We start from the raw sequence: 144,179 nt of genomic DNA, 5'->3' as shown, positions 1-144,179 counted from the left end.
GCAGAGGAGGATGTATGATTGTTAAGAGCAAATTCTGCGAAAGGCAGAAACTCAGACCACACCTCTTGATTGTCCGCCACAAAGCAACGCTAAAACTGTTCTACAACTTGGTTCTTTTTTTCAGTCTGTCCATTCGACTCAGGATGATAACCAGACGAAAATGACAAATGGACTCCCAACCTGTCATAAAAAGCTCGCCAAAAGTGAGCCACATACTGAGGTCCTCTGTCAGAAACAATATCCGTGGGAACGCCATGGAGCTTGACAATCTCCTTAACAAACGCCTTAACGAGTGGCTTGGCGCAGGGCAGCTTAACGAATGGAATCAAATGACACATCTTACTAAAACGGTCCACGACCACCCAGAGGACAGTAAAACCCTCGGACACTGGAAGATCAGTAATAAAATCCATAGTGAGATGCGTCCAAGTTGCACTAGGAACCTCCAAAGGGCAAAGCAACCCCGCAGCAGGAGTATGTGAAGCCTTTGACCTAGCACACACAGTACACTGATGCACCCACTTGATGACTTCCTTCTGCCATCCAGGCCACCAAAAACTGCGACTGATAAGTCTCTTAGTCTCCGAAACTCCTGGATGACCTGCCAACCGAGACTCATGACACTCCACAAACAAATCTCTCCTAAAGGCTCTAGACACGAACAACCTCTCATGGGGAGTGTTAGATGAAGCATCATCTTGAGCATTCAGAATCCCATTCTCCAAAGTGGAGTCCAAAGCCGCCACCACAACTCCTTTCTGCAAAATGCTCTCCTCCTCCTCGGCACCGACAGTAGGAGAGAAGCTGTGAGATAAAGCATCGGCTTTAACATTCTTACTACCAGGGATATAGGTAACAGAAAAATGAAACCGAGAAAAATGAAGTTCCCATCTAGCTTGACGGGCATTCAAATGCTTGGCAGCATCCAGATAGATCAAATTCTTATGATCTGTGAAAACCTGAATACGAAATCTAGCACCTTCCAAAAAATGACGCCAGTGTTCAAATGCAAGTTTAATAGCGAGCATCTCCCGATTTCCAAAATCAGAATTCAGTTCGGTTTCCGAAAAAATTTTCAAAAAAAGGGCACAAGGATGTACTCCACCCTTGTTCTCTTGAGGCAAAACTGCCCGACCCCCACGGATGAAGCATCAACCTCGACCAAAAAAGGCTTGGTCTCAACAGGCTGCATAAGGATAGGGGCAGAACTGAACCTCTCTTTGAGATACTCAAACGCTTCAATGGCCTCAGTAGTCCACTGGGCTGTATTCGCACCTTTCCTGGTGAGATCGGTTAGAGGTTTAACAATTACAGAAAAATTCTTACTGAATTTCCTGTAATAATTGGCAAAACCCAAAAATCTCTGTATAGAGACCAACAGGCCTAGGCCATTCCTGCACAGCCTGAACCTTCACAGGGTCCATCTCAAAGCCCTCGCTGGAGACAATGTAGCCGAAAAAACAAATTTTCTGCACAGCGAACTCACATTTCTCCAGCTTAGCAAAGAGTGAATTATCACTCAATAACTGCAAAACTTCACGTACACTTTGCCAATGGGACTCGAGATCTGGTGAATAAATCAAAAATGTCATCCAAATACACAACCACATTCTTACCAATCAAAGGTCTCAGGATGTCATTAATAAGGTTCTGAAAAAATGCAGGTGCATTGGTAAGACCAAAAGGCATCACCAGATTCTCAAAGTGACCTACTGGAGTGTTAAAAGCAATTTTCCATTCATCACCCTCCTTCACAAGTAACAAATTGTATGCCCCCCGGAGATCAATTTTCGAGAACCACTTGGCCCCCACTAACAGGTTAAACAAGTCAGGAATTAACGGCAATGGGTAGGAATTGCGCACGGTAATCTTATTAATTTCACGAAAATCTAGACATGGACGTAAACCGCCGTCCTTTTTTATAACAATGAAGAATTCAACTGTAACAGGCGACTTAGAAGGTCTAATGTGACCAGCAGGCAGGCTAGTCGGTATGTACTCCTCCAAGGCCTTTCTCTCAGGGATAGTCAGATTAAACAAGCGACTTTTGGGAAGCGTAGCACCCGGAACAAACTCAATGGCGCAATCATAATCCCTATGAGGAGGTAAAACTTGTGACTCCTCCTCCGAAAAAACCCTCCAAAAATCTTGAATAGGTACAGGTAATTCCCCTTTTTCCACAGCTGAAATGCGACCATTACAACATTTATCATAGCACTTCGGACGCCAAGACTTAATCACAATCGTAGACCAGTCCAATAAAGGATTGTGCAGTTTTAACTAAGGCAATCCTAGAACAACTGGAAAGGGTAAATTATCCAAAACAACCAAGTCCAAAATTTCTTGGTGATCTCCATTGATAGTGAAAGGAAATGCAGCAGTCTTGTGAGTAATACATTTCAAAGGAGTGTTATCAATTGCAACCACACAAATAGGTGATGACAAAGGTTTGGATTTTAATTTAAGGTTTTCCAAAAACCCTTTATCAATCACATTAAGTGTTGAACCATAATCCACAAATACCTGAAATTCAATCAAATCTCCCTGCAGAGTAGTACTTAAAGAAAGAAATAGTCCTGCAGAGCATAAACAAGCTATACAGGCATAACTGACCTTTTTTTTTTTCTTTACTTAAATGACTCTCACAATACTTAATCAAATGATCATCTTTACCACAATAAAGACATAAACCCATGGCGAATCTCCTATCTCTTTCCTGAGAGCGGAGTGACATCGCCCCAACCTCCATTGGTTCTCCGCTGTCAGAGCAGATTTTCTGGGAACTAGGACCTGAAGTTACAGGAGTCTTTACATCATTAACCCTGGACCTCAGTCTCCTGTCCACACGAACAGCTAACTGCATAGCTTCCTGCAGAGTCTCAGGTGCAGGGAATGCAATTAGCAAATCCTTAACCCTTTCACTCAGACCAGCAAGAAATAAACATTTCAGCGCAGAATCATTCCATTTAACTTCTGAAGCCAATCTTCTAAAGTGTGTACAATAATTTTCAACATCATCTGACCCCTGATTCAAACATCTAAGTTCTGATTCAGCAGATGAGATTCGATCAGGATCGTCATATAGTAGCCCCATAGCAGAAAAAAATTCTTCAACAGAGCTTAAACACGGATCATTAGGCTGGAGAGAAAAGGCCCAACCCTGTGGTTCTTTGCGCAAAAGTAACATATTAAAACCAATGCGCTGTGATTCATTCCCAGAGGATCTTGGTCTCAAACGAAAATATAACAAACAAGCATTTTTAAAGGAAAAAAATCTTGCTGTTTACCATAAAAAACATCAGGCAGTCCTACCTTGGGTTCAACAAAATGCGCTCCAGGACAGCTACTCACGTGTTGCTGAAGCTCGGCCGCCTCCAGAGACAATCCTTGCAGGCATTGAGCCAAATCCTGGACAGAAACCATACTGATCCCCGAATTTTCTTTCCGTTTAGGTTTTTTTTTTGGGCTGGACTTACTGTTATGATCTGCAACATAAACTAAGAAAGATAAGGGAAAGCTGTCCCTACAGTAAGACTAAGCTGAATCCCTACGATGTAGCGGGCTGCCTATTCCTTGTGAACAGACCCGCTTTCGTCCTCGGCTAGTCTGAATGGAGACCTAGAGAATTAAGGGAGGGGTCCCTAAAAGAACTAAGGACTGGGACAAAAATGGGACACCTCCTAAACAGAAGTTGTTGCAGAGCAAAAAGGACAAACTAACAAAAAGTACTAAAGGTCCCAGAAGACCAAGAACTGACAGAGATAGACACCGAATCACCTGGCTAGAGAGACAGTCAAAACAACACTGAAGTCTAGCAAAGCCAGAAGGGCGGAGCTGGAATATATAGGCAGCTGGTCACGTGACCGCAAAACACAAGATGGCAAAAACTAACAGGAGGGTTCTAACAATCTTATAGCAGCTTTGACTTTTCTTTTACTTTTGACATACCCCCAAAATCCTTTCTTATTGCTTTTGACATCTCTTTCAAGCCTTAAGGGCATGTGCCCACGATGCAGATTTGATGCAGAGCATTTTTGCTTCTCCCTGGCAGAAAAAACGCATGCAGATTTACAGCGTTTTTTCAGCATTTTTGCATGCGTTTTTGCATATGTTTTTTCAAGCGCTTTTCCAAAAGATTTTGAGCATCACTTGGAAAAGTGCTTGACAAGTTGGTCACACAATATAAATCCATGCCACTGGCATGGATTTATATTGTGTGACCAACTTAGATGCTTTAAATGCTGCATCTATAGTAAAAAAAAAAAGAATTAAAATGTTAATAAAAACCCCCTGTATACTCACCTCTCCGGTCTCCTCCTGGCGCCTGCGATCCTCTCTCCTTGGCATCCCGTGGTGTACTGGCAGGACCTGTGGTGATGTCATTTATTCAGCTGATGGTCACGCGACCATCACCTGACCGCTGACGTCAGCGGTCGCGTGACCATCAGCTGATTAAATGACGTCACTGCAGGTCCTGCAAGTACACTGCGGGACGCAGAGGAGAGGGGATCGCCGCCTCCAAGAGGAGACCATAGAGGTGAGTTAACAGTTTTTTTTTATTTTTAACTTTATTTCTTTTTTTCACTGCTTGGTAGCCGGGATGAAGAGGAGTTGTAGTATCCTCTTCATCCTGGGTACCACACGCACCGCGATTAGGCCGCAAATTCGTGGCCATTGAATTTACTTGAAACGCAGCAAATCCACATATACCTGCGTGTTTGCTGATTTTCAATGTTCCTCAATGGCCGCAAATTTGCAACGTAATCGCGGTAGAAATGATCATGCTGTGTTTTGCAATGCAATGCGAATTTGGCGTGCTAATTAGCACATCATGTGCACAGCATATCCGAATTCACATTGCTTTGCATGATAGACGGTTTTACAAGCGTTTTCACGGCCGTAAAAATGTTATGTGTTCATCCATCCTGGTTTCGTTAAATGCTTCCTATTTTTCCCTCTTTTAGGGATTGTTTATGATTGTGCTTTCAGAATGTAATTTTTCTAAATTTCCCATCCTTCCTGGACATTTCTGTCCTTAAGGACATCCAGCCATTGGATCCTTCCGTCCTATCCTCTTTCTGAGTCCCTTAAAATCTGCTTTTCTGAAGTCCAACCTTAAATTCTGACTCTTCAAAGGTCCTTCTCTAGTTATCCAAAATTTTATGATACCATGATCGTTGCCTCCTAGGGTCCCAGCCACCCCTTACCTCCTCAACCATTTCCTCCCTGTTTATGAGGATTAGATCCAAGGTAGCAGATCCCCTTGTTCTCTCTTCAACCTTTTGGAAAATAAAGTTGTCAGCGAGCGAGGATAAGTGGATAAGATTTGTGCACCTGCTCCTTATTTTTTCATTGTAGATTTTTACCATCAAAGCATAAAAATGCATTAATAACGCAAACAAAGCAACAAGAATGAACATGCTTTTATGCAGCATTTGTTTATGCCAAGAGACATGTTTTTGATGCTGAAATATCTGCAGCAAATTCTTAATATAAGGGATTCCAATCCACGATAAATATTTTAAGGTTTCTTTATTTGTAGGTTCATTGCACTTATATGTAAATCAGGGTGCAGTGAACATAATACGATCATCAAACGAGGCAACTGACAATTAATTTATTCAAGCACAGACAAACATGAAGTCATTTTTCAGGAATAGACTACATTGAGAAATAATCAGCTCAACTTTAAATCATGTTGATACCACTGTTAAAAATATATTACAATCTTGATCATAACGCACAAAATGTGGAGAAAGTCACCCTATGATTGTAGATTACTGTACATTAATCTCTCTAGAAACCCTTGAAAATACCTAAAATGAGGTATAATACCAAAGTGATGTGCAAGTAAATTAAATTCTCTTTATTTTTAATTGATACGTTCAATAGAAATGTGATATAGGATGCCAATTTGTATATTTAAGACATGATAAAGGATTAGAAAATAATATTTAATATAAAGAGATGTATCAGCAATTTGATGTCACATAGAGGTTGAAGTAAAAAATGAAGCTCAGCAAGTATGTGCATTGGGGTTAAGCTGTATAATTAAAGCTCTTCAACCAAAGGTGAAATAATTATTGAAGATTTGTACTAAAATGAAAAATGAATTGAAATCAATTGGAGATTAGATGATTCACCTATGATATGCCTGGCTACGTTATTAAAAATTGGCTGCATGCCCAGAAGAGCTGGAAGAAGGAATTTGAGAAGTTGATGATTAAAGTAAGATCACCATGGGCACCTCAATAATGCAAACAAAGCATGTGTCTAAGCTGCACAAGTCTATTGAAACATTAAAGACCACACTCAGGCTTGCATCTTTCATGAACTTTCAGCCATAGGAAGTGGTTATCAGCTAAATCTACCTTGGTAATTTGATATCAGTTCAAATAATGACAATGGATGAAAATGATGGTAAAATAGTATTTACGTGATGTTTTCATCAGTCATGTATGGACGGCTAATCTTGTGCAAACACAATCTGTAAAATACATAGCATGCTCGGTTTAAAAGCAATCTATCAACACAATGATGCATAATCATATTTAAAGTTAAATATAGCCCTTGGAAATGTGATTTTTTCTGTTTTCATAGAAATCTGGTTGTTATGTTTAATATTCGAGGAATAAAAGAATTGCCTTTCTTATCTACTCATTCTTTCATGGGGTCATTTATAATACACAATCATAATGGCATCGAGTTGGCTTCATCTGGACTTGCTTTAATAGCAAAGGAATTCCTTTAGTTTTACATTGCGGGTACACGTATAAAAATGAATGACTATATAGTTTATTCATTTTCATGATATGCCAATTTATTAATACACATACAAGTATATTTGGTAGATATATCCTGTATGTTCTCAAAGAAATTGAATTATAGGAATGCAGTGATCACCTGTCAGTCTTCATCTACAGATAATTAATATTTTGTGGCAGCTTGTAGTCATAGATACACAATATGGACAAAAGCATTGGGGTACATATATTACACCTACTGGAGCTTTTAGGATATCCTATCCCAAATCCATAGGGATTAATATGAGGTTGTTGCATACTTTGCTGCTAAAACAACACATACTCTTATAGGAAGGTTTTCCATAAGATTTTAAAGTGTGTATGTGGAAATGTTGCCCATTAATCAAGAGGAGCATTTGTAAGATCAGACATTCATGTTTGAAAAGACGTCCTAGCTTACTATCTCCATAATAATTCTATACAAAGGTGATTAATGGGGATGAGTTCAGAGCTCTGTGGAAGCCAGTAAAGTTCTTCCAAAGCAAATGCACCCAATAATGTCATCATGAACCTTACTTTGTGAACTGAGATATAGCCATGCCTGAACAGTCTTCCCAATCTGTTCCTATCAAGTTGAAGCATACAATTGTCCAAAGTGTCTTGGCATGCTGCAGCATTAACATTTTCCTTCACTGGAACTAAAGGAACTAGGCCACCTCATGAAAAACAATTCCAAAGCATTATCCCTAGTGATGAGCGAGCATTAAAATGCTCAGGTGCTCGTTGCTCGGGTCGAGCAAATCATAATGCTCGGGTGCTCGACCCGAGCAATGAGCCCAATGTAAGTCAATGGGAAACAGGAGCATTTTTCCAGCTGCACCCCCAGTGCTCTGCAGGGGGCCCAAAAATTGATCAAATCGATATAAACAGTGCTCAAATGACATATGAATAGCATAGTGAAGACCCCTGGAAGCATCTCTAACTCCCAGGTCACAGCTGTGAACAAAGTTGAGTTTTACGCCACTTTTACAGACTGACAATAAAACATACAAAAATGAAGCCAAATGGATTTTCCTGGAAAAAAACATTAAAGAACATTCTTTCCAGGGTAATGACTTGTATATAAGGCACGTTGGCTTAGTGGTTCGCACTGCTGCTTTGCAGCGCTGGGGTCCTGGGTTCAAATCCCACCAAGAACAACATCTGCAAGGAGTTTGTATGTTCTCCTCATGTTTTTGCGGGTACTCCAGTTTCCTCCAACACTCCAAAGACATAATGATATGGAATTTAGATTGTGAGCTCCAATGGGGAAGGCGCTGCGGGATATGTTGGTGCTATATAAAAATAATGATTATTATTATTATTATTTTTATTATTATTAAGACAAAAAAAACACATAGCCCAAGGTGTGGAGGACCTTTTTTTATGTTCACACGTAGAGTTTTGACATAAATTTTTACAATACATTCACCAGTAAATGTCATTTTAACGTTTTACTACCTTATCTGCCCATGTGATGTGTGAGACATGATCAGACACATCCTATTTCATTTATGAAGAAGGGACTCTGAAAGTCGCAAAGTTTATTTTTCCAGGACCATCAGGCGGCCCCTACTAATATTAAAGGGCCAACAGTCGGCCCTCACTATTGTTAGAGGGCCATGAGCCGGCTATGCTTTGTTGTTCCCATTAATAAGGAGTGGGTCTCCTATACTGTTATTTGGAAAAACTCTGCTATACTGTTATTGCATATGCAAGGGATGCCCAAAATTTGGAAAAACCCCAATACACCTTTGAAGAAACATAGAGGAGGGCCTCAGTTTATAAAATGTTCCCATTATTAAGAAGCAGGTCTTCTATACTGTTATTGTTATGAAGTGACTGCAAGGCCTGCCTAAAATTTTGAAACACCCCAATTACCCTTTGAAGAGACATAGAGGAGGGCCTCAGTAAAATAAAGTCTTCCCATTACAAAAGAGCGGGTCTCCTATACTGTTATTGTGTATGCAGTGACTGCAAGGTCTGCCAAAAATTTGGACGCACCCCAATACCCCTTTGAAGAGACATAGAGGAGGGCCTCAGTAAAAAAAAATGTTCCTATTATTAAGGAGTGGGTCTCCTATAGTGGTAATGCCCATGCAGTGACTGCAAGGGCTGCCCAAAAATTGGGCGCACCCCAATACTCCTTTGAAGAGACGTAGAGAAGGCTTTCAGTAAAAAAATCGTTACCATTATTAAGGAGTGGGTCTCCTATACTGGTAATGCCCATGCACTAAGTGAATGGGCTGAAAAACATTTACCCCTGGGTGGTATACATGAACCTCGTATATAACATACAGAATGTTAGAGGTAGGCCACTAAAAAATTTCCTATGGGCATCATAAACACCCTTAAAAAAATTATGTTATGTGGATGTTGCATCACGTTCACCCTGGTGATATGGTGGTAGAAGATGAGGAGAAGGAGAAGGAGGAGGACATCAGAAAATAAACAAAATCTGGAAGCATATACCCATGTCTGGGTGTGAAGAGGTGCGTGGGAATAGACCACAAAAAAAATCCACTGGATTTGACTTTATGTTCCGCGGCTATCATCCGGTGGTGTTGAGAAGTCTGGTCCAATCCAGCCCATCAGCATTTTCAGTTGACAGGCGAATGTGCCTATCAATTTTAATGACCCAGCAGCACTAAAAACTCGCTCTGACAAAATGCTAGTGGCAGGACAGGCCAGGAGCTGCAAGGCATAGAGAGCCAGTTCATGCCATGTGTCCAGCTTGGATACCCAATAGTTATAACTCACAGAGGAGTCACGGAGGACAGTGGTCTGCTTGGCAAGCTACTCCTTCAGCATCTTCCAAAACATTTCCCTCCTTTTCAGACTACCCTGTGCATCAGGGCTTGGGCCCGGGGAGGGTATGAGAATACTGTTCCACAGGTTTGATAGTGTTCCCATGCCTCTGCTGCATCTTATTTGTGTCTCCCTCGCCTGTACTCCTTGGTTGTCAAACGAATTGTTACCTCTACTGACAACATTTCAGATGGGATTTTTTTAATAATTCCACAAGGATCTTCTGGTACTGCAAAATTTTATTAGATCTCTCCGCCATGGGTATGAGAGATAGAAAGTTTTCCTTGTAGCATGGGTCTAGAAGTGTGACCATCCAGTAATTACTGTGGGCCAAAATGTGTACAAAGCGAGGGTCACAGGAAAGGCAGAGGAGCATAAAGTCAGCCATGTGTGCCAGACTGCCAACAGCCAAGTCTTCCCTGTCCTGACTAGAGATGAGCGTTGTTCTACTCGAACTGTTCGCCAATCTCAAATTCGAGCTGTTTTGGGCGGTGTTCGAGCCGTTCGGCGAACACGAACAATTTGAGAAAAATTCGGCTGTTCGAGGTTATGTTCGATAACTGTTCGTGCACCAAAATCATAACTGGATTTTTTCTCAGTAATGATGAAAATTAATGTTAATACGCAGTTTGAGTGTACAGCGGGGTGGGGGGAGGGGCAGGGGATGGATCTCTGCAGGAACAATGAAGATCTCCATTTTTTTTTCTCTTTCCCGCATTTACAGTGGGGAGGTGCAATCTGTCAGCCTATCAGCAGCGCACACACGGAGCGAAGTGCTTTTTTTCACACAAGCAAGGGCATGTGTCATTGGCAGTGTATGTCACATGTCCTTGCCCTATAAGACCAAGCCATTTTCCCCGTCGCCACCATTTTCTCACTGCTGCAGCTGCGTGTTAGACGGCACCGCTGTTGCTGTGTGCGCTATACCTTGTTAATTTCAAGCCAATTTTCGCACAAATATACAGATAGCTTGGGAGTAGGGAATAGTTGTGATTGCAGTCCTTTTAAGGACTAGGTTACAGCATTTCCTACGACTTTTATCAGGGAGGTCTGTGCTCTTAAATAGATCAGTTGTGGGAGTAAAGACTAATTGTAATTGCAGTCCTTTTCAGGACTAGGTTACATGAGTTGCTATCAGTTTTTGCCAGGCAGGTCTGTGCCAGTGCTGTGCAAGTTTTTTTCACAGCATTTGGCTGAATCTAGCAAAGCTAATCCTTTTTGGCCTATTGCAGAGTGTGTTAGTCAGTGGAGTAGCCTATCTGTGTTGCAAGATATACCACCTGTGTATAGAATACCAATTTTTTTACTGCACATAGTGAAGTAAAATCTTTTGGGCATAGCATCATTCTATTAGTCCATCTATACTGACCTCCATCAGGTTGCAAATTAAAACTAATTTTTATCTGCATCTACAGTACCTCTGAAAAAATATTTGGGCTTCTACCAGTGTGTGGGACTTGTTCTATTAGTCCATCTATACTGACCTCCATCAGGTTGCAAACTGAATATATTTTTTTCTGCATCTACCTCTGAAAAAAATATTGGGCTTCTAGCTGTGTGTGGGTCTTGTTCTATTAATCCATCTATACTGACCTCCATCAGGTTGCAAACTGAATATAATTTTTTTCTGCATCTAGCTCTGAAAAAATATTTGGCCTTCTAGTAGTGTGTCGGACTTTCTCTATTAGTCCATCTATACTGACCTCCATCAGGTTGCAAATTAAAACTAATTTTTATCTGCATCTACAGTACCTCTGAAAAAATATTTGGGCTTCTAGCTGTGTGTGGGACTTGTTGTATTAGTCCATCTATACTGACCTCCATCAGGTTGCAAACTGAATATATTTTTTTCTGCATCTACCTCTGAAAAAATATTTGGCCTTCTAGTAGTGTGTCGGACTTTCTCTATTAGTCCATCTATACTGACCTCCATCAGGTTGCAAATTAAAAATAATTTTTATCTGCATCTACAGTACCTCTGAAAAATTATTTGGGCTTCTAGCTGTGTGCGGGACTTGTTGTATTAGTCCATCTATACTGACCTCCATCAGGTTGCAAACTGAATATATTTTTTTCTGCATCTACCTCTGAAAAAATATTTGGCCTTCTAGTAGTGTGTCGGACTTTCTCTATTAGTCCATCTATACTGACCTCCATCAGGTTGCAAATTAAAACTAATTTTTATCTGCATCTACAGTACCTCTGAAAAAATATTTGGGCTTCTAGCAGTGTGTGGGACTTGTTCTATTAGTCCATCTATACTGACCTCCATCAGGTTGCAAATTAAAACTAATTTTTATCTGCATCTACAGTACCTCTGAAAAAATATTTGGGCTTCTAGCAGTGTGTGGGACTTGTTCTATTAGATCATCTATACTGACCTCCATCAGGTTGCAAACTGAATATATTTTTTTCTGCATCTACCTCTGAAAAAATATTGGGCTTCTAGCTGTGTGTGGGTCTTGTTCTATTAATCCATCTATACTGACCTCCATCAGGTTGCAAACTGAATATATTTTTTTCTGCATCTACCTCTGAAAAAATATTTGGCCTTCTAGTAGTGTGTCGGACTTTCTCTATTAGTCCATCTATACTGACCTCCATCAGGTTGCAAATTAAAACTAATTTTTATCTGCATCTACAGTACCTCTGAAAAAATATTTGGGCTTCTAGCAGTGTGTGGGACTTGTTCTATTAGTCCATCTATACTGACCTCCATCAGGTTGCAAACTCAATATATTTTTTTCTGCATCTACCTCTGAAAAAATATTGGGCTTCTAGCTGTGTGTGGGTCTTGTTCTATTAATCCATCTATACTGACCTCCATCAGGTTGCAAACTGAATATATTTTTTTCTGCATCTACCTCTGAAAAAATATTTGGCCTTCTAGTAGTGTGTCGGACTTTCTCTATTAGTCCATCTATACTGACCTCCATCAGGTTGCAATTTAAAACTAATTTTTATCTGCATCTACAGTACCTCTGAAAAAATATTTGGGCTTCTAGCAGTGTGTGGGACTTGTTCTATTAGTCCATCTATACTGACCTCCATCAGGTGGCAAACTGAATATAGTTTTTTCTGCATCTACCTCTGAAAAAATATTGGGCTTCTAGCTGTGTGTGGGTCTTGTTCTATTAATCCATCTATACTGACCTCCATCAGGATGCAAACTGAATATATTTTTTTCTGCATCTACCTCTGAAAAAATATTTGGCCTTCTAGTAGTGTGTCGGACTTTCTCTATTAGTCCATCTATACTGACCTCCATCAGGTTGCAAATTAAAACTAATTTTTATCTGCATCTACAGTACCTCTGAAAAAATATTTGGGCTTCTAGCAGTGTGTGGGACTTGTTCTATTAGTCCATCTATACTGACCTCCATCAGGTTGCAAACTGAATATATTTTTTTCTGCATCTACCTCTGAAAAAATATTGGGCTTCTAGCTGTGTGTGGGTCTTGTTCTATTAATCCATCTATACTGACCTCCATCAGGTTGCAAACTGAATATATTTTTTTCTGCATCTACCTCTGAAAAAATATTTGGCCTTCTAGTAGTGTGTCAGACTTTCTCTATTAGTCCATCTATACTGACCTCCATCAGGTTGCAAATTAAAACTAATTTTTATCTGCATCTACAGTACCTCTGAAAAAATATTTGGGCTTCTAGCAGTGTGTGGGACTTGTTCTATTAGTCCATCTATACTGACCTCCATCAGGTTGCAAACTGAATATAGTTTTTTCTGCATCTATCTCTGAAAAAATATTGGGCTTCTAGCTCTGTGTGGGTCTTGTTCTATTAATCCATCTATACTGACCTCCATCAGGTTGCAAACTGAATATATTTTTTTCTGCATCTACCTCTGAAAAAATATTTGGCCTTCTAGTAGTGTGTCGGACTTTCTCTATTAGTCCATCTATACTGACCTCCATCAGGTTGCAAACTGAATATAATTTTTTTCTGCATCTAGCTCTGAAAAAATATTTGGCCTTCTAGTAGTGTGTCGGACTTTCTCTATTAGTCCATCTATACTGACCTCCATCAGGTTGCAAATTAAAACTAATTTTTATCTGCATCTACAGTACCTCTGAAAAAATATTTGGGCTTCTAGCAGTGTGTGGGACTTGTTCTATTAGTCCATCTATACTGACCTCCATCAGGTTGCAAACTGAATATATTTTTTTCTGCATCTACCTCTGAAAAAATATTGGGCTTCTAGCTGTGTGTGGGTCTTGTTCTATTAATCCATCTATACTGACCTCCATCAGGTTGCAAACTGAATATATTTTTTTCTGCATCTACCTCTGAAAAAATATTTGGCCTTCTAGTAGTGTGTCGGACTTTCTCTATTAGTCCATCTATACTGACCTCCATCAGGTTGCAAATTCAAAATAATTTTTTTCTGCCTCTAACCCAGCCAATAGTTTTGGCCTAATACCACAGTTTGGCCACTCAGCTCTGCTCGGTTACCATCCATTGTTTTTTTGTGCAAACAACTCCAGAGTTGTGAATTAGTCAACCACCAAAATGAGTGGAAAAAGGCCTGCTGCTGGTGGAAAGGGGAATAGGCGTGTTGGGAAGGGGAAAAAAGGTTGTGTCCGTGGGGTAGGTGTTAAAGCAACAGTAACATCTGCAGAAGAAAGACCATCTTCCAGCCAAACTAAAATGTCTACTTCTTTTAGCGGACAATGTGATAAGATCCCTTTCTTACGGCCACGCCAATCGCTACAAATTCCAGATGAGGCACAAAAACAGCAGGTGCTTCAACGGATATCAAGTGCTCCTTTAAGTGGGCTCTCCTCCACATCAACTTCAACATCACAAATACTCCAGTCCTCAAAGGTGTCACCCAAATCGCACTTGCTTCCTCACAGCTCCCAAATCTCCAGCTGCCCGTCTGAGTATGAGGTAGAACAGATGGTTGAGTCTGCAGAGCTGTTTACTCATACTATAGCCTGGGAATCAGAGGTCGACTCCAGCGCTTCTGTGAATCCAGACGAGGAAATGATCTGCACTGATGCCCAGAATCTTTATGAGTCGGATCCAGGACCAGACGCAGAAGGTTCTGACCATAATGTAGACCCTCATTCCCAAACTGTAACTCCTGTTGGTGGAGACAATGAGGAAGACGATGATAAGACTCAAATACCTGATTGGAGCGACAACTTTAGTTTTTTGTCAGGGCAGGAACAGGTTGGCTCTGAGGACGACGGGTGTGATAACGCACAGGGTGATGATGATGAGGTCGGAGATCCCACTTACTGTCAACCCACAGTCAGCCAAGAGATGAGGTCAGCAGAGGAGGTGGAGGAAGATGCTAGTGACGACGAGGTCAGGTTGCGCCTTCCTGGACAGAGACGTAGTACTGGAAGCACGTCAACAACTGCATCCTCAAACACAACTCTGCCTCTCACCACAAGTCGTGGTGGCTCTTCAGGTCGCATGGGTGCTAAGCCTTGCATAGCCTGGGCATTTTTTCAGATCGATAAAGATGACCCAACTCGTGTTATCTGTAACATTTGTCAGCAAAAGCTAAGTAGAGGCCAAAAAATACATAGTTTGAGTACTTCATGCATGAACCGGCACATGGACATGAAGCATAAGTTGCAGTGGGAAGCTCAGTGTGCTACAATGCGGCCTAGCCGGCCGGGCCAACCACCGTCTGCCATATCTTGTGCATCCGCGGCCTCTTCATCCTCTGTGACTGGGGGGACAGCAGTCACACCTGTTTTGGGGCGCAGACCTGCCACCTCTTTACCCGCAACAGCCAGCGTGATTGGCAGGTCATCATTTTCTTTGGAGGTGGTAACACCAGCTGGTGTTGAGCGCTGTCCGACATCGATAGCACCACCTTTGGATCAAGGCAACCTAACATGTCCGCCTGCATCTTCCTCACAGACCGGCAGTTTGCCGTGGACACCCTTATCAACCCCGTCTAAGCACAATAGCCAGCCCTCGGTCCCTCAGATGTGGACAAGTAAAAGACCATTTCCTCCTAGCCATGAGAAAGCTAAGAGGTTGAATTTCACCATCTGCAAGCTCTTGGCTACAGAAATGCTGCCTTTCCGCCTGGTGGACACAGAGGATTTTCGAGACCTTATGTCCGTCGCAGTGCCCCAGTACCAGATGCCCAGTCGGCACTACTTCTCAAAGAAAGGTGTGCCTGCGCTCCACCAGCATGTCGCACACAACATCACCGCTTCTTTGAGAAACTCTGTGTGTGACAGGGTGCATTTCACCACAGACACTTGGACGAGTAGGCATGGACAGGGGCGTTACATGTCGCTGACTGGGCACTGGGTAACTATGGTGACAGCAGGACAAGGGGCTGCTGTCCAAGTCTTGCCGTCCCCACGAGTTGTGCGTCAATCCTCTTTATGTCAAAGTTCCTCCACTGCTTCTGCCTCCTCAACCTCCTCTCGGTCTTCCACCTGCACCCAAAGCCTGTCTGGTCATGCCACAAGCTTTCTAACTGCGCAGAAGGGATCCTGCACACCTCCTTACTATGCTGGCAGTAGGGCTCAAAGTCATCAGGCGGTTTTTACATTGAAATGTCTGGGAAATATGAGTCACACAGCTGAGGAGTTGTGGTCAGCTCTGGAGAACCAATTTCATGAATGGTTGTCTCCACTGGACCTGAAACCAGGGAAGGCCGTGTGCGACAATGCTGCAAACCTGGGTGCGGCCCTTCGCCGGGGCAATGTCACACACGTGCCTTGTATGGCTCACGTGTTGAACCTGGTTGTCCAGCAATTTTTAGCCCACTATCCCAGACTAGATGGCCTTCTGCAGAGGGCACGGTCGCTGTGTGCTCACTTCCGCCGTTCGCATCCCGCAGCTCAGCGACTTACATCTCTACAGAAGTCGTTGGGCCTGCCACTTCACCGGCTAAAATGCGATGTGCCTACCCGGTGGAATTCAACTCTGCACATGTTGCAGCGACTGTGGGAGCACCGACAAGCCCTGGTGCAATACGTTCTGACGTATAGCCTGGGCCAACGAGATTCAGAGGTGGGGCAAATCACGCTGGAGGAGTGGTCTCAGATCAGGGACCTATGCACCCTTCTGCACAGTTTTGAAATGGCGACGAAGATGTTTAGTGCTGACGATGCCATTATCAGCATGACTATTCCGGTGATTTACATGCTGGAGCACATGTTAAACAGAATTCGGAGTCAGGTGGTGGCACAAGAGGAGGTGGAGGAAGTAGAGGAGGAGGAGTTGTATGCGGAAGGGCTAACATCTGCAAGGTCCAGAAGGTCGGCAGCACCAAGGCGGCAGGCATGTGAGGGTGGGGGAGATGGTTTTACCAGGGCGCATGGTAGCAGCCAAACTAGTGAGGAAGGTGCAGGAGCCCAGGAAGAAGTGGAGGACGAACTGATGGAAGACTCATCAGATGAGTGAGACCTTGATCACATTTCTGTTGTGCGAGGTTGGGGGGAGAGGACAGAGGAAGGAAGCATGATTGTTACCTCGCCACCAACACAACAGGGACTTGGTGCTCCTGGATGCGCAACACACATGAGTGCCTTCTCGCTGCACTACCTGCAACATGACCCTCGAATTGTGAGAATTAGAAATAATCCTGACTACTGGGTTGCCACACTGTTAGATCCCCGGTACAAAAGTAAATTTGCAGAAATTATTCCTGCCATAGAAAGGGATGCACGCATGCAGGAGTATCAGCAGAGACTGTTGCAGAATCTTACATGTGCTTTTCCACAAAATACCAGTGGTGCACGTAGTGAATCTCACAGTTCCAACTTGCCAACCGTGGGACCGTCAAGTGTTCAGCACTCAAACCGTAACAGAACCACAGTATCTGCTGGTAACATCAATTTTGCGGAATCATTTCACCACTTTTTTAGCCCATCCTTTGCAAGGCCACAGGAGACAAGAAGTCTGACACATAGTCAACGCCTAGAGACGATGGTACAGGAGTATCTCCAAGTAAATATTGAAGCCACGACTGTGTCACTGGACCCTTGCTCTTTTTGGGCTTCCAATCTGGATAAATGGCCGGAGCTAGCCACTTACGCCTTGGAGATCTTGTCATGCCCCGCAGCCAGCGTTCTGTCTGAACGTGTGTTCAGCGCTGCTGGTGGTGTGCTGACAGATAAGCGCACGCAGCTCTCCACTGATAATGTTGACAGACTCACGTTCATAAAGATGAACAAATCATGGATCCGAAACGACTTTTCTACCCCTGTGTCATCCTGGGGAGAGTAAAAGCTTGATGACTGGTTAAAATCACCCTACCAAACGTTTTAAGCTTTCAAATTACTAATCATGTTTATCTGTATCTTGACTGGAAAATAATTTGGGCTTTGTAGCAGTGTGCAGCACTGATCCTATTAGGCCATCTATAATAAGCTCCACCAGATTTAAAATTAAAAATAATTTTTAGCTGCATCTAGCCCGGAAAATAATTTTGGGGCTCCGAGATGCGCAAGACACATAAGTGCCTTCTTGCTGCACTACCTGCAGCATGACCCTCATATTGTCAGAATTCGAAGTAATCATGACTACTGGGTTGCCACACTCTTAGATCCCCCAAACTTTTCGATCAACCTTTTCATTTTAATAAAGACCAAAAAAATGGTCATTTTTGAAATTATAAGCATTAGCAGGTTGTTAGAAACTGAAATCAAACAGTTTTCAACTCAAAACTTTATTCTAGGTGATGTTACATTTTCACATAGGACCCCTTGTTCGAAAGGAGCTTCTGAACTCTCTCGTCCATTGAATTTGTCAGGTTTTGGATGGTTTCTTCTTCAATTGTTTTGCATGACAACAGAATACCCTCCCAGAGCTGTTGCTTAGATGTGAACTGCCTCCCGCCATCATAGACACTCCTTTTAATGATGCTCCAAAGGTTCTGAATGGGGTAGAGGTCAGGGGAGCATGGGGGTCACACCATAAGTTTGTCCCCTTTTATGCCCATATGAGCCAGAGATGCAGATGTTTTATGTGCAGCATGAGATGGTGCATTATCATGCAGAAAAATGATCTTGCTGTGAAATACACGGTTCTTCTTCTTGAACCATGGCAGGAAGTGCTGTTTGAGAAAATCCACATACATTATGGAGTTCATCTTTAGCGCCTTCAGGGATCCTAAAGGGGCCGACAATCTCTCTACCCATGATTCCAGCCCAAAACATTACTCCACCTCCTCCTTGTTGGCGCTGTAGCCGTGTTTGCGTGGGGTGTCCATCAACCAGCCATCCTCCACTCCATCCATCTGGACCATCGAGCGCTGCACGGCACTCATCCGTGAACAAAACAGTTTTGAAATCAGTCTTCATGTAATGTTTGGCCCACTGGAGCTGTTTCTGCTTGTGTGAAGTGGATAGAGGAGGTCGACAGGATGGCGTATGCACAGCTGCAAACCTCTGAAGGACCCTGCATCTTGTTGTTCGGGGGACGTTGGAGGCACAAGCAGCTTCAAAAACTTGTCTGCTGCTATGACAAGGCTTTTTTGCCGCTGCTCTTTCAACCTGACGTAATTGCCTGTAGGAAAGAGTCCTCAATTTGCCCTTATCAGCACACACACGTGTGTACTGTGAATCAGCTACATACTTCTTGATTGCCAAGACACTTCATCCTGATCATCGCACAATGTTGATTGTAGTCATGCCTTGACCTAAACACTCCACAATTTGTTGCTTCTCAGCAGCCGACACATCCTTTTTCTTTCCCATTTTGGCAGAAAATGTAGGCTGCTTAATAATGTGAGAGAGCCTTCTTAAGTAGTCTTGCCTTTCATTGGACACACCTGCCAAACTAATTAGCACAGGTATCTGCAATTGCTTACAGTGATATAAAGAGCCCTGACACACATCACCATCAATGAGTTTAACTGACAAACAAACAAATTCTTCCCTTATCACTCCTAAACACTTTTTGCATAATAATTTGGAACGCGGTGTACATGTGCTTTTCCACAAAACACCAGCGGTTCACGTAGTGAATCTTACAGTTCTAACTTGCCAACCGTGGTCTGTATGGAATTGTTCAATAAAGGGCCCAAAATTAAGATAACATAGATGGGAGAGGTCTCTATGAATAGGAATTCCTAAGTATTTGATACCCTGTGAGGGCCAGGCAAAGGGAAAGTTGGACTGGATGGAATCCTATATGGATTTGGGGAGGGAGACATCGAGGGCCTCAGACTTCGCTGCATTGATTTTAAAATTTTACCATGTAACAAAGTGATCTATTTCAGCCATAACAGCATGGATGGATATATGTGATTGAGTGATATATACTAGGACATCATCAGCAAATAGAGAGCACTTGTACTCGGTGCCTCCCACCTCAATCCACCTAATATTGGGGTTATGGCGAATTGATGAGAGCAGGTGCTCCGTCACTAGGATGTATAAGAGAGGGGACAGAGGACATCCCTGCCTTGTCCCATTGGTGATTGTGAAAGGTGATGAAAATGTTCTGACGCACCCCCTGGGCCTTGGGACACCCGGAGCCGGACCCTTTTTGGTGGATGCTGGTGGTTGTAGTCTTCGTGGCGGCGACCCGGTTCCGTGGCTCAGGGCGGTCAAACCAGTGGCGGAACTATTTATGTGGTTTTGATGTTTAAATGTCCGACTACGCCACCCGTGGATTGCGGTCAGAGTGAACCGCCGCTACAGGGCAGACCGCTGAGGCTGGTGTTGTGGATGCAGCAGAGCGTAGCATAACTCCCCACGGGAGGAGTATAGCCTCAGGGCAGTGTATGCGGAGGATGGGGGTGATGGTGCAGGGCAGCAGCAGTAACGACACGGAGTCAGTGATGCAGTCCAGGGCCTTTACTCACAGTTCTTATTATCCAGACCACGTCTGCAGGTAACGGCTGCCCACGTCGTACTGTGCTCACCAGGTGAGGGGCTCAGACAACTTCCAGATAACTTTGGAGTGCTTCACAGGACCCCCTTTGTGTGTCCTTTGTCTGGCCTTTCTTACCAACACTTCTGTCCGGCTGCCTCGGGCCTCCTCTTGGTAAACTTGGCGCCAGTTTCCCTGACCCTATGTGGTGCCTTCCTAGCGGGTGTAGCGAGGGGCTGCGCCACATAAAATGTCAGAGCCTTCGGTTTCTAGCTGAGGGTCGTTTCCTGCCTCCACTAGTTCGGGGACCGGTCTCCCCCTTTGGCCTGACCCCTCCACGCAGGTGGATTCGGGCGTGCCGTGGCGACTCGCCCGTCCGCACCCCTGGGATCCCTTCATTCCTCGTTCCTGGAGCCTTCTCCGCTCCTCTTCCTTCCTTCTCCCTCTTCCAGGCCTGGGCCTCTGTTACTAGGCCCGCCTCCGGAGCAGAGCTCATGCAGAGCCCCTGCTCCCTGCCACTTCTGCTCAGACTTCTCTGCACTGAACTAAGATGGTGCCCACCTTTTATACTCCCTTCTCAATGCACCCAGGAACTGCTTCCTCCCTGCTCCTGCACTACAGGGATCCCCTTCCTCAGTGTTCCCTCCCCCCACTCCAGCCAGGGACAGGGACTGTCGTGCCCATCTCAGGGGCATATTGGTCGCCCTGCCCCACGGCAATGTGTTGTAATGCATGCAGGTGTCGGGTCCTGATCCACACTCCATCCTTACCTGAGAGTGAGATATCACACCTCTGGGTGAGGTGCAATACGTCTGTAGCAACCGAGCCCTCAGGGTGCTACAGTTCCATTTATCTTCAGCCTAGGTGACGTATTGCGATACAGGGCCGTGATTTTGGCTATAAAAGGGTCCCCTAGACCCCTACCCCAAGCTTTTTAAGAGAATCATATATGGCATGCCAGGAGACTCTATGGAATGCTTTCTCAGCATCCAACGAGAGTATCTAATTACAAATTTTTAACTGCATCTAGCCCAGGAAATACTTTGTGCCTAGTAGCAGTGTCTGCTAGTCAGCGGATTATCCCGGCTGTTAAGCAAGCTACACCACCTGTAGTTTAGACACTTAATTTTTTCAAAGGAAATGCTTCGGGACCATGGGATACTCAGTGAAGAGCATCAGGAGGCACCCCAAGGCATAGGGGCTGGGACTGGCAGTAGGATGCCTTGCGGTGGACAGCCGAGCTCGATCCTTATAAAAGCTTTTTAACTGCAGCAGCTTTAGTGGACGCTACTGGAGCTGGAATTACGCGGCTGCTGGCATGAGACTTGCCCTCCAATAGATCCTTGTAAATGGATTTAAAGTGTATTCATTCAAATTAGAGAGACAATTTAAATTAAAAAGCTTAGAGCTGCCTCCACCACAGTGGGGCTCGCTCGACCCACCAGCAGACAGGCACCAGTATTGGGAGAGGGGGGCTGGCCATCAGGGTTCACCGCGGCTCTGGCACAAACCCGGCGACACGGAGGTGGCACGGGCAGGAGCAGACTGGCCGTGTCGGCTTCTCACTTTTTGGATTTTAGAAGGGCATGACATGCCTATATCTGTGTCTCCCCCTCCTTTTACTCCTCCACCTCTTTTATTTTCGCATGACTATATGTACTTGTCACTTTTCCATGTGTTAGTTGTGTCTTCTGAACAGTTTGTCAGCTTTTGGACACCTTTGAAGGTGTTTTCTATGTGTTTCTATGTGTTTTTGTTTGCCTGCCATTGGTTTTAACGGTGTTCGAAGGTGTTCGACGAACAGTTCGACGAACAGTTCGGCGAACACACGGGTGTTCGACGAACCGAACCGAACTCGAACACTACGGGGGTGGCTCAACACTAGTCCTGACCAAGAGGACGACCATGCTCTCCTCCTCCTCCTCATTCTCCCTCTCCTCAGGCCATCCACGCTGAACAGACAATATGAATGTTGTGTGGGTTGTACCGTCAGTAGTGCAGGAAACCAGTTCCTGTTCCTCCTCCTCTTCCACCTCTTCATTATCATACAATACGCATTGGGATGAGACGAGGCTGGGCTGTGTGGCATCACCTTGTATGGTTCCTTGCTCCATCTCTGCCTGTTGTGGTGTTATGTCTCCCTCCTCCTCCTCTGCTTTGCTGTCCTCACCATGCATGTCACCTTACCAGGTTAGATCAGTGCCTTCATGGTCCACCACCTCATCTTCCACTTCCGCACCCTGGTCCTCCTCCTGACTTTCTGGCAATTGTGTTTCATAATCATCCACCTCTCGTGACAGTAATTGCTCTTTCCTATTGTCGCGTTCGTGTGACCAAGGCTGCTCAAGTATTTGGGCATCGCTACATGCGATCTCCTGTTGCCCTGGTTAAAGGGGGAAGGGCAAGAGGCCTGAATCTATAAATGGAAATGTGAACAGGTCTTCAGAGTGTCCAAGTATGAGATCACTTTTCTTTGGGCCCTCGGCATGGTGGGAGGAAGGAAGATCAGGGTGAGGAATATGCCGTCCAGACTTACGGCTACTGAGACTGGACCGTGTGGAAGACAGGGTGGTGGTGGCAAACTGGCTGGAAACATTTTCTGCTATCCAACCAACAACCTTTTCACACTGCTCAGGCTCAAAAGAGTAGTGTTCCGGGGCTCCCAATTACTTGGGACAGGAAAGTAGTTCGACATGATGTGGGTGTTTGTGTACTCCCTCAGCAGGCACAATTTCAGCTTGCCCACAGCCTCGGCATTTGTGTGCACCATCACCATCACCTCCACTTTCCCATCCCTTGCCACACGCCTTGTCCATTTTAAATAGAGTATAATATTTGTCACGTTCCCAAAAATGTCTGTATTATTACCGCAGTAATATAGGATCACGTCTTATGACCACAGTTTTAGGCTGTGCCCTAATGGTATGGCATTGGTAAGCGACCAAATGTGAATAGGTTTGAACAACACACAACTGTCAGACTTTCAATGGAGTATAATATTTGTCATGTTCTCAAAAATGTCTGTATTGTTACCGCAGTAATATAGGATCACGTCTGATGACCACGGGTTTAGGCAGTGGTCTAATAGTATGGTATTGGTCAGCGACCAAGTGTATATAGTGTTTAACAACACACAACTGGCAGACTTTCAATGGAAGCAATACAGCAAACTGGGTATAATGTTGAACAACCACTTAATAGAAGTAGATCAAAGCAAAAATAGTGGTTCAGGGGTTAAAACGTAACCTTTAATTACATATACTGGTAAAAAATAGATATACAGATAAGATAATACTAAAAAAGGTCACAAGGACCATAAGTCGAATAAGTGCCTGCCAATAGTGGAGAAAACTACCACAAATAATCTCTTCTCACTCCAAACAGGGATAAAATGGCAAAGTACTTAAGTACTGCCCACCTGTCTCCCAGAGAAAGATAATGGCAAAAAATTATAGAACCGTTCCTATGAATGTCATCATACATGAAACGTAACAGACAATCAATGATTTACAATGAGGATCCACATTTTACACATAATAATGGAATAGCCTCACCAGCCACAATGTCAGTTCATGCTCCTGTTCGGGGTAGTTCATTGATCCGGGGCGTCAAAACATCATCAGCCACCAGCCACGTATGGAACACCGCTCCCGACATGTTTCCCACCTTAGTCATTCATCAGGGGAGATATGGGTGTCGTCTTATACCCTATAATAATGGGTGTCCGTCGCCAGCCCAAAACACAAAGGCGGCACCTTTCAATGGAGCATAATATTTCTCACATTGCCAAAAATGGCAGGATAATTACCACAGTAATATAGGATCACTTCTGATGATGGACAAGTTTCTCTGCTTCCATAACACAGCAATGCTATTAAAATCAAATAAATCTGGCTGCATGCTGCTAACATGCAAATGTAGCAGTAAAAATGGTGTATTATATTGATTTTCACCAAAATAATCAGGATTAAGAGCAAAAAAAATATTAACCCTGATATCTAGGGCTATGGATATGAGTAACAGCAGCAGGATGAACGTGCAATGGACAATATTCTGTTGTATACCCTCTCCACAAACTTTGCCTGCCTAACTACTGCTATCACCAGGATTAACATTCAGTATATTTAGTCCTCAGAAGGACTGTTAGTGTAGATTTGTAATGCTCTGGAATACCTCACTAAAACAACCACCAATTCTCTCTCTCGTTCAGCAGCACCTCTTCTTACTCTGCCTATTTGACGGGTAGACTGTGATGAACATGGGGTCCTGGGTCTTATATAGACCCAATGATGCTCTGCGGCCAGCCAGTCACTGTAATGTCATAACCAACATGGCATAGGTTTTTTCCCATGTGTTGCTATAGAATTTTTGACATCCAGAAATATACAGTTATATGAAAAAGTTTGGGCACCCCTATTAATCTTAAGCTTAATGTCTTATAAAAATTGGTGTTTTTGCAACAGCTATTTCAGTTTGATATATGTAATAACTGTTGGACACAGTAATGTTTCTGCCTTGAAATGAGGTTTATTGTACTAACAGAAAATGTGCAATCTGCATTTAAACAAAATTTGACAGGTGCATAAGTATGGGCACCCTTATCATTTTCTTGTTTTAAATACTCCTACCTACTTTTTACTGACTTGCTAAAGCACTTCTTTTGGTTTTTTAACCTCATTGAGCTTTGAACTTCATAGCCAGGTGTATGCAATCATGAGAAAAGCTATTTAAAGTGGCCACTTGCAAGTTGTTCTCCTGTTTGAATCTCCTCTGATGAGTGGCATCATGGGCTCCTCAAAACAACTGTCAAATGATCTGAAAACAAAGATTATGCAACATAGTTGTTCAGGGGAAGGATACAAAAAGCTGTCTCAGAGATTTTACCTGTCAGTTTCCACTGTGAGGAACATAGAAAGGAAATGGAAGAACACAGGGACAGTTCTTGTTAAGGCCAGAAGTGGCAGGCCAAGAAATACATCAGAAAGGCAGAGAAGAAGAATGGTGAGATCAGTCAAGGACAATCCTCAGACCACCTCCAGAGAGCTGCAGCATCAACTTGCTGCAGATGGTGTCACTGTGCATCGGTCAACTATACAACGCACTTTGCACAAGGAGAAGCTGTATGGGAGAGTGATGCAAAAGAAGCCGTTTCTGCAAGCACGCCACAAACAGAGTCGGCTGAAGTATGCAAAAGCACATTTGGAGAAGCCAATTTCTTTTTGGAAGAAGGTCCTGTGGACTGATGAAGCCAAGATTGAGTTGTTTGGTCATACAAAAAGGCGTTATGCATAGCGGAAAAAAAACACAGCATTCCAATAAAAACACTTGCTACCCACAGTAAAATTTGGTGGAGGTTCCATCATGCTTTGGGGCTATGTGGCCAATGCCGGCACCGGGAATCTTGTTAAAGTTGAGGGATGCATGGATTCCACTCAGTATCAGCAGATTCTTGACAATAATGTTCAAGAATCAGTGACAAAGTTGAAGTTACGCAGGGGATGGATCTTTCAGCAAGACAATGATCCAAAACACCGCTCCAAATCTACTCAGGCATTCATGCAGAGGAACTATTACAATGTTCTGGAATGGCCATCCCAGTCCCCAGACCTGAATATCATTGAACATCTGTGGGATCATTTGAAGAGGGCTGTCCATGCTCGGCGACCATCAAACTTAACTGAACTGGAATTGTTTTGTAAAGAGGAATGGTCAAAATACCTTCATCCAGGATCCAGGAGATCATTAAAAGCTACAGGAAGCGACTAGAGGCTGTTATTTTTGCAAAAGGAGGATCTACTAAATATTAATGTCACTTTTCTGGTGAGGTGCCCATACTTATGCACCTGTCAAATTTTGTTTGAATGCAGATTGCACATTTTCTGTTAGTACAATAAACCTCATTTCAAGGCAGAAACATTACGGTGTCCAACAGTTATTACATATATCAAACTGAAATAGCTGTTGCAAAAACACCAATTTTTATAAAACATTAAGCTTAAGATTAATAGGGGTGCCCAAACTTTTTCATATAACTGTATGTATTAGAATAGCTCTGAATTCTGGATTAATATTTTCAGTTTCTAATGAAAGCAGGGCTAATTGTGACAAGACTGTAAAATTACTCCCAATAATTTTATTAACTAAACTAGAAATTTCTTTCAAAAGATTACGAATTTTTGGACAATTTCTGAAGATATGAATCAAGTCATCCTTATGTCCATATTCTTTCCTTTAGATAATCTGCTAGGAGTAAGATACCATCTTGATACCACTTTGAAAAAGATTCATGAAGAGATGCACTAAGGTTTGATGAATACGTTAATGAAAAAGATTTCTTCCATTGGTCCAAGGAAAAGGACTTCTTTAAGTCTCTCTTCCAGATTATCATGTATGAGCTTTTCTGGAATCCAGTATCTTGGTTGAATAAATTATTAATCTTTTTTGTTTTCCAAATATTTTGTTGTTGGAGTTACATATTAAGTTCCCTATGTACTCAGTTAAAGCAGTGTTTCCCAAACCCCATCCTCACGGCCCCCCACTGGTCATGTTTTCAGGATCTCCTTAGTATTGCACAGGTGAGAGAATTCCTGATGCCTTGATGATACTTCAATCACCTGTGTAATACTAAGGAGATCCTGAAAACATGACCTGTGGGGTGCCGTGAGGATGGGGTTTGGGAAATACTGAGTTAAAGGCTGGGTGCCCACGTAGCGTTTTTCAAGCGTTTATGCTGCGGAATTTCCGCAGCGTAAACGCTTGTTAAACGCTGGGTAATCCGCACCCCATGGTCCCCAAGGGGATTCCGCATGTTCTATGCACATGCTGCGGATTTTTCCGCAGCGTTTATGCTGCGTACAAAAATCCGCAGCATGTCATTTAATTTTGCGGTAGCGCAGCGGAACCCCCCCCCATTGACTTGCATTGAAACGCATAGAAACCGCGACTGTACATTTCTACAAGCGGTTTCTATGCGTTTCTATGTGCGGATGGTACCCAGTTCTGGAGGAGAGGAGACTCTCCTCCAGACCTGGCTACCATTGTACCTGTAAAAAAAGAATAAAATAACAAATAAAGTTATATTCACCTGTCCGGCATCTTCTCTCTGAATGCCGGCATCGCTTGAGGACCTGCGGTGACGTCACAGTCATGTGACCGCAGGCCCTTCACCGCTCTGTCTCGCGATATGCCGGCAGCCGGGAACCAGACAGGAACGAGCGCTGCAGCACACACCGGGGCCTTGGGGGTGAGTATAGCTTTATTTGTTTTAATTTTTACGGTTCACACTGTATAAATCCATGCTGTTTGCATGGATTTATACAGTGTGACCTAGTTGTCAAGCACTTTCCAAGCGATTGTCAATCTGCATGCGGAAACGCATGTGAATCCGCATGTGGATCCGCATGTATTCTGCAGGAAAAACGCATGCACAATCTGCATGCGTTTTTTCTGCCAGGGAGATGCAGAAATGCTGCAGAAATTTTCTGCTTCATTTCTGCATCGTGGGCACATAGCCAAAGGGTTGTTAGATTCAAGCAAGTTCCTTACAGTTTTCCTTAAGGCTGTGTGAAACAAAATTATTGCCGTCATGAACATTTTTGATAAATTTCAAACCCATTTCACTCCAAGAAAACAAGATGTTTTGATTAGTAACTAGATTTATTAATTTCAGAGGTATGTTTTTTATTTGGTCATATTTGGGGATTTTTTTTATAAATCTGCCAGCTTTTTCCAAGCAGTTAGAGACGTAATGATAGTCTGTGAGTCAGGTATTGAAGAGGTTGGGTTTAATAAAAAAAAGCTAATAAAAGTGTATGCAGTGGTATTTTTTCACTTAGAGAAGATTCATAGTCTACCCAAGCAGAGGAATGGTTATCTTTAAACCAGTTCTGGCTTTGTTTAACTTAGTTAGTATAGTATAGCTTTTTATCAAAATGCTTTTTGAAACTCTTGCTTTTCCCTGGTTCCATGTGTATTTGTTTAAAAAGTCCTGAAGATTTTTGATACATTTGAGCGGGATTAGAAAGTGAATAGTTCTAAATATATACAAGATTTTAGGAAGTACATACATTTTAAAAAAAATTATTTTCCCCATCCATGTGAATTCATGTTTAGAAAAATTCTTTAAATCCTCCTGAATGTTTTGGGTGAGACTTTTTATAATATATTCTATTGTATTGTGGTGTTTTTTACAATGACAATGCCGAGGTAATCAAGAGTCATTTTCCCAAACAAAAGAAGATATATTCTTTATGTGGGATTTTATCAAATTGTCGATGAAGAAGGAAAGAATTTTTGATTTGTTTTCGTTAATTTTGTAGTACTGTATGATACCTCGGCAAATATTTTTAGGATATATAAAATTTCTTTAGTCCACCTATGAGACTTTATTCGCTGTCAAGTTCCTTTTAATATTTGCTGAAAAATCTACTTTTATTTAATATGGAAATGAGGGTACTTCGGTGCACACTTGGATTGGTCTATGCCTTAGTGCACCGTTATACCTTCCTATTTCTATGTTAAAGCCAGTTTGTTGCTTTGACAGAGCTTCATTGATAAGAGTGAGAGCTATATAAAAGCAATTTGCATGCCTGCGCTAGCACAGTGACAATGGAGGAGTGCAGCAGCATGCTCCATGTATCCATTGTGTGGGTGCACACAATGTGGCTGCAGGCGTGTTCTGACTCCTGGTTCCTTCCTGTCTTTCGTGCTTTTTTTATATTCTGGTGACGGTTCTAGTGCTGTAGCCATGTGCTAATGATGGTATTGTTTTTGCAGTCATGTACTGATGATGGTTCTAGCATTGTATTCATATACTGATGGGGGTTCTTGTAACGTAATCATGTACGGACAGTGGTACTGCTGATTTGCAGTGCCTTGAAAAAGTATCCATACTCCATGAACTTTTCCACATATTTTCATGTTACACCCACAAACTTAAATGTGCTTTATTTGGATTTTATATGATATAGCAACACAAAGTAGCAACTATTTGTGAAGTATAAATCAAATGATACATGGATTTTTAATTATTTTAAAAATCTAAATCTGAAAATGTGCAAAGCTGGCAGACACATACCCCGATGTACAATACAAAGTTATATTGTGGTACCGTGTTAGCCAGAAAAATCAATGTAAATACTTGTATGCCAAAAATGACAAAAGCATTCTTGGGGTGATACCTTTATTGGATAACAAGAATATATATATATATATATGCAAGCTTTCAGAGCACAGAGGCTCCTTCTTCAGGCAAGATTACAAATGAATTCATAAGACAAAAGGCACAGCATTTGAGAGATGTTACAACAAGACATTTGTTCATGAGGTATAAGTTGTGATGCCTCCTAGAGATAAGTTAGGGAGAGCAAATTAGTTTTTTTTGTTGCAAAATGAGAGGCCTTGGGAATGTTTAATTATCTGGAGGTGTGAATTGTGTCCATGTAGTGAGTCATAAAGCCACAGACACACAATTAAGAATGAACTGGATACACCTGTGGGAAAACTTTTCTGTGGCCGGGGACACTGTATGAAAGATCTAAAAGTTTTAATACTAAAAAGTCACTTCAAGGGCAACAGAGAAAGAAAAATTTGGGAATTCAAATTGATAAGGATGTTCAATTCACTGACAACAGGACTAACTATAACACCTGGCTTTATGACTCACTACATGGACACAATTCACACCTCCAGATAATTAGACATTCCCAAGGCCTCTCATTTTGCAACAAAAAAAACTAATTTGCTCTCCCTAACTTATCTGTAGGAGGCATCACAACTTACACCTCATGAACAAATGTCTTGTTTTAACATCTCTCAAATGTTGTGCCTTTTGTCTTATGAATTCATTGGTAATCTTGCCTGAAGATGGAGCCTCTGTGCTCTGAAAGCTTGCATATATATATATTTTCTGGTTAGCCAATAAAGGTATCACCCCAAGAATACTTTTGTCATTTTTGGCATACAAGTATTTACATTGACACATACCCCAAAAGTCTTGCAGCAGTAATTGCAGTGAAAGTATTGACTTAGGGGGAGCTGAATACAAATGTATGTCATAATTTTTAGCTTTATATTTTTTTAAATATTTAGAAAAACTTATTTTGATAAATCACGTAAAATACATTTAAATTTGTGGGTGTAACGTGAAAAATGTGGAAAAGTTCATAGGGTATGAATACTTTTTTCAAGGCACTGTATTTGATATTGCGTTAAGCAGTTAATAAAGAAAAAAATGTGTTATTGTCATTCAAATGCAAGAGGACAGAAGCCAGGTACACCCTATCTCTGATCAATCACCAAAGGGAAGAGTCAGATGGCCCTATAACTCGGATGAGGATCATACCGCAATGCTTGCACTGGCCATCGGCTCTCCTGACAGCTGCAAAGAAATACATACTATCACGCTTGTGTCGAGAGTGCCGCCTGCCAGTCCAAGCATTGTGATGTGATCCTCATCCAAGTTACATGACTGTCTGACTCTTCCCTGTGTCTAATATTGCTGCTCAGACCTCTCCAATCTCTCTTTTTCTCTCCCTATCAATTGAATGTATGTATGATTCGTGGACTATTTCACTCATTTTCTTCACTGATTTTATTGTCTGGAGAATTTGTCTAATGGTTTAGGGCTTTCTCTTTTTATATTTATTGCTGAAGTGTGAGCTGTGATGTACTCTCACTATATTAAATCACCCTAAAATGGCTGCTGCATTGCCTGCCTAGGCTACTGTATATGATATGATAGTCCCTCCTGATTGACTGTGCTATACCATATAATGAGATAGCTATAAGGCATTATAGGAAAGACCACATGGCCGTGCCTAAGGTCATGTCATCCTTTATGGCAGATACAAACTTCTGCAATGTGTGAAAAGTCCGCAGGCATTTTTTGGGTGATTCATGCAAATAGGATTACAAATTGTTTGAATTGTAGATTTCATAAAATGTTACTCAATTTTGATTTGCAATAAATCAATTTACTAATCTAGCCTGTACACCACTTTGCAGGAACTCCTTGCCATGTACAGTGGATGTTGGGAAGAATTCTGACTCTCACGGACCTATTGGGTTTTCTTTAAGAAGTTCTCCTACTCTGCACTCATTACCTGTATTAATTTTACCTGTTTGAACAAGCTACTTGTATAAAAAACACATGTCCACTAGAGATGAGCGTTGTTCTACTCGAACTGTTCGCCAATCTCAAATTCGAGCTGTTTTGGGCGGTGTTCGAGCCGGTCGGCGAACACGAACAATTTGAGAAAAATTCGGCTGTTCGAGGTTATGTTCGATAACTGTTCGTGCACCAAAATCATAACTGGATTTTTTCTCAGTAATGATGAAAATTAATGTTAATACGCAGTTTGAGTGTACAGCGGGGCGGGGGGAGGGGCAGGGGATGGATCTCTGCAGGAACAATGAAGATCTCCATTTTTTTTTCTCTTTCCCGCATTTGCAGTGGGGAGGTGCAATCTGTCAGCCTATCAGCAGCGCACACACGGAGCGAAGTGCTTTTTTTCACACAAGCAAGGGCATGTGGGCATGTGTGATTGGCAGTGTATGTCACATGTCCTTGCCCTATAAGACCAAGCCATTTTCCCCGTCGCCACCATTTTCTCACTGCTGCAGCTGCGTGTTGGACGGCACCGCTGTTGCTGTGTGCGCTATACCTTGTTAATTTCAAGCCAATTTTCGCACAAATATACAGATAGCTTGGGAGTAGGGAATAGTTGTGATTGCAGTCCTTTTAAGGACTAGGTTACAGCATTTCCTACGACTTTTATCAGGCAGGTCTGTGCTCTTAAATAGATAGATTGTGGGAGTAAAGACTAATTGTAATTGGAGTCCTTTTCAGGACTAGGTTACATCAGTTCCTATCAGTTTTTGCCAGGCAGGTCTGTGCCAGTGCTGTGCAAGTTTTTTTCACAGCATTTGGCTGAATCTAGCAAAGCTAATCCTTTTTGGCCTATTGCAGAGTGTGTTAGTCAGTGGAGTAGCCTATCTGTGTTGCAAGATATACCACCTGTGTATAGAATACCAATTTTTTTACTGCACCTAGTGAAGTAAAATCTTTTGGGCATAGCATCATTCTATTAGTCCATCTATACTGACCTCCATCAGGTTGCAAACTTAATATAATTTTTTTCTGCATCTAGCTCTGAAAAAATATTTGGGCTTCTAGCAGTGTGTGGGACTTGGTCTATTAGTCCATCTATACTGACCTCCATCAGGTTGCAAATTAAAAATAATTTTTTTCTTCATTTAGCTCTGAAAAAATATTTGGGCTTCTAGCAGTGTGTGGGACTTGTTCTATTAGTCCTTCTATACTGACCTCCAGCAGGTTGCAAATTGAATTTAATTTTTTTCTGCATCTAGCTCTGAAAAAATATTTGGGCTTCTAGCGGTGTGTGGGACTTGGTCTATTAGTCCATCTATACTGACCTCCATCAGGTTGCAAATTAAAAATAATTTTTTTCTGCATCTAGCTCTGAAAAAATATTTGGGCTTCTAGCAGTGTGTGGGACTTGGTCTATTAGTCCATCTATACTGACCTCCATCAGGTTGCAAATTAAAAATAATTTTTTTCTTCATTTATCTCTGAAAAAATATTTGGGCTTCTAGCAGCGTGTGGGACTTGTTCTATTAGTCCATCTATACTGACCTCCATCAGGTTGCAAATTAAAAATAATTTTTTTCTGCATCTAGCTCTGAAAAAATATTTGGGCTTCTAGCAGTGTGTGGGACTTGGTCTATTAGTCCATCTATACTGACCTCCATCAGGTTGCAAATTAAAAATAATTTTTTTCTTCATTTATCTCTGAAAAAATATTTGGGCTTCTAGCAGTGTGTGGGACTTGGTCTATTAGTCCATCTATACTGACCTCCATCAAGTTGCAAATTAAAAATAATTTTTTTCTGCATCTAGCTCTGAAAAAATATTTGGGCTTCTAGCAGTGTGTGGGACTTGGTCTATTAGTCCATCTATACTGACCTCCATAAGGTTGCAAATTGAATAAAAAAATTTTCTGCATCTAGCTCTGAAAAAATATTTGGGCTTCTAGCGGTGTGTGGGACTTGGTCTATTAGTCCATCTATACTGACCTCCATCAGGTTGCAAATTAAAAATAATTTTTTTCTGCATCTAGCTCTGAAAAAATATTTGGGCTTCTAGCAGTGTGTGGGACTTGGTCTATTAGTCCATCTATACTGACCTCCATCAGGTTGCAAATTAAAAATAATTTTTTTCTTCATTTAGCTCTGAAAAAATATTTGGGCTTCTAGCAGTGTGTGGGACTTGTTCTATTAGTCCTTCTATACTGACGTCCAGCAGGTTACAAATTGAATATAATTTTTTTCTGCATCTAGCTCTGAAAAAATATTTGGGCTTCTAGCAGTGTGTGGGACTTGGTCTATTAGTCTATCTATACTGACCTCCATCAGGTTGCAAATTAAAAATAATTTTTTTCTGCATCTAGCTCTGAAAAAATATTTGGGCTTCTAGCAGTGTGTGGGACTTGGTCTATTAGTCCATCTATACTGACCTCCATCAGGTTGCAAATTAAAAATAATTTTTTTCTTCATTTATCTCTGAAAAAATATTTGGGCTTCTAGCAGCGTGTGGGACTTGTTCTATTAGTCCATCTATACTGACCTCCATCAGGTTGCAAATTAAAAATAATTTTTTTCTGCATCTAGCTCTGAAAAAATATTTGGGCTTCTAGCAGTGTGTGGGACTTGGTCTATTAGTCCATCTATACTGACCTCCATCAGGTTGCAAAATAAAAATAATTTTTTTCTTCATTTATCTCTGAAAAAATATTTGGGCTTCTAGCAGTGTGTGGGACTTGGTCTATTAGTCCATCTATACTGACCTCCATCAAGTTGCAAATTAAAAATAATTTTTTTCTGCATCTAGCTCTGAAAAAATATTTGGGCTTCTAGCAGTGTGTGGGACTTGGTCTATTAGTCCATCTATACTGACCTCCATAAGGTTGCAAATTGAATAAAAAAATTTTCTGCATCTAGCTCTGAAAAAATATTTGGGCTTCTAGCGGTGTGTGGGACTTGGTCTATTAGTCCATCTATACTGACCTCCATCAGGTTGCAAATTAAAAATAATTTTTTTCTGCATCTAGCTCTGAAAAAATATTTGGGCTTCTAGCAGTGTGTGGGACTTGGTCTATTAGTCCATCTATACTGACCTCCATCAGGTTGCAAATTAAAAATAATTTTTTTCTTCATTTAGCTCTGAAAAAATATTTGGGCTTCTAGCAGTGTGTGGGACTTGTTCTATTAGTCCTTCTATACTGACGTCCAGCAGGTTACAAATTGAATATAATTTTTTTCTGCATCTAGCTCTGAAAAAATATTTGGGCTTCAAGCAGTGTGTGGGACTTGGTCTATTAGTCTATCTATACTGACCTCCATCAGGTTGCAAATTAAAAATAATTTTTTTCTGCATCTAGCTCTGAAAAAATATTTGGGCTTCTAGCAGTGTGTGGGACTTGGTCTATTAGTCCATCTATACTGACCTCCATCAGGTTGCAAATTAAAAATAATTTTTTTCTTCATTTATCTCTGAAAAAATATTTGGGCTTCTAGCAGCGTGTGGGACTTGTTCTATTAGTCCATCTATACTGACCTCCATCAGGTTGCAAATTAAAAATAATTTTTTTCTGCATCTAGCTCTGAAAAAATATTTGGGCTTCTAGCAGTGTGTGGGACTTGGTCTATTAGTCCATCTATACTGACCTCCATCAGGTTGCAAATTAAAAATAATTTTTTTCTTCATTTATCTCTGAAAAAATATTTGGGCTTCTAGCAGTGTGTGGGACTTGGTCTATTAGTCCATCTATACTGACCTCCATCAAGTTGCAAATTAAAAATAATTTTTTTCTGCATCTAGCTCTGAAAAAATATTTGGGCTTCTAGCAGTGTGTGGGACTTGGTCTATTAGTCCATCTATACTGACCTCCATAAGGTTGCAAATTGAATAAAAAAATTTTCTGCATCTAGCTCTGAAAAAATATTTGGGCTTCTAGCGGTGTGTGGGACTTGGTCTATTAGTCCATCTATACTGACCTCCATCAGGTTGCAAATTAAAAATAATTTTTTTCTGCATCTAGCTCTGAAAAAATATTTGGGCTTCTAGCAGTGTGTGGGACTTGGTCTATTAGTCCATCTATACTGACCTCCATCAGGTTGCAAATTAAAAATAATTTTTTTCTTCATTTAGCTCTGAAAAAATATTTGGGCTTCTAGCAGTGTGTGGGACTTGTTCTATTAGTCCTTCTATACTGACGTCCAGCAGGTTACAATTTGAATATAATTTTTTTCTGCATCTAGCTCTGAAAAAATATTTGGGCTTCTAGCAGTGTGTGGGACTTGGTCTATTAGTCTATCTATACTGACCTCCATCAGGTTGCAAATTAAAAATAATTTTTTTCTGCATCTAACCCAGCCAATAGTTTTGGCCTAATACCACAGTTTGGCCACTCAGCTCTGCTCGGTTACCATCCATTGTTTTTTTGTGCAAACAACTCCAGAGTTGTGAATTAGTTAACCACCAAAATGAGTGGAAAAAGGACTGCTGCTGGTGGAAAGGGGAATAGGCGTGTTGGGAAGGGGAAAAAAGGTTGTGTCCGTGGGGTAGGTGCAGAAGAAAGACCATCTTCCAGCCAAACTAAAATGTCTACTTCTTTTAGCGGACAATGTGATAAGATCCCTTTCTTACGGCCACGCCAATCGCTACAAATTCCAGATGAGGCACAAAAACAGCAGGTGCTTCAACGGATATCAAGTGCTCCTTTAAGTGGGCTCTCCTCCACATCAACTTCAACATCACAAATACTCCAGTCCTCAAAGGTGTCACCCAAATCGCACTTGCTTCCTCACAGCTCCCAAATCTCCAGCTGCCCGTCTGAGTATGAGGTAGAACAGATGGTTGAGTCTGCAGAGCTGTTTACTCATACTATAGCCTGGGAATCAGAGGTCGACTCCAGCGCTTCTGTGAATCCAGACGAGGAAATGATCTGCACTGATGCCCAGAATCTTTATGAGTCGGATCCAGGACCAGACGCAGAAGGTTCTGACCATAATGTAGACCCTCATTCCCAAACTGTAACTCCTGTTGGTGGAGACAATGAGGAAGACGATGATAAGACTCAAATACCTGATTGGCGCGACAACTTTAGTTTTTTGTCAGGGCAGGAACAGGTTGGCTCTGAGGACGACGGGTGTGATAACGCACAGGGTGATGATGATGAGGTCGGAGATCCCACTTACTGTCAACCCACAGTCAGCCAAGAGATGAGGTCAGCAGAGGAGGTGGAGGAAGATGCTAGTGACGACGAGGTCAGGTTGCGCCTTCCTGGACAGAGACGTAGTACTGGAAGCACGTCAACAACTGCATCCTCAAACACAACTCTGCCTCTCACCACAAGTCGTGGTGGCTCTTCAGGTCGCATGGGTGCTAAGCCTTGCATAGCCTGGGCATTTTTTCAGATCGATAAAGATGACCCAACTCGTGTTATCTGTAACATTTGTCAGCAAAAGCTAAGTAGAGGCCAAAAAATACATAGTTTGAGTACTTCATGCATGAACCGGCACATGGACATGAAGCATAAGTTGCAGTGGGAAGCTCAGTGTGCTACAATGCGGTCTAGCCGGCCGGGCCAACCACCGTCTGCCATATCTTGTGCATCCGCGGCCTCTTCATCCTCTGTGACTGGGGGGACAGCAGTCACACCTGTTTTGGGGCGCAGACCTGCCACCTCTTTACCCGCAACAGCCAGCGTGATTGGCAGGTCATCATTTTCTTTGGAGGTGGTAACACCAGCTGGTCTTGAGCGCTGTCCGACATCGATAGCACCACCTTTGGATCAAGGCAACCTAACATGTCCGCCTGCATCTTCCTCACAGACCAGCAGTTTGCCGGGGACACCCTTATCAACCCCGTCTAAGCACAATAGCCAGCCCTCGGTCCCTCAGATGTGGACAAGTAAAAGACCATTTCCTCCTAGCCATGAGAAAGCTAAGAGGTTGAATTTCACCATCTGCAAGCTCTTGGCTACAGAAATGCTGCCTTTCCGCCTGGTGGACACAGAGGATTTTCGAGACCTTATGTCCGTCGCAGTGCCCCAGTACCAGATGCCCAGTCGGCACTACTTCTCAAAGAAAGGTGTGCCTGCGCTCCACCAGCATGTCGCACACAACATCACCGCTTCTTTGAGAAACTCTGTGTGTGACAGGGTGCATTTCACCACAGACACTTGGACGAGTAGGCATCGACAGGGGCGTTACATGTCGCTGACTGGGCACTGGGTAACTATGGTGACAGCAGGACAAGGGGCTGCTGTCCAAGTCTTGCCGTCCCCACGAGTTGTGCGTCAATCCTCTTTATGTCATTTTTCCTCCACTGCTTCTGCCTCCTCAACCTCCTCTCGGTCTTCCACCTGCACCCAAAGCCTGTCTGGTCATGCCACAAGCTTTCTAACTGCGCAGAAGGGATCCTGCACACCTCCTTACTATGCTGGCAGTAGGGCTCAACGTCATCAGGCGGTTTTTACATTGAAATGTCTGGGAAATGTGAGTCACACAGCTGAGGCGTTGTGGTCAGCTCTGGAGAACCAATTTCATGAATGGTTGTCTCCACTGGACCTGAAACCAGGGAAGGCCGTGTGCGACAATGCTGCAAACCTGGGTGCGGCCCTTCGCCGGGGCAATGTCACACACGTGCCTTGTATGGCTCACGTGTTGAACCTGGTTGTCCAGCAATATTTAGCCCACTATCCCAAACTAGATGGCCTTCTGCAGAGGGCACGGTCGCTGTGTGCTCACTTCCGCCGTTCGCATCCCGCAGCTCAGCGACTTACATCTCTACAGAAGTCGTTGGGCCTGCCACTTCACCGGCTAAAATGCGATGTGCCTACCCGGTGGAATTCAACTCTGCACATGTTGCAGCGACTGTGGCAGCACCGACAAGCCCTGGTGCAATACGTTCTGACGTATAGCCTGGGCCAACGAGATTCAGAGGTGGGGCAAATCACGCTGGAGGAGTGGTCTCAGATCAGGGACCTATGCACCCTTCTGCACAGTTTTGAAATGGCGACGAAGATGTTTAGTGCTGACGATGCCATTATCAGCATGACTATTCCGGTGATTTACATGCTGGAGCACATGTTAAACAGAATTCGGAGTCAGGTGGTGGCACAAGAGGAGGTGGAGGAAGTAGAGGAGGAGGAGTTGTATGCGGAAGGGCTAACATCTGCAAGGTCCAGACGGTCGGCAGCACCAGGGCGGCAGGCATGTGAGGGTGGGGGAGATGATTTTACCAGGGCGCATGGTAGCAGCCAAACTAGTGAGGAAGGTGCAGGAGCCCAGGAAGAAGTGGAGGACGAACTGATGGAAGACTCATCAGATGAGGGAGACCTTGATCACATTTCTGTTGTGCGAGGTTGGGGGGAGAGGACAGAGGAAGGAAGCATGATTGTTACCTCGCCACCAACACAACAGGGACTTGGTGCTCCTGGATGCGCAACACACATGAGTGCCTTCTTGCAGCACTACCTGCAACATGACCCTCGAATTGTGAGAATTAGAAATAATCCTGACTACTGGGTTGCCACACTGTTAGATCCCCGGTACAAAAGTAAATTTGCAGAAATTATTCCTGCCATAGAAAGGGATGCACGCATGCAGGAGTATCAGCAGAGACTGTTGCAGAATCTTACATGTGCTTTTCCACAAAATACCAGTGGTGCACGTAGTGAATCTCACAGTTCCAACTTGCCAACCGTGGGACCGTCAAGTGTTCAGCACTCAAACCGTAACAGAACCACAGTATCTGCTGGTAACATCAATTTTGCGGAATCATTTCACCACTTTTTTAGCCCATCCTTTGCAAGGCCACAGGAGACAAGAAGTCTGACACATAGTCAACGCCTAGAGACGATGGTACAGGAGTATCTCCAAGTAAACATTGAAGCCACGACTGTGTCACTGGACCCTTGCTCTTTTTGGGCTTCCAATCTGGATAAATGTCCGGAGCTAGCCACTTACGCCTTGGAGATCTTGTCATGCCCCGCAGCCAGCGTTCTGTCTGAACGTGTGTTCAGCGCTGCTGGTGGTGTGCTGACAGATAAGCGCACGGGGCTCTCCACTGATAATGTAGACAGACTCACGTTCATAAAGATGAACAAATCATGGATCCGAAACGACTTTTCTACCCCTGTGTCATCCTGGGGAGAGTAAAAGCTTGATGATTGGTTAAAATCACCCTACCAACCGTTTTAAGCTTTCAAATTACTAATCATGTTTATCTGTATCTTGACTGGAAAATAATTTGGGCTTTGTAGCAGTGTGCAGCACTGATCCTATTAGGCCATCTATAATAAGCTTCACCAGATTTAAAATTAAAAATAATTTTTAGCTGCATCTAGCCCGGAAAATAATTTTGGGTCTCCGAGATGCGCAAGACACATAAGTGCCTTCTTGCTGCACTACCTGCAGCATGACCCTCATATTGTCAGAATTCGAAGTAATCATGACTACTGGGTTGCCACACTCTTAGATCCCCCAAACTTTTCGATCAACCTTTTCATTTTAATAAAGACCAAAAAAATGGTCATTTTTGAAATTATAAGCATTAGCAGGTTGTTAGAAACTGAAATCAAACAGTTTTCAACTCAAAACTTTATTCTAGGTGATGTTACATTTTCACATAGGACCCCTTGTTCGAAAGGAGCTTCTGAACTCTCTCGTCCATTGAATTTGTCAGGTTTTGGATGGTTTCTGCTTCAATTGTTTTGCATGAGGACAGAATACCCTCCCAGAGCTGTTGCTTAGATGTGAACTGCCTCCCGCCATCATAGACACTCCTTTTAATGATGCTCCAAAGGTTCTGAATGGGGTAGAGGTCAGGGGAGCATGGGGGTCACACCATAAGTTTGTCCCCTTTTATGCCCATATCAGCCAGAGATGCAGATGTTTTATGTGCAGCATGAGATGGTGCATTATCATGCAGAAAAATGATCTTGCTGTGAAATACACGGTTCTTCTTCTTGAACCATGGCAGGAAGTGCTGTTTGAGAAAATCCACATACATTATGGAGTTCATCTTTAGCGCCTTCAGGGATCCTAAAGGGGCCGACAATCTCTCTCCCCATGATTCCAGCCCAAAAGATTACTCCACCTCCTCCTTGTTGGCGCTGTAGCCGTGTTTGCGTGGGGTGTCCATCAACCAGCCATCCTCCACTCCATTCATCTGGACCATCGAGCGCTGCACGGCACTCATCCGTGAACAAAACAGTTTTGAAATCAGTCTTCATGTAATGTTTGGCCCACTGGAGCCGTTTCTGCTTGTGTGAAGTGGATAGAGGAGGTCGACAGGATGGCGTATGCACAGCTGCAAACCTCTGAAGGACCCTGCATCTTGTTGTTCGGGGGACGTTGGAGGCACAAGCAGCTTCAAAAACTTGTCTGCTGCTATGACAAGGCTTTTTTGCCGCTGCTCTTTCAACCTGACGTAATTGCCTGTAGGAAAGAGTCCTCAATTTGCCCTTATCAGCACGCACACGTGTGTACTGTGAATCAGCTACATACTTCTTGATTGCCAAGACACTTCATCCTGATCATCGCACAATGTTGATTGTAGTCATGCCTTGACCTAAACACTCCACAATTTGTTGCTTCTCAGCAGCCGACACATCCTTTTTCTTTCCCATTTTGGCAGAAAATGTAGGCTGCTTAATAATGTGAGAGAGCCTTCTTAAGTAGTCTTGCCTTTCATTGGACACACCTGCCAAACTAATTAGCACAGGTGTCTGCAATTGCTTACAGTGATATAAAGAGCCCTGACACACATCACCATCAATGAGTTTAACTGACAAACAAACAAATTCTTCCCTTATCACTCCTAAACACTTTTTGCATAATAATTTGGAACGCGGTGTACATGTGCTTTTCCACAAAACACCAGTGGTTCACGTAGTGAATCTTACAGTTCTAACTTGCCAACCGTGGTCTGTATGGAATTGTTCAATAAAGGGCCCAAAATTAAGATAACATAGATGGGAGAGGTCTCTATGAATAGGAATTCCTAAGTATTTGATACCCTGTGAGGGCCAGGCAAAGGGAAAGTTGGACTGGATGGAATCCTATATGGATTTAGGGAGGGAGACATCGAGGGCCTCAGACTTCGCTGCATTGATTTTAAAATTTTACCATGTAACAAAGTGATCTATTTCAGCCATAACAGCAGGGATGGATATATGTGATTGAGTGATATATACTAGGACATCATCAGCAAATAGAGAGCACTTGTACTCGGTGCCTCCCACCTCAATCCACCTAATATTGGGGTTATGGCGAATTGATGAGAGCAGGTGCTCCGTCACTAGGATGTATAAGAGAGGGGACAGAGGACATCCCTGCCTTGTCCCATTGGTGATTGTGAAAGGTGATGAAAATGTTCTGACGCACCCCCTGGGCCTTGGGACACCCGGAGCCGGACCCTTTTTGGTGGATGCTGGTGGTTGTAGTCTTCGTGGCGGCGATCCGGTTCCGTGGCTCAGGGCGGTCAAACCAGTGGCGGAACTATTTATGTGGTTTTGATGTTTAAATGTCCGACTACGCCACCCGTGGATTGCGGTCAGAGTGAACCGCCGCTACAGGGCAGACCGCTAAGGCTGGTGTTGTGGGTGCAGCAGAGCGTAGCATAACTCCCCACGGGAGGAGTATAGCCTCAGGGCAGTGTATGCGGAGGATGGGGGTGATGGTGCAGGGCAGCAGCAGTAACGACACGGAGTCAGTGATGCAGTTCAGGGCCTTTACTCACAGTTCTTATTATCCAGACCACGTCTGCAGGTAACGGCTGCCCACGTCGTACTGTGCTCACCAGGTGAGGGGCTCAGACAACTCCCAGATAACTTTGGAGCGCTTCACAGGACCCCCTTTGTGTGTCCTTTGTCTGGCCTTTCTTACCAACACTTCTGTCCGGCTGCCTCGGGCCTCCTCTTGGTAAACTTGGCGCCAGTTTCCCTGACCCTATGTGGTGCCTTCCTAGCGGGTGGAGCAAGGGGCTGCGCCACATAAAATGTCAGAGCCTCCGGTTTCTAGCTGAGGGTCGTTTCCTGCCTCCACTAGTTCGGGGACCGGTCTCCCCCTTTGGCCTGACCCCCCCACGCAGGTGGATTCGGGCGTGCGGTGGCGACTCGCCCGTCCGCACCCCTGGGATCCCTTCATTCCTCGTTCCTGGAGCCTTCTCCGCTCCTCTTCCTTCCTTCTCCCTCTTGCAGGCCTGGGCCTCTGTTACTAGGCCCGCCTCCGGAGCAGAGCTCATGCAGAGCCCCTGCTCCCTGCCACTTCTGCTCAGACTTCTCTGCACTGAACTAAGATGGTGCCCACCTTTTATACTCCCTTCTCAATGCACCCAGGAACTGCTTCCTCCCTGCTCCTGCACTGCAGGGTTCCCCTTCCTCAGTGTTCCCTCCCCCCACTCCAGCCAGGGACAGGGACTGTCATGCCCATCTCAGGGGCATATTGGTCGCCCTGCCCCACGGCAATGTGGTGTAATGCATGCAGGTGTCGGGTCCTGATCCACACTCCATCCTTATCTGAGAGTGAGATATCACACCTCTGGGTGAGGTGCAATACGTCTGTAGCAACCGAGCCCTCGGTGCTACAGTTCCATTTATCTTCAGCCTAGGTGACGTATTGTGATACAGGGCCGTGATTTTGGCTATAAAAGGGTCCCCTAGACCCCTACCCCAAGCTTTTTAAGAGAATCATATATGGCGTGCCAGGAGACTCTATGGAATGCTTTCTCAGCGTCCAACGAGAGTATCTACTTACAAATTTTTAACTGCATCTAGCCCAGGAAATACTTTGTGCCTAGTAGCAGTGTCTGCTAGTCAGCGGATTATCCCGGCTGTTAAGCAAGCTACACCACCTGTAGTTTGGACACTTAATTTTTTCAAAGGAAATGCTTCGGGACCACGGGATACTTAGTGAAGAGCATCAGGAGGCACCCCAAGGCATAGGGGCTGGGACTGGCACTAGGATGCCTTGCGGTGGACAGCCGAGCTCGATCCTTATAAAAGCTTTTTAACTGCAGCAGCTTTAGTGGACGCTACTGGAGCTGGAATTACGCGGCTGCTGGCATGAGACTTGCCCTCCAATAGATCCTTGTAAATGGATTTATAGTGTATTCATTCAAATTAGAGGGACAATTTAAATTAAAAAGCTTAGAGCTGCCTCCACCACAGGGGGGCTCTCTCGACCCACCAGCGGACAGGCACCAGTATTGGGAGAGGGGGGCTGGCCGTCAGGGTTCACCGCGGCTCTGGCACAAACCCGGCGACACGGAGGTGGCACGGGCAGGAGCGGACTGGCCGTCTCGGCTTCTCACTTTTTGGATTTTAGAAGGGCATGACATGCCTATATCTGTGTCTCCCCCTCCTTTTACTCCTCCACCTCTTTTCTTTTCGCATGACTATATGTACTTGTCACTTTTCCATGTGTTAGTTGTGTCTTCTGAGCAGTTTGTCAGCTTTTGGACACCTTTGAAGGTGTTTTCTATGTGTTTCTATGTGTTTTTGTTTGCCTGCCATTGGTTTTAACGGTGTTCGAAGGTGTTCGACGAACAGTTCGACGAACAGTTCGGCGAACACACGGGTGTTCGACGAACCGAACCGATCTCGAACACTACGGGGGTGGCTCAACACTAATGTCCACACACAATCACACTCCAAGCTCTTTACCATGCCCAAGACTAAAGAGCGGTCTAAGGACACCAGGGACAAAATTGTAGACCTGCACAAGGCTGGGATGGGCTGCAGGATAATGGGCAAGCAGCTTGGTGAGAAAGCAACAACTGTTAGCACAATTATTAGAAAATGGAAGAAATACAAGATGACTGTCAATCTTCCTCGGTCTGGGTCTCCATGCAGAATCCCACCTCGTGGGGTAAGGATGATTCTGAGAAAGGTCAGGAATCATCAGAAAACTAAATGGGAGGAATTGGTCAATGACCTGAAAGAGCGGGGACCACAGTCTCAAACATTAACGTTAGTAGCACACTACGCCGTCATGGATTAAAATCATGCAGGGCACGCAAGGTCCCCCTGCTCATGCCAGCACATGTCCAGGCCCTTTTAAAGTTCACCAATGACCATCTGGATGATCCAGAGGAGGCATGGAAGAAGGTCATGAAGTCAGATGAGACCAAGTTAGAATTTTTTGGTATCAATTCCTCTCACCGTGTTTGGAGGAAGAAGAAGGATGAGTACAACCCCAAGAACAACATCTCAACCGTGAAGCATGGTGGGGGAATCATCATACTTTGGGAGTACTTTTCTGCAAAGGGGACAGGACAACTGCACCGTATTGAAGGGAGGATGGATGGTGTCATGTATCGCAAGATTTTGGCCAACAACCTCCTTCCCTCAGTAAGAGCATTAAAGATGGGTCATGGCTGGGTCTTCCAGCATGACAATGACAGAGCCAGGGCAACTAAGGAGTGGCTCAGTAAGAAGCATTTAAAGGTTCAGGGTTGGACTAGCCAGTCTCCAGACCTGAATCCAATAGAAAATCTTTGGAGGGAGCTGAAACTCAAGGTTGCCCAATGACAGCCTCGAAACCTGAAAGATCTGGAGAAGATCTGCATTGAGTAGTGGGCCAAAATCCCTGCTGCAGATTTTGTACAAACTTGGCCAAGAACTACAGGAAATGCCTGACCTCTGTAATTGCAAACAAATATTAAGTTCTGTTTTTCTATTGTATCAAATACTTATTTGATGCAATAAAATGCAAATTAATTCTGTAAAAATCATACAATGTGATTTTCTGGATTATTTTTTAAGATTCTGTCTCTCACAGTTGAAGTGTACCTACGATAAAAATTACAGACCTCCCCATTCTTTGTAGATGGGAAAAAAATCAGCAGTGTATCAAATACTTATTTTCCCTACTGTATGTGTGGTTTTTTTTTTGGCAGACTGATTGGTCTGCAAAAAAATCAAGGCAGTATGTCCATTTTTGATCTAAGTCATGGATCAAAATTATCCAAACAAGTGTAAGGGTCTGTGAAAATCATGAACAGCACACAGATGACATCTGTTTACAATCAGTGTGCTGTCCATGATTAATACTGTAATGGAGAGGAGAAGCTTTGTATTTTATTTATTAATGTTGCTCATGAGTGAAAATCATTGATGAAACACTGATGGTAAAACTAACACATTAATGAAATTTGGATTTAAAACACTCATAAAAATAATCTACGTCTGAATGAGACTTAAATATTAGAGCTAGCAAAATATTAGAGGTAGCAAAAATCTGCTGGCAGATTCCTTTCAAGATGTGTTGGTCAACTACTTGTTGCAATGTTTTCAGCAATGTGAAGAACAAGGGGCATTTTATGACATATTTACATTTCTAGAAGAAAATTTTGATTAATTTGGCTGAGATAAGTTAAAACTTGAATAGAGCACATGTATAGAAAGAAAAAACAATTTTTTTTTGCCATGTATTCTCTAGAACAAACAGTGCTTTCTGCCTTATCCGAAGTTGTAAATATTTATGTACAATAGAAAAAAAAGAGAGTAGAACTCCATTGTGTAACTCTCACTAACAGGCTATAAAATTTAACTTAACTTTTATTCAGGATCTAAATTAAATAAGGGTGTAACTAGTAACAAATTGTTTAAAAGAATCTGCCCCTAAACTGGTATCATTGCACATATATTTTAAGCTGTTGCTTTTGATTCTTATATGATGGCACTCCGGAGTGCTATTTGATAGGCAGAGTGTAACACTTGAATTAAAACAACTAGTCCCCCCTACATGTTTCACTGCATACAGGGCATCATCAGAGGAAGGGACAACAGCAATAATCCTATAGTATAGTAATGCTATTGTCCCTTCCCGTGATGACACCATGTATGTGGTGAAACATGTATGGGGGACTCGTTATTTTAATTCAAATGTCCCAAGCTGCCTAACAATGATGGCACTCTGGAGTGCCATCATATGAGAATCAAAAGCAACAGCTTATAATATATGAGCAATGATAGCAGTTTAGGGGCAGATTCTTTTAAATAATTTGTTACTATTTACACCCTTATTTAATTTTGATCCTGAATAAAAGTTAAGTTTTATGACCTGTTAGTGAGGGTTACACAATGTGGTTCTACCCTCTTTTTTCTATAAATAATATATCCCTCCCAGGCCATTTGTACCCCACTGGTTTTATATGTATGTACAATACACATAATGCATCTGGCGAGAACAATAAATCATGTGCAGTTATGTTTTTTTCTCCTGATGTAAAAAATAACCAGACACCTATCTGTTTAAAATGTGATATTTGTACCTTTGGCCCAGCATCTCATCATCAAAACCACAACACATGGATATAAATTTGACAGGAAACCACTTGTTCAATTATATAGAAGCAGTTAAAGAATGAATAGGTTCTTGATTAAAGAGGAGAGAGGGCAATTACAGGAGGCTCAATATAAGTATACAGGAAAAAGTAAAAAATGTGTACTTTGGTTTCTGTTTCACACTGTGTGGCATCTCTCTGGGAGAACTATAACATCAATATTGCCAGAATTTTTAAAAAAAATAAAAAAAGGAAATTCATAAACTTTATCTGTTTTCTTAAAATTGTGTACTGAGTTATTGTTAAAAATGTATCATACACTAGTGAATTAATGTGCTAATGTTTTTTTTGTGAAAATGTTTTCTTTCTTGTATTTTATTTCTTTATACTTTCTTTCTTGCATTTCATTCTTTAGATTTATACAATAATTATTATATCTAAATACATTCAGCGTCAGACTGGGTGCAGTTGCTTTTCCTCTTTATAAATTACACGAATTTGGGGCGCATATTATGTATTGATTCTCAGATTATTTTTCTAGCAGGAATGGGTAAAAACAATAAAACTAATATGAGATCTAATATTGCTTTTGTCTTTTTACACATCATGTACTATGCGGTATAAATAACATTGTAACTTTATTCTACAGGTCATTTTTATTTGTGGAAATAGCAAATATATTTAATTAATTTCTGATTTTTGTAATTTTGCTCAAAAAAGCACTTTTTTAAATAAAACAGTTTTTGTGTCTCCACATTCAAAGAACCAAACTTTTTTTTTCCTGTTTGTGTAGACAAATGTTCTTTTGATTTTTAAAAAATGAGTTAAAGTTTTGTAAGCACCATTTTGGGGCACATACATTATAGCTCAAAAGTTTGGATACTCCTGTTCATACAATAGTTTTCCTTGTTCTTGGAATGTGCACATTGTAGATTCAGACTGAAGGTAGCAAAACCACAAAGGGATATATATGGAAACATGGAGTAAAGAAACACATGTGAAACAAACCAGATTTTGTGTTAAATCTTAGATTATTCAAAGTACCCCTACTCTTATAACTGCTTTTATAGAGCTGCAAAGTTAGCGCTATCATGAACTCTCCTGATGTAGAAGCCAGGTCACACCAGAGGATTCTCTGGTGGGACAGTCCAACCCTGCCGAGAAGCAGTCCTGGCTAAGAAAAGTATGTGGAAAGGTTCCTGGACACTCTATGGCTGCTTTTTTACTGAGGTGGAAGCCCACGCAAACATGGGGAGAGCATACAAAGTCCTTGCTGATGTTGTCCTTGCTGGGATTTGAACCCAGGATCCCAGCCCTGCAAGGCTTCAGTGCTAACCACAGATCCAATGTGCTGCCGTTCACCCTCTAATATCTAGCAGGCTGGAAAAACTTGCACCTACTGTCACTCTATCTTCAGCTCCTTTGTGAGAAACTAATGTTTTTGGGCAGCCACTCAGTCTACCAAATAAAATTCCTGAGAAGGAAATTGGGGATGGCTTTGTTACTGGGGGCAGTGCTAATACCATGACGTCGTACCATAGTTCCAGGCTGGTAGCAGGCATGCAAATTCCAACAGAAAAGTACCAGCAGTAATGTTCAGGGACCCGTGCTTGTAGAAGGTAGAGGCAACACTGGGAGAAATAGTGATGGCTGGGGACCAAGTATAGACACGAGGCAAGAGGCATGAGGTTGTGAATAGCTTCCACCTCAATGAGCCTAAAAGGCCACATTTCAAGTGCAAGCAGCTGCCCAGAAATCTGGCAGTTTAGTATTGCAGCATGTGGGTTGGTGGCTGGCTGCATACTTGTGCTTGCATTCTAAGTAACAGAAAACTAAGCAGTTGGTGGCCTCTATCATCATCATGGCCTCACCTCGGCGCTATGAACTTTCCTGAAGGAGAAGCCAGAGCCCACCGGAGGAATCTCCGGTTTACTGGTGGGTCAGTCCAACCCTGCCGAGAAGCAGCCCTGGCTAAGAAAATTGTGGGGGAAGGTTCCCGGACATTCTATGGCTGTTTTTCTTAATGTGGATCAGACGTGCTTATGCATGTTATTTCTCAAACCGCATTGCAGATCAGGACATTGCCCAACTCTGTAGTCATGAAATTAAATGCGCAAAAAACATGTTTGTGTGTCAAAGCACCACCGAGAAGTGAGAGTTGATGTTGGACGGGCAGCCTTTGCTTCTGCAACAAGCTGCTTTAGAGGACTTCTGGGAGAAATGACACCCAGAGTAGATACGGTTTCCCTCTATGCCAGTCCTTTCACCGAGCTAAAGAATATGGCTGTGGTAAAATACAACTCTCTGTAAAAAAAGTTGTGGACTGGCTCCATACCGTCCCTGACCACATTCACCTTTCCACGTGTTTGTGGTTAGGCGGTCCTTCCCAGTAAGTGCACTGGGGAGGGCACGGGTAATGTTGTGGGACCCGTGCTTGTGGAAGGTGGAGACGATATCGGGAGAAACAGTGGCTGCTGGGGATGAGTATGGACACTCAGCCACTGCTGGCATGAGGTTATGAAAAGCTTCCACTTCCACGAGCCTAAAAGGCCACATTTCAAGTGAAAGAAGCTTTAGAGGACTTCCTGGGAGAAATGACAGCTGGGTAGATATGGCTAAAGAATATGGCTGTGGTGAATTACAACTCAGCAAAAAAAGCTGCGAACTGTCTCCATACCGTCCCTGGCCACATTCACCTGTCCATGTGTTTGTGGTTAGGCGGTCTGTCCCAGTAAGTGCACTGGGAAGGCACGGTTAATTTTGTGGGACCCGTGCTTGTGGAAGGCGGAGACAATACCGGGAGAAACAGTGGTGGCTGGGGACCAAGTATGGACACCCGGCCGCCGCCGGCATGAGGTTATGAAAAGCTTCCGCCTCTTTGAGCCTAAAAGGCCACATTTCAAGTGAAAGCAGCTTTAGGGGACTTCCTGGGAGAAATGACAGCTGGGTAGATATGGTTTCCCAAGTCCTTTCACCAAGCTAAAGAATATGGCTGTGGTGAAATACTGTTATGATAGGCTACAAGCACTAAGGAAAGACAGGAGATCTGTCCCTACAATAGAACTAAGCTAGATCCCTACGTTGTAACGGGGAACCTGATCCTGCGATCAGACCCGCTAAAGTCCTCAGCTAGTCTGAACGAAGACCTATAGATGTGAGGGAGGGATCCCTACAAGAACTAGGGACTGGGAGAAAGATGGACACCTCCTAGCAGAAATTGTAGCAGTAAAAAGACTAACACACAACATTGAACATAAAGGTCAAAAGACCTAGCTAAACTGACTGAGAAAGGTTACAAAGCACCTGGCTAGCTTAAAAGTAGGGAATTACAATGAAGTCCAGCATGGCCAGAAGGGCGGAGCAGGATTAAATAGGCAAAAAAGTCAGGTGACCAGCAAAATAGAAAAAACCTAACAGGACAGTTCTAACAAATACAACTCAGCAAAAAAAGCTGTGAACTGTCTCCATACCGTCCCTGGCCACATTCACCTGTCCACGTGTTTGTGGTTAGGCGGTCCTTCCCAGTAAATGCACTGGGGAGGGCATGGGTAATGTTGTGGGACCCGTGCTTGTAGAAGGCGGAGACGACACCGGGACAAATAGTGGTGGCTGGGGACCGAGTATGGATACCCGGTTGCCGCCGCCATAAGATTGTGGACAGCTTCAACTTCCACGAGCCTAAAAGGCTACATTTCAAGTGCAAACAGCTATCAAAATATTTGCAGTGTAGTATTGCAGCCTGTGGGTTGGTGGGTGGCTGGCTGCATACTTGCGCTTGCATTCCAAGGAATGGGGTAGGGACAACTGAACAAGGACAACTGGACAAGGATGTGGACGGTGATTGTTGCAAGTCTGCAATGACAGCTGCATAGCGGGAGTCATCTTCGCATGCGCCAATGATCACTTATGATGGGCACACTTTAAGGCAGTGACTTGGAAGTCAGAGATGCTTCCAGGGGTCTACCCCATGTTGTTCTCTTGTCTTTTCAGCACTGTATGCATGTGTCTGATGATGTGTCCCACCACATGGCCAGATAAGGTTGTAAAATGTTAAAATGACATTTCCCAGTGAATGCATTTGTCTTGGTTGAAAGCAATAAAAAACGCATCAAAAATGCTAAATGTGAACATAGCCCAAGGTGTGGATGAGTAGTTTTGGTTTTGGTTATTTATTTTGCCTTATATACAAGTATATACCCTGGAAAGGATGTTCCTCAACATATTTCCCAGGAAATATGTTTCCACATTTCCATTTTGATTTTGTTTTTGTATGTTTTATTGTGAGTCCGTAAAAGTGGCGTAATACTCTGACAACGTTGTTGACAGCAGTGACCTGGGAGTCAGAGATCTTGGTGGAGTCCTCAAAGTTTTGGAGGATGGTACATATGTCTGACATCCATGTCCACTCCTGAGGTCTTATGCGTGGAGACTGAACTGAATACGGATGGCCTTGGTGATGCTGGTAGTCAACAATAACCAACTGCTGCTCACAAATCCGTCCCAACTTCTGCAATGTAGAGTTCCAATGCTTGGGGACATCACAGATGAGTCGGTGAGCTGAAAACTGCAAACGCAGCGGAAGCACGGCAAGGGCGGTGGAAGCTGTAGCTGACTTTCTAAAATGGGCACATAGGTGGCGTACTTTAACAAGCAGATCTAGCAGCTCCGGGTAGGATTTGAGATACCGCTGAACCACAAGGTTAAGCACATGAGCCAGGCATAGTACATGTATGAGCTCGCCTCGCCTCAGAGCCGCCATCAGGTTCCGGTCATTGTCACACATGACCATGCCTGGCTGTAGGTTCAGCGGTGTGAGCCACAGATCTACCTGCTCTTTCAGAGCTGTCCACAACTCTGTGCGATTTGTCACATAAGCATATTAGCTTCAGCACAGCCTCTTGTCGCTTGGCCGAGGCAGTGCTGCAGTGCTTCCAGCTTGTGACTGATGTGGTCATTTCGGAGATGGAGGCTGAAGAGGAGGGGGTGGTTGAGGAGTATGAGGTGCAGGAGCTGTAGACCGTGGGGGCAACCCTGATTGACCTAGGGCCCGCAATCCTGGGCGTCGGGAGGACTTGTTCCATCCCAAGATCCGAGGAACTGCCGCCTCCATCAGGTTGTGGAATGATTCCATCTCCATGAGCCTAAAAGGCAACATTTTGAGCACAAGCAGTTGTGAAATGTGAGATTTTAGTAGTGTGGCCTGTGGGGCATTGGCTGCATATTTGTGCTTGCATTCCAAGGACTGGGGTATGGACAACTGAACACTGCGCTGGGACAAGGACATGGACGTGCTTCCTGATGCTACTTGAGAGTGTGCAACAACTGGTGCAGGGCAGGAGGCATCTTCGCATGTACCATTGACAGGGGATTGGCTTGCATGCACAACAGCGGAAGAAGCAATGGTGCCACCCGCAGACACTGTTCCTGGACCCTGGGGTTCGGCCCACAAAGTCGGGTGCTTTGCTGCTATGTGCCTGATCATGCTGGTGGTGGTCAGGCTGGTCGTTTTGCCACCCCTGCTGATGCTGGCCTGGCACGTGGTGCAAATGGCCTTTTTGGGGTTATCGGCAGAGTCTTTAAAAAACAACTAGACTCAGGAAGACCTAAGAGTTGTACTGGCAACTTCCTTCGTGTTGGTGTTACGGGGAATGGTTGCCTGCCTTCTGTCTGCGGCTACCACACTGCTTCTTCCTGCCTGTTGGGGTGCTCTGTCTCCCTCTCCCTGTGTGCTGCTGTCCTTGCTCTGCATGTCCTCCTGCCAGGTTGGGTCAGTTACTATATCGTCCACCATCTCATCTTACACTTCCGCACCCTGGTCCTCCTCCTGACTTTCTGGCAATTGTGTCTCATCATCATCCACCTTTTGTGACACTTTCCCACCGTCGCCTTCGTGTGACCGTGGCTGCTCAAATATTTGGGCATCACTACATGCAATCTCCTCTTGCCCAACTTCAAGTGGACCGGACGAGAGGCCCGAATCTATAAATGGAAAAGTGAACAGCTCTTCAGAGTGTCCAAGTGTGGGATCAGTTGCCTCCGGGCACTCGGCATGGTGGGAGGAAGGAGGATCAGGGTGAGGAATTTGCGGCCCATATTCACGGCTACTGAGACTTGACCGTGTGGAAGACAGGGTGGTGGTGGTGGTGGCTAAGTGACTGGAAGCATTATCCACTTTCCAACCAACAACCTTTTGACACTGCCTGGGTTCAATAGTGTTGTGCTGAGGTCCCCTAGAAATTGGGACAGGAAGGTCGGGCGAGAAGATGTGGGTGTTTGATGTGGCACAATTTCAGCTTGCCCACGGCCATGTCCTCGGCCTTTGCATGCACTATCACCATCACGTCCAGTTCCCCGTCCTTTGCCACTTGCCTTGCCTATTTTAAATGGAGGACAGTATCTTCCACTCTCACTACAAATGACTGAGTTTGGAGCGTACTTATATGTTAACCGTGTGATGGAGAAAACAGAGTTTTAAATACCTGGCCTGTAGGTAACTAGTTTGAACAGCAAACTGGTGTGAATTGTTTCACTGACACACTGAAGGAAATTTTTAATGGAGGCCAGAAACGGCGGTATTTTCTGACAATGTATATGCGATCCGTGTGACAGAGAAAACAGAGTTTTAAATACCTGGCCTGTAGGTAACTAGTTTGAACAGCAAACCGGTGTCAAAAACTTCGCTGACACAGTGAAAAAAAATTGGAATGGAGGCCAAAAATGCCAGTATTTTCTGAAAACGTATATGTGATCTGTGTGACGGAGAAAACACAGTTTGGAATAACTGGATTTCTATCGCTGTAATATGGAAAGGACCTGGCTGTATTCTGCAGTGCCAACAAGCAAATGGCGCAGAAAAACAGTGTTCTCTGGATTGCTTTTAAAGCAAATAATGAGGATTAAGATCCAAAAAAAAGTATTCCTGGCCCCTGAGACCTGAGCGTTTGTATAGAAATATCTAACAGCAGCAGAAGGCAGAATTGGAATGGAGCCTCTTGTTCTATATTCACTGCAGTCTGCTATATACACTGCCTGCCTATACACCCTGCCTGCCTGATATCTATGCAGATGGATTAGTTCGTCCTCAAAAGGACTGTTTGTTAAGATGGATATGTGTAATGTACGGTTTTTCTCCCTACACTACCTAATACACAAGCAAATCTCTCCCCGACGCAGCAGCACCTCTCCCTACTCTGCCTGATTCTGGAGTGACTGTGACGAGCACAGCGGCGTCAGGTCTGATATAGACCTGATGAAGCTGTGCGGCCATCCAATCACTGTAATTCTACAACCACCATGGCTGCGGCATTACAATGAGTGGCAGGCAATCCCTGCATGTTGATTGGCTCTCTAAAGAGCGCCAAACATACAGGCAGGGGACCCGAGCTCTCACCGAGCAACCCCGGAAATACTCAGCGAGCTCCGAGCATCTCGAGCAGTGAGATGCTCGGGCGAGCACGGAGCAGTAGTGAGCATACTCGCTCATCACTAATGATCATGTTAAGTGCAAACCAGATGTAATGGCAAGTCACTACAGAATTCTGTGGTGGTCATGCTTGTTAAATGTGCCTTTAATCTGGAATAAATCATCAATAATGTCATAAGCAAAACACCCCCACTGTCTTACACTTTCCAATCCTTTGATCTAATGTCTAGTCTTTGTGTTACTAAGCTCAAACAAGTCTCTTCATTTTGTTTGTGGGCCTCAATAATGGATTATTTGTAGTAATATGACCATAAAGGCCTGCTTCTAACAAACTCCTCTGGACAAGTAATGTTGTGATGTCTGCTACTTAATGTCTGTGCACCATTTATCATGACTGTTATTTGAGGTGCTGTCATTTTGCGGTTTCTAATTCTGATGAACTTATCCTCTGAAAATGCTGATGGCTTCTTTGGGCCAAATCTCAGGTAAAGAAGCCCTTATGATTTTTTTTTGATAAACATATTTATATGTGTATGTACTGTAGTGTAAGGTAATATACTCACCTACCACCGCCATCTCCACTAACCAGCGCCATTCTGATCCTCTTCTCAGTGACATCACAGCAGTTCAGTCTATCAAACTCGCTCTATGCTCTATGAGTAAGCCCAAACTCTCTTTTACAATGTTTGTTTTTGTGCTCCATAGGCCTATATTATAAAAGTCATTCGGGGGTCACGCAAAGCGCCTTGTGACCTGGAGAGTCTGAAGAGGGGTAACGTCATGCAGAAGAAGAGCAGAACAGCACTGGATCCTGAAGAAGATGGCGGTAGGTGAGCATATTAACACACTTACACTACAGTACATAAATAGATACACAGGTTTACAGGAAAAAAAAGTTCATAAGAGGGTTTCTTTAAAATGGACTGAGGCAAAATGGAAAACTGTTCTGTGGTCAGATAAAACAAAATTCTTTAAGGAAACCACAGAAGCTATGTCCTTTGGACTGAAGAGGAGTGCAACCATCCAGCTTGTTATCAGTGCCCAGTTCAAATTTATCCAGACAATGTCTATTTCGGGGAAGGCCTTACAAATTTTATCAAGATAATGCTAAATCACGTACAACATCCGTCAAAACAGCATGGCTTTGCATAAGAAGTTTAGATTATGAAGTTTTTGAGATGTGTTGCCGACAACAATTTCTAAATGCTGTAATGATTTCAAATGAAATGTAAAAATGTCTTACTCTCAATTTCTGATCGTGTTCAATGTTCTATTGTGAGTAAAATATGGCTATAAGAAATTTCCAATTCATTGTATTCTTGTTTTCTTTACATTTTCCACAGTGTTTGAACTTGTTTGGAATTAGGTTTGTATTGTCATTCACAAACTGGTCTGCATGGCCACGCTGATGTCATGTGAGCCAACTTTCTGGAATTCTGCAATTTTTGGCAGTTGTGAAATGGTCCCAGGCTTTTTTTTGGCGAACCGTGTAAATTAAACTGCAAATTGCTCAAGTTCACTGGGACCTGTGAATTGCATTGAAATTTGATGCAAGGTCGATTTGCAGTGGTTTGATTCAATAATTTGAAATTATTAGTAATATCAAAGTGACCTCAACATATATGGCTATGGGCTAACGGACTGTAACTGTTCTTCACTGATATGTTATCACATACTATCTTTAGTATTCATTACGTTTTTTTAAGGCGTTCTCTCCGTGTCTGTATTGCAAAGTTGTGAGCTGTGACGTCCTTACACTATCCAGATTCATCACAAAATCGTTACTGCACTCCCTACCTCAATTTTTATAAAGTGAATGATAGCCCCACCTGGTTGGCTGTGCTGTACCATGTAATGCGATAGCTGTAAGACATTAAGAGGTAGTCTCCCTCACCATCAAATAAACCTTCTCTGGCTGATATATTCTTCTGCATTCTGTAAGATGGTGGCAGGCATTTTTGGTGATTCATGCAAATCGAATTGCAAATTGTTTGATTGTTTGAATTTGCTAGTCAATTTCTCAAACATTTTATTCTCAAGCTTCATCAGCAAACAGGAAAGCAGAACCCATATTATCCAAGCAACACCTAAAAAAATACAATACAATGCAGAGACAGCACTATATAAAAGAAGAAACAGAGAATACAGATAGAAATTGCAAAAGATTTCCTTATGTGTTATCGCATGTCAATGTGAAAACAAATATGTGCACAGACATTCTTTGCAAAGCTATGTTTTACATATTTTTCAAGGACTTGAATGAATTAACTTAGTGTGTTTGACATCAACATTGATTGGACAGACTTGAATAGAGTTTGCTCCTAGCAAATGACAATGTGTGCCAGTGCAAAATCAATAATACTGTCAATGCTTTATCTCAATGTATTTGGATCTGTACCAAAACCTTTGTTAACTTTCTTTATGGTACAATGTTATCTAGATGTGTTGTAATTGCTCAGATCTAGGAGAAGAGTTAAAGATGCTTTGAACTTGGGCAGTTTTCTATTCCTGGAACAAAAATATAAAAATAACTGAAAGTTTAATAAAAAAAATTGTAAAAACACATACAGGTGCATCTCACTAAATTAGAACATCATCAATCAAGCTCCCGGGGTCAGCAGGAAGAGTGCAGAGGCACACAATCCAAGCTGCTTGGGGTCTAGTGTGAATTTTCCACAATCCGCGATGGTTTGGGGAGCCATGTCATAGCTGCCTTCAGCTTGTCTGCATTGTTGGGTCTGCTGTCTCTCATCTTCCTCTTGACAATACCCCATATATTCTCCAATCAAGCACAGTGATACTGTTGTTTTTAAACCAGGTATTGGTACTTTTGGCAGTGTGGACAGGTGCCAAGTCCTGCTGCAGAATGAAATTTTCATCTCCAAAAAGCTAGTCGGCAGAGGGAAGCATGAAGTGCTCTAACATTTCCTGGTAGACGGCTGCTCTGACTTTGGTCTTGATAAAACACAGTGGACCTACACCAGCAGATGACATGGCCCCCCAAATCATCACTGATTGTGGAAACCTCACACTAGACCATAAGCAGCTTGGATTGTGTGCCTCTCCACTCTTCCTCCAGACTTTGGGACCTTGATTTCCAAATGAAATGCAATATTTACTTTGCATTTACTTAGTGTGTTAATGACTGCCTTCTGGACATCTGTCAAGTCAGCAGTCTTCCCCATGATTGTGGAGCCTACTAAAACAGACTAAGGGACCTTATCAAATGCTCAGGAAGCCTTTGCAGGTGTTTTTTGTTAATTATTCAAATTTACTGAGATAATGATTTTTGTGTTTTGTGTTGATTGTATAAGCCACAATCATCAACATTAACAGAAATAAACACTTGAAATAGATCACTCTGTTTGTAATGACTCTATATAATATATGAGTTTCACTTTTTGTATTGAAGAACTGAAATAAATTAAGTTTTTGGTGATATTCTAATTTAGTGAGATTCACCTGTACATGCACACATACAGACACTCATACAAAAGAACACATTCAAATACTGTATATACACATTCAGTGGGGCTAAATCAGACTACTTGTGTTTATACTAATACCATAACCTGGTCAAAAATTCCTCTGGTATCAAAAGAGTGATAATACAATGCTCTATGAAAAGATCTACATTTGTTTGAATGAATATTAAAATATATGATTTCAATAAGAACAAGATTAATTCATGAAAAGATGGGACAAATATACGGTATAGGTCATATAATAGCAGCTGTACAATACTAATTATGTGGGCAGGAAAGTGTGTGGATGGAAACACCAATTTTTATAAATTATAAATGAGTAAGCCAAACATTCAGACAGAGCCGTATTTGGTGTTCATGCTGCTAAGTGGTCACGCCCCGTACTGATAAGTCAGACTAAGGGCTCTTTCACACGTCCATGTATCTGGTACACGTTGTGACAGTTTCCACTGTCAATGCTGTGTGGTCTAAATAAATAATTGCTCCTTACTGTGCTCTCTGCCCAAAAAGGGACACCAACACTTTCCCTCTTGAGATACATGACCTTCTCTCCTATAAAATATTACCACCCTTATATACTATAATGCCACCCCATCCCTCCCCCATGAACTATGGCTGCCACACTGTCCTTCATTATGAACAATAACTGTCGAACCATCCTCCCTTAACAACTATGGTCTATACACTGTCCGCCCTACACACTGTACCTGCGTTATAAAATATAGCCTCCAAACTGTCCCCATCTTCAATGCCCCCTCTCCATACCGTGCACCCTCTTCACACTCTACTTCCTCCATATTGTGCCCTCAATAAATACCACTCCCCCTCACTGTCTACAGTAAAAATCCTAGTATCTTCAGCTCCACTAAGGAGTGCTTTTCAGTCCACACCCCATGTAGCACCACATACAGCTTGTACTCCCATGTCCCCCACACATACAGCCTGCACTCCCATGTCCCTCTACATACAGCCTGCACTCCCATGTTCCCCACACATACGGGTTGCACCCCCATATGTACTCCTGCATACAGCCAGCATCCCCATATATACCCCCACATATAGCCTGCACACCCACATATATTTTATTTATTTATTATGCATGACTTATATAGCACTATCATATTCCGTAGCACTTTACAGACATCATCATCGCTGTCCCCATTGAGACTCACAATTGATATTCCCTATCAGTATGTCTTTGAAGTGTGGGATGAAACTGGAGAATCTGGAGGAAACCCACACAAACACGGGGAGAACATACAAACTCCTCGCAGATGTCCTTAATGTGATTTGAACGCAGGACCCCAGCACTGCAAAGCAACAGTTCTAACCACAGTCACCGTGCTGCCCATATAGCCTGCACCCCCATATGTATCCTCAAATATAGCCTGCACCCCCATATGTACCCTCCACATACAGCCTGCATCCTTATATGTAGCCCCACATATAGCCTGCACCCATGTACTCCCATATATATCCTGCACCCCCATATGTATCCCCACATATATCCTGCACCACCCATATGTACCCCCACATGTAGCCTGTACCACCATATGTACCCCCGCATGTAGCATGCACCCACTATATGCACCCAAATGTAGTTTGCACCACCACATGTAGTCTGCACCCCCTTATGTACCCCCACATGTTGCCTGCACCACCCATATGTACCCCCTACATGTTGCCTGCACCCCCCATATGTACCCCCTCATGTAGCCTGCACCCCTCATATGTACTCCCGCATGTAGCCTGCACCCCCATATATACCCCCACATATAGCCTGCACCCCACACATGAATCCCCACATGTAACCTGCAACCCATATGTACCCCTACATGTAGCATGTACCCCCATATGTAGCTTGTACCCCCACATGTAGTCTGCACCTCCATATGTACCCCTAAATATATCCTCCCCCCATATGTACCCCCACATGTTGCTTGCACCCCCATATATACCCCCACATATAGCCTGCACCCCACACATGAATCCCCACATGTAACCTGCACCCCCATATGTACCCTGCACGCCCATATGTAGCTTGTACCCCCACATGTAGCCTGCACCCCCATATGTACCTCACATGTAGCCTGCACCCCATGTACTCCCAAATGTAGCCTGCACCCCATATGTACCCTGAACCCCCACATGTAGCCAGCACCCCATATGTACCCCACATGTAGCCTGCACGCCTCATATGTACCCCCACATGTAGCCTGCACCCCCAAATGTACTCCCACATGTAGCCTGCACCACCATATCTACCCCCACATGTAGCCTGCACCACCATATGTACCCCCATAAGTAGCCTGCCCCCCATATGTACCCCAACATGTAGCCTGCAGCCCCATATGTTCCTCCACATTTAATCTGCATCCCCCAAATGTACCCCCACATATAGCCTGCATCCCATATATATACCCCCACATGTAGCCTCCAACCCCATATGTACCCCCACACATAGTCTGCACACCCATATGTATCGCTATGTATAGCCTTCACCCCATATGCTCCCTGCACCCCATATGAACCCCCATATGTAGCATGCACCCCACATATGTAGCCCCACATGTAGCCTGCAACCCCATATGTACCCCAAATATAGCCTGCACCTCACATACGGTACGTACCCCCACATGTAGCCTTCAACCACATATATACCCCCACATGTAGCCTGTACCCCATATGTACTCCCAAATATAGCCTGCAACCCCATATGTACCCCCAAATATAGCCTGCACCCCACATATGTACCCCCACATGTAGCCTGCAACCACATATATACCCCCACATGTAGCCTGTACCCCATATGTACTCCCAAATATAGCCTGCACCCCCATATGTACCCCCTAATGTAGCCTGCAACCCAATATGTACCCTCACATGTAACCTGCACCCCCATATGTACTCTGCACCCCCATATGTAGCTTGTACCCCCACATGTAGCCTGCACCCCCATATGTACCCCACATGTAGCCTGCACCCCTCATATGTACCCCCACATGTAGCCTGCACCCCCTTATGTACTCCCCCATGTAGCCTGCACCCTCATATGTATCCCCACATGTAGTCTGCAACCCCATATGTACTCCCACATGTAGCCTGCACCCTCATATGTATCCCCACATGCAGCCTGCACACCTTATGTACCCCCATATGTAGCCTGCCCCCCATATATACCCCAACATGTAGCCTGCAGCCCCCATATGCTCCTCTACATTTAATCTGCCCCCACAAATGTACCCCCAGATATATCCTGCATCCCACATATATACCCACATGTAGCCTGTAACCCCATATGTACCCCAACACATAGCCTACACCCCCATATGTATCCCCACGTATAGCCTTCATCCCATATGTTCCCTGCACCCCATATGAACCCCCATATGTAGCATGCACCCCACATATGTAGCCCACATGTAGCCTGCACCCCATATGTACCCCCACATGTAGCCTGCAGCCCCAATATGTACCCCCACATATAGCCTGCAACCCCATATGTACCACCAAATATAGCCTGCACCACACATATGTACCCCCACATGTAGCCTGCAACCACATACAGTACAGACCAAAAGTTTGGACACACCTTTTCATTTAAAGATTTTTCTGTATTTTCATGACTTTGAAAATTGTACATTCACACTGAAGGCATCAAAACTATGAATTAACACATGTGGAATTATATACTTAACAAAAAAGTGTGAAACAACTGAAAATATGTCTTATATTCTAGGTTCTTCAAAGTAGCCACCTTTTGCTTTGATGACTGCTTTGCACACTCTTGGCATTCTCTTGATGAGCTTCAAGAGGTAGTCACCGGAAATGGATTTCACTTCACAGGTGTGCCCTGTCAGGTTTAATAAGTGGGATTTCTTGCCTTATAAATGGGGTTGGGACTATCAGTTGTGTTGTGCAGAAGTCAGGTGGATACACAGCTGATAGTCCTACTGAATAGATTGTTAGAATTTGTATTATGGCAAGAAAAAATCAGTTAAGTAAAGAAAAACGAGTGGCCATCATTACTTTAAGAAATGAAGGTCAGTCAGTGCGAAAAATTGGGCAAACTTTGAAAGTGTCCCCAAGTGCAGTTGCAAAAACCATCAAGCGCTACAAAGAAACTTGCTTACATGAGGACCGCCCTAGGAAAGGAAGACCAAGAGTCACCTCTGCTTCTGAGGATAAGTTTATATGAGTCACCAGCCTCAGAAATCGCAGGTTAACAGCAGCTCAGATTAGAGACCAGGTCAATGCCACACTGCGTTCTAGCAGCAGACACATCTCTACAACAACTGTTAAGAGGAGACTTTGTGCAGCAGGCCTTCATGGTAAAATAGCTGCTAGGAAACCACTGCTAAGGACAGGCAACAAGCAGAAGAGACTTGTTTGGGCTAAAGAACACAAGGAATGGACATGAGACCAGTGGAAATCTGTGCTTTGGTCTGATGAGTCCAAATTTGAGATCTTTGGTTCCAACCACCGTGTCTTTGTGCGACACAGAAAAGGTAAACGGATGGACTCTACATGCCTGGTTCCCACCATGAAGCATGGAGGAGGAGGTGTGATGGTGTGGGGGTGCTTTGCTGGTGACACTGTTGGGGATTTATTCAAAATTGAAGGCATACTGAACCAGCATGGCTACCACAGCATCTTGCAGTGGCATGCTATTCCATCCGGTTTGCGTTTAGTTGGACCATCATTTATTTTTCAACAGGACAATGACACCAAACACACCTCCAGGCTGTGTAAGGGCTATTTGACCAAGAAGGAGAGTGATGGGGTGCTACGCCAGATGACCTGGCCTCCACAGTCACCAGACCTGAACCCAATCGAGATGGTTTGGGGTGAGCTGGACCGCAGAGTGAAGGCAAAAGGGCCAACAAGTGCTAAGCATCTCTGGGAACTCCTTCAAGATTGTTGGAAGACCATTTCTGGTGACTACCTCTTGAAGCTCATCAAGAGAATGCCAAGAGTGTGCAATGCAGTCATTAAAGCAAAAGGTGGCTACTTTGAAGAACCTAGAATATAAGACATATTTTCAGTTGTTTCACACTTTTTTGTTAAGTATATAATTCCACATGTGTTAATTCATAGTTTTGATGCCTTCAGTGTGAATGTACAATTTTCATGAAAATACAGAAAAATGTTTAAATGAGGTGTGTCCAAACTTTTGGTCTGTACTGTATATACCCCCACATGTAGCCTGTACCCCATATGTACTCCCAAATATGGCCTGCACCCACATATGTACCCCCTAACGTATCCTGCAACCCAATATGTACCCTCACATGTAGCCTGCACCCCCCATATGTACCCTGCACCTCATGTACCCCCACCTATAGCCTGCACCACCATATGTACCCCCACACACAGCCTGCGATGCCAGGCACCCCTGTTCCCTTATTACCTGTCACCACTGCCTCTTATGTAGCTTCCTGCCTGGGAAAATAATTCACATGTTATTCTAAAGCATTGCTCCACCCATAGGAGTTACATTGGCATGACATCTTCTCAGGTCCTTCACCTCATTTATCTTCGTCCATCAGGGCAGGGAGCTGATCGGTGGTCCTCTTCCCATGTACCACCCCCCCCCCCCCCACAAATAAAGAAGGTGGTTTTCATACCCAATCCAGTGGAGGTAAGAATAGGAGAGGAATTTAAAAAAAAGTCTTTCTACATGGTGGCGCCGCCAACTGCAACCAGCCGCCCTAGGCATCCGCCCTCAAGTGCCTAGTGGCAAATACGGACCTGCCTTCATATATGCAATAAAAAGGTAACTACACTTAAAGCGAATTTGTCCATATGCTTTTGCTACTTCATCTGAGAGCAGCATAATTTAGGAAAAGAGTGCCTGATTCCAGTGATGTATCACTTAATTTAGAGGATGCAGCAGTTGTGATACATTCAATTTTTTTCTGCTGTACATGTAGCAGTGGCCTGGAAGCTAACCCCACTCAAAAAATATTGCTCTATGTTCATTGTATATTGACAGAAAGCTTCTAATCAGTGCTGGGGGCGTAATTAGACCAGAAGGCATGTGAGTAGCTAGTCTGGCAGTGATAAAGTGTTTTTTATCTCCTGCTGATAAAACACATATTGAATTGAAACAACAGTACACATCCTAGTAAATGATACATCGCTGAAACCAGTGTCTCAACCTATAAATTATGCTGCTCTCAGATTACATAACACAAACCTTCTGACATAGCCTTTAATGTTCATTTCTATGTATAAAAATATATCTATAGAGAAGTCTCAGATGATACAGGTGCATCTCACTAAATTAGAATGTCATCAAAAAGTTAATTAATTTCAGTTCATCAATACAAAAAGTGAAACGCATATGTAGCACCCTGAGGATTCGGCTGCTACAGGGGTATTGCACCTCAAGCCAGAGGTGTGATATTCCACTCCCGGGTAAGGATGGAGTGTGGAACTGAGCTCAGTAGGCTGCATACACTACATACATCCCATTTCCGGGGGACAGACCGACGGTACTCTCACCAGTTTATGTGCAGGTACGATAGTGTCTGTCCCTGGCTGGAGTGGGAGGGGGGTGGAACATCCCAGTAGTGTAGGGGCAGATAGGGGGAGCAGTCTGGGTAATGCTAGGAGCTCATTGGGTGCTGGTCACCTGAGCTCACACATAGAGGGAGTATATAAGGTGGGAACCATCTTAGATCAGGGTCAGACAGTCAGACAGGCAGACAGCTACTAGTCAGTCTGTTGTAGAGGGTCAAGCAGTCCTGGAAGAAGAGAGAGAGGAGTCAGAAGGACCCAGAGGGGAAGAAGAGGGAACCCCAAGAGCCCAAATACAAGCAACAGGGTGAAGGGTTGGCACAAGGGTACCGGATCCCAAGCTGGTGGAGGGCACTAATCCTCAGCCAGAGACCGGAGGTTGTGGGCAGGATCTGCCACGACCCCCCACTAAATCCACCAGGAAGGCAGACCAAGTATAGGGTCAGGGAACCCAGAAGAGGTGTACCCACCAAGAGACCCGAGGGAGCCGGACATAGGTGGATCCCTGGTGGGGAAGGCCAGAGAAAAGGAACGCCAGAGAGGGAGCTCAGGATCACGCTCCAGAATTACCTGGGGGTTGGCCGAGTCCAGGACCTGGTGGACGCAGCACGGCTCGGGCGGTCACTCAAGGCCGGAGTGACCAGAACAACAGCAGTAAGTAAAAACCCTGAACTGCACAGCCCGACTCTGAGTCTTAATACCATCTTCACTGCACCACCACAACCACCACCCTCTACAACTGACCCCCTGAGGCTATACCCCTCCCGTTGGGGGTTATACTACCAGAAGCTGCACACACACCACCAGCCTCAGCGGACCCTGCTGCAGCGGCGGCCGTATTGACCGCAAATCAACGGGTGGCGTAGTCGACACTAAAGAACATCCAGCAACATCTGTAGGACTGCCACACACTGAGCTTGACACCCTGGGCACGGACCGGGTCACCGCCACTCGGAGACTACAACCCCCATCTGATCCGGCTCCGGGTATCCCCCAAACAACACTGGCCCAGGGGGCGCGTCAACTTTGGCGTAGTCGGCAGGATTACGTGCCCGCAACAACCGGGTACTGCGTGCCTGAAGAAAAGTTCATCGTTACCTCAAAAAGAAGTCTCCCGCCGGTTCCGGAGGGTCCCCGCCAACGGACCCCATCACAGGTCGATTCCCGCCGGTTGTCCGCCATTTGCAGCTTTTTCCCGCCATCCATGGAGCTTCCCGCCACTGGGAGACGATTCCCGCCATTCCCAAAGATTTCCCGCCTTGGAAGAGCGGACGCCATTATGGGCGTGCCAGAGGGTGGCAAGAGGCCACCTCCCATCGTGGGCCAGGTCGAAGAATGGCGCCAAAAGCGGAAACCGCGCCCACCAACAGAGACTGTGATGCTGGAAGTGTCCATCAGTGTAAGAGAACTGCCCCTGGAGCTGACAATCACAAAGTTGCCCCGGGACCACCCTCAATGTGGGCGGAGACTGAAAAAAAAAAAAACGAAGATGGGTGCAGCCTGGAGGAGTCTGGAGAGAGCGCACCCGGAGACAAGAAGTCTGGAGAGGAGTCCAGAGAAAGCGTACCCGGAGATGGAGGGAGAGACAGGCAGCACCGACCCAGTGGTCAGGAGCCTGCTGCAAGCAACAACCCCACTAGGCTTAGTGGAGATCCTGGCACAGCTCCCCCGAGACCGGGAGTGTAAACAGACCGCGCTGGAGGGCCTCGCACGGAGGATGGCCCAGGTGCAGCACGCCACCCGAGACGAGGAGACAGCCCGCCTCTGAGGATGGTGCAGGAGGAGTGAAGGCCGGAGACAGCGCCGAGGAGGGAGCTGAACGGACGGAGGCAGGTAAAGGGGACGTCTCTACCCCGAGCCGAGAAACCGTGTACCTGTCCCAGCTCCCCGTCGCAGAGCCCGAAATTCCCCCTGCCGTGCCCGTCGCTGCATCGTCACCGTGCCGGACTAGGCCTCAAGTAGAAGCCGCGGCCGCGACCCCTGTGACGTCACACGCCTCGACCCTGAGCGCGACCAAACAGGAAATACCAACGGCCTGGTCGCAAGGTCTAGTACCTCCGGGCGCCGCAATTCCAACAGCGCCCCCTTCCTCCGCGGAGCCACCGGCCTGGTCGCAGGGCCGAGTAACCCCGGGCGCCGCCGTCCTTACGGTGCCCTTTACCTTTAGGGTGCCCCAAGCCTGGTCGCAAGGCTTGGTCAACCCGGGCGCCGCTACCATCAACGCGCCCTCAACATCTCGAGTGCCGCACCTGGGCGAAGATCTATTTGCCCAGCACACGTGCCCGGATGGGCAGCCCTTTGTATGGCCCCAGGAGTACTACCAACTGGAACTCCAAAGAGCAAGGCCCCTGTGCGAGCCCCTGATTCCGGCTCCGAAGCCCGTCAGGAGAACCCCGCTCCCGCTAGAAGAAGCACAATTCGAGTGGGACCCCACCGGAGGAGACCTCATGGGGTTCACTCAAGAAACGCGGGCAGCCGCAGCAGAGCGAGTGGAGTGCTGCCGCCAGCAGTTGGCAGACTTTGAGCAAGAACGGAAAGAGAGGCGAATCCGTGAGCAGCGGCTGCAGGAACAGAGCGCAGGGCAGAAGAGCCGGACCAGGAGGAACCAACGTGCAGCTCATGGTCCCCGTACCACTGGGACTGTGATTAAATTCAACCTGCAGCATGGGTGGGGCTTCATAAGAGACCATCATACCCCCGGCGACGTCTTTGTAACCCGCAGAGACGTAGAAAGCCATCTGCCGGAGGGACACAGAGGTCGTGACCTGTACGTAGGGGACGAGGTCACGTTCACTCGGCACAAATGTGCCAAAGGACCCTACGCCCTCCATGTGCATCGCCTGATGGAGGAGGAGCTGCGGTGTGAGGAGGAGCAAGAGGACCCGGACGGGTCTGAAGATAAAGAAAGAGCAGGAGGACGCCGTCGTTAAAGTACGGTAAAGAGACTGTAAATAGTTACCCGTCGGGGTACAGTGAACTGTTGCTGCTTTAAATATGTCCCCGTTGGGACAAGTGTAAACTGTTAATCTGTATTTCCCTTAATCCCACTGACCGAGGACTGAGAGCGGTCATTCCTTCCTTATACCTGGCCGAGGACTGAGAGCGGCCATATCCCCTTGTATATAGTTGCGCTTTCTAAGGCGCCCCCTACCGGTTTTATAGGAAACTGTTGTTTTTCTTGAAGAGACTGTCGCACTTTACCCGGTCACAAGTTGCACCGTGGCCGGAGGAACAAGAATGTTATTTATGAAAAGTTTATGATGATATATATATTGTTTTATATGTTTATGTTTTATGATAAAAATTTGTATGTTTGATGTTTTTATTCTCTTACAGCCCGAGGACGTGCTGTGATTTACCAGGGGGGAATGTAGCACCCTGAGGATTCGGCTGCTACAGGGGTATTGCACCTCAAGCCAGAGGTGTGATATTCCACTCCCGGGTAAGGATGGAGTGTGGAACTGAGCTCAGTAGGCTGCATACACTACATACATCCCATTTCCGGGGGACAGACCGACGGTACTCCCACCAGTTTATGTGCAGGTACGATAGTGTCTGTCCCTGGCTGGAGTGGGAGGGGGGTGGAACATCCCAGTAGTGTAGGGGCAGATAGGGGGAGCAGTCTGGGTAATGCTAGGAGCTCATTGGGTGCTGGTCACCTGAGCTCACACATAGAGGGAGTATATAAGGTGGGAACCATCTTAGATCAGGGTCAGACAGTCAGACAGGCAGACAGCTACTAGTCAGTCTGTTGTAGAGGGTCAAGCAGTCCTGGAAGAAGAGAGAGAGGAGTCAGAAGGACCCAGAGGGGAAGAAGAGGGAACCCCAAGAGCCCAAATACAAGCAACAGGGTGAAGGGTTGGCACAAGGGTACCGGATCCCAAGCTGATGGAGGGCACTAATCCTCAGCCAGAGACCGGAGGTTGTGGGCAGGATCTGCCACGACCCCCCACTAAATCCACCAGGAAGGCAGACCAAGTATAGGGTCAGGGAACCCAGAAGAGGTGTACCCACCAAGAGACCCGAGGGAGCCGGACATAGGTGGATCCCTGGTGGGGAAGGCCAGAGAAAAGGAACGCCAGAGAGGGAGCTCAGGATCACGCTCCAGAATTACCTGGGGGTTGGCCGAGTCCAGGACCTGGTGGACGCAGCACGGCTCGGGCGGTCACTCAAGGCCGGAGTGACCAGAACAACAGCAGTAAGTAAAAACCCTGAACTGCACAGCCCGACTCTGAGTCTTAATACCATCTTCACTGCACCACCACAACCACCACCCTCTACAACTGACCCCCTGAGGCTATACCCCTCCCGTTGGGGGTTATACTACCAGAAGCTGCACACACACCACCAGCCTCAGCGGACCCTGCTGCAGCGGCGGCCGTATTGACCGCAAATCAACGGGTGGCGTAGTCGACACTAAAGAACATCCAGCAACATCTGTAGGACTGCCACACACTGAGCTTGACACCCTGGGCACGGACCGGGTCACCGCCACTCGGAGACTACAACCCCCATCTGATCCGGCTCCGGGTATCCCCCAAACAACACTGGCCCAGGGGGCGCGTCACATATATTTTATAGAGTCATTACAAACAGAGTGATCTATTTCAAGTGTTTATTTCTGTTAATGTTGATGATTGTGGCTTACAGCCAATGAAAACGCAAAAGTCATTACCTCAGTAAATTAGAATAATTAACAAAAAACACATGCAAAGGCTTCCTAAGCATTTAAAAAGGTCCCTTAGTCTGGTTCAGTATGCTCCACAATCATGGGGAAGACTGCTGATTTGACAGATGTCCAGAAGGCAGTCATTGACACACTAAGTAAATGCAAAGTAAATTTTGCATTTCATTTGGAAATCAAGGTCCCAGGGTCTGGAGGAAGAGTGGAGAGGCACACAATCCAAGCTGCTTGAGGTCTAGTGTGAAGTTTCCACAATCAGTGATGGTTTGGGGAGCCATGTCATCTGCTGGTGTAGGTCCACTGTGTTTTATCAAGACCAAAGTCAGAGCAGCCGTCTACCAGGAAATGTTAGAGCACTTCATGTTTCCCTCCGCTGACAAGCTTTTTGGAGATGGAAATTTAATTCTCCTGCAGGACTTGGCACCTGTCCACACTGCCAAAAGTACCAATACCTGGTTTAAAAACAACAGTATCACTGTGCTTGATTGGCCAGCAATCTCACCTGACCTTAACCCCATAAGGAATCTATAGGGTATGGTCAAGAGGAAGATGAGAGACACCAGACCCAACAATGCAGACGAGCTGAAGGCTGCTATCAAAGCAACCTGGGCTTCCATAACACCTAATCAGTGCCACAGGCTGATCTCCTCCATCCCACGCCGCATTGATGCAGTAATTGATGCTAAAGGAGCCTCGACCAAGTATTGAGGGCATTTACTAAACATTCATTTCAGTAGGCCAAGATTTCGGATTTTAAAAACATTTTTCAAGCTGGTGTTATAAATTATTCTAATTTACTGAGATGATGACTTTTGTGTTTTCATTGGCTGTAAGCCATAATCCTCAACATTAACAGAAATAATCACTTGAAATAGATCACTCTGTTTGTAATGACTCTATATAATATAGGAGTTTCACTTTTTGTGTTGAAAAACTGAAATAAATGAACTTTTTGATGATATTTAAATTTAGTGAGATGCACCTGTAGGTGTAATGGCTGCCGTTTTCAATACATTATAATGGCTGCAATATTCAATAGATTATAGGTATAATGGCTGCAATATCCAATACATGGTTGCACTGGTGGCCTGTTGTTGCTAAGCCCCAATATTTGTTTGTAGCTTGCTACAATGGCCACTTACGATGGGTGTATTTGGTTTATGTGGAATTTTGGACCTCACTTTTTTGAACAAACAGTATAATTTATAATCTATGTATTACATATAATATATAGATATTAGAAGTGAGCGGATCAATTGGCAGGACTCCAGTACATCAGCCCGGTCAGTGCTCTGTGATTGCTGGATGGGAGGATTAAGAAAATCTTAACTTTCATGATGTCTGTCACAGCTTTTGATTAACCAGGCTGATGTGATGTCATCATTGCAAAGTGAGGCACATATGACAGCATTTTAGCACCATTAATTAAAAGCCACACTGGGGATAGTGAAAGGTAAGGCAAGCCTCCCATCTAGCGGCCAGAGACTACTCACCTGGCCGATGGACTCGAGTCCTGCGAATCGATCCACCAAACTCTAATAGATATATATAATTTTGTCATGATTTTTGCTGTATTTTATGTGTTTTGTTTAATAAAATTAAAATATATATTATCTTCACATTTTTACTCAAATATAAAGATAGATATATTCTGCAATTTCACCATTTTACTGTTAGTAACTGTGAGTGGCGTTTCTTTTCTTTCCTTCATTTATAGCGATAACTGTTATTTTACTGAAGTCGTTTTAGGCTCCATCTTGCTAAACACATAAGTAATTAAATTAATACATTCAATTAATATTACATTGATAATGGGGTAAATACAGAAAAAAAATAATTGTCCCATATGCATGTACGCCCTTTATCTTTCACCATAGAAAACAACATGTTTATTATATTGTACAGGTTGCTGCTTGTTAGGCTGCGTGCCCACTATGCGTTTTTCAAACGTTTTTGCCGCAGAATTTCCGCAGTGAAAATGCTTAAAAAAGCTTGGTAATACGTGCCCCATGGTCCCCAATAGTAATCCGCATGTGCTGTGCACATGCTGCGGAAATTTCCGCTGCGGATTATCATTGCGGAAAAATCCGCTGCATGTCCATTAATTTTGCAGATACACGGCGTAATTGCCACCATTGACTTGCATTGAATCGCTTAATATCCGCATGAGTACATGTGCACATGTGGATATTAAGCGATTCAATGTGCAGATGGTACCCGGGTCTGGAGAAGAAGAAACTCTCCTCCAGACCCGAGTACCATAGAACCTATTAAAATAAAAGAATTTAAAATAAAAAATATACAATATACTCACCTTCTGATGGCCCCCGGTCTCCTGTAGGGTGCGTCCTGGCTTCCCGACGGCTCGCGATGGTGTAAAAGAACCTTCCATGATGTCATTTAGTCATGTGACAGGTCAGGCGACCTCTGATGTCGGCGGTCGCGTGACCTGTCACATGACTAAATGACGTCATGGAAGGTCCTTTTACACCATCGCGAGCCGCCGGGAAGCCAGGACGCACCCTACAGGAGACTGGGGGCCATCAGAAGGTGAGTATAATGTGTTTTTTTTTTACCATTTTTATTCTTTTTTTAACTATTAACTTGTTCACACTATATAAATCCATGCCGGTTGCATGCATTTATATAATGTGACCAAGTTGTCAATCACTTTTCCAAGTGATGCTAAAATCGCTTGGAAAAGCGCTTGATAACCAGCATGCAGAAATGCATGCAAAAACACTTGACAAACGCTTCTACCTGGCAGGAAAAACGTATGTAAAATCCGCATGCATTTTTCCTGCCAGGGATATGCAGAAAAAATAAGCAGCATTTCTGCATCGTGGGCACTTAGCCTTACCAACATACCACAATTGTCTGTTTTGTAATGTTTATTTCTTATTATGTTGTTATTGTGACTTTTTTTGTGAAGTTAGTTTTTAGTAACTTGCTAATACAGTTACTTTTACATTTGAGCTTTTTTTCCACCTATAATATACTGACATAAAGATTAGAGATGAGCGGTGTTCGACTCAAACTGTTCGCCAATCTCAAATTCGAACTGTTTTGGGCGGTGTTCGAGCCGTTCGACGAACCCGAACGATTTGCAAAAAATCCGGCTGTTCGAGGTTATGTTCGATAACTGTTCGTGCACCAAAATCGTAACTGGATTTTTTCACAGTAATACTGTTAATCAATGTTAATACACATTTTCAGTGTACAGCGGGCGGGGGGAGGAGCAGGGGATTGATCTCTGCAGAAATAATGCCGATCTCCATTTTTTTTCTTTCCCGCATTTACAGTGGGGCGGTGCAGTCTGTCAGCCTATCAGCAGCGCACACACGCAGCAAAGTGCTTTTTTTTCACACAAGCAAGGGCATGTGTCATTGGCTGTGTATGTCACCTGTCCTTGCCCTATAAGACCCAGGCATTTTCCCCGTCGCCACCATTTTCTCACTGCTGCAGCTGAGAGTTAGACGGCACCGCTGCTGCTGTTAGCGCTATATTGTGTAACTGTGAATTGCAAGCGAATTTTCTCTTAAATAGACAGATAGGTTTAGGGAGTAGGGACTAGTATGTAATTGCAGCCCTTTTAAGGGCTAGGTTACAGCAGTTCCTAGCACTTTTTGCCAGGCAGGTCTGTGCCAGTGCTGTGCAAGTGTATTTCACAGCATTTGGCTAAATCTAACTAAGCCAATCCTTTTGGGCCTCTTGCAGTGTGTGTTAGTCAGTGGAGTAGCCTATCTGTGTTGCAAGCTACACCACCTGTGTATCTAATACCATTTTTTTACTGCACCTAGCCAAGTAAAACCTTTTGGGCATAGTAGCAGTGTCTGTTACTCATTGTAGTAGCCCATCTGTACCAAGCTCCACCACCTTTGAATTTATTAGCAATTTTTTACTGCATCTAGCCCAGTAAATAATTTTGGGCCTGTAGCAGTTTCTGTTACTCATTGTAGTAGCCCATCTGTACCAAGCTCCACCACCTTTGAATTTATCCCCTTAAGCCCCGAGGGTGGTTTGCACGTTAATGACCAGGCCAATTTTTACAATTCTGACCACTGTCACTTTATGAGGTAATTACTCTGGAACTCTTCAACGGATCCCCCTGATTCTGAGATTGTTTTTTCGCAACATATTGTACTTCATGATTGTGAAAAAATTTCTTCGATATCACTTGCGTTTATTTGTGAAAAAAACGGAAATTTGGCAAAAATTTTGAAAATTTTGCAATTTTCAAAATTTGAATTTTTAAGCCCTGAAATCAGAGAGATATGTCACACAAAAGAGTTAATAAATAACATTTCCCACATGTCTACTTTACATCAGCACAATTTTGGAACCAAAATTTTTTTTTGTTAGGGAGCTATAAGGGTTAAAAGTTGACCAGTGATTTCTCATTTTCCCAACAAAATTTACAAAACCATTTTTTTAGGGACCACATCACATTTGAAGTCACTTTGAGAGGTCTTTATGACAGAAAATACCCCAAATTGACACCATTCTAAAAACTGCACTCCTCAAGGTGCTCAAAACCACATTAAAGAACTTTATTAACCCTTCAGGTGCTTCACAGGAATTTTTTTAATGTGGAAGAAAAAAATGAACATTTAACTTTTTTCACAAAAATGTTATTTTAGACCCAATTTTTTTTATTTTCACAGGGGTAACAAGAAAAAATTGACCCCAAAATTTGTTGTGCAATTTCCCCTGGGCACACAGATACCCAATATTTGGGGAAAAAACACTGTTTGGGCGCACGGCAGGGCTCGGAAGGGAAGGAGCGCCATTTGACTTTTTGATTGTAAAATTTGCTTGAATAATTAGCGGACGCCATGTTGGGTTTGGAGAGGCCCTGTGTGCCCAAACTTTGGAGCTCCCCCACAAGTGACCCCATTTTGGAAACTAGACCCCCAAGGCACCTTTCTAGATGCATAGTGAGCACTTGGAACCCCCAGGTGCTTCACAAATTGATTCGTAAAAATGAAAAAGTGAAAAAAAAAACACTTTTTCATTTTTTCGAATCAATTTGTGAAGCACCTGGGGGTTCCAAGTGCTCACTATGCATCTAGATAGGTGCATTGGGGGGTCTAGTTTCCAAAATGGGGTCACTTGTGGGGGAGCTCCAATGTTTGGGCACACAGGGACTCTCCAAATGCAGCATGGTATCAGCTAACAAATTGAATGGAAAATCGGCTCAAATTGTTAGCGGACACCATGTTGCATTTGGAGAGCCCCTCTGTGCCCAAACTTTGGAGCTCCCCCACAAGTGACCCCATTTTGGAAACTAGACCCCCCAAGGCACCTTTCTAGATGCATAGTGAGCACTTGGAACCCCCAGGTGCTTCACAAATTGATTCGTAAAAATGAAAAAGTGAAAAAAAAAACACTTTTTCATTTTTATGAATCAATTTGCGAAGCACCTGGGGTTCCAAGTGCTCACTATGAATCTAGATAGGTGCCTTGGGGGGTCTAGTTTCCAAAATGGGGTCACTTGTGGGGGAGCTCCAAAGTTTGGGCACACAGGAGCTCTCCAAACGCAACATGGTGTCCGCTAACAATTTGAGCCGACAATTTGTTAGCGGATATCATGTTGCATTTGGAGAGTCCCTGTGTGCCCAAACATTGGAGTTCCTCCACAAGTGACCCCATTTTGGAAACTAGACCCCCCAAGGCACCTATCTAGATTCATAGTGAGCACTTGGAACCCCAGGTGCTTCACAAATTGATTCATAAAAATGAAAAAGTGTTTTTTTTTTCACTTTTTCATTTTTACGAATCAATTTGTGAAGCACCTGGGGGTTCCAAGTGCTCACTATGCATCTAGATAGGTGCCTTGGGGGGTCTAGTTTCCAAAATGGGGTCACTTGTGGGGGAGCTCCAAAGTTTGGGCACAGAGGGGCTCTCCAAACGCAACATGGTGTCCGCTAACAATTTGAGCCGACAATTTGTTAGCGGATATCATGTTGCATTTGGAGAGTCCCTGTGTGCCCAAACATTGGAGCTCCCCCACAAGTGACCCCATTTTGGAAACTAGACCCCCCAAGGCACCTATCTAGATTCATAGTGAGCACTTGGAACCCCAGGTGCTTCACAAATTGATTCATAAAAATTAAAAAGTGTTTTTTTTTCACTTTTTCATTTTTACGAATCAATTTGTGAAGCACCTGGGGGTTCCAAGTGCTCACTATGCATCTATATAGGTGCCTTGGGGGGTCTAGTTTCCAAAATGGGGTCACTTGTTAGGGAGCTCCAATGTTTGGGCACACAGGGGCTCTCCAAACGCAACATGGGGTCCGCTAATAATTTGAGCCGATTTTCCATTCAATTCGTTAGCGGACACCATGTCGCGTTTGGAGAGCCCGTGATGTGCCTAAACAGTGGAGCTCCCCCACAAGTGTCCCCATTTTGGAAACTATACCCCTCAAGGATTTTATTAAGGTGTATAGTGAACATTTTGAACCCAGAGGTACGGCACAGAATTTGTTTACATTAGGTCATCATATTGAATAAGTTGTCATTATTCTTGAGCGCAAGTGCTCGCTACTTGAGTTTGCATCGGGTACTCAGGTATGCACCATGTACAGCGTGTGCTCGAGTGACATGCTCGAGTCCCTGCTCCGCATGTTTCACGGTTATTAGACACCCAAAAAAAAACATGCGGGGATCGCTCGTGCATGGCAGGCAATCCCCGCAAAGTTTTATTGGCCGCGAAGCATATGGGGCAGAGACTCGAGCATGTCACTCAAATACCCACGATACTCAATGCATACCAGAGCACCCGATGCAAACTCAAGTAGCGAGCACTTGCGCTCAACACTAGTCGCCATATCGTCATCTTTTTTTCTTACTTTTGAAAAAAATCCCAACCCCAGCCCTAACCCTAGCACAACCCTAACCATAGCACAACCCTAGCCCCAGCACAACCCTAGCCCCAGCACAACCCTAGCCCCAGCACAACCCTAGCCCCAAACCCAGCCCTAACCTTAGCCCCATTCTAACCCAAGAGTTTATTTTTGACGCCGTTCCTTGTGCGGTATAAGTGATTAGACGACTTTATTCTTCAGGTCGGTGTGATTACAGCAATGCCAGAATCATATGGGGTTTTTATGACTGACAGCTGTCACACACTAAAAGACGCATTTTTTGTAAAATCTAGTTTTTGCATCGCCATATTTTGAGAGCTATAATTTTTCCAGATTTTGGCAGACAGTCATGTGACGGCTCATTTTTTGCGGGATGACTTGACGTTGTTATTGGTGCCATTTTCAGGCACGTGACATTTTTTGATCGCTTTCTATTCCGATTTTTGGGAGGCAGAATAAACAAAAACCAACAATTCAGGAATTGTTTTTTTTTTTTTTTTTATTCTGTTCCGCGTGTGGTAAAATTGATGAGGTAGCTTTATTCTTCGGGTCAGTACGTTTACAGCGATACCACATTTGTATCATTTTTCTATGTTTTGGCGCTTATACACAATAAAAGCTATTTTATAGAAAAAAATATTTTTTAGCATCGCTTTATTCTGAGAGCTATAACTTTTTTATTTTTCGGCTGATTGAGCTGTGTTGTGGCTTGTTTTTTGCGGGACGAAATGACGTTTTTAGCGGTACCATTTTTATTTATGTGCGTCTTTTTGATCGCGTGTTATTCCACTTTTTGTTTGGCGGTATGGTGATAAAGCATTGTTTTGTGCTTCGTTTTTTTTTTTTTTACCGTGTTCACTGAAGGGGTTAACTAGTGGGACAGTTTTATAGGTCAGGTTGTTCAGGACGCCGCGATACCAAATATGTGTACTTTTATTGTTTTTCTTTTTGTTTTTTTTATAATAATATTTATTGATGGGTACATTATATTTTTATTTTTGGTGGATTATTTTTTTTATTTTTTTTTTATATTTTTGCAATTTTTTATTTTTTTTTTACACTTTCAGACAGTTTATGCACTTTATTACTTTGTCCCACTCTGGGACTTTCACTTTTTTTTCTCTGATCGCCTGCATGGCACAGGAATGCAGCACCATCCCTATGCCATGCAGGCTATCAGCGGTGCACAGTGTGAAGATTGTTTGGAGATGCACTGCGCATGTCCAAACAATCTTCCTGCTGTCTGGTGACCCGGATGTTGTCATGACGACATCGGGTCGTCATGGCAACACCCGGGAAGCCTTTGCAGACTGCGCTGGAAGCCGGAAGAGGAGGTGAGTATCGGCGATCACCTCCCTTTGCCCCCGAAATGCCGCGATCGACTTCGATCGCAGCATCGCAGGGGTTAATGTGCTGGGAGCGGTGCAGGACTGCTCCCTGCACATAGTACCGTTTGTCAGCTGTGACAATCAGCTGACACCCGGCGGCGATCACGCCCGCACAGCCTGTATGCGCGCGCGATCGCGATGACGTACTAATACGGGTCTGGCTCTTAAGTCCCAGGGCACAGACGCGTATTAGTACGTCAGATGTTAAGAGGTTAATAACAATTTTTTACTGCATCTAGCTCAGTAAATAGTTTTGTGCCTGTAGCAGTGTCTGTTACTCATTGTAGTAGCCCATCTGTACCAAGCTCCACCACCTTTGAATTTAATAACAATTTTTTACTGCATCTAGCCGAGTAAATAATTTTGTGCCTGTAGCAGTGTCTGTTACTCATTGTAGTAGCCCATCTGTACCAAGCTCCACCACCTTTGAATTGAATAACAATTTTTACCTGCATCTAGCCCAGTAAATAATTTTGGGACTGTAGCAGTGTCTGTTACTCATTGCAGTAGCCCATCTGTATCAAGCTCCACCACCTTTGAATTTAATAACATTTTTTTACTGCATCTAGCCCAGTAAATAATTTTGGGCCTGTAGCAGTGTCTGTTACTCATTGTAGTAGCCCATCTGTACCAAGCTACACCACCTTTGAATTTTATAACAATTTTTTACTGCATCTAGCCCAGTAAATAATTTTGTGCCTGTAGCAGTGTCTGTTACTCATTGTAGTAGCCCATCTGTACCAAGCTACACCACCTGTGTATCTAATAAAATTGTTTACTGGATATAACCCAGCCAATCCTTTTGGGCTAGTACCACAGTTTGGCCACTCAGCTCGGCTGGGTTTCCATCCATCGTTTTTGGTGCAAACAACTACAGAGTTGTCAATTAGTTAACCACCAAAATGAGGGGCAAAAGGCCTGCTGCTGGTGGAAAGGGGAATAGGCGTGTTAAAGCAACAGTAACATCTGCAGAAGAAAGACCATCTTCCAGCCAAACTAAGATGTCTACTTCTTTTCATGGACAATGTGGTTACGATCCCTTTCTTACGAACATGCCCATCGCTACAAATTCCAGATGAGGCACAAAAACAGAAGGTGCTTCAACGGATATCAAGTGCTCCTTCAAGTGGGCTCTCCTCCACCTCAACTTCAACATCACAAATACTCCAGTCCTCAGAGGTGTCACCCCAATCGCACTTGCTTCCTCACAGCTCCCAAGTCTCCAGCTGCCCGTCTGAGTATGGGGTAACACAGATGGTTGAGTCTGCAGAGCTGTTTACTCATACTATAGCCTGGGAATCGGAGGTCTGCTCCAGAGCTTCTGTGAATCCAGACGAGGAAATGATCTGCACTGATGCCCAGAATGTTTATGAGTCGGATCCAGGACCGGATGCAGAAGGTTCTGAGAATAATGTAGACCCTCGTTCTCAAACTGTAACTCCTGTTGGTGGAGACAATGATGAAGACGATGATGAGACTCAAATACCTGATTGGAGCGACAACTTGACTTTTCGGTCAGGACAGGAAGAGGTTGGCTCTGAGGACGACGGGTGTGAGAATACACAGGGTGATGATGACGAGATTGGAGATACCACTTACTGTCAACCCACAGTCAGCCAGTCGATGAGGTCAGCAGAGGAGGTGGAGGAGGATGCTATTGACAACGAGGTTAGATTGTGCCTTCCTGGACAGAGACGGAGTACTGGAAGCACGTCAACATCTGTGTGGCGCCGGCATCCCTGCCCTCTGCTATGCAGGGACGCTGTTCCCCTCACCCCTCTGCTCCGAGCCCGGCGTCCTCCTCCCGCTCTGCTGGCAGCGCGCGCTCCTTCCCGGCCACTGTGCTTAGGGCGCGCGCGCGCTCCCTCCCTCTTAAAGGGGCCGCGAGCGTCGTCCTAAGGAGTCCCCGGCCAATGGCCGGAGGACTTCACCATATATAAGGCACCTCCTCCAAAATGGAGGTGCCCGAGCAATGTTGTTGCACTGTTCACTACTCTGCTTCAGCCCTCAGGTCCCGTTGCCAGTTACCTGCCAGATTCCTGCCAGTTTGCTGTCTGATTCCTGCCTGATATTCTGCTTACCTGCCTGCTAGCCTGAGGTCCGACGGTCTGCCTACCGACTCCTGTCAGTCTGTCTAAGGACCAGCTTGCCCGCTCACCTGGGAGCGCTCCTCTGCTACCTGCCTGCTAGCCTGAGGTCCGACGGTCTGCCCTCCAACCCCTGTCAGTCTGTCTATGGACCAGCTTGCCCGCTCACCTGGGAGCGCACATCTGCTACCTGCCTACTAGCCTACCTGGAGGCTCCGCCGTCACGTGCTGTGACCACCTGCTATTCCAGAGACTCCTGCCCGCTCACCTGGGAGCGCACACCTGCTACCTGCCTGCTAGCCTACCTGGAGGCTCCGCCGTCTCGTGCTGTGACCACCTGCCATTCCAGAGACTCCTGCCCGCTCACCTGGGAGCGCACACCTGTTACCTGCCTGCTAGCCTACCTGGAGGCTCCGCCGTCACGTGCTGTGACCACCTGCCATTCCAGAGACTCTTGCTTGCTCACCTGGGAGCACACATCTACCATCTGCCTGCTAGCCTACCTGGAGGCTCTGCCATCACAGGTCGTACCTACCTTTTACCCAGAGACTGCCCCGGTCACTTGCCGTGACCTCCTGCCCGTTCATCCAGAGACTGCCCCGGTCACTTGCCGTGACCTCCTGCCCGTTCATCCAGAGACTGCCCCGGTCACTTGCCGTGACCTCCAGCCCGTTCACTCAGAGACTGTCCCGGTCACCTGCTGTGACTGCCTGCCCGTCTTCCCTGGTCGCCACCCGCTCCCTTACAAGGACCGCCCCCTTGTATAGTAGCTCAGAGGTTCCGCCTCCCAGACCCGTTACAGTTTGCTCGGGCCATGGAACCCGGTGGCACCCAAGCTCCCTCACTCTCGGACCTGTGTCATGAACTGTCCCGTCAGAGGTCCCAACAGGAGTCCATCCTGGGTCACCTGCGGAATGTCAATACTCGCCTGGACACTCTGACTGCTCCACCAGCAACCACCGCCATAGCCATGACTCGCAATCCGGCAGCTCCGCTGCCCACCAATACTATGGTATCCTACCCTGGACCCCGGCTTTCTGCACCTCCTCGCTTCGGAGGCGACTCCGCTCAGGCTCAGGGCTTTATAAATCAGTGCACCCTGCACTTTGAACTCCTGTCCCACCAGTTTAACTCCGACCGGGCCAAAATTGCCTTCATCATGTCCCATCTCACCCGGGAGGCCCTGGCTTGGCTAAATCCTCTATGGGAGAGAGGAGACCCCCTGGTGTCCGACTTGCCTGCCTTTCTCACGGCTTTCCGGAAAGTCTTCGATGAACCTGGACGGAAGACCTCATCCGCATCATCTCTGCTACGCCTCCATCAGGGAAGTCTCACCGTGGGCCAATATGCCATACGGTTCCGTACCCTTGCCTCGGAGCTGGCCTGGGATAACGACGCTCTGGTATCTGTCTTCTGGGAGGGTCTGTCCGGCCGTATTAAAGATGAACTTGCCGGTCGAGACATTCCTACCACTCTCGATGACCTAATAACTCTTGCCACCCGGATTGACCTACGGTTCCAGGAGCGTGCCAAAGAAGTCACCCGTGAGAGGAGGTTTCCACGTCTAGCTCCTACTTTTCAGAAATCCGTCACTCCCTCCGTTTCTCCCCAGGTACACTCTCCTGAGCCTATGCAGGTCGACCAGACCAAGATGGTCAAAACCCGTCAGAACTTACGCTGTGCCGAGGGGAGCTGCTTCTACTGTGGCAGTAAGGAGCACCGGATCCGTACCTGCCCGGAGAGGTCGGGAAACGCCTGTGTCTAGGTTCGCTCAGAGAGGTCGACCTAGACAAGAATAAATCCTCTCCATCTCTGCTGCTGTCAGTCTCAATTATCTGCGGGGAGAATCGTTATTTCGAACTAGCCCAACTTGACTCTGGAGCGGCCGGGAATCTTATTTCACAGGCCCTGGTAGAAAAATACCGCATTCCCACCAAACCTCTGGCTATACCATTATCTGTCGCTGCTGTGGATGGGGGCCTCTTACCACGTCCCATCCAACTCATCACCGAATCCATTACTCTGCAGGTGGGAATGCTGCATTCTGAGAGCATCTCTTTTCATGTTCTGCCTGGACTCTCTCACGCCCTCTTACTAGGTCTACCTTGGCTCCAGAGACATGCACCCGTGCTTGACTGGCAGACCGGAGAAGTCCTTCGCTGGGGACAGGACTGTCATAAGACTTGTTTGGTTCCTGTTCATCCCGCCCGTCCTTCTCCTACCCCAACTAATCTACCTGGACTTCCGATTCCCTATTGGTCATTTGCTGATGTCTTTAATAAAAAGGAGGCAGAGACATTACTCCCTCATAGACCATACGACTGTCCTATCGACCTGTTACCCGGTACTACGCCTCCCCGTGGGCGTATTTACCCATTGTCCGCTGCTGAGACCCGGTCGATGTCCGAATATATTGAGGAGAATTTGGCCAGGGGATTCATCCGGAAATCTACCTCCCCGGCGGGAGCAGGCTTCTTTTTCGTAAAAAAGAGGGACGGCTCTCTCCGTCCCTGTATAGACTATAGAGGCCTTAACCAGATCACGGTGAAGAATAAGTACCCCCTTCCGCTCATTCCAGAATTATTTGATCGTCTGAGGGGGGCTAGAATCTTCACCAAACTGGACCTCCGTGGGGCGTACAACCTGGTCCGTATCCGTCAAGGGGATGAATGGAAGACTGCATTCAACACCCGGGACGGCCACTATGAATATCTGGTAATGCCCTTTGGTCTCTGTAACGCTCCTGCCGTCTTTCAAGAGTTGGTCAATGACATCTTCCGGGACCTTCTCTACTCCTGCGTAGTGGTGTACCTGGACGACATCTTGGTCTTCTCTCCGGATCTCCAGACTCACCGGAGAGACGTTCGTCAGGTCCTGCTCAGGCTCAGGCAGAATCACCTCTTCACTAAATATGAGAAGTGCCTCTTTGAGCAGACCTCGCTTCCGTTTTTGGGCTACATTATTTCTCAGACCGGCCTTCGAATGGATCCAGAGAAACTGTCTGCCATCGAGAAATGGCCCCGACCGGAGGGGTTGAAGGCCATTCAGCGGTTCCTGGGCTTCGCCAACTACTACCGCCTCTTCATACCGCACTTCTCTTCCCGGACTGCCCCAATTTCCGCGCACACCCGTAAGGGCACTAATCCCAGAGAGTGGCCGCCCGAAGCAGAGGAGGCCTTTCTTTCCTTAAAACAGGCCTTCTCTTCCGCCCCGGTGCTGCATCGCCCAGATGGCAACAAGCAGTTCTTCCTGGAGGTTGACGCCTCCTCCTCTGGAGCCGGAGCGGTACTTACCCAAAAATCATCTTCCGGGAGAATGGTAACTTGTGGCTTCTTCTCCAAACTCTTCTCCTCTTCTGAGCGCAACTATTCCATAGGAGATCGAGAGTTATTGGCCATCAAGCTGGCATTGGAGGAGTGGCGTTACCTGCTTGAAGGGGCTCTTCACCCGGTAATAATTTACACTGACCACAAGAACTTGGCTTACCTCCAGCATGCCCAGAGACTTAACCCGCGCCAAGCTCGGTGGTCCTTGTTTTTTGCTCATTTTGATTTTAATCTTCAATTTCGCCCGGCTGACAAAAACATCAAGGCGGACACCTTGTCCCGATCCTTTCTGGTGTCTGATCTCGAGGAGGAACCGAAACACATCATCGATCCCGCCAGAGTAATGCAGGTGGCTCCCGTGAGTCTAAATCGTCTCCCTCCCGGTAAGACGTTCGTATCAGTACCTGATCGGGAGAAGATCCTACACTGGGGTCACTCGTCTAAATTAGCTGGCCACACCGGTCAGAAAAAGACCCTCCAGCTTATTACCCGGCACTACTGGTGGCCTACCCTGCACAAGGACGTAATAGACGTTGTTTCTGCCTGTGTGTCCTGCGCCCGCAACAAGGTTCCGAGACATCTGCCAGCTGGTCGCCTCCTTCCGCTCCCAGTACCTGCTGCCCCCTGGCAGCATATAGCAATGGACTTTATAACTGATCTACCCGTCTCTGCCGGTTGTACGGTCATTTGGGTGGTCGCTGACCGCTTTTCCAAGATGGCTCATTTCGTTCCCCTGCCAGGCCTCCCGTCTGCACCCGAGCTGGCTAAAGACTTTATCCGCCACATCTTCCGTCTTCATGGCCTGCCCCTCCACATCGTGTCGGATCTTGGGGTACAGTTCACCTCACGCTTCTGGAGAGCCACTTTTAAACTGCTAGACGTCATCCTGGACTTCTCCTCCGCTTACCACCCACAGTCTAATGGTCAAGTGGAGCGGATCAATCAGAACCTGACCAGTTACCTCCGGCACTTCGTTAATGCCCACCATTCAGACTGGGTGGATCTCCTGCCATGGGCCGAATTTTCTTACAACAATCACGAGAGCGAATCTTCCTCCAAATCCCCGTTTTTTGTTGTCTTCGGTCAGCATCCTCGGATCCCATTTCCCGTCTCCACCTCGGTGGACAATCCGGCTGCGGAATCACTTGTTAACAAATTTTCCTCCATATGGGAGAGTACCCGATCCGCACTCCTTCTGTCATCCGAGCGTATGAAAAGACATGCTGACAAAAAACATCTGGATCCTCCTCAATTCCGTCCAGGGGATAAGGTCTGGCTCTCGTCCAAGTATGTCCGGCTCAAGATTCCTTCCTATAAGTTAGGGCCTCGGTTCATCGGTCCTCTGGAGGTCATCAGTCAGATCAACCCGGTGGCCTATAAATTGAAACTCCCGGCCAACTTGCAGATCCCTAACTCCTTCCATGTATCTCTCCTCAAACCTGTGGTACTTAACTCTTTTTCCAAGTCTACAGGTACGCCTCCTGCTCCGGTTTCCGCTGAAAACGAATTTGAGGCAGAGAACATTCTGGCCACCAAAAGGGTAAGAGGGAAGACCTTTTTTCTAGTAGATTGGAGGGGGTTTGGTCCTGAAGAGAGAACGTGGGAGCCCCGGGAGAACATCCATGCCCCTCTCATCCTAGCTAAATTTCTCTCTGGCCTAAAAAAGGGGGGGCCTAAAGGGGGGGGTACTGTAGCGCCGGCGTCCCTGCCCTCTGCTAGGCAAGGATGCTGTTCCCCTCACCCCTCTGCTCCGAGCCCGGCGTCCTCCTCCCGATCTGCTGGCAGCGCGCGCTCCTTCCCGGCCACTGTGCTTAGGGCGCGCTCCCTCCCTCTTAGAGGGGCCGTGCGCGCCGTCCTAAGGAGTCCCCGGCCAATGGCCGGAGGACTTCACCATATATAAGGCACCTCCTCCAAAATGGAGGTGCCCGAGCAATGTTGTTGCACTGTTCACTACTCTGCTTCAGCCCTCAGGTCCCGTTGCCAGTTACCTGCCAGATTCCTGCCAGTTTGCTGTCTGATTCCTGCCTGATATTCTGCTTACCTGCCTGCTAGCCTGAGGTCCGACGGTCTGCCTACCGACTCCTGTCAGTCTGTCTAAGGACGAGCTTGCCCGCTCACCTGGTAGCGCTCCTCTGCTACCTGCCTGCTAGCCTGAGGTCCGACGGTCTGCCCTCCAACTCCTGTCAGTCTGTCTATGGACCAGCTTGCCCGCTCACCTGGTAGCGCACATCTGCTACCTGCCTACTAGCCTACCTGGAGGCTCCGCCGTCACGTGCTGTGACCACCTGCTATTCCAGAGACTCCTGCCCGCTCACCTGGGAGCGCACACCTGCTACCTGCCTGCTAGCCTACCTGGAGGCTCCGCCGTCACGTGCTGTGACCACCTGCCATTCCAGAGACTCCTGCCCGCTCACCTGGGAGCGCACACCTGTTACCTGCCTGCTAGCCTACCTGGAGGCTCCGCCGTCACGTGCTGTGACCACCTGCCATTCCAGAGACTCTCGCTTGCTCACCTGGGAGCACACATCTACCATCTGCCTGCTAGCCTACCTGGAGGCTCTGCCATCACAGGTCGTACCTACAATTTACCCAGAGACTGCCCCGGTCACTTGCCGTGACCTCCTGCCCGTTCATCCAAAGACTGCCCCGGTCACTTGCCGTGACCTCCTGCCCGTTCATCCAGAGACTGCCCCGGTCACTTGCCGTGACCTCCTGCCCGTTCATCCAGAGACTGCCCCGGTCACTTGCCGTGACCTCCAGCTCGTTCACTCAGAGACTGTCCCGGTCACCTGCTGTGACTGCCTGCCCGTCTTCCCTGGTCGCCACCCGCTCCCTTACAAGGACCGCCCCCTTGTATAGTAGCTCAGAGGTTCCGCCTCCCAGACCCGTTACAATCTGCATCCTCAACCACAACTCTGCTTCTGACCACAAGTCGTGGTGGCTCATCAGGTCGCATGGGCTCAAAGCCTTGCATAGCCTGGGCATTTTTTCAGATCGATAAGGATGACCCAACTCGTGTTATCTGTAGTATTTGTCACAAAAACTAAGTAGATGCCAAAAAATCCATAGTTTGAGTACTTCATGCATGAACCGTCACATGGATATGAAGCATAAGTTGCAGTGGGAAGCTCACTGTGCTAGAATGCGGCCTAGCGGGCAGGGCCAACCACCGTCTGCCCCATCTTGTGCATCTGTGGCCTCTTCATTAGTGTTGAGCCACCCCCGTAGTGTTCGAGTTCGGTTCGGTTCGTCGAACACCCGTGTGTTCGCCGAACTGTTTGTCGAACTGTTCGTCGAACACCTTCGAACACCGTTAAAACCAATGGCAGGCAAACAAAAACACATAGAAACACATAGAAAACACCTTCAAAGGTGTCCAAAAGCTGACAAACTGCTCAGAAGACACAACTAAGACATGGAAAAGTGACAAGTACATATAGTCATGCGAAAAGAAAAGAGGTGGAGGAGTAAAAGGAGGGGGAGACACAGATATAGGCATGTCATGCCCTTCTAAAATCCAAAAAGTGAGAAGCCGAGACGGCCAGTCCGCTCCTGCCCGTGCCACCTCCGTGTCGCCGGGTTTGTGCCAGAGCCGCGGTGAACCCTAACGGCCAGCCCCCCTCTCCCAATACTGGTGCCTGTCCGCTGGTGGGTCGAGAGAGCCCCCCTGTGGTGGAGGCAGCTCTAAGCTTTTTAATTTAAATTGTCCCTCTAATTTGAATGAATACACTTTAAATCCATTTACAAGGATCTATTGGAGGGCAAGTCTCATGCCAGCAGCCGCGTAATTCCAGCTCCAGTAGCGTCCACTAAAGCTGCTACAGTTAAAAAGCTTTTATAAGGATCGAGCTCGGCTGTCCACCGCAAGGCATCCTAGTGCCAGTCCCAGCCCCTATGCCTTGGCGTGCCTCCTGATGCTCTTCACTGAGTATCCCGTGGTCCCGAAGCATTTCCTTTGAAAAAATTAAGTGTCCAAACTACAGGTGGTGTAGCTTGCTTAACAGCCGGGATAATCCGCTGACTAGCAGACACTGCTACTAGGCGCAAAGTATTTTCTGGGCTAGATGCAGTTAAAAATTTGTAAGTAGATACTCTCGTTGGATGCTGAGAAAGCATTCCATAGAGTCTCCTGGCACGCCATATATGATTCTCTTAAAAAGCTTGGGGTAGGGGTCTAGGGGACCCTTTTATAGCCAAAATCACGGCCCTGTATCACAATACGTCACCTAGGCTGAAGATAAATGGAACTGTAGCACCGAGGGCTCGGTTGCTACAGACGTATTGCACCTCACCCAGAGGTGTGATATCTCACTCTCAGATAAGGATGGAGTGTGGATCAGGACCCAACACCTGCATGCATTACACCACATTGCCGTGGGGCAGGGCGACCAATATGCCCCTGAGATGGGCACGACAGTCTCTGTCCCTGGCTGGAGTGGGGGGAGGGAACACTGAGTAAGGGGAACCCTGCAGTGCAGGAGCAGGGAGGAAGCAGTTCCTGGGTGCATTGAGAAGGGAGTATAAAAGGTGGGCACCATCTTAGTTCAGTGCAGAGAAGTCTGAGCAGAAGTGGCAGGGAGCAGGGGCTCTGCATGAGCTCTGCTCCGGAGGCGGGCCTAGTAACAGAGGCCCAGGCCTGCAAGAGGGAGAAGGAAGGAAGAGGAGCGGAGAAGGCTCCAGGAACGAGGAATGAAGGGATCCCAGGGTTGCGGACGGGCGAGTCGCCGCCGCACGCCCGAATCCACCTGCGTGGAGGGGTCAGGCCAAAGGGGGAGACCGGTCCCCGAACTAGTGGAGGCAGGAAACGACCCTCAGCTAGAAACCGGAGGCTCTGACATTTTATGTGGCGCAGCCCCTTGCTCCACCCGCTAGGAAGGCACCACATAGGGTCAGGGAAACTGGCGCCAAGTTTACCAAGAGGAGGCCCGAGGCAGCCGGACAGAAGTGTTGGTAAGAAAGGCCAGACAAAGGACACACAAAGGGGGTCCTGTGAAGCGCTCCAAAGTTATCTGGGAGTTGTCTGAGCCCCTCACCTGGTGAGCACAGTACGACGTGGGCAGCCGTTACCTGCAGACGTGGTCTGGATAATAAGAACTGTGAGTAAAGGCCCTGAACAGCATCACTGACTCCGTGTCGTTACTGCTGCTGCCCTGCACCATCACCCCCATCCTCCGCATACACTGCCCTGAGGCTATACTCCTCCCGTGGGGAGTTATGCTACGCTCTGCTGCACCCACAACACCAGCCTTAGCGGTCTGCCCTGTAGCGGCGGTTCACTCTGACCGCAATCCACGGGTGGCGTAGTCGGACATTTAAACATCAAAACCACATAAATAGTTCCGCCACTGTTTTGACCGCCCTGAGCCACGGAACCGGATCGCCGCCACGAAGACTACAACCACCAGCATCCACCAAAAAGGGTCCGGCTCCGGGTGTCCCAAGGCCCAGGGGGGTGCGTCAGAACATTTTCATCACCTTTCACAATCACCAATGGGACAAGGCAGGGATGTCCTCTGTCCCCTCTCTTATACATCCTAGTGACGGAGCACCTGCTCTCATCAATTCGCCATAACCCCAATATTAGGTGGATTGAGGTGGGAGGCACCGAGTACAAGTGCTCTCTATTTGCTGATGATGTCCTAGTATATATCACTCAATCACATATATCCATCCCTGCTGTTATGGCTGAAATAGATCACTTTGTTACATGGTAAAATTTTAAAATCAATGCAGCGAAGTCTGAGGCCCTCGATGTCTCCCTCCCTAAATCCATATAGGATTCCATCCAGTCCAACTTTCCCTTTGCCTGGCCCTCACAGGGTATCAAATACTTAGGAATTCCTATTCATAGAGACCTCTCCCATCTATGTTAACTTAATTTTGGGCCCTTTATTGAACAATTCCATACAGACCACGGTTGGCAAGTTGGAACTGTGAGATTCACTACGTGCACCACTGGTATTTTGTGGAAAAGCACATGTAAGATTCTGCAACAGTCTCTGCTGATACTCCTGCATGCGTGCATCCCTTTCTATGGCAGGAATAATTTCTGCAAATTTACTTTTGTACCGGGGATCTAACAGTGTGGCAACCCAGTAGTCAGGATTATTTCTAATTCTCACAATTCGAGGGTCATGTTGCAGGTAGTGCAGCAAGAAGGCACTCATGTGTGTTGCGCATCCAGGAGCACCAAGTCCCTGTTGTGTTGGTGGCGAGGTAACAATCATGCTTCCTTCCTCTGTCCTCTCCCCCCAACCTCGCACAACAGAAATGTGATCAAGGTCTCCCTCATCTGATGAGTCTTCCATCAGTTCGTCCTCCACTTCTTCCTGGGCTCCTGCACCTTCCTCACTAGTTTGGCTGCTACCATGCGCCCTGGTAAAACCATCTCCCCCACCCTCACATGCCTGCCGCCTTGGTGCTACCGACCTTCTGGACCTTGCAGATGTTAGCCCTTCCGCATACAACTCCTCCTCCTCTACTTCCTCCACCTCCTCTTGTGCCACCACCTGACTCCGAATTCTGTTTAACATGTGCTCCAGCATGTAAATCACCGGAATAGTCATGCTGATAATGGCATCGTCAGCACTAAACATCTTCGTCGCCATTTCAAAACTGTGCAGAAGGGTGCATAGGTCCCTGATCTGAGACCACTCCTCCAGCGTGATTTGCCCCATCTCTGGATCTCGTTGGCCCAGGCTATACGTCAGAACGTATTGCACCAGGGCTTGTCGGTGCTGCCACAGTCGCTGCAACATGTGCAGAGTTGAATTCCACCGGGTAGGCACATCGCATTTTAGCCAGTGAAGTGGCAGGCCCAACGACTTCTGTAGAGATGTAAGTCGCTGAGCTGCGGGATGCGAACGGCGGAAGTGAGCACACAGCGACCGTGCCCTCTGCAGAAGGCCATCTAGTCTGGGATAGTGGGCTAAAAATTGCTGGACAACCAGGTTCAACACGTGAGCCATACAAGGCACGTGTGTGACATTGCCCCGGCGAAGGGCCGCACCCAGGTTTGCAGCATTGTCGCACACGGCCTTCCCTGGTTTCAGGTCCAGTGGAGACAACCATTCATGAAATTGGTTCTCCAGAGCTGACCACAACTCCTCAGCTGTGTGACTCACATTTCCCAGACATTTCAATGTAAAAACCGCCTGATGACGTTGAGCCCTACTGCCAGCATAGTAAGGAGGTGTGCAGGATCCCTTCTGCGCAGTTAGAAAGCTTGTGGCATGACCAGACAGGCTTTGGGTGCAGGTGGAAGACCGAGAGGAGGTTGAGGAGGCAGAAGCAGTGGAGCAAAAATGACATAAAGAGGATTGACGCACAACTCGTGGGGACGGCAAGACTTGGACAGCAGCCCCTTGTCCTGCTGTCACCATAGTTACCCAGTGCCCAGTCAGCGACATGTAACGCCCCTGTCCATGCCTACTCGTCCAAGTGTCTGTGGTGAAATGCACCCTGTCACACACAGAGATTCTCAAAGAAGCGGTGATGTTGTGTGCGACATGCTGGTGGAGCGCAGGCACACCTTTCTTTGAGAAGTAGTGCCGAATGGGCATCTGGTACTGGGGCACTGCGACGGACATAAGGTCTCGAAAATCCTCTGTGTCCACCAGGCGGAAAGGCAGCATTTCTGTAGCCAAGAGCTTGCAGATGGTGAAATTCAACCTCTTAGATTTCTCATGGCTAGGAGGAAATGGTCTTTTACTTGTCCACATCTGAGGGACCGAGGGCTGGCTTTTGTGCTTAGACGGGGTTGATAAGGGTGTCCCCGGCAAACTGCCGGTCTGTGAGGAAGATGCAGGCGGACATGTTAGGTTGCCTTGATCCAAAGGTGGTGCTATCGATGTCGGACAGCGCTCAAGACCAGCTGGTGTTACCACCTCCAAAGAAAATGATGACCTGCCAATCACGCTGGCTGTTGCGGGTAAAGAGGTGGCAGGTCTGCGCCCCAAAACAGGTGTGACTGCTGTCCCCCCAGTCACAGAGGATGAAGAGGCCGCGGATGCACAAGATATGGTAGACGGTGGTTGGCCCGGCCGGCTAGACCGCATTGTAGCACACTGAGCTTCCCACTGCAACTTATGCTTCATGTCCATGTGCCGGTTCATGCATGAAGTACTCAAACTATGTATTTTTTGGCCTCTACTTAGCTTTTGCTGACAAATGTTACAGATAACACGAGTTGGGTCATCTTTATCGATCTGAAAAAATGCCCAGGCTATGCAAGGCTTAGCACCCATGCGACCTGAAGAGCCACCACGACTTGTGGTGAGAGGCAGAGTTGTGTTTGAGGATGCAGTTGTTGACGTGCTTCCAGTACTACGTCTCTGTCCAGGAAGGCGCAACCTGACCTCGTCGTCACTAGCATCTTCCTCCACCTCCTCTGCTGACCTCATCTCTTGGCTGACTGTGGGTTGACAGTAAGTGGGATCTCCGACCTCATCATCATCACCCTGTGCGTTATCACACCCGTCGTCCTCAGAGCCAACCTGTTCCTGCCCTGACAAAAAACTAAAGTTGTCGCTCCAATCAGGTATTTGAGTCTTATCATCGTCTTCCTCATTGTCTCCACCAACAGGAGTTACAGTTTAGGAATGAGGGTCTACATTATGGTCAGAACCTTCTGCGTCTGGTCCTGGATCCGACTCATAAAGATTCTGGGCATCAGTGCAGATCATTTCCTCGTCTGGATTCACAGAAGCGCTGGAGTCTACCTCTGATTCCCAGGCTATAGTATGAGTAAACAGCTCTGCAGACTCAACCATCTGTTCTACCTCATACTCAGACGGGCAGCTGGAGATTTGGGAGCTGTGAGGAAGCAAGTGCGATTTGGGTGACACCTTTGAGGACTGGAGTATTTGTGATGTTGAAGTTGATGTGGAGGAGAGCCCACTTAAAGGAGCACTTGATATCCGTTGAAGCACCTGCTGTTTTTGTGCCTCATCTGGAATTTGTAGCGATTGGCGTGGCCGTAAGAAAGGGATCTTATCACATTGTCCGCTAAAAGAAGTAGACATTTTAGTTTGGCTGGAAGATGGTCTTTCTTCTGCACCTACCCCACGGACACAACCTTTTTTCCCCTTCCCAACACGCCTATTCCCCTTTCCACCAGCAGCAGGCCTTTTTCCACTCATTTTGGTGGTTAACTAATTCACAACTCTGGAGTTGTTTGCACAAAAAAACAATGGATGGTAACCGAGCAGAGCTGAGTGGCCAAACTGTGGTATTAGGCCAAAACTATTGGCTGGGTTAGATGCAGAAAAAAAATATTTTTAATTTGCAACCTGATGGAGGTCAGTATAGATGGACTAATAGACCAAGTCCCACACACTGCTAGAAGCCCAAATATTTTTTCAGAGCTAGATGCAGAAAAAAATTATTTTTAATTTGCAACCTGATGGAGGTCAGTATAGATGGACTAATAGACCAAGTCCCACACACCGCTAGAAGCCCAAATATTTTTTCAGAGCTAGATGCAGAAATTTTTTTTATTCAATTTGCAACCTGATGGAGGTCAGTATAGATGGACTAATAGACCAAGTCCCACACACTGCTAGAAGCCCAAATATTTTTTCAGAGCTAGATGCAGAAAAAAATTATTTTTAATTTGCAACCTGATGGAGGTCAGTATAGATGGACTAATAGACCAAGTCCCACACACTGCTAGAAGCCCAAATATTTTTTCAGAGCTAGATGCAGAAAAAAATTATTTTTAATTTGCAACCTGATGGAGGTCAGTATAGATGGACTAATAGAACAAGTCCCACACGCTGCTAGAAGCCCAAATATTTTTTCAGAGATAAATGAAGAAAAAAATTATTTTTAATTTGCAACCTGATGGAGGTCAGTATAGATGGACTAATAGACCAAGTCCCACACACTGCTAGAAGCCCAAATATTTTTTCAGAGCTAGATGCAGAAAAAAATTATTTTTAATTTGCAACCTGATGGAGGTCAGTATAGATGGACTAATAGACCAAGTCCCACACACCGCTAGAAGCCCAAATATTTTTTCAGAGCTAGATGCAGAAAAAAATTATATTCAATTTACAACCTGCTGGAGGTCAGTATAGAAGGACTAATAGAACAAGTCCCACACACTGCTAGAAGCCCAAATATTTTTTCAGAGTTAAATGAAGAAAAAAAATATTTTTAATTTGCAACCTGATGGAGGTCAGTATAGATGGACTAATAGACCAAATCCCACACACCGCTAGAAGCCCAAATATTTTTTCAGAGCTAGATGCAGAAATTTTTTTTATTCAATTTGAAACCTGATGGAGGTCAGTATAGATGGACTAATAGACCAAGTCCCACACACTGCTAGAAGCCCAAATATTTTTTCAGAGCTAGATGCAGAAAAAAAATATTTTTAATTTGCAACCTGATGGAGGTCAGTATAGATGGACTAATAGACCAAGTCCCACACACTGCTAGAAGCCCAAATATTTTTTCAGAGCTAGATGCAGAAAAAAATTATTTTTAATTTGCAACCTGATGGAGGTCAGTATAGATGGACTAATAGAACAAGTCCCACACGCTGCTAGAAGCCCAAATATTTTTTCAGAGATAAATGAAGAAAAAAATTATTTTTAATTTGCAACCTGATGGAGGTCAGTATAGATGGACTAATAGACCAAGTCCCACACACTGCTAGAAGCCCAAATATTTTTTCAGAGCTAGATGCAGAAAAAAATTATTTTTAATTTGCAACCTGATGGAGGTCAGTATAGATGGACTAATAGACCAAGTCCCACACACCGCTAGAAGCCCAAATATTTTTTCAGAGCTAGATGCAGAAAAAACTATATTCAATTTGCAACCTGCTGGAGGTCAGTATAGAAGGACTAATAGAACAAGTCCCACACACTGCTAGAAGCCCAAATATTTTTTCAGAGCTAGATGCAGAAAAAAATTATATTCAGTTTGCAACCTGATGGAGGTCAGTATAGATGGACTAATAGAATGATGCTATGCCCAAAAGATTTTACTTCACTAGGTGCAGTAAAAAAATTGGTATTCTATACACAGGTGGTATATCTTGCAACACAGATAGGCTACTCCACTGACTAACACACTCTGCAATAGGCCAAAAAGGATTAGCTTTGCTAGATTCAGCCAAATGCGGTGAAAAAAACTTGCATAGCACTGGCACAGACCTGCCTGGCAAAAACTGATAGGAACTGATGTAACCTAGTCCTGAAAAGGACTCCAATTACAATTAGTCTTTACTCCCACAATCTATCTATTTAAGAGCACAGACCTGCCTGATAAAAGTCGTAGGAAATGCTGTAACCTAGTCCTTAAAAGGACTGCAATCACAACTATTCCCTACTCCCAAGCTATCTGTATATTTGTGCGAAAATTGGCTTGAAATTAACAAGGTATAGCGCACACAGCAACAGCGGTGCCGTCTAACACGCAGCTGCAGCAGTGAGAAAATGGTGGCGACGGGGAAAATGGCTTGGTCTTATAGGGCAAGGACATGTGACATACACTGCCAATCACACATGCCCTTGCTTGTGTGAAAAATAGCACTTCGCTCCGTGTGTGCGCTGCTGATAGGCTGACAGATTGCACCTCCCCACTGCAAATGCGGGAAAGAGAAAAAAAAATGGAGATCTTCATTGTTCCTGCAGAGATCCATCCCCTGCCCCTCCCCCCGCCCCGCTGTACACTCAAACTGCGTATTAACATTAATTTTCATCATTACTGAGAAAAAATCCAGTTATGATTTTGGTGCACGAACAGTTATCGAACATAACCTCGAACAGCCGAATTTTTCTCAAATTGTTCGTGTTCGCCGACCGGCTCGAACACCGCCCAAAACAGCTCGAATTTGAGATTGGCGAACAGTTCGAGTAGAACAACGCTCATCTCTACTCTTCATGCTCTGTGACTGGGGGACAGCAGTCACACATGTTTTTGGACGCAGACCTGTCACCTCTTTACCCGCAACAGCCAGTGTGATTGGCAGGTCATCATTTCATTTGGAAGTGGAAACACCAGCTGGTGTTGAGCGCTCTCCGACATCAAGAGCACCACCTTTGGATCAAGGCAACCTAACATGTCCGCCTGCATCTTTCTCACAGACCGGCAGTTTGCCGGGGACACCCTACTCAACCCCGTCTAAGCACAACAGCCAGGCCATGGTCCCTCAGATGTGGACAAGTAAAAGACCATTTCCTCCTAGCCATGACAAAGCTAATGTTAGAACTCTCCTGTTAGTTTTTTTTTAGTTTGCTGGTCACATGATCATTTTTGCCTATTTAATCCGGCTCCGCCCTCCTGGACTTGCTGGACTTCATTGTATTTACTACTCTTGAGCTAGCTTGGTGCTCTGTTGCCGTTCTCTGTTAGTTTTGCTAGGTCTTCTGACCTCTATGCTTTTTGTTGTGTGTTTGTCTTTGACTGCTACTATTTCTGCTAGGAGGTGTCCAACTTATCCCAGTCCCTAGTTCTTTTAGGGATCCCTCCCTCATATCTATAGGTCTTCGTTCAGACTAGCCGAGGACTTTAGCGGGTCTGATCGCAGGATCAGGTTCCCCGTTACATCGTAGGGATCTAGTTTAGTTCTATTGTAGGGACAGTTCTCCTGTCTTTCCTTAGTCCCTGTAGCAGATCATAACAGTAAGTCCAGCCCTAAAAGAAAAAAAAAAAATTTCTCTAAGGAAAGACCTCCAGTTTTCCATCATGGTCTCGGTTCAAGATTTGGCTCAACGCTTGCAGGGACTCTCTCTGGAGGTGGCGAAGCTCCAACAACACGTGAGTAGCTGTTCTGGAGCACATTTTGTGGAACCAAAGGTACGTCTGCCTGATTTATTTTTTGGCGAACAACAAGATTTTTTTTCTTTTAAAAATGCTTGTTTATTGTATTTTCGTTTGAGACCCGGATCCTCTGGTGATGAATCACAGCGCATAGGGTTCATAATGTCACTTTTGCGCAAAGATCCTCAGGGATGGGCCTTCTCTCTCCAACTTAGTGATCCATGCTTTAGATCAGTGGATAGTTTTTTTTCTGCTTTGGGTTTGTTGTATGATGATCCTGATCGTGTCTCATCTGCTGAGTCTGAATTGAGACGTTTGAGGCAGGGATCAGGTAATGTGGAAAAATATTGTTCTCACTTCCGTCGGTGGTCTGCCCAGGTGGGGTGGAACGATTCAGCTTTGAAAAGCTTGTTTCTTGCAGGGCTAGGTGAAAGGGTTAAGGATTTACTGATTGCTTATCCCACACCTGGAAACTTGCAGGAGGCAATGCAATTAGCTATACGGGTGGACAGGAGACTGCGTGCAAGGGTTAATGAGAGCAAATCCTCTGCTATGTCAGCTCCGAGTCTTGAGAGGGTCTGTGCTGACAATGGAGAGCCGATGGAGATTGGGGCGATGGCACCCCGCTCTCAGGAAAAAGATCGCAGGCTTTCTGAAGGCTTGTGCTTCTATTGCGCAAATTCTGGTCATTTTAATAAGAACTGTGTGCTTCGTATGAAGAAAGAAAAAAAAATGGTCAGTTATGCCCGTATTGCCTATTTAAATTCTAAGGGAGTATTCCTATCTGCCACTACTGCTGCTCAGGATGAATTAATTGAATTTCGGGTATTTGTGGATTGTGGTTCTACTCTGAATGTGATTGATGGGGAATTCTTGGAAAAACTTAGATTAGAACCTAAAACTTTGTCATCCCCTATTGCTGTGGTTTCTGTTGATGGCTCTCCCTTGAAGAGTGTTACTCATAAGGTCTGTGAATTTCCCCTCACTATTAATGGTATTCACCAAGAAAATTTGGATTTGGTGGTATTGGATAAATTGCCTTCTCCAGTAATATTGGGGTTACCCTGGTTAAAATTGCACAATCCTGTACTGGATTGGTCTACCAATGAAATTAAGTCCTGGAGCCCTAAGTGTTATGACAAGTGTTGTAACGGACGTATTGCTGCTGTGGATAAAGGGGAATTGCCTGTACCTATTCAGGATTTTTGGAGAGTTTTTTCTGAGGAGGAGTCACAAATTTTGCCTCCCCATAGAGACTATGATTGTACCATTGAATTTGTCCCTGGAGCGACTCTTCCTAAAAGTCGTTTATTTAATCTTACTATTCCTGAGAGAAAGGCTTTGGAGGAATACATACAGACAAGCTTGGCCGCCGGTCACATTAGGCCTTCCAAGTCTCCTGTGGCTGTTGGATTTTTTTTTGTAAAAAAAAAAGATGGCGGTTTACGTCCTTGTCTGGACTTTCATGAGATTAATAAAATTACTGTACGCAATCCTTACCCACTGCCATTGATTCCTGATTTATTTAACCAGTTAGTGGGGGCCAAATGGTTCTCTAAAATTGATCTCCGGGGGGCATACAATTTGTTGCGCATGAAGGAGGGTGATGAATGGAAGACTGCTTTTAACACTCCTGTGGGTCATTTTGAGAATCTGGTTATGCCTTTTGGTCTTACCAATGCTCCAGCATTTTTTCAGAATCTTATTAATGACATCCTTAGACCTTTAATCGGCAAAAATGTGGTTGTGTATTTGGATGACATTCTGATTTATTCGCCTGATCTGGAGTCTCATTGGCGGAGCGTACGTGAGGTATTACAGTTATTAATGGACAATTCGCTTTTTGCTAAGCTGGAGAAATGTGAGTTCGCTGTACAGAGAATTAGTTTTTTGGGCTACATTATCTCCAGTGAAGGTTTTGAGATGGACCCGGTTAAAGTTCAAGCTGTGCAGGAATGGCCTAGGCCTATTGGTTTGAAATCGATACAGAGGTTTTTGGGTTTCGCCAATTATTACAGAAAATTCATAAAAAAAATTTCTATTATTGTCAAACCGCTGACCGATCTCACCAGGAAAGGTGCTAATGCGGTTCAGTGGACTTCTGAGGCCATTGAAGCTTTTGTGTTTCTAAAGGAGAGGTTCACCTCTGCTCCCATCCTTATGCAGCCTGATGTGACTAAGCCGGTTTTGGTTGAGGTTGATGCTTCTTCGGTGGGGGTCGGTGCGGTGTTGTCTCAGGAAAACAAGGATGGAGTACATCCCTGTGCCTTTTTTTCAAAAAAATTTTCTGAGACTGAACTTAATTACGATATTGGTAATCGGGAATTGCTGGCGATTAAACTCGCATTTGAACACTGGCGTCACCTCTTGGAAGGTGCTGAATTTCCCATTCAGGTTTTCACTGATCATAAAAATCTGATCTATCTTGATGCTGCCAAGCGCATGAATGCCCGTCAGGCTAGGTGGGCACTTTTTTTCTCGCGGTTTAATTTTTCCATTACTTACATCCCGGGTACCAAGAATGTTAAAGTGGATGCTTTGTCTCGCAGCTTTTCTCCCATGGTCGGTGTTGAGGAGGAAGAGGAGAGCATTTTACAAGAAGGTGTTGTGATTGCTGCTTTGGACTCCGTTTTGGAGGATGAGATTCTTAAAGCTCAGGAGAATGCCCCATCTAACACTCCCCATGGGAGGTTGTTTGTGCCTAGGACCTTTAGGAGAGATTTGTTTGTTGAGTGTCATGAGTCTCGGTTGGCAGGTCATCCAGGAATTTCTGAGACCAAGAGACTTGTGGGTCGCAGTTTTTGGTGGCCTGGATGGCAGAAGGAAGTCATTAAGTGGGTGCGCCAATGTACTGTGTGTGCTAGATCCAAGTCTTCGCATGCTCCTGCTGCGGGGTTGCTTTGCCCTCTGGAGGTTCCTAGTGCACCTTGGACACATCTGGCTATGGACTTTATTACTGACCTTCCCCCCTCTGAAGGTTTCACGGTCATCTGGGTGGTCGTGGACCGTTTTAGCAAGATGTGTCACTTGGTTCCCTTCATCAAACTGCCTTGCGCTAAGACACTCGCTAAGGCCTTTGTCAAGGAAATTGTCAGACTACATGGTGTTCCTACTGACATTGTTTCTGATAGGGGACCTCAGTTCGTGGCTCGTTTTTGGCGTGCCTTTTGTGACAGGTTGGGAGTTCATTTGTCGTTTTCATCTGGATATCATCCTGAGTCTAATGGCCAGACAGAAAGGAAGAACCAGGATGTTGAGCAGTTCTTGCGTTGTTTTGTGGCAGACAATCAAGAGGGGTGGTCTGAGTTTCTGCCACTTGCTGAATTTGCTCTTAACAACCATACATCCTCTTCTGCTGGGTGTTCGCCTTTTTTTTGTTGTTCTAGGAGACATCCGTCTTTTGGGTCATTCTCCAAATTGGTTTCGGCTGTGCCTGAGGAGGAGAGTTTTTCCGGTGATTTGGAGAGAGTTTGGACGGATGTGCATGGTAATCTTCAGGAGGCTAACAAAAAATCTAAGAGGTACTTTGATAGGAAACGGCAAGAGGTTTTGTTTGCTGTTGGTGACATGGTTTGGTTGTCCTCTAAGAATCTGCGATTGAGGATTCCTTCTAAAAAATTGGGTCCCAAGTTCGTAGGGCCCTTTAAGGTGCTTCAGATAGTTAACCAATCTGCTGTTAGGTTGGAGGTTCCTACGTTCTGGAAGATTAACCCGGTGTTTCATGTTTCTCTGTTGAAAAAAGCTGATGTGTCTGATGGTGACGCCTCTGCCACTGTTCCTCCGGTGGTGGAGGACGGGGAATATGAAATTTCCCGCATCCTAAATTCTAGACGGTATAGAGGGAGTTTGCAGTATCTCGTCGCTTGGAAGGGTTTCGGACCTGAGGATAACTCATGGGTGAGGGCGGATGATGTTTCTGCTTCCAGACTTGTCAGAGCGTTTCACAGGAGGTTTCCTGGTAAGCCTGGGCCTAGGGGATCCGGAGGATCCTCTTAGAAGAGGGGGTACTGTTAGAACTCTCCTGTTAGTTTTTTTTTAGTTTGCTGGTCACATGACCATTTTTGCCTATTTAATCCGACTCCGCCCACCTGGTCTTGCTGGACTTCATTGTATTTACTACTCTTGAGCTAGCTTGGTGCTCTGTTGCCGTTCTCTGTTAGTTTTGCTAGGTCATCTGACCTCTATGCTTTTTGTTGTGTGTTTGTCTTTGACTGCTACTATTTCTGCTAGGAGGTGTCCAACTTATCCCAGTCCCTAGTTCTTGTAGGGATCCCTCCCTCACATCTATAGGTCTTCGTTCAGACTAGCCGAGGACTTTAGCGGGTCTGATCGCAGGATCAGGTTCCCCGTTACATTGTAGGGATCTAGTTTAGTTCTATTGTAGGCACTGTTCTCCTGTCTTTCCTTAGTCCCTGTAGCAGATCATAACAGCTAAGAGGTTGAAATTCACCATCTGCAAGCTCTTGGCTACAGAAATGCTGCCTTTCCGCCTGGTGGACACAGAGGATTTTAGAGACCTTATGTCCGTCGCAGTGCCCCAGTACCAGATGCCCAGTCGGCACTACTTCTCAAAGAAAGGTGTGCCTGCGCTACACCAGCATGTCGCACACAACATCACCGCTTCTTTGAGAAACTCTGTGTGTGACAGGGTGCATTTCACCACAGACACTTGGACGAGTAGGCATGGACAGGGGCGTTACATGTCGCTGACTGGGCACTGGGTAACTATGGTGACAGCAGGACAAGGGGCTGCTGTCCAAGTCTTGCCGTCCCCACGAGTTGTGCGTCAATCCTCTTTATCTAGAAGTTCCTCCACTGCTTCTGCCTCCTCAACCTCCTCTCGGTCCTCCACCTGCACCCAAAGCCTGTCTGGTAATGACACCCGCTTTCTAACTGCGCAGAAGGAATCCTGCACACCTCCTTACTATGAGGGCAGCAGGGCTCAACAGCATCAGGCGGTTATTACTTTGAAATGTCTGGGAAATGTGAGTCACACAGCTGAGGAGATGTGGTCAGCTCTGGAGACCCAGTTTCATGAATGGTTTTCTCCACTGGACCTGCAACCAGGGAAGGCCATGTGCGACAATGCTGCAAACCTGGGTGCGGCCCTTCGCCGGGGCAATGTCACACACGTGCCTTGTATGGCTCAGGTGTTGAACCTGGTTGTCCAGCAATTTTTAGCCCACTATATCCCGGACTAGATGGCCTTCTGCAGAGGGCACGGTCGCTGTGTGCTCACTTCCGCCGTTCGCATCCCGCAGCTCAACGACTTACATCTCTACAGAAGTCATTGGGCATGCCAGTTGACTGGCTGAAATGAGATGTGCCGACACGGTGGAATTCAACTCTGCACATGTTGCAGCGACTGTGGCAGCACCGACAAGCCCTGGTGAAATACGTTCTGATGTATAGCCTGAGCCAACGAGATCCAGAGGTGGGGCAAATCACGCTGCAGGAGTGGTCTCAGATCAGAGATCTATGCACCCTTCTGCACAGTTTTGAAATGACGACGAAAATGATTAGTGCTGACGATGCCATTATCAGCATGACTATTCCAGTGATTTACATGCTGGAGCACATGTTAAACAGAATTCGGAGTCAGGTGGTGGGACAAGAGGAGGTGGAGGAAGTAGAGGAAGCGTCGTATGAAGGGATAACATCTCCATGGTCCAGACGGTCGGCAGCACCAAGGTGGCAGACATGGGAGGGTGGGGGAGAGGGATTAACCAGGGCGCATGGTAGCAGCCAAACTGTTGAGGAAGGTGCAGGAGCCCAGGAAGAACAGGAGGACGAATTGGCAATGGGCATGGAAGACTCATCAGATGAGGGAGACCTTGATCACATTTCTGTTGTGCGAGGTTGGGGGAGAGGGCAGAGGAAGGAATCATGATTCTTACCTCGCCACCAACACAACAAGGACTTGGTGCTCCTGAATGCGCAAGACACATGAGTGCCTTCTTGCTGCACTACCTGTAACATGACCCTCGGATTGTCAGAATTCGAAGTAATCCCGACTACTGGATTGCCACACTCTTAGATCCCCGGTACAAAAGTAAATTTGCCGAAATAATTCCTGCCATAGAAAGGGATTCACGCATGCACTAGTATCAGCAGAGGCTGTTGCAGAATCTTGGATGTGCTTTTCCACAAAACACCAGTGGTGCACATAGTGAATCTCACAGTTCTAACTTGCCAACCGTGGGACTGTCGAGTCTTCACTCAAACCGTAACAGTAACACAGTACCTGCTGGTAACAGCAATTTTTTGGAATAATTTCACCACTTTTTTAGACCATCCTTTGCAAGGCCACAGGAGACAAGAAGTCAGACACATAGTCAACGCCTAGAGAGGATGGTACAGGAGTATCTCCAAGTGAACATCGAAGCCATGACTGTGTCACTGGACCCTTGCTCATTTTGGGCTTCCAATCAGGAAAAATGGCCTGAGCTCGCCACTCATGCCTTGGAGATCTTGTCATTCCCGCGCAGCCAGCGCTCTCTCTGAACATGTGTTCAGCGCTGCTGGTGGTGTGCTGACAGATAAGCGCACTCGGCTCTCCACTGAGAAAGTAGACAGACTCACGTTCATAAAGATGAGCAAATCATGGATCCGCAAGGACATTTCGACCCCTGTGTCATCCTGGGGAGACTAAAAGCTTGAGGATTTGGCAAAAATCACCTCACCAACCGTTTTATGCAACTCTGGGGCAATTGATGCCACTTAAGTGTTGTCTGTGCCACAATTTTTGGAAAAAATGGAGACTCTTTTTGGAGTCCCCTTGCTGTGTTTTACATGACGTTGGCATCGTCAATTCCAGGTGGGTTGGGTCGCCCCCCCCTTTTAACCATAAGAAAATACATACACTATGGCTTGGGGTAACACAGATGGTTGAGTCTGAAGAGTTGTTTACTCATACTATAGCCTGGGAATCAGAGGTCTGCTCCAAAGCTTCAGTGTCTGCTAGTCAGCGGAGTAGCCATCGCCTGTAGATCTAATTACAAATTTTTAACTGCATCTAGCCCAGGCAATACTTTGGGCCTAGTAGCAGTGTCTGCTAGTCAGCGGAGTAGCCCAGCTGTTAAGCAAGCTACACCACCTGTGATTTGGACACTTAATTTTTTCAAAGGAAACGCTTCGGGCCCCCGGGACACTCAGTGAAGAGCATCGGGGTGGCGCCCCAAGGCAAAGGGGCAGGGACTGGTGGTAGCACGCCTTGTGGTGTTCCGCCAAGCTCGATCCTTATAAAAGCTTTTTAACTGCAGCAGTTTTAGTGGACGCTACTCGAGCTGGAATTACCGTGGCATCAGACTTGCCCTCCAATAGACCCTTGTAAAAGGATTTAAAGTGTACTCATTCAAATTACAGAGCCAATTTAAATTACAGAGATTAGACATGCCTCCACCGCAGGGGGGTCTTGACCCACCAGCGGACAGGCACCAGTTTTGGGAGAGGGGGGCTGGCCGTCAGGGTCCACCTCGGCTCTGGCACAAACCCGGCGACACGGAGTTCGCACGGGCAGGAACGGACTGGCTGTGTCGGCTTCGCACTCCAGCGTAGTCCCTCTGCCTGCTTGCGCCCGTAACCTCAAAGGGATGCGCAAGCGGCTTTTCTTCCAAGGGCTGTTCCCCATCCAGCAGGAATGTCGGGGAGCTCAGGTCGGCCTTCCACCGGCCAGTAAAGAGGAAAATACAAATAGTTTTCTTTTTTCTATTGCAAAAAAATGCACAAAGACAAGCTAAAATATGAGTAGCTATATGGTGACACAGGCAGCAGGAGACATAATAATAGATCAATAGTTATAAATGAAGTTGGAAGAAAGTCCAGACTTGGTAATATATTACACAGCTCAAAAGTATAACTGAGAAAGACCTTAAAGTATGCAACAGGATAGATAGTAGACAAGTTGACTCAGGACTGGACAAAGTTCACATTAGATAAATAAACAATTAATAATGCTCCATAAAGCAAAGAATTATTATGAACTGTCCTCCTTCTAGTGTAGAGATGAGCGTTGTTCGACTCGAACTGTTCGCCAATCTCAAATTCGAGCTGTTTTGGGCGGTGTTCGAGCCGTTCGGCGAACACGAACGATTTGAGAAAAATTCGGCTGTTCGAGGTTATGTTCGATAACTGTTCGTGCACCAAAATCATAACTGGATTTTTTCTCAGTAATGATGAAAATTAATGTTAATACGCAGTTTGAGTGCGGGGTGGGGGGAGGGGCAGGGGATGGATCTCTGCAGGAATAATGAAGATCTCCATTTTTTTTTCTCTTTCCCGCATTTACAGTGGGGAGGTGCAATCTGTCAGCCTATCAGCAGCGCACACACGGAGCGAAGTGCTTTTTTTCACACAAGCAAGGGCATGTGTCATTGGCAGTGTATGTCACATGTCCTTGCCCTATAAGACTAAGCCATTTTCCCCATCGCCACCATTTTCTCACTGCTGCAGCTGCGTGTTAGACGGCACCGCTGTTGCTGTGTGCGCTATACCTTGTTAATTTCAAGCCAATTTTCGCACAAATCTACAGATAGCTTGGGAGTAGGGAATAGTTGTGATTGCAGTCCTTTTAAGGACTAGGTTACAGCATTTCCTACGACTTTTATCAGGCAGGTCTGTGCTCTTAAATAGATAGATTGTGGGAGTAAAGACTAATTGTAATTGCAGTCCTTTTCAGGACTAGGTTACATCAGTTCCTATCAGTTTTTGCCAGGCAGGTCTGTGCCAGTGCTGTGCAAGTTTTTTTCACAGCATTTGGCTGAATCTAGCAAAGCTAATCCTTTTTGGCCTATTGCAGAGTGTGTTAGTCAGTGGAGTAGCCTATCTGTGTTGCAAGATATACCACCTGTGTATAGAATACCAATTTTTTTACTGCACCTAGTGAAGTAAAATCTTTTGGGCATAGCATCATTCTATTAGTCCATCTATACTGACCTCCACCAGGTTGCAAATTGAATATAATTTTTTTCTGCATCTAGCTCTGAAAAAATATTTGGGCTTCTAGCAGTGTGTGGGACTTGTTCTATTAGTCCATCTATACTGACCTCCATCAGGTTGCAAACTGAATATAATTTTTTCTGCATCTAGCTCTGAAAAAATATTTGGCCTTCTAGCTGTGTGTGGGACTTGTTCTATTAGTCCATCTATACTGACCTCCATCAGGTTGCAAATTCAAAATAATTTTTTGTCTGCATCTAGCTCTGAAAAATATTTGGCCTTCTAGCAGTGTGTGGGACTTTCTCAATTAGTCCATCTATACTGACCTCCATCAGGCTGCAAATTAAAAATAATTTTTATCTGCATCTAACTCTGAAAAAATATTTGGCCTTCTAGCTGTGTGTGGGACTTGTTCTATTAGTCCATCTATACTGACCTCCATCAGGTTGCAAACCGAATATAATTTTTTTCTGCATCTAGCTCTAAAAAAATATTTGGCCTTCTTGCAGTGTGTGGGACTTTCTCTATTAGTCCATCTATACTGACCTCCATCAGGTTGCAAATTAAAAATAATTTATATCTGCATCTAGCTCTGAAAAAATATTTGGCCTTCTAGCAGTGTGTGGGACTTTCTCTATTAGTCCACCTATACTGACCTCCATCAGGTTACAAATTAAAAATAATTTTTTGTATGCATCTAGCTCTGAAAAAATATTTGGCCTTCTAGCAGTGTGTGGGACTTTCTCTATTAGTCCATCTATACTGACCTCCATCAGGTTGCAAACTGAATATATTTTTTTTCTGCATCTACCTCTGAAAAAATATTGGGCTTCTAGCTGTGTGTGGGACTTGTTCTATTAATCCATCTATACAGACCTCCATCAGGTTGCAAACTGAATATAATTTTTTTCTGCATCTACCTCTGAAAAAATATTTTTGCTTCTAGCAGTGTGTGGGATTGTTCTATTAGTCCATCTATACTGACCTCCATCAGGTTGCAAGCTGAATATAATTTTTTTCTGCATCTAGCTCTGAAAAAATATTTGGCCTTCTAGCAGTGTGTGGGACTTTCTCTATTAGTCCATCTATACTGACCTCCATCAGATTGCAAATTAAAAATAAATTATATATGCATCTAGCTCTGAAAAAATATTTGGCCTTCTAGCAGTGTGTGGGACTTTCCCTATTAGTCCATCTATACTGACCTCCATCAGGTTGCAAATTCAAAATATTTTTTTTGTCTGCATCTAGCTCTGAAAAAATATTTGGCCTTCTAGCAGTGTGTGGGACTTTCTCTATTAGTCCATCTATACTGACCTCCATCAGGCTGCAAATTAAAAATAATTTTTATCTGCATCTAACTCTGAAAAAATATTTGGCCTTCTAGCTGTGTGTGGGACTTGTTCTATTAGTCCATCTATACTGACCTCCATCAGGTTGCAAACTGAATATAATTTTTTTCTGCATCTAGCTCTGAAAAAATATTTGGCCTTCTTGCAGTATGTGGGACTTTCTCTATTAGTCCATCTATACTGACCTCCATCAGGTTGCAAATTAAAAATAATTTATATCTGCATCTAGCTCTGAAAAAATATTTGGCCTTCTAGCAGTGTGTGGGACTTTCTCTATTAGTCCATCTATACTGACCTCCATCAGGTTGCAAATTAAAAATAATTTTTTGTCTGCATCTAGCTCTGAAAAATATTTGGCCTTCTAGCAGTGTGTGGGACTTTCTCTATTAGTCCATCTACACTGACCTCCATCAGGTTGCAAACTGAATATATTTTTTTTTCTGCATCTACCTCTGAAAAAATATTGGGCTTCTAGCTGTGTGTGGGACTTGTTCTATTAATCCATCTATACAGACCTCCATCAGGTTGCAAACTGAATATAATTTTTTTCTGCATCTACCTCTGAAAAAATATTTGGGCTTCTAGCTGTGTGTGGGACTTGTTCTATTAATCCATCTATACAGACCTCCATCAGGTTGCAAACTGAATATAATTTTTTTCTGCATCTACCTCTGAAAAAATATTTGGGCTTCTAGCTGTGTGTGGGACTTGTTCTATTAGTCCATCTATACTGACCTCCATAAGGTTGCAAATTGAATATAATTTTTTTCTGCATCTAGCTCTGAAAAAATATTTGGCCTTCTAGCAGTGTGTGGGACTTTCTCTATTAGTCCATCTATACTGACCTCCATGAGGTTGCAAATTAAAAATAATTTTTATCTGCATCTAGCTCTAAAAAAATATTTGGCCTTCTAGCTGTGTGTGGGACTTGTTCTATTAGTCCATCTATACTGACCTCCATCAGGTTGCAAACTGAATATAATTTTTATCTGCATCTAGCTCTGAAAAAATATTTGGCCTTCTAGCAGTGTGTGGGACTTTCTCTATTAGTCCATCTATACTGACCTCCATCAGGTTGCAAATTAAAAATATTTTTTTGTCTGCATCTAGCTCTGAAAAAATATTTGGCCTTCTAGCAGTGTGTGGGACTTTCTCTATTAGTCCATCTATACTGACCTCCATCAGGTTGCAAACTGAATACAATTTTTTTCTGCATCTACCTCTGAAAAAATATTTGGGCTTCTAGCTGTGTGTGGGACTTGTTCTATTGGTCCATCTATACTGACCTCCATCAGGTTGCAAATTGAATATAATTTTTTTCTGCATCTAACCCAGCCAATAGTTTTGGCCTAATACCACAGTTTGGCCACTCAGCTCTGCTCGGTTCCCATCCATTGTTTTTTTGTGCAAACAACTCCAGAGTTGTGAATTAGTTAACCACCAAAATGAGTGGAAAAAGGCCTGCTGCTGGTGGAAAGGGGAATAGGCGTGTTGGGAAGGGGAAAAAAGGTTGTGTCCGTGGGGTAGGTGTTAAAGCAACAGTAACATCTGCAGAAGAAAGACCATCTTCCAGCCAAACTAAAATGTCTACTTCTTTTAGCGGACAATGTGATAAGATCCCTTTCTTACGGTCACGCCAATCGCTACAAATTCCAGATGAGGCACAAAAACAGCAGGTGCTTCAACGGATATCAAGTGCTCCTTTAAGTGGGCTCTCCTCCACATCAACTTCAACATCACAAATACTCCAGTCCTCAAAGGTGTCACCCCAATCGCACTTGCTTCCTCACAGCTCCCAAATCTCCAGCTGCCCGTCTGAGTATGAGGTAGAACAGATGGTTGAGTCTGCAGAGCTGTTTACTCATACTATAGCCTGGGAATCAGAGGTCGACTCCAGCGCTTCTGTGAATCCAGACGAGGAAATGATCTGCACTGATGCCCAGAATCTTTATGAGTCGGATCCAGGACCAGACGCAGAAGGTTCTGACCATAATGTAGACCCTCATTCCCAAACTGTAACTCCTGTTGGTGGAGACAATGAGGAAGACGATGTTGAGACTCAAATACCTGATTGGAGTGACAACTTTAGTTTTTTGTCAGGGCAGGAAGAGGTTGGCTCTGAGGACGACGGGTGTGATAACGCACAGGGTGATGATGATGAGGTTGGGGATCCCACTTACTGTCAACCCACAGTCAGCCAAGACATGAGGTCAGCAGAGGAGGTGGAGGAAGATGCTAGTGACGACGAGGTCAGGTTGCGCCTTCCTGGACAGAGACGTAGTACTGGAAGCACGTCAACAACTGCATCCTCAAACACAACTCTGCCTCTCACCACAAGTCGTGGTGGCTCTTCAGGTCGCATGGGTGCTAAGCCTTGCATAGCCTGGGCATTTTTTCAGATCGATAAAGATGACCCAACTCGTGTTATCTGTAACATTTGTCAGCAAAAGCTAAGTAGAGGCCAAAAAAATACATAATTTGAGTACTTCATGCATGAACCGGCACATGGACATGAAGCATAAGTTGCAGTGGGAAGCTCAGTGTGCTACAATGCGGCCTAGCCGGCCGGGCCAACCACCGTCTGCCATATCTTGTGCATCCGCGGCCTCTTCATCCTCTGTGACTGGGGGGACAGCAGTCACACCTGTTTTGGGGCGCAGACCTGCCACCTCTTTACCCGCAACAGCCAGCGTGATTGGCAGGTCATCATTTTCTTTGGAGGTGGTAACACCAGCTGGTGTTGAGCGCTGTCCGACATCGATAGCACCACCTTTGGATCAAGGCAACCTAACATGTCCGCCTGCATCCTCCTCACAGACCGGCAATTTGCCGGGGACACCCTTATCAACCCCGTCTAAGCACAATAGCCAGCCCTCGGTCCCTCAGATATGGACAAGTAAAAGACCATTTCCTCCTAGCCATGAGAAAGCTAAGAGGTTGAATTTCACCATCTGCAAGCTCTTGGCTACAGAAATGCTGCCTTTCCGCCTGGTGGACACAGAGGATTTTCGAGACCTTATGTCCGTCGCAGTGCCCCAGTACCAGATGCCCAGTCGGCACTACTTCTCAAAGAAAGGTGTGCCTGCGCTCCACCAGCATGTCGCACACAACATCACCGCTTCTTTGAGAAACTCTGTGTGTGACAGGGTGCATTTCACCACAGACACTTGGACGAGTAGGCATGGACAGGGGCGTTACATGTCGCTGACTGGGCACTGGGTAACTATGGTGACAGCAGGACAAGAGGCTGCTGTCCAAGTCTTGCCGTCCCCACGAGTTGTGCGTCAATCCTCTTTATGTCAAAGTTCCTCCACTGCTTCTGCCTCCTCAACCTCCTCTCGGTCTTCCACCTGCACCCAAAGCCTGTCTGGTCATGCCACAAGCTTTCTAACTGCGCAGAAGGGATCCTGCACACCTCCTTACTATGCTGGCAGTAGGGCTCAACGTCATCAGGCGGTTTTTACTTTGAAATGTCTGGGAAATGTGAGTCACACAGCTGAGGAGTTGTGGTCAGCTCTGGAGAACCAATTTCATGAATGGTTGTCTCCACTGGACCTGAAACCAAGGAAGGCCGTGTGCGACAATGCTGCAAACCTGGGTGCGGCCCTTCGCCGGGGCAATGTCACACACGTGCCTTGTATGGCTCACGTGTTGAACCTGGTTGTCCAGCAATTTTTAGCCCACTATCCCACACTAGATGGCCTTCTGCAGAGGGCACGGTCGCTGTGTGCTCACTTCCGCCGTTCGCATCCCGCAGCTCAGCGACTTACATCTCTACAGAAGTCGTTGGGCCTGCCACTTCACCGGCTAAAATGCGATGTGCCTACCCAGTGGAATTCAACTCTGCACATGTTGCAGCGACTGTGGCAGCACCAATAAGCCCTAGTGCAATACGTTCTGACGTATAGCCTGGGCCAACGAGATCCAGAGGTGGGGCAAATCACGCTGGAGGAGTGGTCTCAGATCAGGGACTTATGCACCCTTCTGCACAGTTTTGAAATGGCGACGAAGATGTTTAGTGCTGACGATGCCATTATCAGCATGACTATTCCGGTGATTTACATGCTGGAGCACATGTTAAACAGAATTCGGAGTCAGGTGGTGGCACAAGAGGAGGTGGAGGAAGTAGAGGAGGAGGAGTTGTATGCGGAAGGGCTAACATGTGCAAGGTCCAGACGGTCGGCAGCACCAAGGCGGCAGGCATGTGAGGGTAGAGAAGATGGTTTTACCAGGGCGCATGGTAGCAGCCAAACTAGTGAGGAAGGTGCAGGAGCCCAGGAAGAAGTGGAGGACGAACTGATGGAAGACTCATCAGATGAGGGAGACCTTGATCACATTTCTGTTGTGCGAGGTTGGGGGGAGAGGACAGAGGAAGGAAGCATAATTGTTACCTCGCCACCAACACAACAGGGACTTGGTGCTCCTGGATGCGCAACACACATGAGTGCCTTCTTGCTGCACTACCTGCAACATGACCCTCGAATTGTGAGAATTAGAAATAATCCTGACTACTGGGTTGCCACACTGTTAGATCCCCGGTACAAAAGTAAATTTGCAGAAATTATTCCTGCCATAGAAAGGGATGCACGCATGCAGGAGTATCAGCAGAGACTGTTGCAGAATCTTACATGTGCTTTTCCACAAAACACCAGTGGTGCACGTAGTGAATCTCACAGTTCCAACTTGCCAACCGTGGAACCGTCAAGGGTTCAGCACTGAAACCGTAACAGAACCACAGTATCTGCTGGTAACATCAATTTTGCGGAATCATTTCACCACTTTTTTAGCCCATCCTTTGCAAGGCCACAGGAGACAAGAAGTCTGACACATAGTCAATGCCTAGAGACGATGGTACAGGAGTATCTCCAAGTAAACATTGAAGTCATGACTGTGTCACTGGACCCTTGCTCTTTTTGGGCTTCCAATCTGGATAAATGGCCGGAGCTAGCCACTTACGCCTTGGAGATCTTGTCATGCCCCGCAGCCAGCGTTCTGTCTGAACGTGTGTTCAGCGCTGCTGGTGGTGTGCTGACAGATAAGCGCACGCGGCTCTCCACTGATAATTAGAGATGAGCGTTGCTCTACTCGAACTGTTCGCCAATCTCAAATTTAAGCTGTTTTGGGCGGTGTTCGAGCCGGTCGGCGAACACGAACAATTTGAGAAAAATTCGGCTGTTCGAGGTTATGTTCGATAACTGTTCGTGCACCAAAATCATAACTGGATTTTTTCTCAGTAATGATGAAAATTAATGTTAATACGCAGTTTGAGTGTACAGCGGGGCGGGGGGAGGGGCAGGGGATGGATCTCTGCAGGAACAATGAAGATCTCCATTTTTTTTTCTCTTTCCCGCATTTGCAGTGGGGAGGTGCAATCTGTCAGCCTATCAGCAGCGCACACACGGAGCGAAGTGCTTTTTTTCACACAAGCAAGGGCATGTGTGATTGGCAGTGTATGTCACATGTCCTTGCCCTATAAGACCAAGCCATTTTCCCCGTCGCCACCATTTTCTCACTGCTGAAGCTGCGTGTTAGATGGCACCGCTGTTGCTGTGTGCGCTATACCTTGTTAATTTCAAGCCAATTTTCGCACAAATATACAGATAGCTTGGGAGTAGGGAATAGTTGTGATTGCAGTCCTTTTAAGGACTAGGTTACAGCATTTCCTACGACTTTTATCAGGCAGGTCTGTGCTCTTAAATAGATAGATTGTGGGAGTAAAGACTAATTGTAATTGCAGTCCTTTTCAGGACTAGGTTACATCAGTTCCTATCAGTTTTTGCCAGGCAGGTCTGTGCCAGTGCTGTGCACGTTTTTTTCACAGCATTTGGCTTAATCTAGCAAAGCTAATCCTTTTTGGCCTATTGCAGAGTGTGTTAGTCAGTGGAGTAGCCTATCTGTGTTGCAAGATATACCACCTGTGTATAGAATACCAATTTTTTTACTGCACCTAGTGAAGTAAAATCTTTTGGGCATAGCATCATTCTATTAGTCCATCTATACTGACCTCCATCAGGTTGCAAACTGAATATAATTTTTTTCTGCATCTAGCTCTGAAAAAATATTTGGGCTTCTAGCAGTGTGTGGGACTTGGTCTATTAGTCCATCTATACTGACCTCCATCAGGTTGCAAATTAAAAATATTTTTTTTCTTCATTTAGCTCTGAAAAAATATTTGGGCTTCTAGCAGTGTGTGGTACTTGTTCTATTAGTCCTTCTATACTGACCTCCAGCAGGTTGCAAATTGAATATAATTTTTTTCTGCATCTAGCTCTGAAAAAATATTTGGGCTTCTAGCGGTGTGTGGGACTTGGTCTATTAGTCCATCTATACTGACCTCCATCAGGTTGCAAATTAAAAATAATTTTTTTCTGCATCTAGCTCTGAAAAAATATTTGGGCTTCTAGCAGTGTGTGGGACTTGGTCTATTAGTCCATCTATACTGACCTCCATCAGGTTGCAAATTAAAAATAATTTTTTTCTTCATTTATCTCTGAAAAAATATTTGGGCTTCTAGCAGCATGTGGGACTTGTTCTATTAGTCCATCTATACTGACCTCCATCAGGTTGCAAATTAAAAATAATTTTTTTTCTGCATCTAGCTCTGAAAAAATATTTGGGCTTCTAGCAGTGTGTGGGACTTGGTCTATTAGTCCATCTATACTGACCTCCATCAGGTTGCAAATTAAAAATAATTTTTTTCTGCATCTAGCTCTGAAAAAATATTTGGGCTTCTAGCGGTGTGTGGGACTTGGTCTATTAGTCCATCTATACTGACCTCCAGCAGGTTGCAAATTGAATATAATTTTTTTCTGCATCTAGCTCTGAAAAAATATTTGGGCTTCTAGCGGTGTGTGGGACTTGGTCTATTAGTCCATCTATACTGACCTCCATCAGGTTGCAAATTAAAAATAATTTTTTTCTGCATCTAGCTCTGAAAAAATATTTGGGCTTCTAGCGGTGTGTGGGACTTGGTCTATTAGTCCATCTATACTGACCTCCATCAGGTTGCAAATTAAAAATAATTTTTTTCTGCATCTAGCTCTGAAAAAATATTTGGGCTTCTAGCAGTGTGTGGGACTTGGTCTATTAGTCCATCTATACTGACCTCCATCAGGTTGCAAATTGAATAAAAAAATTTTCTGCATCTAGCTCTGAAAAAATATTTGGGCTTCTAGCGGTGTGTGGGACTTGGTCTATTAGTCCATCTATACTGACCTCCATCAGGTTGCAAATTAAAAATAATTTTTTTCTGCATCTAACCCAGCCAATAGTTTTGGCCTAATACCACAGTTTGGCCACTCAGCTCTGCTCGGTTACCATCCATTGTTTTTTTGTGCAAACAACTCCAGAGTTGTGAATTAGTTAACCACCAAAATGAGCGGAAAAAGGCCTGCTGCTGGTGGAAAGGGGAATAGGCGTGTTGGGAAGGGGAAAAAAGGTTGTGTCCGTGGGGTAGGTGCAGAAGAAAGACCATCTTCCAGCCAAACTAAAATGTCTACTTCTTTTAGCGGACAATGTGATAAGATCCCTTTCTTACGGCCACGCCAATCGCTACAAATTCCAGATGAGGCCCAAAAACAGCAGGTGCTTTAACGGATATCAAGTGCTCCTTTAAGTGGGCTCTCCTCCACATCAACTTCAACATCACAAATACTCCAGTCCTCAAAGGTGTCACCCAAATCGCACTTGCTTCCTCACAGCTCCCAAATCTCCAGCTGCCCGTCTGAGTATGAGGTAGAACAGATGGTTGAGTCTGCAGAGCTGTTTACTCATACTATAGCCTGGGAATCAGAGGTCGACTCCAGCGCTTCTGTGAATCCAGATGAGGAAATGATCTGCACTGATGCCCAGAATCTTTATGAGTCGGATCCAGGACCAGACGCAGAAGGTTCTGACCATAATGTAGACCCTCATTCCCAAACTGTAACTCCTGTTGGTGGAGACAATGAGGAAGACGATGATAAGACTCAAATACCTGATTGGAGCGACAACTTTAGTTTTTTGTCAGGGCAGGAACAGGTTGGCTCTGAGGACGACGGGTGTGATAACGCACAGGGTGATGATGATGAGGTCGGAGATCCCACTTACTGTCAACCCACAGTCAGCCAAGAGATGAGGTCAGCAGAGGAGGTGGAGGAAGATGCTAGTGACGACGAGGTCAGGTTGCGCCTTCCTGGACAGAGACGTAGTACTGGAAGCACGTCAACAACTGCATCCTCAAACACAACTCTGCCTCTCACCACAAGTCGTGGTGGCTCTTCAGGTCGCATGGGTGCTAAGCCTTGCATAGCCTGGGCATTTTTTCAGATCGATAAAGATGACCCAACTCGTGTTATCTGTAACATTTGTCAGCAAAAGCTAAGTAGAGGCCAAAAAATACATAGTTTGAGTACTTCATGCATGAACCGGCACATGGACATGAAGCATAAGTTGCAGTGGGAAGCTCAGTGTGCTACAATGCGGTCTAGCCGGCCGGGCCAACCACCGTCTGCCATATCTTGTGCATCCGCGGCCTCTTCATCCTCTGTGACTGGGGGGACAGCAGTCACACCTGTTTTGGGGCGCAGACCTGCCACCTCTTTACCCGCAACAGCCAGCGTGATTGGCAGGTCATCATTTTCTTTGGAGGTGGTAACACCAGCTGGTCTTGAGCGCTGTCCGACATCGATAGCACCACCTTTGGATCAAGGCAACCTAACATGTCCGCCTGCATCTTCCTCACAGACCGGCAGTTTGCCGGGGACACCCTTATCAACCCCGTCTAAGCACAATAGCCAGCCCTCGGTCCCTCAGATGTGGACAAGTAAAAGACCATTTCCTCCTAGCCATGAGAAAGCTAAGAGGTTGAATTTCACCATCTGCAAGCTCTTGGCTACAGAAATGCTGCCTTTCCGCCTGGTGGACACAGAGGATTTTCGAGACCTTATGTCCGTCGCAGTGCCCCAGTACCAGATGCCCAGTCGGCACTACTTCTCAAAGAAAGGTGTGCCTGCGCTCCACCAGCATGTCGCACACAACATCACCGCTTCTTTGAGAAACTCTGTGTGTGACAGGGTGCATTTCACCACAGACACTTGGACGAGTAGGCATGGACAGGGGCGTTACATGTCGCTGACTGGGCACTGGGTAACTATGGTGACAGCAGGACAAGGGGCTGCTGTCCAAGTCTTGCCGTCCCCACGAGTTGTGCGTCAATCCTCTTTATGTCATTTTTCCTCCACTGCTTCTGCCTCCTCAACCTCCTCTCAGTCTTCCACCTGCACCCAAAGCCTGTCTGGTCATGCCACAAGCTTTCCAACTGCGCAGAAGGGATCCTGCACACCTCCTTACTATGCTGGCAGTAGGGCTCAACGTCATCAGGCGGTTTTTACATTGAAATGTCTGGGAAATGTGAGTCACACAGCTGAGGAGTTGTGGTCAGCTCTGGAGAACCAATTTCATGAATGGTTGTCTCCACTGGACCTGAAACCAGGGAAGGCCGTGTGCGACAATGCTGCAAACCTGGGTGCGGCCCTTCGCCGGGGCAATGTCACACACGTGCCTTGTATGGCTCACGTGTTGAACCTGGTTGTCCAGCAATTTTTAGCCCACTATCCCAGACTAGATGGCCTTCTGCAGAGGGCACGGTCGCTGTGTGCTCACTTCCGCCGTTCGCATCCCGCAGCTCAGCGACTTACATCTCTACAGAAGTCGTTGGGCCTGCCACTTCACCGGCTAAAATGCGATGTGCCTACCCGGTGGAATTCAACTCTGCACATGTTGCAGCGACTGTGGCAGCACCGACAAGCCCTGGTGCAATACGTTCTGACGTATAGCCTGGGCCAACGAGATTCAGAGGTGGGGCAAATCACGCTGGAGGAGTGGTCTCAGATCAGGGACCTATGCACCCTTCTGCACAGTTTTGAAATGGCGACGAAGATGTTTAGTGCTGACGATGCCATTATCAGCATGACTATTCCGGTGATTTACATGCTGGAGCACATGTTAAACAGAATTCGGAGTCAGGTGGTGGCACAAGAGGAGGTGGAGGAAGTAGAGGAGGAGGAGTTGTATGCGGAAGGGCTAACATCTGCAAGGTCCAGACGGTCAGCAGCACCAGGGCGGCAGGCATGTGAGGGTGGGGGAGATGATTTTACCAGGGCGCATGGTAGCAGCCAAACTAGTGAGGAAGGTGCAGGAGCCCAGGAAGAAGTGGAGGACGAACTGATGGAAGACTCATCAGATGAGGGAGACCTTGATCACATTTCTGTTGTGCGAGGTTGGGGGGAGAGGACAGAGGAAGGAAGCATGATTGTTACCTCGCCACCAGCACAACAGGGACTTGGTGCTCCTGGATGCGCAACACACATGAGTGCCTTCTTGCTGCACTACCTGCAACATGACCCTCGAATTGTGAGAATTAGAAATAATCCTGACTACTGGGTTGCCACACTGTTAGATCCCCGGTACAAAAGTAAATTTGCAGAAATTATTCCTGCCATAGAAAGGGATGCACGCATGCAGGAGTATCAGCAGAGACTGTTGCAGAATCTTACATGTGCTTTTCCACAAAATACCAGTGGTGCACGTAGTGAATCTCACAGTTCCAACTTGCCAACCGTGGTCTGTATGGAATTGTTCAATAAAGGGCCCAAAATTAAGATAACATAGATGGGGGAGGTCTCTATGAATAGGAATTCCTAAGTATTTGATACCCTGTGAGGGCCAGGCAAAGGGAAAGTTGGACTGGATGGAATCCTATATGGATTTAGGGAGGGAGACATCGAGGGCCTCAGACTTCGCTGCATTGATTTTAAAATTTTACCATGTAACAAAGTGATCTATTTCAGCCATAACAGCAGGGATGGATATATGTGATTGAGTGATATATACTAGGACATCATCAGCAAATAGAGAGCACTTGTACTCGGTGCCTCCCACCTCAATCCACCTAATATTGGGGTTATGGCGAATTGATGAGAGCAGGTGCTCCGTCACTAGGATGTATAAGAGAGGGGACAGAGGACATCCCTGCCTTGTCCCATTGGTGATTGTGAAAGGTGATGAAAATGTTCTGACGCACCCCCTGGGCCTTGGGACACCCGGAGCCGGACCCTTTTTGGTGGATGCTGGTGGTTGTAGTCTTCGTGGCGGCGATCCGGTTCCGTGGCTCAGGGCGGTCAAACCAGTGGCGGAACTATTTATGTGGTTTTGATGTTTAAATGTCCGACTACGCCACCCGTGGATTGCGGTCAGAGTGAACCGCCGCTACAGGGCAGACCGCTAAGGCTGGTGTTGTGGGTGCAGCAGAGCGTAGCATAACTCCCCACGGGAGGAGTATAGCCTCAGGGCAGTGTATGCGGAGGATGGGGGTGATGGTGCAGGGCAGCAGCAGTAACGACACGGAGTCAGTGATGCAGTTCAGGGCCTTTACTCACAGTTCTTATTATCCAGACCACGTCTGCAGGTAACGGCTGCCCACGTCGTACTGTGCTCACCAGGTGAGGGGCTCAGACAACTCCCAGATAACTTTGGAGCGCTTCACAGGACCCCCTTTGTGTGTCCTTTGTCTGGCCTTTCTTACCAACACTTCTGTCCGGCTGCCTCGGGCCTCCTCTTGGTAAACTTGGCGCCAGTTTCCCTGACCATATGTGGTGCCTTCCTAGCGGGTGGAGCAAGGGGCTGCGCCACATAAAATGTCAGAGCCTCCGGTTTCTAGCTGAGGGTCGTTTCCTGCCTCCACTAGTTCGGGGACCGGTCTCCCCCTTTGGCCTGACCCCTCCACGCAGGTGGATTCGGGCGTGCGGTGGCGACTCGCCCGTCCGCACCCCTGGGATCCCTTCATTCCTCGTTCCTGGAGCTTTCTCCGCTCCTCTTCCTTCCTTCTCCCTCTTGCAGGCCTGGGCCTCTGTTACTAGGCCCGCCTCCGGAGCAGAGCTCATGCAGAGCCCCTGCTCCCTGCCACTTCTGCTCAGACTTCTCTGCACTGAACTAAGATGGTGCCCACCTTTTATACTCCCTTCTCAATGCACCCAGGAACTGCTTCCTCCCTGCTCCTGCACTGCAGGGTTCCCCTTCCTCAGTGTTCCCTCCCCCCACTCCAGCCAGGGACAGGGACTGTCGTGCCCATCTCAGGGGCATATTGGTCGCCCTGCCCCACGGCAATGTGGTGTAATGCATGCAGGTGTCGGGTCCTGATCCACACTCCATCCTTATCTGAGAGTGAGATATCACACCTCTGGGTGAGGTGCAATACGTCTGTAGCAACCGAGCCCTCGGTGCTACAGTTCCATTTATCTTCAGCCTAGGTGACGTATTGTGATACAGGGCCGTGATTTTGGCTATAAAAGGGTCCCCTAGACCCCTACCCCAAGCTTTTTAAGAGAATCATATATGGCGTGCCAGGAGACTCTATGGAATGCTTTCTCAGCATCCAACGAGAGTATCTACTTACAAATTTTTAACTGCATCTAGCCCAGGAAATACTTTGTGCCTAGTAGCAGTGTCTGCTAGTCAGCGGATTATCCCGGCTGTTAAGCAAGCTACACCACCTGTAGTTTGGACACTTAATTTTTTCAAAGGAAATGCTTCGGGACCACGGGATACTTAGTGAAGAGCATCAGGAGGCACCCCAAGGCATAGGGGCTGGGACTGGCACTAGGATGCCTTGCAGTGGACAGCCGAGCTCGATCCATATAAAAGCTTTTTAACTGCAGCAGCTTTAGTGGATGCTACTGGAGCTGGAATTACGCGGCTGCTGGCATGAGACTTGCCCTCCAATAGATCCTTGTAAATGGATTTAAAGTGTATTCATTCAAATTAGAGGGACAATTTAAATTAAAAAGCTTAGAGCTGCCTCCACCACAGGGGGGCTCTCTCGACCCACCAGCGGACAGGCACCAGTATTGGGAGAGGGGGGCTGGCCGTCAGGGTTCACCGCGGCTCTGGCACAAAACCGGCGACACGGAGGTGGCACGGGCAGGAGCGGACTGGCCGTCTCGGCTTCTCACTTTTTGGATTTTAGAAGGGCATGACATGCCTATATCTGTGTCTCCCCCTCCTTTTACTCCTCCACCTCTTTTCTTTTCGCATGACTATATGTACTTGTCACTTTTCCATGTGTTAGTTGTGTCTTCTGAGCAGTTTGTCAGCTTTTGGACACCTTTGAAGGTGTTTTCTATGTGTTTCTATGTGTTTTTGTTTGCCTGCCATTGGTTTTAACGGTGTTCGAAGGTGTTCGACGAACAGTTCGACGAACAGTTCGGCGAACACACGGGTGTTCGACGAACCGAACCGAACTCGAACACTATGGGGGTGGCTCAACACTACTGATAATGTAGACAGACTCACGTTCATAAAGATGAACAAATCATGGATCCGAAACGACTTTTCTACCCCTGTGTCATCCTGGGGAGAGTAAAAGCTTGATGATTGGTTAAAATCACCCTACCAACCGTTTTAAGCTTTCAAATTACTAATCAGGTTTATCTGTATCTTGGCTGGAAAATAATTTGGGCTTTGTAGCAGTGTGCAGCACTGATTCTATTAGGCCATCTATAATAAGCTCCACCAGATTTAAAATTACTAATCATGTTTATCTGTATCTTGACTGGAAAATAATTTGGGCTTTGTAGCAGTGTGCAGCACTGATCCTATTAGGCCATCTATACTAAGCTCCACCAGATTTAAAATTAATAATAATTTTTAGCTGCATCTAGCCCGGAAAATAATTTTGGGGCTCCGAGATGCGCAAGACACATAAGTGTCTTCTTGCTGCACTACCTGCAACATGACGCTCATATTGTCAGAATTCGAAGTAATCATGACTACTGGGTTGCCACACTCTTAGATCCCCCAAACTTTTCGATCAACCTTTTCATTTTAATAAAGACCAAAAAAATGGTCATTTTTGAAATTATAAGCATTAGCAGGTTATTAGAAACTGAAATCAAACAGTTTTCAACTCAAAACTTTATTCTAGGTGATGTTACATTTTCACATAGGACCCCTTGTTCGAAAGGAGCTTCTGAACTCTCTCGTCCATTGAATTTGTCAGGTTTTGGATGGTTTCTGCTTCAATTGTTTTGCATGAGGACAGAATACCCTCCCAGAGCTGTTGCTTAGATGTGAACTGCCTCCCGCCATCATAGACACTCCTTTTGATGATGCTCCAGAGGTTCTGAATGGGGTAGAGGTCAGGGGAGCATGGGGGTCACACTATAAGTTTGTCCCCTTTTATGCCCATATCAGTCAGAGATGCAGATGTTTTATGTGCAGCATGAGATGGTGCATTATCATGCAAAAAAATGATCTTGCTGTGAAATACACGGTTCTTCTTCTTGAACCATGGCAGGAAGTGCTGTTTGAGAAAATCCACATACATTATGGAGTTCATCTTTAGCGCCTTCAGGGATCCTAAAGGGGCCGACAATCTCTCTCCCCATGATTCCAGCCCAAAACATTACTCCACCTCCTCCTTGTTGGCGCTGTAGCCGTGTTTGCGTGGGGTGTCCATCAACCAGCCATCCTAAACTCCATCCATCTGGACCATCGAGCACTGCACGGCACTCATCCGTGAACAAAACAGTTTTGAAATCAGTCTTCATGTAATGTTTGGCCCACTGGAGCCGTTTCTGCTTGTGTGAAGTGGATAGAGGAGGTCGACAGGATGGCGTATGCACAGCTGCAAACCTCTGAAGGACCCTGCATCTTGTTGTTCGGGGGACGATGGAGGCACCAGCAGCTTCAAAAACTTGTCTGCTGCTATGACAAGGCTTTTTTGCCGCTGCTCTTTTAACCTGACGTAATTGCCTGTAGGAAAGAGTCCTCAATTTGCCCTTATCAGCACGCACACGTGTGTACTGTGAATCAGCTACATACTTCTTGATTGCCAAGACACTTCATCCTGATCATCGCACAATGTTGATTGTAGTCATGCCTTTGTTGCTTCTCAGCAGCCGACACATACTTTTTCTTTCCCATTTTGGCAGAAAATGTAGGCTGCTTAATAATGTGAGACAGCCTTCTTAAGTAGTCTTGCCTTTCATTGGACACACCTGCCAAACTAATTAGCACAGGTGTCTGCAATTGCTTACAGTGATATAAAGAGCCCTGACACACATCACCATCAATGAGTTTAACTGACAAACAAACAAATTCTTCCCTTATCACTCCTAAACACTTTTTGCATAATAATTTGGAACACAGTGTACATGTGCTTTTCCACAAAACACCAGTGGTTCACGTAGTGAATCTTACAGTTCTAACTTGCCAACCGTGGTCTGTATGGAGTTGTTCAATAAAGGGCCCAAAATTAAGATAACATAGACGGGAGAGGTCTCTATGAATAGGAATTCCTAAGTATTTGATACCCTGTGAGGGCCAGGCAAAGGGAAAGTTGGACTGGATGGAATCCTATATGGATTTGGGGAGGGAGACATCGAGGGCCTCAGACTTCGCTGCATTGATTTTAAAATTTGACCATGTAACAAAGTGATCTATTTCAGCCATAACAGCATGGAGGGATATATGTGATTGAGTGATATATACTAGGACATCATCAGCAAATAGAGAGCACTTGTACTCGGTGCCTCCCACCTCAATCCACCTAATATTGGGGTTATGGCGAATTGATGAGAGCAGGTGCTCCGTCACTAGGATGTATAAGAGAGGGGACAGAGGACATCCCTGCCTTGCCCCATTGGTGATTGTGAAAGGTGATGAAAATGTTCTGATGCACCCCCTGGGCCTTGGGACACCCGGAGCCTGACCCTTTTTGGTGGATGCTGGTGGTTGTAGTCTTCGTGGCGGCGACCCGGTTCCGTGGCTCAGGGTGGTCAAACCAGTGGTGGAACTATTTATGTGGTTTTGATGTTTAAATGTCCGACTACGCGACCCGTGGATTGCGGTCAGAGTGAACCGCCGCTGCAGGGCAGACCGCTGAAGCTGGTGTTGTGGGTGCAGCAGAGCGTAGCATAACTCCCCACGGGAGGAGTATAGCCTCAGGGCAGTGTATGCGGAGGATGGGGGTGATGGTGCAGGGCAGCAGCAGTAACGACACGGAGTCAGTGATGCAGTCTAGGGTCTTTACTCACAGTTCTTATTATCCAGACCACGTCTGCAGGTAACGGCTGCCCACGTCGTACTGTGCTCACCAGGTGAGGGGCTCAGACAACTCCAAGATAACTTTGGAGTGCTTCACAGGACCCCCTTTGTGTGTACTTTGTCTGGCCTTTCTTACCAACCCTTCTGTCCGGCTGCCTCGGGCCTCCTCTTGGTAAACTTGGCGCCAGTTTCCCTGACCCTATGTGGTGCCTTCCTAGCGGGTGTAGCGAGGGGCTGCGCCACATAAAATGTCACAGCCACCGGTTTCTAGCTGAGGGTCGTTTCCTGCCTCCACTAGTTTCGGGGACCGGTCTCCCCCTTTGGCCTGACCCCTCCACGCAGGTGGATTCGGGCGTGCGGTGGCGACTCGCCCGTCCGCACCCCTGGGATCCCTTCATTCCTCGTTCCTGGAGCCTTCTCCTCTCTTCTTCCTTCCTTCTCCCTCTTCCAGGCCTGGACCTCTGTTACTAGGCCCGCCTCCGGAGCAGAGCTCATGCAGAGCCCCTGCTCCCTGCCACTTCTGCTCAGACTTCTCTTCACTGAACTAAGATGGTGCCCACCTTTTATACTCCCTTCTCAATGCACCCAGGAACTGCTTCCTCCCTGCTCCTGCACTACAGGGTTCCCCTTCCTCAGTGTTCCCTCCCCCCACTCCAGCCAGGGACAGGGACTGTCGTGCCCATCTCAGAGGCATATAAATTGGTCGCCCTGCCCCACGGCAATGTGGTGTAATGCATGCAGGTGTCGGGTCCTGATCCACACTCCATCCTTACCTGAGAGTGAGATATCACACCTCTGGGTGAGGTGCAATACCTCTGTAGCAACCGAGCCCTCAGGGTGCTACAGTTCCATTTATCTTCAGCCTAGGTGACGTATTGTGATACAGGGCCGTGATTTTGGCTATAAAAGGGTCCCCTAGACCCCTACCCCAAGCTTTTTAAGAGAATCATATATGTCGTGCCAGGAGACTCTATGGAATGCTTTCTCAGCATCCAACGAGAGTATCTAATTACAAATTTTTAACTGCATCTAGCCCAGGAAATACTTTGTGCCTAGTAGCAGTGTCTGCTAGTCACCGGATTATCCCAGCTGTTAAGCAAGCTACACCACCTGTAGTTTGGACACTTAATTTTTTCAAAGGAAATGCTTTGGGACCACGGGATACTCAGTGAAGAGCATCAGGAGGCACCCCAAGGCATAGGGGCTGGGACTGACAGTAGGATGCCTTGCGGTGGACATCCGAGCTCGATCCTTATAAAAGCTTTTTAACTGCAACAGCTTTAGTGGACGCTACTGGAGCTGGAATTACGCGGCTGCTGGCATGAGACTTGCCCTCCAATAGATACTTGTAAATGGATTTAAAGTGTATTCATTCAAATTAGAGAGACAATTTGAATTAAAAAGCTTAGAGCTGCCTCCACCACAGGGGGGCTCGCTCGACCCACCAGCGGACAGGCACCAGTATTGGGAGAGGGGGGCTGGCCGTCAGGGTTCACCCCGGCTCTGGCACAAACCCGACGACACGGAGGTGGCACGGGCAGGAGCGGACTGAACGTGTCGGCTTCTCACTTTTTGGATTTTAGAAGGGCATGACATGCCTATATCTGTGTCTCCCCCTCCTTTTACTCCTCCACCTCTTTTCTTTTCGCATGACTATATGTACTTGTCACTTTTCCATGTGTTAGTTGTGTCTTCTGAGCAGTTTGTCAGCTTTTGGACACCTTTGAAGGTGTTTTCTATGTGTTTCTATGTGTTTTTGTTTGCCTGCCATTGGTTTTAACGGTGTTCGAAGGTGTTCGATGAACAGTTCGACGAACAGTTCGGTGAACACACGGGTGTTCGACGAACCGAACCGAACTCGAACACTACGGGGGTGGCTCAACACTATTCTAGTGTGGTGCCATGCTAAAAAAGTACTAAGGGTACTATGATTGTGAAGAAAGGTATTAAGGGTTTTAGACAGGGAAGTATCTTTTCATAGTCAAGAGTTTAGCCTATACAGTGGCTTTTGAAAGTATTCACCTTCTTGACTTGGTGAAGTGAAGTGAGAAAAATATAGTCATAAATTAAATTTATGGGATCAAATAACTAAAAATTGGCATGTGCACATCTAGTCGCCCCTTTTTTCGATGAATACCCTAAAAATTTGTGGTGCAAGCAATTACCTTGATAAGTCAAATGCTTAGTGAATGGAAATCCACATGTGTGCAGTATAAGAGTCTCATGGTCCGTCAGTATATACACACCGTTTCTGAAAGGCCACATAGGGTACAACACCATTAAGCAAGAGGCACGACTAACCAAACAACACCATGAAGACCAAGGAGATCTCAAAAGTTGTCGAGGAGTACAAGTCAAGGTTGGGTTATAAAAAAATATCCTAGTCTCTGATGATCCCCCGGAGCACCATCAAATCCATTATCATCAAATGGAAAGAACATGGTACCACAACTATCCTGCCAAGAGAGGGCAGTCCACCAAAACTCTCAGCCGGGGCAAAGGGGGCATTAATCAGAGAGGCATCACAGAGACCAAAGGTAACCCTGAAGGTGTTTGAGACTTACCAAGCCAATACTGGAGTAACTGTCCATACCACCATAATATGCCGAATGCTCCATAGAAGTGGCCTTTATGGAAGAATGGGCAGCAAAAAGCCCTAAATAACACACACAAAAATTGTAAGGCTTACTTGGAGTTTGACAAAAGACACGTGGGAGACTCCTCAAATTTATGGAGGAAGGTGCTGTGGTCAGATGAGACCAAATTGTACTTTTTTGCCTCCAAGGAAAATTATAGAAGTGCATAGGTTTTAATAGAAGTTACATTTATGGAAGCATTCCATCCCTCGATAGCAAATGTAGGAGAAACTACACGTTGAATAAATTGAGAGCAAAAGGTGGTAGTGGATCCTTGCATCTGTCTAACCTTTTGGGGTGCCAATGTAACCCTGGCGGAAGACACAAAATATTAAAAATTACTTAATTCAAATTAAATGAACAGTTGCACTTTTTTTTCCTACATTTTTAATTGGAGAAAAGAAAAATAAATTGACTTGGGAAGATGGACAGACCACCTAATTTTATACAGTGAGTAGATGTATCTACAGTTTTATTTAAAATGACATATAATATCACAAATTGTTATCCTTCAATGGGTTGTCTGGTCCAAATCAACATTGAATCAGAACTGTGAGCTGCGGAAATTCGCCGATTTCTGAGCCAGGACTGGAAGGTATGTATGAGTTATACACAATTCCGGCCAGTGGGCGTGGCCTCGCTTCCATACACATGTAAGGAACAAGGCCACACCCTCTAGTCAGCCATTCCCACTGGATGGCCACGTCACTAGACGGGGAGCTTTCTTGCTCAATACAAGTTTATGGAGTGAGACATGCCCACTAGATGAGCCCAGGGGAGTATGTATAACTCATACATACTCTCCAGTCAGAAACCAGGAAATCCCCCCAGTGCACAGTGCATCTGCTGGGGGGGATTTATAAGTCTGCAGTCACATAGACTGCACACTTATCGATTTGAACCGTAAAAACCCTTTTATGACAAATAAACAGTCATGGCCGAAAGGGTTGGCACCCTTGAAATTGTTCCAGAAAATGAAGTATTTCTCCCAGAAAGTTATTGCAATTACACGTTTTCTTATGTTTATTTCCTTTGTGTGTACTGGAACAACACAAAATAAACTGAGAAAAAAAGGCAAATTGGACATCATTTCACATAAAACGCTCTAAAATAGGTTGGATAAATTGTTGGAAGCCTCAAATTAATATTTGGTTACACACCCTTTGGAATGCTTAACTGCAATCAATCACTTCATATAAACATCAATAAAAAATTTACAACTCTCAGCTGGAATTTTTGATCAATCTTCTTATGCAAACTGCTCCAGGTCTCTTACAGTTGAAGGGTGCCTTCTCCCAATAGCAATTTTAAGATCTCTCCACAGGTGTTCAATGGAATTTAGATCAGGACTCATTGCTGGCCAATTCAGAACTCTCCAGTGCTTTGTTTCCATCTATTTCTGGGTGCTTCTTGAAGTATGTTTGAATTCTTTGTCCTGCTGGAAGACCCATGACTTAGGATGCAAACCCAGCTTTCTGATACTGGGCACTACATTGCAACTCAAAATCCTTTAGTAATCTTCAGATTTCGTGATAACTTGCACACAGATAAGACACCTAGTGCCAGAAGCAGCAAAACAACCCAAAAACATCTTTGAATCTCCACCTTATTTGACTGTAGGTACTGTGTTATTTTCTTTGCAGTCCTCATACTGTTTTCTGTGAACAGTAGAATGATGTGCTTTTACCAAAAAGCTTTAGCTTGGTCTCATCTGTCCACAAATCGCTTTCCGAGAAGGATTTTGGCTTACTCACATACATTTTGGCAAACTGCAATCTATCTTTTTTATGTCTGTGTCAGCAGTGAGGTGCTCCTGGGTTTCCTGCCATAGCATTAAATTTCCCTGAAATGTTGATGGATAGTTTGTGCAGACACTGATGCACCCTGAACCTGCAGGACAGATTGAATTTCTTTGGAACTCAATTTGGGCAGCTATTCCACCATCAAGATTATTCTGTGTTGCAACCTTTCATCAATTTTTCACTGATGTCCACATCAAGGGAGATTACCTCTAGTGCCATGGGTTCTTAATTATGTGGCGCACCGTGGACAAAGAAACATCAAGATCTCTGGAGATTGACTTATAACCATGAAATTGTTTATTTTGTTCAACAATTTTGGATCTCAAGTCCTCAGACAGTTCTCTTCTCCTTTTTCTGTTCTCAATGCTTAGTGTGGCACACACAGACACACAATGCAAAGACTGAGTCAACTTCTCCCCTTTTTATTTGGTTTCAGGTGTGATTTTCATATTGCCCACATCTGTTACTTGCCACAGGTGAGTTTTAACGAGGACCACATCCTTGAAACAAAGATGTTTTCCCACAATTTTGAAAAGGTTCCAACAATTTTGTCCTGCCTATTTTGGGGTTTTGTGTGAAATGATGTTCAATTTACCTTTCTTTACCTGATTTTTTTTCTATTGTTCCAATACACATAGAGGAAATAAACATGTGTATAACAAAGCATGTGTAATTTCAACAATTGTCTGGGAGAAATACTTCATTTTCTGGAATAATTTCAAGGGTACCAACACTTTCGGCTATGACTGTATAGTAGCTCTGACAGATTTGAAAATCTCAACTCTGCTACATCTGTTTAACATGATTTACTGGTCTACATAAAGTACAGACCAAAAGTTTGGACACACCTTCTCATTTAAAGATTTTTCTGTATTTTCATGACTATGAAAATTGTACATTTACACTGAAGGCATCACAACTATGAATTAACACATGTGGAATTATATACTTAACAAAAAAGTGTGAAACAACTAAAAATATGTCTTATATTCTAGCTTCTTCAAAGTAGCTACCTTTTGCTTTGATGACTGCTTTGCACACTCTTGGCATTCTCTTGATGAGCTTCAAGAGGTAGTCACCGGAAATGGTCTTCCAACAATCTTGAAGGAGTTCCTAGAGGTGCTTAGCACTTGTTGGACCTTTTGCCCTCACTCTGCGGTCCAACTCACCCCAAACCATCTCGATTGGGTTCAGGTCTGGTGACTGTGGAGCCCAGGTCATCTGGCGTAGCACCCCATCACTCTCCATCTTGGTCAAATAGCCCTTACACAGCCTGGAGACGTGTTTGGAGTCATTGTCCTGTTGAAAAATAAATGATGGTCCAACTAAACGCAAACCGGATGGAATAGCATGCCGCTGCAAGATGCTGTGGTAGCCATGCTGGTTCAGTGTGCCTTCAATTTTGAATAAATCTCCAATAGTGTCACCAGCAAAGCACCCCCACACCATCACACCTCCTCCTCCATGCTTCACGGTGGGAACCAGGCATGTAGAGTCCAACCATTCAACTTTTCTGCATTGCACAAAGGCACGGTGGTTGGAACCAAAGATCTCAAATTTGGACTCATCAGACCAAAGCACAGATTTCCACTGGTCTAATATCCATTCCTTGTGTTCTTTAGCACAAACAAGTCTCTTCTGCTTGTTGCCTGTCTTTAGCAGTGGTTTCCTAGCAGCTATTTTACAATGAAGGCCTGCTGCACAAAGTCTACTCTTAACAGTTGTTGAAGAGATATGTCTGCTGCTAGAACTCAGTGTGACATTGACCTGGTCTCTAATCTGAGCTGCTGTTAACCTGCGATTTCTGAGGCTGGTGACTCGGATGAACTTATCCTCAGAAGCAGAGGTGACTCTTGGTCTTCCTTTTCTGGGGCGGTCCTCATGTGAGCCAGTTTCTTTGTAGTGCTTGATGGTTTTTGCAACTGCACTTGGGGATACTTTCAAAGTTTGCCCAATTTTTCGGACTGACTGACCTTCGTTTTTCTTTACTTAGCTGTTTTTTTCTTGCCATAATACAAATTCTAACAGTCTATTCAGTAGGACTATCAGCTGTGTATCCACCTGACATCTGCACAACACAGCTGATGGTCCCAACCACATTTATAAGCCAAGAAATCCCACTTATTAAACCTGACAGGGCACACATGTGAAGTGAAAACCATTTCCGGTGACTACCTCTTGAAGCTCATCAAGAGAATGCCAAGATTGTGCAAAGCAGTCATCAAGGCAAAAGGTGGCTACTTTGAAGAACCTAGAATATAAGAAATATTTTCAGTTGTTTCACAATTTTTTGTTAAGTATATAATTCCACATGTGCTAATTCATAGTTTTGATGCCTTCAGTGTGAATGTACAATTTTCATAGTCATGAAAATACAGAAAAATGTTTAAATGAGAAGGTGTGTTCAAACTTTTGGTCTGTACTGTATATATTCGTAGTGACTATAAAAATAGTATTATTTGCTTCTAATTTCTAGAAATTTTCTTATGAATATGAATTCTTGTAAATCTTAATTTGCAATTAAAATGCTAAATAACAGAAAGTGACTTAAAGGGAACCATACAGTTGATAAATGCTACCCAATCCACAGGCAGCATGTACCAGGCACTGGCTGTATGATTTCAACCATATATGTTTGTCTCAGGAACGTTGCAGCATTTCAGAGAATAACATACTTTTAAAGTCACCAGGGACCAAGACACACAAGTGACTAGTCTTCTCCCAGTCCACTGACTCACAGGTCTCTCCTAATACACACATGCATGGAGAGACCTGTCACTCAAGGGAAGCAGAAAGGGAGAAGCTACCGGGGACAGGACTTTCCAACTAAAATCCAGTGCTGTTTCCCCAGCATCTTTTAATGTATATTTTACTCTGAAATGCTGCAGTATTTGAGAGTCAAACATGCAACTGAAATCATGCAGTCAGCGTCTGATACATACTGCCTGTGGATAGGGCACCATGTATCAGCTATCAGGTTCTCTTTGAGTCATAAGGGTTAATTGTCTAATTTCTAAGATAAGCTTATAACAAAGAAATGAGCTATATGGCATCTTATTTTTTGCTCTGAACAAGCAGTTTTATGTCACATACCCATTGACAGGTACTTATGGCTCATCAGTTGCTGTCTTCCTACTAGAGTGCACTGGGGCAGTAAATGTGCTTTTTTATGTGTTATAACATGATTATGAAGGACAAAGTTCTGTTGCTTGCAATCAGGCTTTTGTTGTGCTCCAAATGCTTCACTGGATGTTCTCTAATCCCCCTTGAGAAAGACATCCTAGGGCAATCAAGCCATTCATGTATTCACAGAAGTATTTTTAGCATGTGGTTGCCACTACTATTTTACATCTTTAAAACTGTACTTTTATCTAAAACACTTGTTTACCCTCACAAGTCAGCCTTGTAATAAGCATTTGTATATGTGGTTTAAACTAGCAAGATGGGAATGACTTCAGACACACTAGAAAAATTGGAGGAAGGCAACAAATATTGAATTGTTGCTCTCTAAGACATCATAAATATGTTATTTATTTCACATAAAACAAACCCTTATTTTAATATTGTCTTCACATGTACAATAGAAATTCTCAATGTGATAAATGTTAGCCGTAATAACATTCACTTCATTAATAAATACAAGGAGGATGTTTAATGATACAATGTTTTTAATTAAGCAGCATTCCTAGAGAAAGCAAATGATACAAGAATGAAAATAATTTTAGCATCTGCTACATATTGCTGCATTAACTAGAAGGGTAATATATTAGTCTAGCAATGATATTCCTGCTTAAAGGAAGAATAGCAGTTACCTTGTCTCTGGGGATACTTCTCCAACCAGTTTTAGCTTTATGACTGGAAATGGTTCTTTATTAATTGTTCCCAACTTCCAGATTCTGTAAATACAGTGCATTTGAGACAGTTTTGTAATTTAAGTGAAACTCATCCTTTGCTAAACATTGGCTCTATACTAAATCAATTAATATCTCACTTTTTTTTAATAAACTGGCATTCTATTTTGCATGTTTTCCCTTATATACCAGTTCATATTTACTTTTTGTAGCATAGACAAACCATATTGTGACCAGGAAACCATCACCAATTGGCTATTAGCAGACTTATTATTTGCACAGCATGTCTCTAGTATTACTCTATGTAATAATGTGTTTTAGTGTTACTCTATATAATATTTATGCAATGTCACCAATGTCCACTTTTCAAATATTGGTGGCACCTTGGTACCGAAGACGTAAAATTGTCTTAGTATGTGGGTTAGGGCTCGTTCACATGAGCGTGTAAATATAAACCCTTTAAAAGATTTTTATTTTTAATTTAAATATATTAAAAAGCACCACACATCCCAAGTGTATAGTGAAGAAAAAAGTCACAATATAAATGTCTGCTCAAATGCTCAGAGACATAGAATGGTATAATCAGAGCACTTAAAAAATGACAAAAAATAGGGAAGCAAAGGTTTAGACAGTCAAGATTATCCCTACAACGGTTGATTATTGTGGTATGAAAGATAATAAAGGCCACTAAAATGACTACCTGATTGAAAACTCAAGATGTGCACAATTGAAATGATCAGAGTTCATGTACCCAATGTCAACAGGAAAACATTTGTAAGTCCTACCAATAACAGTCACTCCCTAAGGCAGCCAATTTATCGTGTTTAAATATATAGCAAAGCACAACATAAATGTCTGATTCAATACTCATAGCCAATAGATGGTGTAGTCAGAACGGATATAAATGGTATAAACAGGGAGACAGGTATAAAATCTGACAAAGGACACTATCCCTGGATAGACCAATTATTATGTTTTAGATGCATAATAATAATAATAATACAATAAATATTTATAACATCCTAGGTCATAACACAATATTTCTTTCTTTCTCTCTTTCTTTCTTTTTCTTTTTCATGTGAACTTTTCCCAAATAATTCCTTTTAATAGAAAAATAAGTGAAAATTATTTATTAAGAGAATTATGACATAATCTCTAACTGTAAAGTCTTCTCATAGTATGGATGTTTCTGTGAATAATCCGACTGTAGCACAAGTGACATAATTATACACTTAATTAATTAGACTAATTCACTTAAGATATCCTAAATAGTGTTGAGCCACCCCCGTAGTGTTCGAGTTCGGTTCAGTTCGTCGAACACCCGTGTGTTCGCCGAACTGTTCGTCGAACTGTTCGTCGAACACCTTCGAACACCGTTAAAACCAATGGCAGGCAAACAAAAACACATAGAAACACATAGAAAACACCTTCAAAGGTGTCCAAAAGCTGACAAACTGCTCAGAAGACACAACTAACACATGGAAAAGTGACAAGTACATATAGTCATGCGAAAAGAAAAGAGGTGGAGGAGTAAAAGGAGGGGGAGACACAGATATAGGCATGTCATGCCCTTCTAAAATCCAAAAAGTGAGAAGCCGACACGGCCAGTCCGCTCCTGCCCGTGCCACCTCCGTGTCGCCGGGTTTGTGCCAGAGCTGCGGTGAACCCTGACGGCCAGCCCCCCTCTCCCAATACTGGTGCCTGTCCGCTGGTGGGTCGAGCGAGCCCCCCTGTGGTGGAGGCAGCTCTAAGCTTTTTAATTTAAATTGTCCCTCTAATTTGAATGAATACACTTTAAATCCATTTACAAGGATCTATTGGAGGGCAAGTCTCATGCCAGCAGCCGCGTAATTCCAGCTCCAGTAGCGTCCACTAAAGCTGCTGCAGTTAAAAAGCTTTTATAAGGATCGAGCTTGGCTGTCCACCGCAAGGCATCCTACTGCCAGTCTCAGCCCCTATGCCTTGGGGTGCTTCCTGATGCTCTTCACTGAGTATCCCGTGGTCCCGAAGCATTTCCTTTGAAAAAATTAAGTGTCCAAACTACAGGTGGTGTAGCTTGCTTAACAGCCGGGATAATCCGCTGACTAGCAGACACTGCTATTAGGCACAAAGTATTTCCTGGGCTAGATGCAGTTAAAAATTTGTAATTAGATACTCTCGTTGGATGCTGAGAAAGCATTCCATAGAGTCTCCTGGCACGACATATATGATTCTCTTAAAAAGCTTGGGGTAGGGGTCTAGGGGACCCTTTTATAGCCAAAATCACGGCCCTGTATCACAATACGTCACCTAGGCTGAAGATAAATGGAACTGTAGCACCCTGAGGGCTCGGTTGCTACAGAGGTATTGCACCTCACCCAGAGGTGTGATATCTCACTCTCAGGTAAGGATGGAGTGTGGATCAGGACCCGACACCTGCATGCATTACACCACATTGCCGTGGGGCAGGGCGACCAATATGCCTCTGAGATGGGCACGACAGTCCCTGTCCCTGGCTGGAGTGGGGGGAGGGAACACTGAGGAAGGGGAACCCTGTAGTGCAGGAGCAGGGAGGAAGCAGTTCCTGGGTGCATTGAGAAGGGAGTATAAAAGGTGGGCACCATCTTAGTTCAGTGCAGAGAAGTCTGAGCAGAAGTGGCAGGGAGCAGGGGCTCTGCATGAGCTCTGCTCCGGAGGCGGGCCTAGTAACAGAGGCCCAGGCCTGGAAGAGGGAGAAGGAAGGAAGAGGAGCGGAGAAGGCTCCAGGAACGAGGAATGAAGGGATCCCAGGGGTGCGGACGGGCGAGTCGCCACCGCACGCCCGAATCCACCTGCGTGGAGGGGTCAGGCCAAAGGGGGAGACCGGTCCCCGAAACTAGTGGAGGCAGGAAACGACCCTCAGCTAAAAACCGGAGGCTGTGACATTTTATGTGGCGCAGCCCCTCGCTACACCCGCTAGGAAGGCACCACATAGGGTCAGGGAAACTGGCAACAAGTATACCAAGAGGAGGCCCGAGGCAGCCGGACAGAAGGGTTGGTAAGAAAGGCCAGACAAAGGACACACAAAGGGGGTCCTGTGAAGCGCTCCAAAGTTATCTGGGAGTTGTCTGAGCCCCTCACCTGGTGAGCACAGTACGACGTGGGCAGCCGTTACCTGCAGACGTGGTCTGGATAATAAGAACTGTGAGTAAAGGCCCTGGACTGCATCACTGACTCCGTGTCGTTACTGCTGCTGCCCTGCACCATCACCCCCATCCTCCGCATACACTGCCCTGAGGCTATACTCCTCCCGTGGGGAGTTATGCTACGCTCTGCTGCACCCACAACACCAGCCTCAGCGGTCTGCCCTGCAGCGGCGGTTCACTCTGACCGCAATCCACGGGTGGCGTAGTCGGACATTTAAACATCAAAACCACATAAATAGTTCCGCCACTGGTTTGACCACCCTGAGCCATGGAACCGGGTCGCCGCCACGAAGACTACAACCACCAGCATCCACCAAAAGGGTCCGGCTCCGGGTGTCCCAAGGCCCAGGGGGTGCATCAGAACATTTTCATCACCTTTCACAATCACCAATGGGACAAGGCAGGGATGTCCTCTGTCCCCTTTCTTATACATCCTAGTGACGGAGCACCTGCTCTCATCAATTCGCCATAACCCCAATATTAGGTGGATTGAGGTGGGAGGCACCGAGTACAAGTGCTCTCTATTTGCTGATGATGTCCTAGTATATATCACTCAATCACATATATCCATCCATGCTGTTATGGCTGAAATAGATCACTTTGTTACATGGTCAAATTTTAAAATCAATGCAGCGAAGTCTGAGGCCCTCGATGTCTCCCTCCCCAAATCCATATAGGATTCCATCCAGTCCAACTTTCCCTTTGCCTGGCCCTCACAGGGTATCAAATACTTAGGAATTCCTATTCATAGAGACCTCTCCCATCTATGTTATCTTAATTTTGGGCCCTTTATTGAACAACTCCATACAGACCACGGTTGGCAAGTTAGAACTGTAAGATTCACTACGTGAACCACTGGTGTTTTGTGGAAAAGCACATGTATACTGTGTTCCAAATTATTATGCAAAAAGTGTTTAGGAGTGATAAGGGAAGAATTTGTTTGTTTGTCAGTTAAACTCATTGATGGTGTTGTGTGTCAGGGCTCTTTATATCACTGTAAGCAATTGCAGACACCTGTGCTAATTAGTTTGGCAGGTGTGTCCAATGAAAGGCAAGACTACTTAAGAAGGTTGTCTCACATTATTAAGCAGCCTACATTTTCTGCCAAAATGGGAAAGAAAAAGGATGTGTCGGCTGCTGAGAAGCAACAAATTGTGGAGTGTTTAGGTCAAGGCATGACTACAATCAACATTGTGCGATGATCAGGATGAAGTGTCTTGGCAATCAAGAAGTATGTAGCTGATTCACAGTACACACGTGTGCGTGCTGATAAGGGCAAATTGAGGACTCTTTCCTACAGGCAATTACGTCAGGTTAAAAGAGCAGCGGCAAAAAAGCCTTGTCATAGCAGCAGACAAGTTTTTGAAGCTGCTGGTGCCTCCAACGTCCCCCGAACAACAAGATGCAGGGTCCTTCAGAGGTTTGCAGCTGTGCATACGCCATCCTGTCGACCTCCTCTATCCACTTCACAAAAGCAGAAACGGCTCCAGTGGGCTAAACATTACATGAAGACTGATTTCAAAACTGTTTTGTTCACGGATGAGTGCCGTGCAGCGCTCGATGGTCCAGATGGATGGAGTGGAGGATGGCTGGTTGATGGACACCCCACGCAAACACGGCTACAGCGCCAACAAGGAGGAGGTGGAGTAATGTTTTGGGCTGGAATCATGGGGAGAGAGATTGTCGGCCCCTTTAGGATCCCTGAAGGCGCTAAAGATGAACTCCATAATGTATGTGGATTTTCTCAAACAGCACTTCCTGCCATGGTTCAAGAAGAAGAACCGTGTATTTCACAGCAAGATCATTTTTTTGCATGATAATGCACCATCTCATGCTGCACATAAAACATCTGCATCTCTGGCTGATATGGGCATAAAAGGGGACAAACTTATGGTGTGACCCCCATGCTCCCCTGACCTCTACCCCATTCAGAACCTCTGGAGCATCATCAAAAGGAGTGTCTATGATGGCGGCAGGCAGTTCACATCTAAGCAACACCTCTGGGAGGGTATTCTGTCCTCATGCAAAACAATTGAAGCAGAAACCATCCAAAACCTGACAAATTCAATGAACGAGAGAGTTCAGAAGCTCCTTTCGAACAAGGGGTCCTATGTGAAAATGTAACATCACCTAGAATAAAGTTTTGAGTTGAAAACTGTTTGATTTCAGTTTCTAATAACCTGCTAATGCTTATAATTTCAAAAATGACCATTTTTTTGGTCTTTATTAAAATGAAAAGGTTGATCGAAAAGTTTGGGGGATCTAAGAGTGTGGCAACCCAGTAGTCATGATTACTTCGAATTCTGACAATATGAGGGTCATGTTGCAGGTAGTGCAGCAAGAAGGCACTTATGTGTCTTGCGCATCTCGGAGCCCCAAAATTATTTTCCGGGCTAGATGCAGCTAAAAATTATTATTAATTTTAAATCTGGTGGAGCTTAGTATAGATGGCCTAATAGGATCAGTGCTGCACACTGCTACAAAGCCCAAATTATTTTCCAGCCAAGATACAGATAAACATGATTAGTAATTTTAAATCTGGTGGAGCTTATTATAGATGGCCTAATAGAATCAGTGCTGCACACTGCTACAAAGCCCAAATTATTTTACAGCCAAGATACAGATAAACATGATTAGTAATTTGAAAGCTTAAAACGGTTGATAGGGTGATTTTAACCAATCATCAAGCTTTTACTCTCCCCAGGATGACACAGGGGTAGAAAAGTCGTTTCGGATCCATGATTTGTTCATCTTTATGAACGTGAGTCTGTCTACATTATCAGTGGAGAGCCACGTGCGCTTATCTGTCAGCACACCACCAGCAGCGCTGAACACACGTTCAGACAGAACGCTGGCTGCGGGGCATGACAAGATCTCCAAGGCGTAAGTGGCTAGCTCCGGCCATTTATCCAGATTGGAAGCCCAAAAAGAGCAAGGGTCCAGTGACACAGTCATGGCTTCAGTGTTTACTTGGAGATACTCCTGTACCATCGTCTCTAGGCGTTGACTATGTGTCAGACTTCTTGTCTCCTGTGGCCTTGCAAAGGATGGGCTAAAAAAGTGGTGAAATGATTCCGAAAAATTGATGTTACCAGCAGATACTGTGGTTCTGTTACGGTTTGAGTGCTGAACACTTGACGGTCCCACGGTTGGCAAGTTGGAACTGTGAGATTCACTACGTGCACCACTGGTGTTTTGTGGAAAAGCACATGTAAGATTCTGCAACAGTCTCTGCCGATACTCCTGCATGCGTGCATCCCTTTCTATGGCAGGAATAATTTCGGCAAATTTACTTTTGTACCGGGGATCTAACAGTGTGGCAACCCAGTAGTCAGGATTATTTCTAATTCTCACAATTCGAGGGTCATGTTGCAGGTAGTGCAGCAAGAAGGCACTCATGTGTGTTGCGCATCCAGGAGCACAAAGTCCCTGTTGTGTTGGTGGCGAGGTAACAATCATGCTTCCTTCCTCTATCCTCTCCCCCCAACCTCGCACAACAGAAATGTGATCAAGGTCTCCCTCATCTGATGAGTCTTCCATCAGTTCGTCCTCCACTTCTTCCTGGGCTCCTGTACCTTCCTCACTAGTTTGGCTGCTACCATGCGCCCTGGTAAAACCTTCTCCCCCACCCTCACATGCCTGCCGCCTTGGTGCTGCCGACCGTCTGGACCTTGCAGATGTTAGCCCTTCCGCATACAACTCCTCCTCCTCTACTTCCTCCACCTCCTCTTGTGCCACCACCTGACTCCGAATTCTGTTTAACATGTGCTCCAGCATGTAAATCACTGGAATAGTCATGCTGATAATGGCATCGTCAGCACTAAACATCTTCGTCGCCATTTCAAAACTGTGCAGAAGGGTGCATAGGTCCCTGATCTGAGACCACTCCTCCAGTGTGATTTGCCCCACCTCTGGATCTCGTTGGCCCAGGCTATACGTCAGAACGTATTGCACCAGGTCTTGTCGGTGCTGCCACAGTCGCTGCAACATGTGCAGAGTTGAATTCCACCGGGTAGGCACATCGCATTTTAGCCGGTGAAGTGGCAGGCCCAACGACTTCTGTAGAGATGTAAGTCGCTGAGCTGCGGGATGCGAACGGCGGAAGTGAGCACACAGCGACCGTGCCCTCTGCAGAAGGCCATCTAGTCTGGGATAGTGGGCTAAAAATTTCTGGACAACCAGGTTCAACACGTGAGCCATACAAGGCACGTGTGTGACATTGCCACGGCGACGGGCCGCACCCAGGTTTGCAGCATTGTCGCACACGGCCTTCCCTGGTTTCAGGTCCAGTGGAGACAACCATTCATGAAATTGGTTCTCCAGAGCTGACCACAACTCCTCAGCTGTGTGACACACATTTCCCAGACATTTCAAAGTAAAAACCGCCTGATGACGTTGAGCCCTACTGCCAGCATAGTAAGGAGGTGTGCAGGATCCCTTCTGCGCAGTTAGAAAGCTTGTGGCATGACCAGACAGGCTTTGGGTGCAGGTGGAAGACCGAGAGGAGGTTGAGGAGGCAGAAGCAGTGGAGGAACTTTGACATAAAGAGGATTGACGCACAACTCGTGGGGACGGCAAGACTTGGACAGCAGCCCCTTGTCCTGCTGTCACCATAGTTACCCAGTGCCCAGTCAGCGACATGTAACGCCCCTGTCCATGCCTACTCGTCCAAGTGTCTGTTGTGAAATGCACCCTGTCACACACAGAGTTTCTCAAAGAAGCGGTGATGTTGTGTGCGACATGTTGGTGGAGCGCAGGCACACCTTTCTTTGAGAAGTAGTGCCGACTGGGCATCTGGTACTGGGGCACTGCGACGGACATAAGGTCTCGAAAATCCTCTGTGTCCACCAGGCGGAAAGGCAGCATTTCTGTAGCCAAGAGCTTGCAGATGGTGAAATTCAACCTCTTAGCTTTCTCATGGCTAGGAGGAAATGGTCTTTTACTTGTCCACATCTGAGGGACCGAGGGCTGGCTATTGTGCTTAGACAGGGTTGATAAGGGTGTCCCCGGCAAACTGCCGGTCTGTGAGGAAGATGCAGGCGGACATGTTAGGTTGCCTTGATCCAAAGGTGGTGCTATCGATGTCGGACAGCGCTCAACACCAGCTGGTGTTACCACCTCCAAAGAAAATGATGACCTGCCAATCACGCTGGCTGTTGCGGGTAAAGAGGTGGCAGGTCTGCGCCCCAAAACAGGTGTGACTGCTGTCCCCCCAGTCACAGAGGATGAAGAGGCCGCGAATGCACAAGATATGGCAGACGGTGGTTGGCCCGGCCGGCTAGGCCGCATTGTAGCACACTGAGCTTCCCACTGCAACTTATGCTTCATGTCCATGTGCCGGTTCATGCATGAAGTACTCAAACTATGTATTTTTTGGCCTCTACTTAGCTTTTGCTGACAAATGTTACAGATAACACAAGTTGGGTCATCTTTATCTATCTGAAAAAATGCCCAGGCTATGCAAGGCTTAGCACCCATGCGACCTGAAGAGCTACCACGACTTGTGGTGAGAGGCAGAGTTGTGTTTGAGGATGCAGTTGTTGACGTGCTTCCAGTACTACGTCTCTGTCCAGGAAGGCGCAACCTGACCTCGTCGTCACTAGCATCTTCCTCCACCTCCTCTGCTGACCTCATCTCTTGGCTGACTGTGGGTTGACAGTAAGTGGGATCTCCAACCTCATCATCATCACCCTATGCGTTATCACACCCGTCGTCCTCAGAGCCAACCTGTTCCTGCCCTGACAAAAAACTAAAGTTGTCGCTCCAATCAGGTATTTGAGTCTCATCATCGTCTTCCTCATTGTCTCCACCAACAGGAGTTACAGTTTGGGAATGAGGGTCTACATTATGGTCAGAACCTTCTGCGTCTGGTCCTGGATCCGACTCATAAAGATTCTGGGCATCAGTGCAGATCATTTCCTCGTCTGGATTCACAGAAGCGCTGGAGTCGACCTCTGATTCCCAGGCTATAGTATGAGTAAACAGCTCTGCAGACTCAACCATCTGTTCTACCTCATACTCAGACGGCAGCTGGAGATTTGGGAGCTGTGAGGAAGCAAGTGCGATTGGGGTGACACCTTTGAGGACTGGAGTATTTGTGATGTTGAAGTTGATGTGGAGGAGAGCCCACTTAAAGGAGCACTTGATATCCGTTGAAGCACCTGCTGTTTTTGTGCCTCATCTGGAATTTGTAGCGATTGGCGTGGCCGTAAGAAAGGGATCTTATCACATTGTCCGCTAAAAGAAGTAGACATTTTAGTTTGGCTGGAAGATGGTCTTTCTTCTGCAGATGTTACTGTTGCTTTAACACCTACCCCACGGACACAACCTTTTTTCCCCTTCCCAACACGCCTATTCCCCTTTCAACCAGCAGCAGGCCTTTTTCCACTCATTTTGGTGGTTAACTAATTCACAACTCTGGAGTTGTTTGCACAAAAAAACAAAGGATGGGAACCGAGCAGAGCTGAGTGGCCAAACTGTGGTATTAGGCCAAAACTATTGGCTGGGTTAGATGGAGAAAAAAAATTATATTCGATTTGCAACCTGATGGAGGTCAGTATAGATGGACTAATAGAACAAGTCCCACAAACAGCTAGAAGCCCAAATATTTTTTCAGAGGTAGATGCAGAAAAAAAATATATTCAGTTTGCAACCTGATGGAGGTCAGTATAGATGGACTAATAGAGAAAGTCCCACACACTGCTAGAAGGCCAAATATTTTTTCAGAGCTAGATGCAGACAAAAAATTATTTTGAATATGCAACCTGATGGAGGTCAGTATAGGTGGACTAATAGAACAAGTCCCACACACTGCTAGAAGGCCAAATATTTTTTCAGAGGTAGATGCAGATAAAAATTATTTTTAATTTGCAACCTGATGGAGGTCAGTATTGATGGACTAATAGAGAAAGTCCCACACACTGCTAGAAGGCCAAATATTTTTTCAGATCTAGATGCAGATAAAAATTATTTTTAATTTGCAACCTGATGGAGGTCAGTATAGATGGACTAATAGAGAAAGTCCCACACACTACTAGAAGGCCAAATATTTTTTCAGAGCTAGTTGCAGAAAAAAATTATATTCAGTTTGCAACCTGATGGAGGTCAGTATAGATGGACTAATAGAACAAGTCCCACACACAGCTAGAAGCCCAAATATTTTTTCAGAGGTAGATGCAAATAAAAATTATTTTTAATTTGCAACCTGATGGAGGTCAGTATTGATGGACTAATAGAGAAAGTCCCACACACTGCTAGAAGGCCAAATATTTTTTCAGATCTAGATGCAGATAAAAATTATTTTTAATTTGCAACCTGATGGAGGTCAGTATAGATGGACTAATAGAGAAAGTCACACACTACTAGAAGGCCAAATATTTTTTCAGAGCTAGTTGCAGAAAAAAATTATATTCAGTTTGCAACCTGATGGAGGTCAGTATAGATGGACTAATAGAACAATCCCACACACAGCTAGAAGCCCAAATATTTTTTCAGAGGTAGATGCAAATAAAAATTATTTTTAATTTGCAACCTGATGGAGGTCAGTATAGATGGACTAATAGAGAAAGTCCCACACACTGCTAGAAGGCCAACTATTTTTTCAGAGCTAGATGCAGATAAAAATTATTTTTAATTTGCAACCTGATGGAGGTCAGTATAGATGGACTAATAGAGAAAGTCCCACACACTGCTAGAAGGCCAAATATTTTTTCAGATCTAGATGCAGATAAAAATTATTTTTAATTTGCAACCTGATGGAGGTCAGTATAAATGGACTAATAGAGAAAGTCCCACACACTACTAGAAGGCCAAATATTTTTTCAGAGCTAGATGCAGAAAAAATTATATTCAGTTTGCAACCTGATGGAGGTCAGTATAGATGCACTAATAGAACAAGTCCCACACACAGCTAGAAGCCCAAATATTTTTTCAAAGGTAGATGCAGATAAAAATTATTTTTAATTTGCAACCTGATGGAGGTCAGTATAGATGGACTAATAGAGAAAGTCCCACACACTGCTAGAAGGCCAAATATTTTTTCAGAGCTAGATGCAGATAAAAATTATTTTTAATTTGCAACCTGATGGAGGTCAGTATAGATGGACTAATAGAGAAAGTCCCACACACTGCTAGAAGGCCAACTATTTTTTCAGAGCTGGATGCAGAAAAAAATTATATTCAGTTTGCAACCTGATGGAGGTCTGTATAGATGGATTAATACAACAAGTCACACACACAGCTAGATGCCCAATATTTTTTCAGAGGTAGATGCAGAAAAAAAATATATTCAGTTTGCAACCTGATGGAGGTCTGTATAGATGGATTAATAGAACAAGTCCCACACACAGCTAGAAGCCCAATATTTTTTCAGAGGAAGATGCAGAAAAAAAATATATTCAGTTTGCAACCTGATGGAGGTCAATATAGATGGACTAATAGAGAAAGTCCCACACACTGCTAGAAGGCCAAATATTTTTTCAGAGCTAGATGCAGAAAAAAATTATATTCAGTCTGCAACCTGATGGAGGTCAGTATAGATGGACTAATAGAACAAGTCCCACACACAGCTAGAAGCCCAAATATTTTTTCAGAGGTAGATGCAGATAAAAATTATTTTAAATTTGCAACCTGATGGAGGTCAGTATAGATGGACTAATAGAGAAAGTCCCACACACTACTAGAAGGCCAAATATTTTTTCAGATTTAGATGCAGATAAAAATTATATTCAGTTTGCATCCTGATGGAGGTCAGTATAGATGGACTAATAGAACAAGTCCCACACACAGCTAGAAGCCCAAATATTTTTTCAGAGGTAGATGCAGATAAAAATTATTTTAAATTTGCAACCTGATGGAGGTCAGTATAGATGGACTAATAGAGAAAGTCCCACACACTGCTAGAAGGCCAAATATTTTTTCAGAGCTAGATGCAGATAAAAAATAGTTTTAATTTGCAACCTGATGGAGGTCAGTATAGATATACTAATAGAGAAAGCCCACACACTGCTAGAAGGCCAACTATTTTTTCAGAGCAAGATGCAGAAAAAAATTATATTCAGTTTGCAACCTGATGGAGGTCTGTATAGATGGATTAATAGAACAAGTCCCACACACAGCTAGAAGCCCAATATTTTTTCAGAGGTAGATGCAGAAAAAAAATATATTCAGTTTGCAACCTGATGGAGGTCTGTATAGATGGATTAATAGAACAAGTCCCACACATAGCTAGAAGCCCAATATTTTTGCAGAGGTAGATGCAGAAAAAAAATATATTCAGTTTGCAACCTGATGGAGGTCAGTATAGATGGACTAATAGAGAAATTCCCACACACTGCTAGAAGGCCAAATATTTTTTCAGAGGTAGATGCAGATAAAAATTATTTTTAATTTGCAACCTGATGGAGGTCAGTATTGATGGACTAATAGAGAAAGTCCCACACACTGCTAGAAGGCCAAATATTTTTTCAGATCTAGATGCAGATAAAAAATATTTTTAATTTGCAACCTGATGGAGGTCAGTATAGATGGACTAATAGAGAAAGTCCCACACACTACTAGAAGGCCAAATATTTTTTCAGAGCTAGTTGCAGAAAAAAATTATATTCAGTTTGCAACCTGATGGAGGTCAGTATAGATGGACTAATAGAACAAGTCCCACACACAGCTAGAAGCCCAAATATTTTTTCAGAGGTAGATGAAAATAAAAATTATTTTTAATTTGCAACCTGATGGAGGTCAGTATTGATGGAATAATAGAGAAAGTCCCACACACTGCTAGAAGGCCAAATATTTTTTCAGATCTAGATGCAGATAAAAATTATTTTTAATTTGCAACCTGATGGAGGTCAGTATAGATGGACTAATAGAGAAAGTCACACACTACTAGAAGGCCAAATATTTTTTCAGAGCTAGTTGCAGAAAAAAATTATATTCAGTTTGCAACCTGATGGAGGTCAGTATAGATGGACTAATAGAACAATCCCACACACAGCTAGAAGCCCAAATATTTTTTCAGAGGTAGATGCAAATAAAAATTATTTTTAATTTGCAACCTGATGGAGGTCAGTATAGATGGACTAATAGAGAAAGTCCCACACACTGCTAGAAGGCCAACTATTTTTTCAGAGCTAGATGCAGATAAAAATTATTTTTAATTTGCAACCTGATGGAGGTCAGTATAGATGGACTAATAGAGAAAGTCCCACACACTGCTAGAAGGCCAAATATTTTTTCAGATCTAGATGCAGATAAAAATTATTTTTAATTTGCAACCTGATGGAGGTCAGTATAAATGGACTAATAGAGAAAGTCCCACACACTACTAGAAGGCCAAATATTTTTTCAGAGCTAGATGCAGAAAAAATTATATTCAGTTTGCAACCTGATGGAGGTCAGTATAGATGCACTAATAGAACAAGTCCCACACACAGCTAGAAGCCCAAATATTTTTTCAAAGGTAGATGCAGATAAAAATTATTTTTAATTTGCAACCTGATGGAGGTCAGTATAGATGGACTAATAGAGAAAGTCCCACACACTGCTAGAAGGCCAAATATTTTTTCAGATCTAGATGCAGATAAAAATTATTTTTAATTTGCAACCTGATGGAGGTCAGTATAGATGGACTAATAGAGAAAGTCACACACTACTAGAAGGCCAAATATTTTTTCAGAGCTAGTTGCAGAAAAAAATTATATTCAGTTTGCAACCTGATGGAGGTCAGTATAGATGGACTAATAGAACAATCCCACACACAGCTAGAAGCCCAAATATTTTTTCAGAGGTAGATGCAAATAAAAATTATTTTTAATTTGCAACCTGATGGAGGTCAGTATAGATGGACTAATAGAGAAAGTCCCACACACTGCTAGAAGGCCAACTATTTTTTCAGAGCTAGATGCAGATAAAAATTATTTTTAATTTGCAACCTGATGGAGGTCAGTATAGATGGACTAATAGAGAAAGTCCCACACACTGCTAGAAGGCCAAATATTTTTTCAGATCTAGATGC

Source organism: Phyllobates terribilis, unplaced genomic scaffold (genome assembly GCF_046119375.1).
Source record: "Phyllobates terribilis strain yellow unplaced genomic scaffold, ASM4611937v1 Scaffold_11__3_contigs__length_659146591, whole genome shotgun sequence".
NCBI lineage: Eukaryota > Metazoa > Chordata > Amphibia > Anura > Dendrobatidae > Phyllobates > Phyllobates terribilis.
Note: the sequence above shows the minus strand (reverse complement) of the source record.